The following is a 134,363-nucleotide window of genomic DNA, read 5'->3' on the forward strand; positions in this document are numbered from 1 at the left end:
AGCAGGCATGTAGGTAACTTCCAGAGAACCGGGCAAGCGCTAGCGGGGAAATAAACCAACATAACACACACAGAGGAGTCCTCATTTTGCTTCAGTTCCAAATAATAACGAGTTAATTAATCCAGCTGAAATTTCTCAGAAACCACACGCCGAGAGCGGCATCCCCAAGCACCAACGCGCTCCCAAAGGGCATCGAGGCACGGATACCGCCCACTGCCCGTTAGCACCCGTTGGTGCCCGTTAGAGCAGGCTGGTGCCCGTTAGCACCCGTTAGAGCTCGTTAGAGCTCGTTGGTGCCCGTTGGTGCCCGTTAGCGCCCGTTAGAGCCCGTTACCCTCAGCCCCCCCCCCCCGCTCCCTCTCCCCTCCCTGCGCTGCCCTCAGCCGGCGGCGGGGGCGGGGGCGGGGCGGCGCGGCGGCGGCGCGCGCAGCACCCGGCATGCAGCGGGCGGCGGGCTCGCTCCAAGATGGCGGCGCCGCTGGAGGAGTACGAGAAGGAGGCGGGCTGCGTGCCCATCCTGCACCCCGAGGTCGGGCCGAGCGCGGCGCCGGGGCGAGGCCGCACGGGGCGGCGGGGCAGGGCAGGGCAGGGCACGGCAGGGCAGGGCAGGGCACGGCAAAGCAGGGCAGGACACGGCAGGGCACGGGGGCAGCGAGGCGAGGCGGGGCTGGCAGCGAGCGGGGCGGGAGGTGCCCCCGGGCGGTGCCCCGCCGCCCCCCCCCCAGCCCCGGGATGGGGGAGGAGGCCGCCTCCTGCCGGCCCCGGCGCTGTGGGGCGGCTGTGGGTCTGTCCGGCCGTGTGTCCGGCCTGCAGGGGGGAGTGGGGGCAGGCACGGCGGGGGGGGCTCGCTGTGTGCTCCCGTGTGGGGCTGCGGGGGTGTTGGGGTGCGCAGCGCCCGCCTGGGGGGAGAGGGGGGAGCGTGCGCCAGGCGCCGGGGTGTGCTGGGCAGGTGGCACGCGTTTTCCTTAAAACAGCGTCTTGAGGACACTTCGGGCTTTGCTGAGGACTGAGGAGGTGCTGTAGGCCGCTGTATGCGGCTGTGTATCCTACCCGCTCCGAGCCGCGCTTTCCTACGGCTTTAAAACAGAGACACATGTTCTGGAGGTTAAAGAGCAAAGCGTGCACCCCAAATACGTCCTGGTTATTATTTTTAAGCGATATGCACAGACAGGCACCGCGTGTTTCTTCAGAGTTACTGGCGAGGCACTCTCATTTCCAGTGTCTGATGTTCTTCAGAAGTGACAGAAGTTCGCAGTAGCAACCCAAACTGAAGGCTCTGCTTCAAAGGAAATATCCCGGGCAGAGGGAAAGACAAAAACTGTAAAATGGAATAAAAAGCATCTGCACTCTCTTAGTCAACCATAGCATTTTATACGCTGTGTATTAGTATTCATTAGGTGAACTTTTGAGTAATTGCCTCATAGCGGGTGAACGCGTCTCAGGTTAAACGGAGGCGTTTCGCTAGCTGGGTGACCTGGTAGAGTTTGTTACTTACTCAGCTTTGTGCACCAAAGGAATGTGTTTATGAAGGGTGAGGAAGGAAATTAATATAACGTTGTACCATAACACCAACCCAAATGTGTCAATTTGCAGTAAACACCGCGACTCTTGAGGTTTTGTAGTTGGATTTACCTGGAAGTGTTGAGTATTGGACCAGTCGATAGTCAGGTGCTCTCTGGCTGTATATAAGGGCAGTGTTTGCGTGGATCTTAGTGGGTGTTCCCTCAGTCCTTAAAATTCCTTTATGCAAATCAGCTTTCACAGAGAAGGATGTTTTTGGTGTTGGTGGCTGTGAGAAGAGTGTTTCTGGAGCATCTTTAAAAGCATGAGGATCCTGTCCCATGGGGGGCTGTGCTGCCACAGACCCTGTGGTCAGTGGCTCTTCTGAAGGTCAGCGGCCTTCGTGCTCGGTGACTTCCACCTTTTAAGAAAATAGCACCATGTCCTTATGTAAGTGGTGACGTTGGAGCATATAATCGGTTCTTACGTTTGTACACACAGAAAAGTGATGCTTTTTATAGGGCTGTCATAATCTTTCCCAGTTTCCCATGTTTTGTGCTAGTGTTATCTCGGTGTCATGCATCTTTTTCAGATATCTTTCTGTGCTTTTTAAAATTAGTTTTGTTTCTGACTGTCTTTTTGTTTGACTAATTTGAGCTACTTTCAAAGTTTAAGGGGCTTTTTGGGGGAGGGAGATGGTTGGTTTTTATGTGGGCTCTCCGGCTTTGTATTTGACCATGAGGTATTTTTGAATGCTGTCCGTGTGGATGTTGTAGGAAAGATGGTCTTAGAAATTGTGAAACATTACTTAAGTACTAAGGCGCTGAAAGATTTATGTATTTGTTTATTTATGAAAGGCTCAGCATAAACAAGTGACCCAGGTAATTTTTGGTAAGAAGAGGTAAAAACTGTTCTGAAAATGTGAACGCTTAAGGAAGCTGATTATGCGACTGGTTTTTATGGTGTGTTTTCTGTTTTGGTTTTTTTTTTTTTTTTTTTTGGACCAAGTTTGTGGGTCTTCTACCCACTTGAAAGCCAGCCTAATTTATTAATGGAAACTTGTTTCCGAGGGTATTCTTTCGTATTGAAGTTCAGTTTGGTAAACTACTGCTGTAGAGCATACAAACATCATCTTAGACATGAAGTGCAATAGCCAACAGCCACTTTGTGTCGTATGAGCACTGTGTGGTCTTACAGCATATGATAAAGTCAGCTGGGCAACTGTTAGGTCTCCGAAGCAGTGGCTGGAGGGAGTTGTTCCTGAAAGCCTTGCAGGAGCGAACCTACTAGACTTGAGGCGCTTTTGTGAATAATTTGGGAGTAATTACAAAATTGCCGTTAATAAAACTTGCAGATGAACAAGGTGGATAGGTATTAAGCAATGAGGACAGAACAAGTGTACAAAACCATCTCGCACTCACATGAAGGTGTGCTAGTAAAGCAAAGTCCACCTTTATGCAGCCGTATTCTTATGTGCTGAAGATAAGGAACGCAGGCATGGGACTGTATCCAGAAATATATTGACTGGTGGGATATAAATATGAGCAGTTTTGCAGAAGCTCAGTATAATTCTGTGACTAAAAATGTGCAGTATATTCCTTGATTATTTTTTTTAAAGGTGGTTTACTGATCCGGAGCAAGGAGATGATTTTTGGCTGAGCATGGGGTAATGCTAACAGTGAAGTGTTGCCTTGAAGTTTTGAGTCTTTAAAAGTGATTGTTGAACACTGGGAAATGGGGGAAGAGTTTAAAAACCGACTTTAATAATGCCTTATGGTGAAAGGCTTGGAGAAAAACGTTCACATTGTTAGAAATAGTGAGAAGTGGCTTTTGGCAGCGCTGTTACTGGGATGCAGCGCTTTATTTAGGATATACTTGACGAGATCCAGTGGCTGGAAAGTGAAGCCAGATGGGACTGAGCTGAAAGGCACAAGTGGTAAACAGCGAGGGTGACTAACAACGGAAGAAGGGAAAGGAGGCATTATCCAAGCCCTGATGCTTTCAGCTGAGTTTGGGCGCCTTTTGGGAGGCTAAATGCAAACTTTTGAACTGGGCACGCCTAGGCGCAGATGGCATTGGCTGCTCTGCAGTGTGGTAGCTCTCCTGCAGGAGCTGGGGTGCACACATGGAGCACCCCAGCGTGGGGCATGGCACTGGGCTGGGCAGTCCCTGCTGGTTTGTTTCCTCCTCCCACTGCTCAGGTCGCCCAGTGATGGCTGCAATGCAAGCTCTGCTTCTGTCTGTATGGCGTAGCACTGGCATGGGAATGCTGCTTGCCCTGTTTGCACTTGGACTAAATGGTCTTAATAGTCCTCACCACCTTCCTTCAGTTCAGAAGATCTTCTAAACAGTTCTTCTGACGCCTTCTTGATGGTTCGGTGGTAGGTGATGATATGGTTGGATGTTTCCCTTTGTAACAAAGGAATTGTGGGGGAATATTCAGGAAACAGACTTTGTTTTTATCCTTCCTTCTTCTTGTTTGCAAAATATTCCTTGTGTGTGAGCTGATACTGCCTGACCTGCCGAAGGTATTTCAGCTGTTGAGGGCTGTGCTTCTCCTGACGTGTGGAGCACTCTGAGCCTGTTCTCCAGTGCTATGAGGCTGTGTTGGGTGGGTTTGAGAGAGGTGGAAGTGACTGGTAATTAGGAAAGTCTTGGCTGTAGGAGTTGATTTTTTTTTTTTTTTTGGCTTACTCTGGTTAGAAAAATCTTCTTGTTAGACTTCAGAAGTGACTCTGGAGCTTGGTCAGGGTCTCTCCAGAAACTAAGCTTACATTTGTGATCTCATTCAGTTGTTATTTATTGCTTTATTTGAAAAAGGAGGATGGAACCGTGACGACTCAGAGAAGTTAGCATGTTTGATATCGGAAGTTGAATCTTGTTCCATGTGTCATGCTTAGCTTCATAGGCTGTGAGGCCAGAGGGGAAAGCAAGTCTAAATTTAACCTGCCTTCTAATGCAGGCATGGAAGTTTTTTTATGAAATAATTATTTTTATAGCCAGGATACTACTTCTATAGTAAAAAAGAAAATCTTGCAGTAACAGATACTACTGTATGGCTGGGCAAGTTGCCCTGAAACTTAATTATTCTGTTAAAGACTTAAACCTACCTCTAAAATGAATTTAATTTGTTTCAGATCATTAGGTCTTGAGAGATATCTATCCAAATAAATACATACAGATCTATAATATGCAGATGATTATCAGATCCCTACACTAGAGCTGTGGTCTGCAGTCATACTGAATCTTCTGAGTATCTTGTTGAGACATGTTTTTTGTATTCTTTGCATGTTTTTATGGCATTATTCTGAGAGCAATATAGTAGCAGGCTCGAGAACAAGCTGCAACTTTACTGCTGCAACTGGCCCTGTGTGACTGCTACTAAAGCAGCTGGGAGGATGGAGAACCTCACACTGCAGGAGAAGATCAGGTTTGAGACCTCTAAGGAACCTGGAGGTGCACAGGTCTATGGGACCCATTGAGATACATCTGTGGGTCCTGAGGGGATGGGCGGATGTAGTTGCTAAGCCACTGTCCATCCTTTGTGAGAAGTCAGGGTGGTCTGGTGAAGTTCCCACTGACTGGAAGAGGGCAAACATAACCCCCATTTTAAAAAGGGACTAAAGGGAGAGCTGGGGAACAGTAGGCCAGTCTCACCTCTGTGCGCAGCAAGATCCTGGAGCAGATCCTCCTGGAAACTATGCCAAGGCACATGGAAAATAAGGAGGTGGCTGGTGGCAGCCAGCGTGGCTTCACTAAGGGCAGATCCTGCCTGACAAATCTGGTGGCCTACCAAAATGGTGAATAGGGGATGAGCAACTGACATCATCTGTCTGGACTTGTACAGAGCATTTGGTGCTGTCCCTCATTGTATCATTATCTCTAGACTGGAGAGCCATGGATCTGATGGATGGACCACTCACTGGGTAAGGAAGTGGCTGGGTGGTCGCCCAGCTCTTTAGGAGTTGTGGTCAGTGGCTCGGTGTCCAGGTGGAGACCAGTACTGAGTGGTGCTCCTCTGGGGTCAGTACTGGGATCAGCACTGTTTGTTGGTGACATGGGCAGTGGATGTACTGGAGACATGGATGCATTGGAGAGAGTCCAGAGGAAGGCCGTGAGGATGCTCGGAGGGCTGGAGCAGCTCTGCTATGGGGACAGGCTGAGGGGAGTTGGGGTTGTTTAGCCTGGAAAAGAGAAGGATCTGGGGAGACCTCATTGCAGCCTTCCAGTACTTGAAGTGCGCCTACAGGAAAGCTGGGGAGGGGCTCTGTTAGGGAGGGTAGTGATAGGATAAGGGGTAGTGGCTTTAAAGTTTAAAAAAAAAAAAAAAAAAAAAAAAAAGGTGTATATTATACATAAAGGAAGAAATTCTTCCCTCAGAGGGTGGTGAGGCCCTGGCACAGGCTGCCCACAGAAGCTGTGGATGCCCCATCCCTGGAGGTGCTCAAGGCCAGGCTGGATGGGGCTTTGGGCAACCTGGTCTGGTGGGTAACATAGAGGGTTTGGAGCTAGGTGGTACTTAAGGGTCCTTCTAACCCAGCCCATTCTATGATAACTTTCACTTTCTTACTCGGTGTTCTCCATATGTGCAGCCCCTTGTAGTGGTCTTGTTGGAAACTGCATCACCTTGGAAGCTTGTGCCCAGTTGATTGTCTATTTCTAAGTCTCTTTAATGCTTTCTGGCTAATTTCCTGGCTGGGTCCTCATTTTATACGTGACCTTACCTTTGTTGGTATTTAAAAAACCTTATCATGGCTGGTCCCGAGCTCCCCAGGAGATACAGTCTGCATTGTATCAGAAATAATTGTCACCCTTTTTTTGCTCGCCATGAAAACTTGCCTCTACGTGGTGTTTGTTCCTAGGTTGTAGAGCAACATGAAACAGGACGGGGTCAAAATATAAGCTCTATGGGATGCTTAGTGCTCTTGCAGTATTGCTATATAGACACTGCACTGCAGCTTTATAACAGGAGCTATTGAAGAGGCTTCTTTTGGCCAGCATGGATAATGACAGCACGTGTAAGTTACCAAACCAATCATAAGAATGAGGCTTGTCTAGTTTGTGATACATCCAAGATAGACCACGTTAACTTTCTTAATGTTCTGATATCTTAATTAAAATATCAGACAAAACTGAATGATACACTTAGGGCATTAACTCTGTACTACTTCCTTATGAGCTGAAAGTGCTGAGTTTGTTTTCCTGGGAAGCTGTGATATCTAGCATCCCTAATCTTTGCTTTTAATAACCGTTTAGAATAGCAACCCATGTTGTCTTTTGTGTAGACCACTGGAGTTTCCTCAGGCTCAGATGGAAAACAGCATTCACATCTTTGGGGTGACACGGCTGGCCTTAACATCCTGTACTTTAAAGGAGTTGGAGAGTACCTGTGATATTAGAAAGCATTTGTATTGTGGCAGCGGGATGCGATTCCAATTTCCCATTTTTTCACTCAGCTGTTTTTGTTTTGCATTTATTGAACAGTTGCAGATGTTGTGGTTTTGTTTTTATTATTGGCAATTCAATTGTTCTTATGTACGACAACTTTTGCCTGTCTGGCATTTTTGGGTATTGGTATCCTGTTTGCCCTTCTAGGGCCAGGGCTCTGCCGTCTCCTTCTGCTTGCTTTTCAGTTTTACATATTTTTCTGACTTGTTGCATTCATTGCCAGTGCTTCTCTTGCAGTTTTTACAAATGTTTTTTCTCCTTTTTTTTTTTTCTTTTTTTTTCCCCCCAATTGTTTCCAGTCCCCTTGTAAACCATGCACTTTTTCATCCTTGCAGGCTTTTCCTTAATAGCATCATTGTGGCTTCTCGGGAATCTGGTAAAACAAACTGTAAATAGCTGAAGCATATATTTTTTTTTCCTTCTACATGTTTTCTTCTGAAAATGCAACAGTAACTGATCGTAACTTTCCGAAGCATCTGTGGTAAATGTCATCTTTGACCTAAACTTGTGTTGACTCAGTTTACGTGGTAAGCACACTTTTCATCTCTCTCAGATTTCACAGAAGTTTGCTCCTTCAACAGCATTTATTTCACTGTGTACCGTTGTGCTCAGAAAATCAATGGGGCATTAAAATTATGGAAGAGGGTACTAGTGACTTGTCAGAAGTTTAGTTTATATTCTCTAGTGCTCAGCAGGTGTGTTTTGCCTGTTTTGCTTTTTGTTCATGCTCCTAGGGGATAAATGGGATTTTTTTTTCTCTATGTAACAGCCTTCTCTCCAGCACGCTTCTGCTGCTGGGTTTCACTTTTGAAAGTACAGTTTCATGCTGAATACTTTATTGTATAGTTTTCTGCTGCTAAATGACAAAGATGACAATTTTCTGTTATTTTAAATTATTTTAATAATTTCATTTGAAATCTGCTCATCTGAAAAGGAACTGAGGAGGTAGGTAAGGGTACAGGCACAAATTACTGTAGAACATAGTTCTTTAAATCTGGGTATAATATAATAAAGCACTTTAACTCCCACTTCTCAGTCCGTAGTAGTTTACCTGTGTACCTAAAGTATGAGATAGCTGCTGATGGATGGATGATACTTTTGTATTTATAAATCTCAAACTTGTATTTACTGTTTCTGAGAACCTTTTGCATGGAAATCAATGTGATTAGGTACGTTGTAAACCTTTTAAGCTTTTTATTGTAAGCTTTTAAATATTTTAGCCATTACAAATGCTAGTAAATGCATCTGTCTTAACGCCTGCTGGCTATACATGTAATACATGTGCAAATAGAAGGCCTTCTGAAAGCCCTAGTTGTGAAGCTGGTATTAACTAAACTATGACACTCTTCAGTCCAGAAGCATCTGTAAGTACATGATGAGGAAGTGGTCAGTTGCTGTTGGATGCTTGCTTTGGACAAACAGGACTGAGCTGCTGCCAGCTGTTAAATCACCTTAATTCGCAAGATCTCTGGCATCTGCATGCAGCAGATGGGTGGAAGGCTCTGGCTGAGCATCTCTGACTCCTCGCTATGTAAAAATGTAAGTCTGCAGCGGAGTGTGCAGGGTTACTCGTGTTACGTGATGGCTGTCGCTTGTAGGTGGAACTCTGCCTCAGCAAAAGATCTGCTTCGTCATCTTTGGGATGAAGCCTTGCTCCATTGATCTCGCTTCTTTTTAAAGAAAGCGTTCTCATTTTCAGTTGTAACCTGCTTTCAAAAGAAAATCAGGAAGTTGTTTTAGGTGCCTCTTTTTTTTTTTCTTTTTTTTTTTTCTCCCATTGTGTGTTAATTCCGTAATTAGCTTCTCCAGGGATTTTCATAAATTATCTTACTTTCAATGGGCCTGTGAAGGATCCGTGCAAACAGGAGGGAAAGCATGAAACAGACCTACCAAGATGCTGTCAAATGTGAAAAGTGATGGAAAGCAGTGACAGAATTGGCATTGGATGGAAGATTTTTTTTTTTGTCAAGTCATACTCATTTTGTGTTAGTGAATGCTGTACTAGAGGGAGGGGAGAATCCCAGCATAAACTGTGTATGTCCAAATAAAATAAGTCTATGAGTGTGTATTTACAAGCCAAACACCAAACTTTTATTTTTATATTTTTTTAGTGTTTTATGTGACCAGCTAGGATTCAAATGGAGGTGGCATTGCATATCTTTTCCATGGGCAATGCCATCTGGTTTAGATGCTTGTTTTCCAGCATGTGTTACCTGAACTGAAGGTCTATTTGCATCATCCCAAATCGGCACTCCCATGCTCATGGTTGTCTCCTGAAGCAGAAGAACCTACACAGCCCTGCAGAATTTCATTCTATCTAGGACTTCCTCATGTGGATATAGGAAAGAGTGGACTGCTCCCATTTGACAACAGCTGGCAGTTAGATTAGCTCTGTCCGATACTACCTGAAGCTTTACTGCTGTTTCTGGAGAAGAAAAAGCTTTTCTGACATGATTCTGCCTAAAATTAAGCCATGGTAACTAGTGTCTGTTTCTGTGGCTGTGCTGCAGAGTTAGGTGAAGGGATAGGGACAAGGAAGTATCATCAATTTTAGAGAATGTTAATGTTATAAATGTGAACATAGAAACATGATCTTTTTTAGGAAAGTTATTAATTGTTTTGCTTGTAGTTTGTGAGCGCTTCTTTATTAATATTAGTTCATGAGTGGCTGATATATACGCTAATGGGGGTCTGTAAGTAATATGCAAATGAGTACAAATAAATTCATCTTCATAGCTTCTGGTGCTTCTTTAAAAGTGGGAGGAAAATTGCAAAAGCTTATTAAAAGCAACGCGCTCCACCAAATGAAGAACAGAGAAATTGAATGTAGAAATGTGGGAGAAGGAATTCTTTCATTCTTTTAACCCACGGTAGTCTGTTAAACATAACACACACATGAGGATTGTTTCATTATTTAGCTACCCCGAAATAGCACGCGTAGTTGCAGTCACTTCGGATTTTATCTAGATTCTTTGTGTTGCAGCCAGATACTGAAATAGTGTAGTTGTCAGTAAAGATACATATGTGTCACAATGCCTGAATGTTTTGCTTTTCCTGTTTTCATTAAGAAACACAGGAAATAGTGTGCGATATTTTGTAAAAGGTAAGGCTTTTATTTGTACATTTTTATCTTAGTTAATATTTCTGTTTTAAGTGTCTTTTAATGAACTTGGTCACCATTCAGGATTTGACAATCATGGTATCTCCTTCTTTGCAGCAACATTGCGTAATGTTAAGGGAGAAGCAGTTCTAGCCATCTGGTAATGCCTACCAGAGCCATATGTAGCAGCTGTAAGCAGCAGTATTTTCCTCCCTTCCTTATGTCCAAGCAGGCATATTGACCTCTTCATATCCTTCTGCTATGAGAGTTACGAAATTGCTATCACAGAATAATTTCATCTTGGCCATCTTATTCTTTCATGCAAAACTTCCTTTTTTTTTTTTTTTCTATGAATACAGTTTTCAGAATTATCTTTAAACTTCTTTTATGTTTGGCTTCTTTGATTGGAAAAGATTAAGATTTGGGTGCTGAGGGTAAATCAGCATAACTTGCGAATTTGGTTGTTAAGAGAATTGCTTGGGAATGCCAGTATTGTTTGTGCTTGGCAGTTGTATTCTCCTCCCCTTCATCCCCCACATTTCTTTCTTTCTCTTTTAGTCTTATTTTTCATCTTTTGCTCCATTTTCTGTTTCTTCAGTTTATTGGTCCCATTTTCCCGAGGAGGTTCCCTTTTCTCTTGCACCGTGTTTTCTTCTTTCCAAAATACATTTTTCAGCCTTCTCTGCGTAATTTTTTCCCTACCCTTCATTACTTCTGTGTCTGTGCAAGCAGCCTGCACAATTTGTGCCTAATGAGCAATGACAAACTAGCCACAGATGCATGTGAGTGATTAGGGCACTGTCAGAGGATAGTCACCGAAGTGGAAGCTCATCTAGAATAAGTAGTAATGAGGGGACCAAGTTTAATTATAAATAAATAAAACTCTGTTTCTCGTGCAGCCTTCCCAGCCAGACAGCTCTACCTGTTCCTAGAAGCAGCAGCATTTTCTTCATCCTGCCAGCCTGGAGTCCTTCACCATTTAAGAACTTGAGCGTGTAACTCCACGATTGCTTGGTCAAATTGGCAACCAGCAGCTGCTAAGGTCTTGCTACCTTGTTTTCCCTCTGCCAGTGGCTGCAGAGCTTGTCTTTTTGTGGCAGAAACAGATTCAACTTGCAGCCCTGGTAGAAGAATCAGGCAAGAGCAGAAAAATTTCTTCTTTCTTCCAAGACCTGAGCTGGCTGACTGCAGCTGCAGCTCTCAGTACTGAGCCATGCAGGGGAAGCAGATAGCCAAGAGCAATGGGGGTGGGTGGGCAGAGAGATGACCTTTCTGTTTTAGCAATGGTCAGCTCTTCATTTGGCTCAAGTCACCCTTGGAAACGGCTCCTTGAAGCAGGATGAAGTAAGTAGAGATTTGGTGTTTGCAACCTGCTTATTTTAAATCGGTGAAATCGAGCTTCATCTCTGCTACCTTCTATTTAGCTTTCCTGGCAGCCAGGCAGGGAAGAGTGGGGAGATGGAAAAGCCATTGACCATAGAGATCAGAAGATCAACATAAATGATTTCAGTTAGGTTTTCATCTTTGAATTGGCTGTTAGTGGTTTTTAACAGTCAGTCATTGTTATAAAATTAAATTTTGCTGAAATAAATCCTTTTCGTCATAAAGGGGGAAATATTTTAACACTTTAGGAGTATTCTTGAAGCCATTTGTGAACATGGTATGTGTTGTAAGCTCAATCTGATCTGTTGTTTCTTTACTACCGGTCTGTTGCCTATCCAGAAATAAAAAAAATAAAAGGAAAACCATAGCAATTGCAAGGACTTCAACTCTTTTCCTAAAACTTGTGAGGGGACATGAGTTTAGAGGAGCTTCATTCTTTGCTATTTCAAGTGAGAACTTGAAACTGACGGTAAAAGTGATGCTAAGGTCTATGAAATGCGTGTTGTAAAAAGTGAATTATTTTTCACTTTTTTCACTTTTTTATGTCCTGTTCTGTTAATAACGGTGGGTAAATATTTCAGATCAGAATAGGATTTTTGAACAGAGCTTTTTCTTCCATCTGACAAGTAGAGGGAAGTAATCTGTGTTTTTGTGTGTGTTAATCTTCTGTTAAACCCCCAAAATAGATGTTGTCTGAATGTTGTGACTTAGGGTTTCTTTTATCTTAGCTGCTGGTGCAGACCGACTAACGTTGGACAAACTCAGCCCCATACAGACCTGTAATCGGCCTTCCCAGGGACAAGCAGGACGTTTGCTGTCTAAAAAAGGAGGTTACTTAAACATTTTGGAAATTAAATAATGTACTGGTTGCTCAAGATGTCTTCATCCTTTTCAATCCTGTGTTTCTCCCCATGTTATATTAGTGTTACTCAGACTCGAGAGGCCACATCTGAAAAAAGCCTTTTATGCATGGGGCTATTTTTCCCTGACATTAGACCTAGAAATGGACTGGAAGTGAAATACTCCGTGTAGATTACAAAGTGGTAGGCTTGCAGTGAAGATTGTCTTCTTGTCAGGCCCGTTTATTTTGAAGGATTAATGTAAGTGTTCATGCTAAGTCCTCTTACTGTATCTCTTGAATGAAAATACATGGCTAATGTCTAGGCTGTATCTGAAGGATTTGCAGTTACCATGCATATTATGAAGGAAAGGTGCTCAGTGGCATCAAATTCTTATCTTTTTATAGAGAGATGCAAAAGTTTGCTTGTATTCTAATCAGTGTCTTTTACAGGGCTTTTAACAGGTGAATATATCCAAGCACATAGAGGCTTATGAGGAGTTCTGGTGTCAATACAGTTTTTATTCACATGACTGAGTTGAAACCTTGAATATTCATGCTTATCTGTTTCCTTCTGAGTGTTGGGCTGTCCCAATGCTGAGTGTTGCAAATTCTATGTACAGTTGCAGTCCTTGAGAAAGAGGAGTTACCGTAATCGTGCTGGAAGAGCTTGTCTACTTTCAGATGGTTTGCAATAAGGTATAAAAATGAAATGAACACATTGTAAATTTTTTTTTTTTCTTTCTAAATAAGTACAGAGATATGTGGCAGAATTTGACTGCTGGCTAGGAAGTAACTGCAGGTTTTGTCTCTTCTCATTCAAGAAATAGACCTATCAGAAATCATTTATTTACAAGTGTCTGTATTACAAATTGCAGTTTTCAATTAGAGAACACAAAAAAGGGCATCATCTGAACTTCCTTATGGGTCTTGGGAATGTGCTGTTGGGTTTCAGTGCTGTGCATTGAATAACTAGGGAGAGCTTTGCACTTCGGTTTGAAGTGATGGTGTTAATAGGACTAAATATGTGTCGGTCATAAAGTTTTACTGTTTTGGCTGAAGTTGTTTGATATCTGAATCTGAAGTTACTTGAAATACTATAATAGTAAATGAATCTGAAGTTAATTGAAACCCGTCCATTTACACATAGCTGTTGTAAAACCAGAGGCAGCTAGCAATGGAGTTGTGTTGGCTAGATAGCAGTGCGTAGCAAGCCATGAGATGTGAGGAGGTGAACTGCGTTAAATACAACAGCTTCTAGTTTCCTGAGAGGTCAGCGTTTGGTCCAATGAGTGGGATTCTTTAGCAGAGACTCATACAAACCAGATTGCCCTCTGAAATCAGGAAGGCTGACAGTGACTGCAATATAAAAAGCTGAAGGTTCAGGGGAAGTGCTTCCTGGCTGCGTTGGGTAAACTTCCAGGTAACCCCCTGAGCATCTGTCTGGTGTGCATTCACTTGGGGTGGGTCTTGCAGTGATCCCAGCAGTACAGAAGGAGATCAAAATTTGCACATTTAAAAACATAGGAATGCTGTCATTACCCTCAAGTGCTTAGTAAAAGTAAGAGGTAAGCTGGAGGGGCTGATGAATTTCACCTCTCGCTTCTTTTTTTTCTTAATTTATATGGTTAATAATTAATTTTCAAGCTTCTGCTGTATTCCCATAAACCCTTTAGTGAAAGCATTAGTATCATAGGGCTGTGGTTTCATGGTCACTTTAGGCTGACATAAATACGCATCGCTTCTAAACGGGCAGCTCTCCTGGCTTGCTAGCGTGGGCCCAAGGGAACAGAAGCCTGGTTTGTGTGCTTAAAGTGCTCGGGAAAATGCAGCTTAAGAGAAATAGTGTTCCCTAGTAAATTAACATCTGCCTGAAAATAAGTTTCTGTTTGCTTTTAATAGCTGCGAGATAACAAGACAGATCTCCCCTCCCTCCCCCTCTTCAGCAGCTGTGGCAGCCCAAGAAACACCCTCCATGAATGTCTCCTCATTGGGGGACTCCAGGACACCAGATTGCCTTTGTTCTGGCCTCTGCCTGGTGGATTTTTCCCTTTAGCATCCCAGGGAATTTCCAATTTGAAAAATCCTGGTGTGATTGTGGAGTGTAATAACAGGTGAACAGGCTGTATGAAGTCTGTTTTTTTCTAATTTGAGGGAAAGCAGCATGGCACAAAACCAAAGAATTTATTAAGCTATTCTATTTTGCTTTGTTTTCATTGTCATGTCGTCTGGCACTTTTTTCAGCATCTTTACTCCAGATAGTAACTAGTAGCTGAGGTGGAGGAGGTTTGGTTCAGCTGTTGCCACCTTCAAATCCAAAATGAAGCTGTGTTTCGGGATAGTAAGAGAATGGGTTGCAGCGTGTGATTTGGATGACAGCAGATGCCCTGTTGCAATTTTAGGTTTCCTCCTGTAGAGATGGCAACAGAGAAGCCTTCCTGCTGGGCTGGCAATGCGTAATTGGTTAATCCAGTTAGGTTGTCAGGCTTAGAAAAACAGTGAAACGATGGAGCACCACAGAAAACATCGTGGTCATGAAAAGATGTGCTTGGATCATTTGTGTACTGAGTGAAACTGGGAAAAAAATCATTCCTTTTAAGAAAAGTCAGCATAAAAATTAAATTTTTGCAAGTTATGCATATGGGTAATTTGTTCTGAAGAAGTGAAGGTGTTGAATTGCTTTCCTCCTGACTGGACTGAGAAGGTTCCCAAAAGGCCAAGGATGGTTCAGAAGTGTTACCTGCACCTCCTTTATTTTATTTTTTTCTGAATGGCTTTGTAGAAATTTGTATTTTGTGGAATAAAGGAACATCTTGAAATAAGAAGTGAGCATTCAATGAATTATCTGCAGTCTCTTGACATACTCTAATGGCATTGAGTAAGACTGCTCGCTTTTAACACGTGCCTTTCCATACGGAGATGCCGCAGCTATGTCTGCGTGCATAAGTGCAGCACAATATGGTTGGAAATGGAGACAGACTTGTTTTGTAGAGTTAGGCGTGTATGAGTAGCTAAATCTTGGGGTTTGGTGCTCTGTTCCCTGATTGTCTTAGCTGTGGTGGGTGGCTCAGGCTGTGTGTCATGGGGATTGGCAGGGTGTTATCCAAAGACGGGTGAGGCTGGGGATGAGCGAGAAGAAAGGGAGCACTTCTCCCACTCTTTTACAAGTGGGTTCCTGCTTTGTTCCTGCGGAGCCTTCCCAAGATGTCACTTAAATCCCTGCCATAAGTGAGGATGCAGGTTGTGCAAGGATGTCCTGTTGGGGTCGTCTTCAGGGTCTGCAACTGCCACCAGTGATCCAAAACCATAAGCTCCTGCTGTTTGAAGCAGAGAACAAGACATAGCAATTAGGACCCAGATAGCTCTACTGCTTTTATAAAAGCTTGCTCTTATACTTCGAGATGATGGAGAATCGAGTAATAGAGGATACAAAATACTGTTTTATCCCATAAAGCACAAAATAAAGTTTGCATTGTTTACCTAAGTATGTGTTACAATCAGAAAAAAGGATGGGTGTGTCCAGTGTTTATGGACATCTTGTTTGTATGCCATGTTCTGTCTTTATTCTGGGCCCAAATCCTAGCTTGATTTGGAGGAACTACTTTTTTATGTCAAGAACTTGGCAGTGCTAATAGATCTTAACATTCAGTCTTTGATTTTGACCGAATTTATCCTTCTGCATTTGTTTCTGAAGATTTTGCTTGCAGTATTGCTATGTTGTAAAGTTCTTGGTAAAAACAAACAAAACAAAAAATCCAAAAGCTTGAATCTCTTGAAAGGCTTTTTATGTACAAAATTTCTGTAGTCAATATTAACTTAGTACAATGCAGTGCTATAAAATGTACCGAATGCATTAAAATCCTCATTTTACTTTTTTTTTTCTGATTGCGTTGTATGTAACAGAAACATTCAGCTTAAGTTATTCAGTGCTGATACACAGGCAATCAGCTACACAGTGTTTGTGACAAATGGAAAATTGTAGAGAAAACGCCAAATACATTCCATTTCAACTTGCTGAGTTGATTTATCTGAGTTTCTACATGCATGCAGCTGTTAAAGAAAAATGGTGCGTTGCCACCCGAGTGATCCGTCAGCGCGGTGTTTTAATGTAAATTCCACCAAGGGGAACATTAAGGGTTGTAGCGATGCTGTTCATCAAAGTAATTAAGTAAATAGGAACTGTATATGATGACGAATGTGTCGTGCTGATGCTTTGTACTTTTGTGCTGAGGAGCTCTGACAAAGTATTAAATTCTGGTTTTTAAACTTTGTGCCAAAAAAGAGACGCATTGATTAAATGTATAGATCACCTCTGAAGCTGGGACTTGAGTTGAAGAATCAATAAAGTGTTAGTAGGTTCCAGCCACCGGTATTATCCATTCTCAAGTATTTATTTTACAGACTCTGTGATTTGAAGCGTAAAATTTGTAGTAGCGTTGAGACTTTCTCAAATTGTGGCCAATAGCTTTTTTTTTTTTTTTTTAAGCTGTTACTGTATGTATTGCATTTATTTAAAATAAATTCTGTTTCCCTTTGTTGGCATTCTCAAAAACTTCCTCAGGAAAGGATTTGCCAGAGCCCTGCTGCTATGGGTAGCATGTTCTGTAAGGTGTTTTCAGTCTGTTCTCAGGAATACAGTGGCCTACTTTGCAAAAAGCACCAATATGGCCAGTCAGCTGGTCACCCTCAGATTCAAGTAGCTTTATAGTGCTTTGAACTGGGTCCTTATATTATTTTTACTTACAGATTTGCATTTTTTTCTGAGAAACTTCAGTAATGCTCATTTTGGTGTTCTAATAACAAGTTTGTCTCTTTTAGGAAATAAAGCCTCAAAGCCATTACAACCATGGATATAGTGAATCTCTTGGACGGAAAAGCCACATTGATGATTACAGCACTTGGGACATTGTCAAAGCCACACAGTAAGTTTTTTTTGAGAGTCAAATAGCAAAATATATATATAGCAAAATGCAAATATATAGCAAAATATATTTTTATATATAATATATATGTATAGAAAAATGTATTTTTTTAATATGCAGAAAGTTGAAGGCTAACTGTATTTGTAGATACAATAACGCAAGATTTTAGAAGTGAGCCCTACAGTTTAAGATCATTTTATGAGCAATGTGAGAAACATGTAGGAAGCATTGTGATAAGTTGTAAATATAGGTGGTTGCTGGGCAGATTGTTGGAAGAGAAAGTACAGTTTTCCTCCAGCTTGTACTGGTGTTTATTTTCTCTAAGTGATGGTTAAGAGGTAAGTGGGCAGCATATTGATGAGCAAATGTGAGGATTTCCTTGATTTCTTGGCATCATTTATGGGTTAGAAAGACTGCATCTGTATGTAGCTTCCTCCATCATCTCTAATTCTCCACTTTCAGTGGTGCTATGAAACTGACTTTATTGCTGAGAAAAGAATTGTAGGAGTAAACTGTAAAGAAAATTCAGCTAATAATTGCTTTTTCAATGCAGATTAATTGTATAGAAGACAAATCTGTGTAGTCCTGTAATACGTACTGACTCACAAGACTTTCAGAAGAATTGTCATAGAACTACTTTTCAACTTTATGTTGTTCACTGTTCAGAAACCACCACCATCACTTTGACCCGTGGTTTTCAGTTAGCTGAGATGATACAATTTCATTTTTAAAAACTATTGTTAGTTTGAAATCCTACTCTATTGCCAAGCTATTTGCCTTTCTTTATAAAAGAAAAAAACAGCTTTTAGTTTCTTTCCTAAAAGTCATCTCCTTGAACTGAAGGCACCTTTGCAGCTCAGTATTTGACATAGGCCACATGTAGGTTTAGGAAGTATGTGCTTTCCTTCACCTTTTGAGTTCTTAGGGATTTAACTTCCTGATGTAGATGTTGACTGACCCTGCAGTTGTTGCTCTATAGGGTTTAATAGTAACACTACAACCTATAATCTTCTTATCAGGGGATTCTTAGAAATTAAAGCACTGGTATAACATTGAACTGGCTGCTTCTTAAGGGCATGGAACTATGACAGCAGAAGCGATGATTTTGCAAATTACCTGGTTTCATTTTTGTATGCTTGAAGCCCTGAAACACATTTGTCTCAGATAAATGTCTCTGTCATTATCCCTCAGATTTAGGTTGATCTGTGCTTTCAGCTGAGGTGCTTTAATTCTTTTCTGGTCTCCTCTGACAATTAATAGGGCTGTGAGTTATGTGTTACATTCCTCCACAGTCTTTGTGTGATGCAGTTGGTGAGAAGTCCTCTCCTCTGTAAGAGGACTGCTGTTTTCTATCACAGCCCAAATGCTTAATAGCTCAGGGAAAGATGACTCAGCGTGGGTATACGATCAAGTTATGCTAGTGGTATTCCTTGGGACCTCCCAGACTAGACGGATACCTCACCTTTATTTTAAGTATTTACTAAGTTTTGAAGACCATGTTATATAAAACATCAGGCCTTAAGGGAGAGAAACTAAGTATTATAAGGCTTGTAGTAAAATAAAGCTGCTAATATATTAATTCAGCCTAATTTAAAAAAAAAAAAAAGTAAGAAAAATGGTCTCCACATTACTGTTGAAGGTGAAGTTTCACATGATAAATAGCAATGGTGAAAGGGTGCATCACTAATGCGTAGTTCCTGCTAAAATGAACAATGTAGTTACTTTTGTAGAAATATAACCTCTTTAGCCTCTTGTACATCTATAACCTTTTTACCTCTTTCTTATTAATAAAAAATGAGTGATCTTATCCTCTGCCACTTGTCCTCAAATAGCATTGTTTACTTAGATTAAAATAACTGGTTCAGTTTACCTTTCAGTTTGGTGCTAATGTAAGTTGAATGCCACAAAAAGCTTTGTTTAAAAAAACAAACAAACAAAAATCTAAAAAGAACACTAATGTATCTACTAGAACTCCCCTCCCCAAGCAGTTCAGTAACTTCAATGACAATACGGAAAAACAGAATAAAAATTATATTCAGTCTGCTTAGTTTTGGCTTTTTTTTTTTTCTTTCCCAAAATTCACATGTGTATTCAGCTAGGATTGGCAGCACAGTTGTTTTGTTTTTGTTGTGTATTTTTGTTTTTTTCCCCAGGACACTTCAAAACCTCCCCTGAAGGATCTAAGTTTTCTCAGTGCAATGATATCAGATGGCAGCTGGGGTACTTACTGTTAATAAAATGAAATCCTATTGTTCTCAGGACTGATCTGAGAGCTAATTATAATAATAGTCTTGTGCATTTTTCTGTTTCTTTAAAAAACAAAACAAACCTGACACTTTAAGAAAGACAAATCTGTCTGATTGTGTCTTCCAAAATGTTTGTCATTTAATGTAAGACCACTTAAATTGCAGGCTTCTGCAATTTAAGATAGAGGGTGAATTTCACCATAGCCTAGAGTTGTCTGTTATCGTGTTTGTGATAACCCACACAGGAAGCAGTCAGTCGCATCATATGAGTACCTAGTCAGTCATTTAATCTTTTTCAGTCACTGTTCATGCTGTATTTCATGTACTACATTATTAAAAGCTTCTCCTGTGAAATCAACTAGCGTTGTTTATTGCTGCAACACATACTGAAATGGGGAGCATAGCTTCTTAAACTTTAATGTTGATGATGAAAATGTTTAATTCCTCTCCACTCTCTACATGCTGTTTGATTGTAGAATTCCGCTTTGAGATGAAGACTTTATTGGCACATGATTACAGAGAAATAGAAGTGTTAGTAAAATGATGCATTTGCTTTTATGTTTCTCAGCAGGTCAAAATGATAAGAGCTTGCAAGCTCCACACATTTTTCCAGAAGAATATTTTGTTCTTTGTTTCATGCCACGTTGGACTGTTCATGTGCTTTATCTTCTTAGTTTGTAGTTTTAGCACTTACTAAATTAACTTGCTTATACGCTGATCTACAAATCTGATAACCTCTTAAAATCAAATTAAGACTGTATGGAAAAGAGCAGTTCAGTCAATGTTATTGATGCAAGGAGTTCATCAGTATTTGTGTTTTTCTCCCACTATAAATGTATTCCTCATAAGTTGCATAAACTGGATCTAGGCATGATTTACACCAAAAATACTCTGTTTATTTTGCAGAAGCTTGTGCTGGAGTAAGAATGATAGTTTAATTTTAATACACATTGATGTGAAGGACACTTTCTATTGGCTATTTTATGTGTCCAAAGACATCTAGCTAGAGTTAAAAGCACTACTTTCTTTCTTTTAACTAGAGTTAAAAGCACTACTTTCTTAACCCTTCACATTGTAACATCTGCAAGATGTTTGTAGTCCCTTGGCACCTTGTATTCAATTATAGCAAAATTCAAGTTTATTCATGTAACGTTTCCACTGTTTTTGAAAAGTAGAAGCAGGCAGAAGCAGGCCACTCATATATTTGAAAATACATTTTCAATGCACTGGTAAAAATGGGCCATTTTTGCCTTTGCTGTTGCAGTAGAGTAATATAAGTTTACTCCATTTTACTCAATTTAGTAAGTACTTCACCTGGAACTGCGTGGCAGGTCTTTGTATTTCTTCTGTCTCTATAAAATCCAAGGATGGGCTGTGTACCAGTTTAGTTTCTCTGATACCTGCTCTCACTAGAGAGGAGTGAATGGAGTTTCCTATAAACTAGGAAAAGCCATAAGCTGTTTAAAAGTGGAAGTGTAATTGGGGATATTTTAGGTCTGTTTATTTCCATTTCTTATGGATTAGCACTAGTAGCTCTGCTTCATCCAAGTTGGAGTCAACTTTGAACATGATGACCTAGGAGAGGTACCATGATAACATAGTAACTTAAAGCTCATTGCTGGCTGTTTTTTTTTTTTTTTTTTTAGATCTTTTAAGCCATGAAAATAATGAGAAACAGCTAATGTTTACAGGTGGAGAAGTATGTGGTGGGTTATGACCAGAACTAACTCCAGAACAAGTTAATTCTTGCTTTGTGATTTTCAACTCTGAGTGAAGAGGCACCTTCTGCTTGCAGTGACCTTGAGCAAATTCCAACTGCTAGAAGTGTGTTAAATAACTATTATGAACATTAGTATTAAACATTAATAAGATTAATAACATTTGAGGCTTCTGCAGTATTGATTCTCTGTGCTCAAATATTATGGTTTTGTTATTGCAAGATTAACTTTTCTGCTAGTTTTATTAACCAGTATCATTAAAAATGAGATTTGTATGCATTGTGAAATAGTGCAACAAAAATATGCTGGATCTATGCTGAATCTTGCTCAGAAATAAATAAATTGGATACATTTGAGAACTGGCTTTTGTCCTCACCATTTCTTATTATTCATACTGTACCAGACACGAAGGAAAAAAAAAGATACATAGAAAATAATTCAAATTGGTCAGGGCTGGCCAAAGTGATGATTACTCCTGTTTTTATTTCATCCACCCATAGGGGATGAAGGTCAGATTGTGACAAAAGTATGTGTTCTTTGCCTGCTCATTTCAGCCTCTGGAGTTTATATACATACCAGCTTTAGCAATATAATTTAAGCTTGAATGGAAGGGTGTTGTGTTTTTTTAACCACGTTTACAACATAGCCACAACCGTCTAGCCAATCTGGGGCTCTGGAGTGTATACAACAGCTGAAATTCTCTTGTCTCTCAACATCATTGTTCCAGGTCCGTTAGGCAGCTCTTGAGTTTGCTCAAGAGCAGTTTTGCTGTTGAAAACAAAGCTGTCTTACTGTTTAACACACCAAAAAAATATATATGTGAAAGGCTATGTTAGTATTTAACTGCCATTGTTCGTGGGAATGAAACTTTAAAAGGTGAAACAAAAAAAAATTTTTGTATTAATTGCATTTCCAGTTAAAACAGCTTTGATTGTATTTGCAGTGATAGTAAGGTAAGGGAGGAGGCTCCTGGCCTATATGCTGGTTGTTGGTGTGGTGATGTGCTCGCTGAAGAGAGAGACCTTCTTACTACTGTGACCAAATTTGATGTTGCTCCTATGGCAAAGCTGGCAGCATCTATTTTTAAGACTGCGTGCTTGCAGACAAAAACCAAAGATTACAAATTTAAGACACAAAGGGATTCTAGGACACTATTATTGAAAGTATTAAATTAAGAATATAATTTACGGTGACAAGATACTATAGTTACTGAATTGGCTTAGACTGTGACAATGAAATGAACTTGCACAATGGGATTTTTGCTCTGAAAGAACTAGTCCCATTTTTCGCAAGAACAAGACAAATTCAGCAGTATTGACTATATTCCTAAATTATATTCCATTGATGCTTACCATCCTCCAGAATTCACCCAGATGCTGAATTTGTTGTACTAATATACTGATCTGTTGAGAGGATTTGTCTTCCTTCTTCTCTCTTGAAGGGAATACAACCTTTATAGCAACATTGTGAGTATGCAGACTGAAATAGGTGGCTTTCAAATGTTGTAATCTAACAGTGCATCACTAACATTTGGAGAAGACAAAGTGAAGTCAGCCATGGCAGACTAATGAAAGAAAAACTGTGTAGTGTGTTAAGAGAAGAATGCTACATTTCTAGGACGGAGCTCAAGAAACCATGGCTGCATCAGATTCAGTGTTTTCTTCTATTTAATTGTAGAGAGCATACTGTTTCCAGTAATAGGAACAAATTGCTGTAAATTCCTAACCTTTTGCCAGCTGTTTTTTGTCTATCTAGATCCTTACATCCTCTCATGACAATAAATTGGAATTATTAAGTTATACCTTGTTACATATTTTATAATCAGTTACGAACTCCAGATGCTGTAATATGCCAATGTGATATACAGACGAGCAAGTTTGGGAAATTCCAGAAGCGTGTTGAAGATAATTCTCAAACATCAGATGTAGGAGGCCACCTTTCCTAGCTGGCTCACCAAGTACTTAGGACAGGAATTAGAGAAGGCCTTGTGGGAGATGTGACAGGAGGTGGCTGTCTTGGCCACAGTGATCATGAAGCAGTTCAAAAATCTTGGTATAATGTGAAAAAAGGTCTGCAATGTTTCCACCCTGGATTTTAAAAGAGCAAACTTTAAGCTACTCAGGGAGTTAGTTGGCAGTATCCCTTGGGAATTGGCTCCGATGGGTTTAGGGATCTGTGATAGTGGGTCACCTTTCAAGGACCACCACTTAAAAGCCTAGGAGCAGACAATCCCATTGCCCCTGCAAGTAAAACAAGTGGGACAGAAGACAGGCTTGGTTGAATAATAAGCTCTTCCTGGGACTAGGGCAGCAAAATAAAATATATCACCTCTGGAAGCAAGGTCTGGGCTTCATAGGGAGAGTTCAGAGCTGCAATTTGCTTGTTCAGAGAGAAACCAGGAAAAGCTGAAGCCCAACTTGAGTTGACACTGGCCAAGGTGGTGTCAGACAACAAAAAAGGCTTTTTCAGGTATGTGAACAGCAAGAGGCAGTCTAAGGAAAACATTAGACTGATACTTTATGAAGATAGTCACCTGGCAATTAAGGATGAGGAAAAGGCTGAGGCATTTAATTCCTTTTGCCTTAGTTTTTAACATTAATGATAGATCGTGAGCTGCCTAGTCCTCTGTGTTGGAAGACCACAAATAGGGAAGAAATGACTTTCCATATGTGGCTACTGAAATTGTTAGGGAGCAGCTTTATCAGTTGAATATTTGGAAGTAAGTGGGGCTTGATGGGATTCATAGCAGAGTGCTTGAAAGGGCTAGCAGATATTACGGCTGGACACCTCTCAACAATTTACCAAAGGACTTGGCAGTCTGGGAAAGTCCCTGCTGACTGGAAGCTAGCCGATGTTACACCAAGAAGGGCATGAGGGAAGCCGCAGGACACTAGAGGCCTGTTAATCTAGCCTCTGTCCCTCAGAAGGTTATGGAGAAGATTATCTTGGATGCTACCGAGAAGCAGTTAAAGAACAAAGCTATTATCAGGCATAGTCAATGTGGGTTCATCAGAGGAAAGTCCTGCCTTAGCAGTGGCAGAGCCCCTGGCAGCCAAGGGGGCAAACTACTTGTTGGATGTGCTGAACACAGCATAGCCGGCTGGTGAAACCCTTTTGATTCTCCCGCTATGTTTAGTGTTAGTGTGGCCTCACCTTGAATACTGTGTGCCCTTCTGGGCTCCACAGCACAAAAAAGGGTGTTAAGGTGCTTGAAAGCCTCCAGAGGAGGACGACAAAGCTGGTAGCGGGGCTGGCAGCCTGTCCCATGAGGGCAGGCTGAGGCCCTTGGGCTGCCTGGGCTGGAGAAGAGGAGGCTGAGAGGCGACCTCCTGAACTATTCTATTCTACATACTGTGTGGCAAGGTCAGAATTTGCTTTCTTGTCTTCTAGAAGTCCTGCTTTCACTGCATCTCTTTTACTGCCTCGTCTCCTCGTTCTTGGCTGAGTTGCCCCTAGTTGTCCTGACTTGTTTCAGTGGCCCTTGCGGCTGCAGGGCCAGCCAAGAATTGCATCACGTTAACCCATTTAAACAAGTGTCAGAGATCAGCCGGTCTTAAAGCCTTATCACTTTTCCTGGCAGTTGCATGTGTCTGACTGGATGTATTTTGTCTAACTGGTTGCATATTTGTGAGTCTTCATAAACCAAACCTCTCCTTCCCATCCTCCCCTTCTCCCCCCAGCCGCTTAAAAACAAAGCTTTATTGTCAAAATAATTCATGACTGCTGCATTTTTACTGAGTCTGAAGAACCAAGCTATACAGGCTTGTTTCCAGTTTGTATGTGCTGCAGGCAGCAGTCTTTGTTCTGCTTTTGTAATGCTTTTGAAAGATTACAGGCATGACAGCAATATCTAGCATTTTTCATAATTTCCAGTGTGACTTTCCTAAGAAGTAGAAAATATGATTTAAGGAGGTTGTTATGCATAGCACTTCTTTTTTTTTTTTTTTTTTTCCAATACTGTCCGATTAATGTGCTTCAAACCTGGAGTGGGCTTGGAAAGCATTCCTGAGGTTATATGACTTGATTCAATTGAGGCTTCACTACGGCAGGACTGTGTCTGGGTTGAAGAGCCACTCAAACACATTGAAGAAAAAGCAAGAATGGGAACTACCCTGGAAAAAAGGTCTGGATGCCAGTTTTGCCAGCTGACCCAAGGGGAGCAAAGGGGCCTTCAGTTGTCTAAGGCTGTGTCTTCTGCAGTGGAATATGAAAGCAACATAAGGAAAACATACTTAAATTCCAACTTTGAGAGGCTGTTAATCTTCTGTTATTGCAGAAGTCAGGTGTCACAAAGAGAGGAAGCATTGAACTTGACTTCAGGTTGTGCCTGGCACCAGTCTCCTCCTTGAGACTTAGGAAATTCTTGTGGGTTGTATATACTTTCAAATGTAATCTTAACAAGCATTTCTACATTGCTTTTATTACCACTAAAAATAGGAGTGAAACAGCATAAGCATCAGGACAAATGGTATTTAATATTGGAGTTAGTCCTATGTTAGATGCATACGCGATATTTATGATTCCTGAATTGTTTCAACTTTCAAAATATAGGCAATTTTTTTAATGAAGTTAGCTCACAGTTAATAGTTGTCTTTAATTAAAGCATTAATTTCATATTAAAAGAGAATTTTGAAGGGATATGATAAAACAGTACTAACTTACATTAGGCAAATTGCTGTTTGTTATCTGAGAAGGAAAATGCAAAGTGTCAGGGATCTGTTAATGTTTGTAACTGATCTGATGATCTTGTTATCCATTCCACTGATTTTTGGAAGATACTTTCAAATGAGTTGGCCCTGTTACTTTGGCCTTCAAGAGATGGGAAAGGAAGGAAAACAGACATAGGAGAAACAAATACAGCTGAGTCCCTGGGAAGAGAAGAATCCTGTTTTATACTAGGCATCCTACTGAGCTGTATTTCACCTTGTTCTGCTGTATAGTTTGCTGTGGAGACAATTCTTCTGTAAAATCTTGAACTGGTTAATACAACTTCTGCCAGTGAAACTTACTGTTGTAAGAGATCTGTATTCACGTAGTACCAGAAAGTCTCTGCTTTGTTTCTCTTCTGTTGAAGGTTGTGCATTATCATCATTACAGAGTTTGCCTTATCCATTTTTATGCAAGGTAACAGCTTTGAAAATCTGATTTTCTTCTTCAAGGTATGGAATATATGAACGATGTAGAGAGTTGGTGGAAGCAGGTTATGATGTACGGCAACCAGACAAAGAAAACGTAACGCTTCTCCACTGGGCTGCAATCAACAACAGGATAGATCTGGTGAAGTATGTATTACGCTTAAAGTGATATATAAACTAATTGTATCCTTGAAAATATTGTTGTTTTAAATGTGTTAGTCCTAATTATCTTAAAAAGTCAATTTTAGTTCTTGAAATCTGAGGGAGGGGATAGTAGACAGAAGATCTGATCTGCGTGTTTTACAGACACCATTTTGATGACACAGTTAACAAAAATAAAACCTGTTAAATGTCTAGTATTTGAGCTTAAGCTTTTCTCAGATGAGATGAACCTGTGGAATAGCTGTTCAGCTGAATGTGTAATTCCTTTATACCATGGTGGACTTGCTGAAGTGCCAACGTTTTTTTTTTTTTTTAGGGAGTGAAATTTAATGCAAGGTAATAGCATGTATTTTAAATAAGTGAGATTAACATGATGGAAGGGGCATCCTTCTTCATTCAGCATTTCAAGAAGTTCTGAGTTTAATAACATTTCTGCATTTTACTAGGAATTACTAATTCTTAGTACTTGCTGTTTTATAAGTCAGAACTGTATATAGGACATGTTTGTTTTCTCTACCAGTAGCAAGATGATGAATTAAGTACATACAGTTATATCTAAAGACGCAAAATATTACCGAATCAGTAAGATTCTAGGATATTTGGTATAAACTGCACATCTTCAATCAGTCCACTTTTCAAAATATTTCTTATGAATGAATGTAAATGCACACAAAGCCAAATGCAAAACATCTTCATTTTAAGTGTGGTCTATCCATATATGTCCATCACCAGTGCCTTCATCAGAACAGATCTTGAGTTTCTTGAAGTTGCCTGCAGATCTCAGGTTCATATTTCTCTTCTTGTTTTTAAAGGACTTTTGTTCTGATGTAGTTCTTTTAAAAGAAGGTTAAAGGTAGATAAACAGAGGAAGATTTAGCTCTGCTGAGAAGGACCTTAGGGTCCCAGTGCACAGCAAACTGACCGTGAGCCAACAATGCACCCTTGCTGCAAAAAAGGCTAATGTTATCCAGTACAAGAAACATATGGGTATACCTGGGGTGAGTTCAGTGCAGGGTCACAAAGATGATTAAGGGACTGGAGCATCTGATGTCTGAGGAGAGGCTCCAAGAGCTGGGGCTGTTCAGTCTGGCGAAGAGATGTCTCAGGGGAAAGGATTTTAGTAATGTCTACAAATACCAGATGGAAAAGGAATAAAGAAGACAGAGCCAGAGTTCTCCCTTGTCTGACAGGACAAGAGGAAGTGGGCACAAATTAAAACGTGAAATTCCATCTGAACATCATATTTCATTTATTTATTTACCCATGTGCAAGTGGCTGAGCGCTGGCACAGGCTGCCCAGCAAGTTTGTGCAGTCTCCCTCCTAAGAGATCTTAAAAAGCCTCCTGGGCATGGTCCTGGGCCACCTGCTGTAGATGCTTGAATGAAGGAAACAACAGCTAGTGCAGGAGGTTTTATGCCTTTATTGTGGGTAGGAACTTATCATGGAAACTGTAATTCTGTGTTTGGTATCTTCCTTTCACTAAGGATGGGTAACCAGCGTGCCTTCTGGCACACAGAAAGACAGCCTCTTGCAAAAGTGATGCAGAACACTGGTTAGCCAAATAACCTTCTTGGTGAGATTGTTTTAGACTCTATTGTTTTCATCCTTTTCATTCCATTTTCCTCCTGGTTTCTCTTGGGTCTTTCATGGCTAGCAGCTTAGAACTTGGTTTGAAATAACTGCAATGTGTAGAATTTCTCAGATTGCTATTTTTCTTTAATACCAATGCAACTTATAAATGCAGTTGTGTTTTTTTTTTTTTTTTCCCTGAGCTCACTTTTTAAATCCAACTTGAATGCATAATTAATTATGTGCAATAAACTATTAATCTTATTTGAGCTGTTGCAATATCTGTAATATAAATGTCTTCTGTCTTATTTGATGTGTCTTTGTAAGGTCTGAAAGCTGAATGGCATTGAGACAACCATAACCATTTAAAAACATCATTGTACTATCAGGCATATGAAGAAAATAGGCCTATATTGTGGATAATGTTTCCCTATTAACTTACATATAGTTTCCATATTAGCTTTGTTATGAATCTACTGCCTGCATTATACTTGATTGCAACCTTATGCTTTAGTTCAGTAGCATTTCATATAATACTCAGTTTTTTATTAAAAAAAAAAAAAAAGCTCCAAACGCTTGAGGACCTTTCTTCATCCATAGCGTAAAATCAGACAAATTGTAAATTCCTAATTATTTCTCTTTTGAATCTTTTTTTTTTTTTTTTTTTTTTTTGAGTGGTACTTCAGCGTGTGCTTCTTGTGTTTTATTTTGCAAGATTTTTTCCCTCCGAGCGTGTTGCTAATAATTTCTTGTTTTAGCGATTGTCGGACATAGAGACAGTTCAAAATCAAAATACTGGGTTTAGATAGATGGAAGTCTGAGCTCTAAGCTAAACCTGTATTTAGTTCTTTATTATATGACAGGGAGATCTCTCCACCTACAGCTGAGTGCTGACATCTCTCCCCAGGTCTCCACCATTTCTGTCCATTATGTGCAGTGGATGATTCCATTACATATGTGGCCAGTGAGCTTGGTATCACAGAGAAAGAGTCTAGGTATGGTCTCATGATGCAAGATCTTAGTGCCTGTCTTACTGGATATGGACTATATTGTGTTGTCATCCTGATGAAGGAGCTTAGCAGCTCGTCTGTGGAAAGAGCAAACTTAGAACTAGACTCCTCTTGTTCTCAGAAGTTTGTCATCCATGCTGTGAAACTTTGGATTCAGCCTAGATACCAGTCAAGATGCTTCGTTATGAAAGCTACAGAACCTGCTCTTATTTCTACAGGGTCAGGGATAAATGTCACCCAAGTGTCGGACAACCATAATGTCATTCTGTTTTCATCATGACACTGATCCGTTGCTCTGTCTTTGACTCAATTTTGTGAAAAGGCAAAAATTAGCATTGTACCTCTACAGTTACCTAGTGACTGCATTGCACTGTCCCTGTTTCTCCAGATGAGGATTTCCCTTCTACTTTTTCTAGCAATGGTGACTGCAGGCACTTTAATTTCACAGCCCCTGAATCCAAACAGGGGCAGTTTACAAATGCATGACGAAGACTTAGTGACTGTAATGCGGAGATCAGTGGAAGTATTTTCTTCCTAAGCCGACCTCTTAACAGATCTGCTTGCTTTGAGTGTAAGTAGATTGCTTAAATAGGACTTGCACACCTGTTATCTTCTAGCATGGATGACTAAGTGAGAGTCAAATCATTCAGTTCCTCCTTTCAGTAACATTCTTATGAAGCACAAAATTGTCCTATTTAGATGTTTATCTAGACCAGGAAATCAAGTTCTCAGACTACTTTTGCAGAAAAATCTCCCCATCCATGTGTACTGTAATACAGTGATAAATCTCAAATTAGTCTAGAACACCCTTAAGGAAACATAAAGAGTTATTTCAGTGTACCATCTGGCAGGAGATAGTCGCCTTGTATTTTCCCAGTTGTCAAACTGCAAGTTCGTCGTTCTAAATAAAATGTACTAGCCAGTAAGTAATGCTTCTGCTCGGTAAAATCTGAACATATTCTGCGTTTCTGCAGGGACCAGTGTTTGAATGAAGGCAATCTGTTTAATGTTCACCTCCCCATGAGTGGCTGTCACATCAGTGAGATGGATCCAAGCTTTGGCTGTGAATGTCTGTGTTGTCTTTTTATCTAGACAAGATTTCCTTGGGAACTCCTTCCTAAAATGGACTGAATCTGCTTCTCGGTATCTTTTGAAATTTGTTCTTTGGTAGCTGAGACTTTGCTTCACAACAATGAAATGCTGTCCCTTTAGCTTATACAGGCTTTGCCTTTTCACTTACACAGGACCAAGACTTTCAGAAAATCTTCCTTGTTGTCTTTGAAAAGTCCAAACGCTTAACTTCAGCAGAGAGATACACTGCATTGCTGTTCTTGGGTGTTGGAGAGCAGTAGAGTGGACTGTCCTGTATTGGTCAGGGTATTAGGTTTTTTAGCCTGTACATTGTTAGCAAATGCATTCTTCAGGTGTTGCTTCTGTAGGTAACTTGTGGTCTCTTTTTGAAGTTTCACTCTGAACAGATAAGCACTCGAGAAGAAGAAGGTAGTTACTTAAAGCAACATTTTTCAGATTGTTCTGTTTGTTGTCCTTCTTGCCATCTGTCTTGAAACACTTAGAGGAAATCGAGGTGCCAGAAGCTCAATGCTGAGGATTTGAAGGCCGGTTTGTGTGGGCAGGAAAAGGAGGATCCATGTAATATTTAAAGGTGTTATGAAAGCAAAAAGACTGCAGGCACAGGTACTCAAAATTTTCAAGCGCTTAGAAATCTGTACCTAGCTAGTACTTTTCAAAGATCTTTTAGCTGTAACTCTTTGCCATTGGCATTTACAGTAGTGAATGAAGAACCAAATTTCTGTGCCTTGTGGGAAGACCTGTTTTTAAAAACATGAATTTTTGCTTTCACAAAGCAAAAATAATACTGCCAGCTTCATGTACCAAATAAAACAGCAAAGAAAGCAGTTAGCCAAAACAGTACAAATGACTGAATAAGCAATCCACATTTAACTACAACAATTTATATTTTGTTCCCATCTGTTTAAAAATGTTCTTGAGGAAAGGATAATCTCTAGCCCATCATTTAGAAATATTTTAGAAGTACTCAAATGTTTTTGTCCTGTATTTAATACTGTACTACAACAGAGAAACATGTAAAATCTTACTACTTGGCTAAAATTGTAACTTAAGCAGGAGCTCTTGGAACAGTGATTTCAGCGGGGAGTTGCAGTGATGATACATGCTCTGAGATGAATTATATGTAGTTTTGTCGTCTTTGCCAAACTTCTCTAAATATGCTAGTTTTCTAGCAGCATTTTCCTTTACCACAAATTCAGAATTCTTTTTAACCTAGCAAGCACCCCTACAAATTTTAGAAGAATCCATTTTATCAGATATTTACATGGTAGCACGGTCTGTATGTAGAACAACTAGGCTGTTTTATGTTGGAACCAACCTCGGAAGCAGCAGTGTGCTTAAAACACAGGAAGGGGTGTTCCTATTCTCCTTAGCCCTATCAAAAAGGCAAAAAATATTGACCTCTAAGAAGGAAGTTTATATGAAAGCAAAAGTTCTCACCTGTAATTGCCTGTTTTGTTGTGTCCTTTCTGTGTAACCAAGATGAGCAATAATTCTCACCTTTTTGTTGTACTAGATACTATATATCAAAAGGTGCTATCGTTGATCAGCTTGGAGGAGATCTAAATTCTACCCCACTTCACTGGGCAACAAGGTGAGGAAAAGTCTTCTATATTTTTTTTCCTAGGTGTTTTTCTTAACCTGGTATCTGCTACTGATTGCTTTATGTGATTGCTGTATTTTATGGAAATACTTGCACAGGAATGAACTCAGTTGTTGATAACTGCACACACCATGAATGTTGTTATGTTTGAGCTTTGAGCTACAAGAGCTTTCTGCATTAGTTCAGTTTTTGTCTGATGCAGAGAAAGACTTCTATGATAGGATAAAGAGTAAAATAAAATTAGAGTCTGTAGTCACCTTGGTTTATTCTTACTTTGTAGATCTTAGTTTTGTCAGTCTTCTGAAGGTCAGCAATGCTTGTGCAGCTGGGGATTGGGATGATTTTGTATGACATTGACCTTGCAGCTTTCTATTGTGTGTGTGGATATTTTAAGATGCACTTAAAATCAGGTTTATAATGTTGAAAGTCATCTGAGAATGATGACTGGCTGGGAAAATTGAAGACAGCCTTCTGGTGTCTGCTTCTTCAGACAACTGCCTAGAAATGGACAAGAAAGCAGCACTGTCCATATTGACATTTTTAACTGCAGACTGCAAAAGGTTGCTTAGAAAATTATCTTGTAGAACATATAATGTATCAAGATAATTTCTTTACTAAAGATGACAACTTGCTTGTAACACTCCTTTAAAGATCTTAGCTTGTATATTTCTTGTTACAGATTGCATTCTATTTTGTGTATGTTATCAGCACAAATATTTGATTAAATTTTCTGGTGTTCATAGCTGTAATCTGTTGTTCTGTGTTTTCCAGAACTGTTTCTGACAGATTCAATTTTTTTTTTTTTAGCTCATGTCAGAAACACTGTGGTTATAGTTGTACTCCTTATCAACTGGAAGGATGTGCCTATGTTTATTGCACCAAATAGATATCTGAGCTTTAAGTGTAGTATGGAGGAAAAGTAGGACTTACATTTTCCTTTTTTTTCCTATTTTTATTTTAGTGCTGTTATTAATAGTAGAAAGTTAAACTATGTACACTACAAAATACAGGATTATATAGCCAATTTGGACATCTCTCAAACTGCAGGTTTCATACATGAATTTGAAGCAGGCACAGTAGAGACTTCCAAATTGAACTTGGGTGTTTAGTTGACTGGTATTTTAATTCACAACTCACCGAAGCCAATTGCGTGTGATGCATGCATTGGCTGCATAGAATTTGCTCGTGTTGAATGAGTGTGCATACTTGGTTGCAGAATCAAATCATGATAATCACCGTTTTCAAAATATGTCAGAGTTCAGAAGCTCCTGTAGTATAATTAAATTCTAAACATATTTGTTTTATTAAAATATTAACATTTTAATAGTTGATTTTTTTTTGCATATAGTTATTCAGTTGTTTGTTTTCTGTGTTCTTTTACATTTAGACAGGGTCACTTATCCATGGTTGTACAGCTGATGAAATATGGTGCAGATCCATCGCTAATTGATGGAGAAGGATGTAGCTGTATTCATTTGGCAGCCCAGTTTGGACATACTTCAATTGTTGCTTACCTGATAGCAAAGGGACAGGTAAACTTTAAATAATATATTTAAATAGATTCTACTCAGAATAAGAAAAGAGTTGAAAATTAAATCATTCAGGAAGTGCAAAATATTTGCCTGACTAAACCTCACTAATTCAATGTATTTTACTGTAGACTACTGTATTTTAATTGATACATATACCATCTGTTAACTTAATTTCCTGGAACAGAGGTTGGAGAACTTTGGCTTTAATTCATATCTTGGTATAATATATGCCAATTCTAGCAGATAGTCTTTTACCATTCTTTATTTCTACTGAAGTTAATCTTTAAATATTAACAGTGATGAATATAGCAAATATGTTGGAAATATAAAATATTTTGGAAATAGAAACATTGAATCAAGCATGGGTAAAGAATCCACTGACAGAGTTGTCATAGGTCATTTCTCTTTTTGTGGATACCTCAGTCTGTAACTTTTACTTATTGCTGTTGTAAAATAGAAATTGGAGAGGAATGCTCTTTTATCAGGAACAAGTTTTGTATTTTGTTCACAAACTATGTAAAATGAAAACGCCATGCACTTATATCAGAAAAATCTTGCAGATGTTCTATATGTGCCAACTCATGTGAAGCACAGCATCAACAAGGTATAAATAGCCTTTAAAATGTTCTATCATGATTATGAAACCTCCCTGTGAACATTTAGTTTGCCCTGATTTTTATATACAGACTTGGCCTATTTATTTATCTGAGCATATAATGCTTCAGTCCAAGAGAAGCTGCATGTGTGTGCATCTGTACATACATAGACATAAAAGAATTTGCTTTAAGATTTATTTAAAATTCCAACCTATTATCTTGGTAACAGATCTTTATCAATTTCTTTTAATGCAGATTCTTATCTAGTTGTGCTACATCTAACTACAGAAACTACTTAGTTTCTGTAGAAGCTGTAGGAGATAAATGATTCTACTTTTTATTATCCTTCAGTAAGTGCATACAAGGTCATTAATTCTGCTTTTTGGTCCCAGTGATCTTTACCTCCTTAGTAATACTATGATTTAGGTTTGGAAACTAACTGCTTTTTCCTACAATGGGCTTACTTCGCTACTACTTGCAAGCTTTTTTTTTTTTTTTTTTGTCTTTTGCCTTTATGGAGATCATGTTCTCTTATATCCAGAGATTAGGCTTACCTTTGTTCTCAACCCAGTTGAGAACTGGGTACTAGATGGCAAATAAGTAAGTTTCACAGAATCTCAGAAGGGCTGAGGCTGGCAGGGCCCTCTGGGGCCCACCAGGCCCAAGCCCTGCCCAAGCAGGGCCACCCAGAGCAGGCTGCCCAGGGCCATGTCCAGGCGGCTTTTGAAGGTCTCCAAGGAGGAGACTCCACAGCCTCTCTGGGCAGCCTGTGTTAGAGCTCAGTCACTCACATATAAAGAAGTTCTTCCTGATGTTCAGAGGGAAACTCTTGGGTTGCATGGAATCATAGATTATCCCGTGCTGGAAGGGATCCACAAGGCCAGGGAAGTTACTAAACCAGGCATTTACTGCCTAGGTCTAGCCTACAGCACATTAGTTGCAGGATTGTAAGGCCAGTCATGTTTCTTCTTCATGATTGTCAAAACAGACTCTGTTTGATGGACTAGATTATTCGGAACAGAGCTTTTGTTGTTCAGGAGAACAAGGTAGCTTCTGTTGTGTGCCTCACCTTGCTTGGTAAATTGCCTGTCAGGCTGCACTCGGCTTGTTCCGCTAGGACCCTGCCAAATCTCTTATTTCGGTGAATAACTAGCAAGCCTTCCCCAAATTAGGAAATGTTCTCATTCTTACATCCACCTTCCTGATAAATTTTCTTTACTGTTTGCTTTTAAATATGCTGTTTCTTTGAGAGCCCAAGTTTCCTTTTCCCTGGCTGACAGTCCATGTAAGAGGGATCTTTTCCTTGCTCAGAACCCTATTCTCCACAAGCGTATAATGAATCTTTATACAAAGGTCTGTGATCTGTGAAATAACCAGCGATGTTTCTGAAGATGATCAAATTCCTGGTCCCTTTCAGCGCATTTCTAACTGGAAAGCATCCTTTGATGCTTTTTGTGCTTTTGAGAAGGCTGTATTGTAACACAGGGCTGGTCTGAGCGCTACTGTTCCATGCCCTGGTAAGCCTGAATGCTGCTGTGATCTCTGGCTGCTATTCAGAATTCAAACTCGTCAGCTAGACTGCTTCTGAAAAGTGGCTTCAAGCAGCAGAATAGTTGCCACAGCTCCTTTCCATGCAGGAGGCTGTTTCCTCCCCTATACTTTTGCCTCTCCAGAAGCTTTTTTTATTAATGTTGTAGGATTAAAATCTGGCTCATCTTTATGTGTGTGAAGTTGTTCCCATTCAGAGCCAGAGTTGTCCTATATAGGAAACAATTTTAATAATTTACCAATTATGATCTGTGTTCTCACACTTGAAATACATACACAAGGCATCAGTCTGCACAATTTTGGATTGTTACATCACTGTACTCAGTGAAATCTGGTTCTTGTATTGCTCACGTTCCTGTTCTAACAGCATAGATGCCTGTCTGTGAGCAGTACCAGGCTGACCTGTCAGCAAGAGTTAAACAAGAAGTTAATGCTGAGATGTCTGTTGGTACACACCAGAACAAAGAACAGTCTCCTGAGGTGTATAGGCTGTTGAAGGTTTACTTTTTTGTCTCAGCCCTCTGGTACAGAAGAGCAACATAAGTTTCTTTCAGAAATGTGCCCTTTTATTATGTGGATGTGGTAATGATCTGGCAGAATAACAAAGAATTTTTGACGGGAGCTTTGTTAGACACGTCTCTTCTATCCACAAGTACATCATATTTAGTATGATTATAAAACCATATGCAAGTGAATCTTAGTTTCCTTGTCTCTTGGTACAGTTCCTTTGAAGAGGGATCTGCCTCCATCCATGCTGGAGCTTAGTGGCTTATTATGAGTAATAGGTACAGCCTGCTTAGATAATCTGTGCAAGGAGTAATCTGGAGCTCATCTTTTCTCTTTTTCCCCCTCTTTTTACTGTCACGTAGTATGTGAAGTGTAGTTTTGATTTGTCAGGTGGAATCACTAAAGGAATCGTTTTTTTTCTACCTCCTTCCAAGCAATCAAGCATCTGTTGTTGGCCACAAAGCTTTGCATTTCTGTATGTAATCTAAAGATGAAAGAGTGATTGTTCACGTCTCAGTAATTCATGCATTTTTCAAAACGAGTTGTTCACGCAGTGTGACCTGTGAATCAAAGGCGTGCTTCTCAAGGATGAACGAACTTGAGGTTAGGCTGTGGTTCTCATTTCCTTCCCAGCCTCGGCAACAGGCGGCTGAAGGCAGTGCCAACAATTGTGCAGCCCTAGGAGGCTCAAAAGGCTACACGTACCTAGAGCCAGCAGGCTTGGATGCTGGTGTCAGTGTGTGTAACTTGTTTCTGAATACACTGTGCAATAAAGTAATGGTTCTCTTTCCTCCTTCATCAATCACTTTATTTCCGATATATTTTTCTTACCTGGGGGTCCCAGGGTGCTGGGTGTTTGGCAGACACTGGAGCAGAGAAGAAGGTTGGAAGGAATGGAGGGCAGGTAGAAAGCATCATCATCTACATTTTGGATTTCTCTCAAGGGTGTCTCTAGCAAATGATACTGAAACACTTTCAACCTAATTTTCCTAGTAAGGTGTCATGGTTTAACCTGGAGGCTGATGAGCACCACACAGCCGTTCACTGCCTTCCTCTCCCACCTGCCCCCCACGGGTTGGGGGGAAGAATTGGGAGGGGAAAAAAAAAGTAAAAGCTTGTGGGTTGGGATAAAGACAATGTAATAGGACAGAAATGGAAGATTAATAATGATGATGATAATAGTAATAAGAGAACATACAAAGCAAGTGATGCATAGTGCAGTCGCTCACAACTCGCTGACCAATGCCCAGCCTGTCCTGGAGTAGCAGTCCCACCCGCCCCAGACAGCCACCCCATATTAATTGTTCAGCACGACCCGGTATGATATGGGACATCCCTTTGGCCAGTTTGGGCCAGCTGTCCTGGCTGTGACCCCTCCCAACTCCTGGTGCACCCCCAGCCCACTTGCTGGCAGGGCAGCATGAGAAGCTGAAAAGTCCTTGGCTCTGTGAAAGCTCTGCTCTGCAACAGCTACAACATCGGTGTGTTATCAGCATAATTCTCATCCTAAATCCAAAACACAGCACCATACCAGCTACTAGAAGGAAAATTAACTATCCCAGCCAAAACCAAGACATGAGGGCTGAGGGGAGTAGCATAGTACATATTGATATAGCTCTACTGCCTCTAAGTACAGTTGTTCAGGTCTTGAATTAAGTTAGTTTAGAGCAATATATTGTTGGCAGGCTGAGGAACTTGCCCAAATGTGCCTGAGAGTCTAATCTGGCTCTAAACGTTTTTAGGAATTCCCAACTTCCATGTTAGCAAGGCAGAACAAAACCCTGCAGGTAATTGATACTTTCCTGTCTGGTCTTAAAGAGTTGTCTGAAATCAGATGTCCTGGATGGTGCTGTTTTGTTATTCTGTGGCTAACTGAACATAGGTTCAGTTAAGCAAAATAATGAAATGGTGTGGCTTTTGTTTTGTTTTTAATTTTTAGTCATCAGTTTAGTCACCAGTTGATTACAGATTAGTTGACTGTTTTCATTAATAGCTTTTATTTTGGCATAAAAATTTTGTGGCATCCATTAAGTTGATATCCAAATATGTAAATACCCCTGGACCTGAGAGAACTAAGGAAAATTGCTCTGTGAGTGGAAAAATAGCTGCAGCTAGTATTCAGCCATGTAGGGTGCTAAGTCATGCTTTTAATGCAAATTTATCAAGTAGTTCATTAAATATTGATGCATTACTTTAGGTTTATCTTGCGTTGGAGTGCAGTATTACACCATCTATTTATGTGTTTATGTTGAAAGTGAACAGTACGGTTGACGTGACTAGCCTTAAATACCATGGTTGTTCCTTAGTTTCCAAGATACACTGCAATGGTTATGGTTTTGCAATGGTGGTGTTGATGTCTGTTTTCATTTTTAAATACTATTTTACTATGTGCTAAAAGCTTGCCAGGTTTGCACCAACTCATTTGGTTAGTCAGAAAATACTGCTTCTTATTTGCAAACCTTGTATCTCTTGGAGCTTGAGCATGCTTGTTTATCTTACCAACATTTTTCTTTTTTTAGGATGTGGATATGATGGATCAAAATGGAATGACACCTCTAATGTGGGCAGCTTACAGAACACATAGGTAATATAAACTTACTTCAATTTTGACTTCGTTTTAGCATTAACTAAGTAGCTTATAATGGTGACTGGCTTTGGTTTTTGGCAAGTGCTTTGGTTTAACTAGCCAATGTACTTTTTGCAATTTCCACTTTATCTTTCTTCATTTATGACTTATTCCAGAGTGAAGATAGCATTCAGATGTACTCACTAATATGAACTTTAGATTACTAACTAAATCTTCCTGTGGAGATTACTGGAGAAAGTTGGTGTAAAAAGACAGTTCTCCAAAGAGCAATTTAGTCTCAGTTAGTTTCCTGCTTGGAGAGGCCTGTCTCCTTTGCTTGCTGAGAGGAGCATAAGCGAGCTTCTGCAAATACCTACTATTAACAACATTATCATCCTATTCTATTTTCATCTTTTGGAATGCGAAGTAGAAGTCTTGACATATTTAGAACTTTTTCTGTCAAATTAACAATCCTGTGCTTGCTTTTACAAATCTGTCTTAGTACTGTTAGTTTTTGAAAGAAATTAAAACAGAATTGCGTACCAAATGTGTTTCATGGCATCCCAGGACAAGCTCCTTTTAAATTCAGCAGAAATATGGTTTCTCTTTGGTGGGACAAAAGTTGAGCCATTCAGAAGCATCAGCTAAAAACCTTTTCTATTACATATTGTACTCGATAAACATTCTTCATAGAAGCTGAACTCATTAACGAGAAGTTGGAATGTATTTGAGTTCTTCTGTAGATCTAACAAGACTTTTCCTTTCTAGTGTGGATCCAACACGATTACTACTTACGTTTAATGTTTCTGTTAATCTTGGAGACAAATATCACAAAAACACAGCATTGCACTGGGCTGTGCTAGCGGGAAATACTACAGTTATTAGTCTTCTGTTAGAAGCTGGAGCTAATGTTGATGCTCAGAATATAAAGGTAAACAGTCTGTTTTTATTGTAAGTGGTTTATGGCAGAAATAGCAGAGCCTATGATAAATCTGAAGAGTTAGGTGATTCCTGTGGGTATGGGGGAGATCATGAAGATGGACCAAAAGTCATGCCACTGGTTTTTAATCTGGGAGTCAGTATTTGCTAATAGTGATGCATAACCATTCAATCTGAACATTCAAAAGTACCCACGTAAATAGTTTAACAGTGGTTATGTGTAAATATATTGGAGCTGGGGTGCACATTTAGATTGCATGAATGAAATGCTGTGTATTTGGATTAAAAAAATATCTGAATGGCTTCTAGTGAAATTTTGGAGTACCTGTCTTTTTGTTGGAGTGAGATGTGAGACAGTCCATCTCCCAGTGGCAGCAAGGAAGTTTGAGACTGAAAAATATCACAAAGAGTGGAATAAGCAAATGGGCTCTTCTTCACATCAGAACTTTAAGTTGCCTGGTTACTCTGCCAGAACCTCTTAATGAAGCTAGATTCAGCACTTACAGGGCCTGTTCTAGCGTGTGTTAGACCGGCCATGGAGCTGTTAAAATTTATGCCGTAGACCTGGCGTCTTTAAGAGCTTCTTCAGTGGTGGAGGGTGAGCCTACTGAAGCTTTGCTCGGCAGTGTTCTTGTCCATTGACTCCAGACTGTTCCGTATAGCAAATGAGATGTACTTCATCGCCTAAGTTGTTTCTTCTGTGCTGTCAGAAGAATGCAATTTTAGAAAAAGGAATTTTCCGCTACTCCATTTCTCTTCAAATATTTGTATTTTTCACCTAATGTTATAGGTGGGGTGGATAGATTGGAAAATACTGCTGTACATCTACACGTATAAAATACTAAATATCTAATTAAAATAATCTGACCTTTCACCATTTCGCCTACCAATTAAGATGACTAGGCCTTACTTCACTTGGCACAAGTGATAGACATATGCTTTAAACAAACAAACCTATTCATCCATTTTCTTAAACAGCATGGAACAGTCTTTTTAAGGGTGCAATCTAATTTTGCTAGTAACTTTATAGCTTCTATATCCAGTAGATGTGTACTGATGTGAATACGTGTCCTAGTCTGTAAGGTCAGTTGTGTGGATTAATTATGCTTCTAGTCTCACTTGCAAACTGTTGAGAAGCTCTTCCCTGTGCCACCTGGTTAAAAAAAAAAATATATATATATATTTTTTTGGGGGTGGGTGGGAAATCATTATGTCATAACTTGCTTCCCTTGCCAGACCGATTAGTGCAACTAGAGTTTGAAAGTCCTCACCTTACCTACGCTTCTGGACTCTTAGGAAATCTGTAATACAAATTTGTATGTTTGGCCAACTGAAATTATATCAGGTAGCCTGAATGCAGTTCGTGGTCTCTCCTTCATTATTGACAGACAGCAGCAGTCAGTAGAAAAATAGGCTTTTGAACCTGCTGGATCATAATATCCTTCCAGTCATGCCAGAAGACGTGCTTGATTTCATTATCTGCTGCCTGCCTTCTGCAGTGGAGTCAAAGTTTCTTGCATGCCTTCCTATAGGTTTCTAGGATCTTCAGATGTCAAAATCATTCTAGCAGTGGTAGTTTTGCCATACTGTTGTTGGATTTATAATAGATAGCTGATTTGGGTGATATATCTCACATTCAGCTAAAGCTCAGAGTAAGCATAAAATTTTTGGTAGATTTCTGTAGACAGATAGATATGAACTCATTTTTGTGCTTCTTTGACTGTTCAGCAAAAAAAAAAAAAGAAAAAAACATTTAAGTGGCTCATGTTTCCTTAGATAAGGGAATCATGAAAGGCTTCTTTCTAATGCAGTCATTTCCAAATTTCTGTAGCAGTACTTAGTGAAGTCCTTTTCTCAGCTAGTCCATGGAAATAACCAGAAATAATAAGACAGCTAAAGTTAAAGAAATACACTGGCTGATATCCCTTCATCTTTTTCTAGTTACAAAATAGATGAAATGCTAGATGTCCATGTTGCCCGTTCTGGTATCGGCTCTAGGCAGTGTGTGGTAGCGAAGTGCCTGCTGTGCTGGCGTTCTGGGTTTGGAACAGACTGGAACCAGTCATCTCAGTGAGGGGCTGCTTTCACATTGCATGACAGTTCAAGAGAGCTAGTGGGGGCTACGTAAGAGAATAATACAAACAATTGCACTCTTTTCGAATAAAGCTTGGTACTTTGGAGAAGAAAAAAAGAGAGAGAGAATGCCCATCTTGGAAGTAAAATGATGTAAAGTAGCATCGTGGATTAATAACACCAGAATGTACATATATCACAGGTTTAGTTGTTTCAAGTTAATCATTAAGTGGGTTTGTCTTGTTCTTGTTATTTATCCTCTTTGCATTTTGCTGGACAAGAAATAACAATTTTCTTTTGGTAGTAAGATTTTCTTTTTCCTTTTTGAGACCTGAGTTACAGTTGGACGTGGAAGTTGCTTTTCATTAGTCAAAGGAGTGTTGTTTTTTTTTGTTGTTTTGTTCTTTCTCTGTTTTGTTTTTTCATTTTTCTGTAGGTAAAGTATCTTGCCGCGCCAGTAGACAGACTGGGCAGGTGAGAACAGGATTTCACAAGGATTCAGTTTATTATTGAGATTGGGAGGAAAATCTGTAAATTTTACTTAAATATAAGCAGAAACACCTTTTTGTTTTTCCCTAAAGTGTGAAAAGAGCTTTTATCATTTAAAGAAGATATTTATTAGAAAAAAAAAATTACATCTGTTAATCACTGAATGGATTTTAGGTGTAGTTTCTTGATTATGCAGTGTATCTGTAGGTTTGTCTGTGCAAGTCCATATGTAAAGTTCCCTATGGCAATGATGCTTCAGACTACTCTTTCTGTCTAACCACTTAATCTTAAAATATAATCTGTTGAAGCCTTACTGCTTGCTGGCAAACTAAGTTGGTTACTAGACCAAGATCCCTGATACTTTTTGGTTTTGTTTCGCTTTTTAAGCAAATCAGCCACCCATCCCTGTGAGTACAAGGAAAATATTAAAATGGCCAGATGATTAGACACATAGTTAAAGACTTCTTTAAAGCTCCCTCAATTTTTTTATCTAGGCAGTTCCTAGGTGTCTCATGGCCCTCTAGTGGAAGGGATGCTCAGCTGGACCCCAAGACAACTTCAGGATTTACTTGGGAGATCAACTCCCAGAGGGAATTGCTTGTCCACAGGTAATCTTTACAGTCTGGATATTCAAGGTGATATTTAAAAAAAAATAAATTAAAAAGACATGCCTGGAGTTTTCCTGACAGTAGTGATTCAAGATGCAGTTACGTTGGTGATGAAGCAGGCACCATAGTTTGATTTCAGGCATTTCTGTTGAGAATTGAGAAGTCTCAATCTGTTTCTTAATCATCTGGCTAAATAACTTTGAAGCCAAATTATGTAAAAAGGCTATTATTTTCTTACTGATTTTGGTAGTTGAATTCTTTGGGCAGGCATCATGCAAGATCCTGTTAGGCAGCAAAAAACTTCACTTCATAATCTATAGCGTGCACTGTTTACCCTCCTTTTAGAGATTTGGAGCAAGAGATGACAATTAAATAGTTGATTCCCATTTTCTTTCTATGGGATGTAGGTAGCTAACTGTCCTTTTTTTTGTCTTTGACATCTCTTCTGTCTATAGTAATTATTGCCCTTTCTGGGTAATTTCAGTTTCTGGTACCTGTCTCAATTTTTTTTTTAGGAGGGGGCCAAGCGATGGAGGACTCAGCCATTTTTCAAGCCTCCATGAATGGTTTGTTTAGGAGGGGATTTAACTCCAGTAGAAGAGAGGAGGAGTCAAATGCAAAACTGAAGCTGGAGGTACCTGCAATTGGTTGTCTCTTGCCTCCTCTATAATTTTAGACCTAGTCAGTAACTTTCGTTTAGCTCTTTTCCTAAAAGTTTAGAAAGCAATAAATTAAAATCAGTTTGGTAGGCACCTTTGGCCCTTGTATCTCTCTCTCTTTTTGCTTTGTCTGTCAGTCCTCTCAATGTAGGGAATGCGAAAGCATGGACCATTGCTGGCTTTGCACCCAAAGTATGTGAAGCACAAGCCAAGCACAAAAATCTGGAGTTTTGGAATAAGTCGAACGCGAGCAATCAGAAGCATTCCGTGATATTAGTTACTTCTCTCTGCCAAGAAAGCAGAGAGTTAACCGAAGTCAGGCTTTAGACTGGGAGAGTTTCCATGATCCAGTGGGTCACGAGTTCTTTTTCTTTGCTTGATTTCTGCTGCCTGTCAATAGCCAAGGGGGAAGCACAGTCTTTCATTTACAGGCTAGTGGACTGTGTATAGAACAGCGGAGCACAGATGTGTTATGCCAAAGGCAATGATTATTGCTACATCGTGACGTACATCAGCGTCACATCTTAATTCTATATTTGTCCACTTGTGTGGTTATGGGAGTGTGAAAAAGACTGAAAGGAATGAAGGATGATTGGTGTCAAGTAAGCTGCAAAGGAATAAAAAAAGCCAGAATCTAGCTTAATCTGATTTTGAATATATTTCCCTGAATGCATTTTATTTTTAAATTAGATTTTTCCCACTTTTATACTCCTGGCAGGGAGAATCACCACTTGATCTAGCAAAACAGAGGAAAAACGTTTGGATGATCAATCACCTACAGGAAGCAAGACAGGCTAAGGGATATGACAGTCCGTCCTTTCTGAGAAAACTAAAAGCTGATAAGGTGAGAAGTAGTATAACACTTATGTAAATCAGTGTTACTGCTGATGTTGGTGGGAGAGGGGTCTTGTTTGTTTAAGGTAAGCAATTCCACACTGTGCATTCCCCACATTTTAGTTTTAGCAAACATCATTTTTTATGACAGAAGTAATTTCAAAATAAATTAAAACAAACAAACAAACAAAATGAACAACAACAACGAACCACCCACAACTTTATTAAAGGCAGGAGGAAAGAAAACCATAAGCCTCCACAATTACCTTTAGCTATTGTGCTGCCTAATTGTTAAGAAAGTACCAAGCAGTGGTACTGTTGAGCATAGCCAAGATTATTACAAAGCTGATTCTCGAATATCTGAAGGACGAAAGAGTTTTAGATAGCCTGAACTCTGATCTTCTCTCTATTATGTAGTATTTTCTGTTCAATGCCAAAAGCAGTCAGTCTTGGCAGTATTATAATGTCATAAGAATCTCTAAGTGGAGGCCTTTTTCTGCTCAGGTTAATATCTAATACTGCAGATAGGAGGAGACAAGAATAGACTATGTAAAGGGTAATGTATTGCTCTAGCATGAAAAACTGTTTGCCTATAGTGCTGAGGAATCATAGAATCAGAATTTTCCAAGTTGGAAGGGACCCATAGGGATCATCAAATCCAACTCCTGGCACCACACAGCTCTGCCCAAAAGTTTAGACCATGTTACTAAGTGCACAGTCCAATCACTTTTTAAATTCAGACAGGCTTGGTGCAGTGACTACACCCCTGGAGAGCCTGTTCCAGTGTGCAACCACCCTCTCGGTGAAGAACCTCTTCCTAATGTCCAGCCTAAACTTCCCCTGCCTCAGCTTAACACCATTTCTGCAGGTCCTATCACTGGTGTTTACAGAGAATACCTGTCACCTGCCTCTCCACTCCCCCTCGTGAGGAAGTTGTAGGACTTACATAGTGTTAATGTTTTCTTACCAGTGAGAGCATTGTGCTGGATATTAAGTGTTGCTGTCATTGATTTGTAATTATTTCTTGATTTAAAGATATATTGCATCTTGATGATTTTTTTTAACTGCCATATAACAATGCAACAAGTATGGCCCATAAGTGATTTATGTGTTGTATTATTTGCATACTTGCACTGTGACTGTGCTTTCCAGAAAGAGTTCAGGGTGCCTTGATCAGGAATTGTAGCTACGTAATCTGAAGCAAAACAGGTCCTATATTTATTTGTATACTCTTCAGTATGACTTAATCTATTATTTACGTCACTTTGATTGTTAATGTTTGCTGAGGTTAACCTGACTTATATAGTCATTTATGCACTTCACAATGTTTTTTTAAAAAAGAACTTCTATTGCCTTTATTCTAGATTAATACCAAAGTCTCTAAAAGAGGCTTCTTCTAAAGCAAATTACTAATTTGTTACAGAATTTTAGGAAGATTATTTTTTTCTTGCATATACACTGGAAATATATAAATATAGGAAATGACAAAAAATCATGACTATTCCTTCCAGTATGTCAAACTTCTTGAAAAATTATACAAGTTTTTGTGACTGTCCTTTTTATTATATAATGTTGTTATACAACCTGTTCCTAAAAGTAGAATTGCTTATTGATATTTGTTTCTATATAGGAATTCCGTCAGAAGGTGATGCTGGGAACTCCTTTCCTAGTTATTTGGCTGGTTGGGTTCATAGCAGACCTAGACATTGATTCTTGGCTCATTAAAGGGCTGATGTATGGTGGCGTTTGGGCTATGGTGCAGTTTCTTTCAAAGTAAGTGTTTCACCAGGACACTGTCTGCTTAGCATGCACACAAGAAGTGTTTTGTTGGCATCATATTTATTGGATAAATAATCTGAAATTTCTATTTTTATGCAGTTTTTGGACATGCAACGTTTTTTTTTTTATTTTTTACTTTTTTTTTTTTTTTAAAGAACTATTTCTGGGAAAGTTCTTGTGCAACTTTGCTCTTGGAGTGCTCAGTTGTCTTGCAGATAGACATGAAACTATCTTGGTTGAATGCCATTGAGCTCATAGAAGCTAACAGCAGAACAGAAATTCAGTTGTTCTCCAGAGGAGGGTGCTGAATGTCTGCCTACAAAGAGTTATCAGTGTGAATTTTGTAGAAAACAGTCAAGGGAAAGGCTACCACAAAGGGATAGAAGAAGGATGTGCAAGTAAAAAAAAAAAAAAACAAAAAAAAAAAAACTGTGGTTTTAGAATTTAAATACCCAAATGGTATCTAAAGAGACTTACAGAGAGAAATAGTCATGTAGGATTTGTAGCTTCTGTTTTTGTGGAAAGGGATGACTAAAGAAAAAGGCTGCTTTCTTATAATGTTGATTTGTTACCTGATCATAAAGAACTTGAGATGATTTTATGATTTCTTTAAATAATTGTAAACGTACATACGTATGCACACACACAGGTGTACTTCAGTGTATTTTCAAGATCCTTAGACCATTTCATAAGTGCTTTGCTTTTCTTTATTATGTGTGGCATGTATAGAAAAACCTATTATATCATCATACTTAGGAACTTTCTGCTCTTCTGGCATTGAATGTAGAGGAAAAGAAAATATTTCTGCCCCATAAAACAAGTTTACAGAATCTAAGTGATCTTTATATTTACATATTATTTACCATCGTAGCTCATCTGCCTTACAGGATTTTCTTAAAATACCTAAGTTTCCAGTAGAGGAGAGAAAGTTACTACAAGGAGTAATGGAGTAAAATGAAAGCTATTCAATGCACACGTTAGTCCGTGGCAGCCCTGAGGCACTATCAGGACAAAAAGGGAAAAGCTTCAATGTAAGGATGTTTAAACAGGTTTTGAAGGAAGTTTTATATCGAGGAATTGAGCAGTTTAGAGTGTGATATATATGTTCAGCAACTTTTTCTTGTATATAGAGTTACCTAGTCAGTAACCTAGTTTGTCCAGACTAAATTCAGATTCTGTGCAGAATATTCTTTAAAATGCAAGAGTGTGAGAAGGTGAAAAGAATTCCGATAGCTTATTTTTTTTTTGTTAAAGAAGTAACATTGAATCTTGGAACCTGGCAAATCTAGTGATGTGGGAAATCATCTGTTTTTCCTTTGACTTTCTGTTGGCAACTGTAACAGAAGCAGAAGATTCAAGAATCAGAAATATTTCAAAAACGTAGGCTGATAATACCAAGGTCTCTTAAGCCTTTTTCTTACTGAAGTAATTTTAACATGTAATTTCCATTGCATGAGTTTCCTAAATACCTTAGGATCTCATGTGTAAATATAGCTTGCAACTGCTATCCATGCTGTAGGTTAGGAATCTCATAGGTGCGTACCTGTTGTCAGTGTAGTTGCAGCTAAATATTTAAGCATTCTACATTTCTTGTCCAGGTCTTGACTGCTGTGGTGCTATTGGCTTGTGACTTATTAAAAGTACAATGGTTCACTGAGTATAAAAATAGCAATCAGGGAAAAACATGGGTTTTCTGATATCATGAACAATTTCAAAACAATCAAGCTGTATGCTTTTTTTTTTTTTTTCCTGTTGTGAGGATGGAACATATTTTTAAAGTGTATAGCAAAGATTTTTTTTTATAAGTTCAGGAAACATTGTGAGATTATATAGAAAAGACCAGTTTTTATAAAGACAGTTTTTTTTTTTTTTTTTAATTCAGCTATTAATGTCTTATTTTCTGTAAAGCACATTTCTCAAGATCCACAGATTGTGTTTATCTCATTTTTTCTGGGATAGAACTTCAAAAGTGAATGTATAAATTTTAATTAAACACATTCTAGTCATGTCCATTCATCTGGACAGGTTGAAAATTGAACTCTGAACATAAAAGTGAAGAGTGTTTTTGTGACATATTTTGCAGTATCCCTTATAGTAGTACATAGTATACCAGGAATTGTATTTTCAGAAGCTGTAGTTTAGGATTTATGCTTTATAAGTTCAAACTCATGTGAGATTGTTTCTGCTTTACAGGTCATTCTTTGATCACTCTATGCACAGTGCATTGCCTCTTGGAATATACTTGGCAACAAAATTCTGGATGTATGTGACGTGGTTCTTCTGGTTTTGGAATGATATCCTTTTTTGTGTACAGTAATATTTCTTTCATGTTAGTAGTATGAGGTAATACCCAGAATCATCCTACATATAACAGTAAGTAAAATAATTAAAATTTTAAAAAGCTGTCACCATTAAAAACATTCTGTCTTGATGGTAATTATTTTATTACTTTTAAAATGTGCATATTATTACTTCGCTTCAGTAAGTAGAAGGAGGCAGTCAGCAAAATCTCCTGTGTTTTACCAGTTTCTTCAGTGGGGAAATGTAAGCAGGTCTACAAAGTACGCTGTGGCTGTAAGTTGACAAATTTTAATTTTCTGAAAAGCAGTAGGTAGTTTCATGATACATAATAATTCTAGTGGAGTTAGCTTTGTAGGTAGTTCTTGAAGATTTTGCAAATTCCATTCCATACATACTGTAGATAAGTTTAAGTTAACTGTATTTCAGTCTTTGAAGATTATTGTATTAACTACACTAGATTATAGAGACTGCATACACCCATGGTTTATGTTATTGACTGTCTTCCTACGTATAAACCCTACATACTGCTGGGGGTAGAAATTGATTCAGAGTTCACTGAAAAATATCAGTTATATCCCTTAAGGAAACAGATTTAAATTTTGAAACAACTTGGGTATTGTAATTACAATAACTTACTAACCGACTAGAGATTTAATGTTTTCTTAAATGTTTAATGTAGTTCTTGTAGCTGCAAGTAGTTGAAATGAACTTAATAAATTAGTACCCATCACAATATATTATAATGGATATTAGCTTGACTTTTCTGGAAACGGTTTTTCTGTTTCAGAGAAATTATACTATGAAATAAGGTAGTAGCACCCCTTTTATCATCTTCTTAATATGTTCTCCAATCTCAGCTAAATGAGCCTCATGTTTTTGGGTTGCGAACAGAGAGGAGATCCATGTTTACATGCTGCCTTGGGCTACTGTGTTTGCAAAGGTGCTGCTGTGAATAATAGCTTTCTTAATATATTATGAGACAACTGCTATTGCATACTTTTTTTTTTTTTTTTTTTTTTAATAAGAAAATCTCATTTCTGCTAAATACAAAAAATATTTGTATCCATACTAACATGAGAATGTCTTGAAATAGGCATTTAGAAAGGCTGATACTACTACCAATCTCTTTCTGGTCTGATTTTCTGTGTTTTTTTTTTTTTTTTTCTATTTAACTTACTGGTAAGTGCAGAATGAGGAACGTGAGTACAATATAAATAACAAAAATGTATTTAAAAAAATAGTAGTTAAAATGGAGATGTACTTTTCCATTTCTTGAAGGACAGAGTAATACTGTCTAAATATGTCATGCCATCAGACTGAAGTTGCTTTTCTGTTGTTTTTTTGTTGTTGTTAAGGAAAGAAGCCTGACTTCTGGCAAATTGTGCAATATAACTTTCTTAAGCAGTTTTAACAACTGCACTGCCTCATTTCTCAATCCTTGTGCTTCAAACCTTACAGGTTTTCTTTAGGAACTCATGTTTGTTTACACTGCTGCATGTTTTGGGTAGCAAATATTGAGCTGCTGTGAAATGCTTTCTTGTGCTAATGCAACATTATCTTGAACCAAATCTAAGTATGTGTTTAATTTTAAGTTATAGTCCTTGACCATGTTAAAATGTCTGCCACAGCCAGCACAGCATGGTGATAGCCTCTGTCTTTATATAAAAAGCTGTGCCTTAAGGCTGGCAAATTGAGAGATTTATATATATATATATTTCTTTTTCTTTTCTTTTGTCTGCAGTTCTTTCATAGTCATATGAAAATGTATATATTTCATATGTACTAACTTAGATTTTTATTTCTGGTAGCTGTCCTGATTAATGTAACTTGAAATTTATGTCACAGGGTAATGTTTATTGTCCACTAGAAGTAGTCAGCATGGACAATTAGTTACCTTAATATAAAAGTCTGACTTCAGAACATGAATAAAATACTGTACTGCTTTTGTGATTTAAGGTAGGTGTCACGAAAAAAACCCTTTGCAACAGTCTTTTTGCATGCAGAAGTAGTAGTTTAAAACTTCAGTTCCTACTGATTGCTTTCATTAGAGCTGACACAATTCTGTGTGACAAGCAGCTTTAATGACATTACTTGAGGCCATCTTCCTTTAATTGATGATTTTAAATTGGAAGTCTTTGTAATAAGATTCCAAATTCATTCTTCTTCTTCTGGAAAATTGCCCTGTAGCTTTATTGGAAAAAAAAAGAAATTGCATGCCTGCTCTATTTTTATAGCATGAGGCACAGTATTGTGGTTGGGGAAAGGATTCTTGTATTTTTACAGCTTTATATGATTACTTACAGCAGACCAGAGTACTACTACTTTATACTCTGTAATGCTGATGTAATGAAACTTGTCCTGGTAGTTTTCCTGAAAGCTGACAATATCTTGCTCAGGAAAAAAGCACTAACCCGAAACAATTGTCAAGGAATGCCATACTGGAACTTCACGTGTAATATTATAAGTAATGTGAAAGTCTTTACTGATGCAAGTGATACATTTAGTGTTCAAGTATTTATTAAGAATTCTCATGTGGATATGTTTAAGGTGTCTGAAATATCATGTAGTCTTCTGGATTTAATCCTAATGAGGCAGAACAAGACAACGTATTGTAAAGAACATACAAAACTAACAATTAGCAGTGCATTTTCTTGAATTTCAGGGTGGTCATGTGGAAAATGTAAGTCGTAAGACCTAATGGTGTGTCTTTGAAAAGACCAATCTTGAAAATAAATTGAAGTAGTTTATATGAATCTAATGTACTTAATTACATAAATGTTTCAGTTGGATTGGATTTTTCCCTGTGGTTTCTAAGACTAATTTATTTGTTAAAATAAAAATACTGTTCTTGATGGGAATGAGAAATGTATGAGCTGGGTATTTATGTATGAAATCCAGGGTTCCATGCTTCCCTTCTGCTTTTTTGTGCATAACAAAGAATAGTTATGTCTTGCTCTCGTAGTGTATCTTCTACTGTTTGCAAAGCAGGAGTAAATAATAGTAATAAAAATCCTACGCACAATCACTGTATTTTAATTGATTTTTAATTTTAAAGGGTAAAAAACAGTTGAACGTACACTTTCAAATAATGGAGTAGAATTTAACATTTCATTACTTTCTTTCAGCATTTATAGGTAGTATGTTCTTCTCTGTCCTGTAAAAGTTCAGGACATATACTGAGTTAATATCTCCGTTGTTCATACAGTCTTTTCAGTTACAGCTGAACAAATAGATCCTGTTGTGTCAGAGGTTCTTTTGCTGCTCTGTTTTTCTAAGGTGTCAGGGTGTACTGTAACCCAAAATACTCATAGGATAACTATTGTTGTTATTCTGCCCCTTCCATTTGATGCAATTGTGGGTATGTAGCTTTCATTATGCTTTTTTGTCATGGCATACCACTTGCAAAGCTGAGGTAAGGAGATAGAAACCAAATGGTCTGTATGTTAATAATTTATTATTGACTGATGCTTTTCTGGTTACCTTCACAATATGACAAATACACTTCGTATATTAGTGGTATTTAGGTGAAGGAAAACAAGTACTGCATGCTTTTTCAATTAGTAAAAGAAATAATTTTTAAAACTGGTTGTAAGAGAATTCATGATCATTTCCATGCTTTCACAAAGCTGTTACAATAGCATAATGTTTTAAAGACAGTAACAAGCCCATTGGTACAGCTAAGCAGTAAAAACAAAACAAATAGCATCAAAATTTAAAGGTTGCCAGCAGGAAAACGACAGAAAGTCTTGCATGGAGAAAGAAAGAAGGCAGTGGCTTTGTTTCTAGAGGAACTGAAACCAGGGGTAAAAAATCCAAACCCCAGTTCCAGCTGTCCGTGACTTACATTCCCTTGTCAAAATATTTTTTCTAACTGAAAAGTAAACATTTCTGGGGTGGAGGAGATGGTAGCGAGTCAATTACTTTTTGGAAACTAAAGGGTTTTTCTTTATAAACAGAGGATGGGGGTTAGGTGGAGAGCTTTTGCAGATCTTTAGTTGGTAAAAAAAAAAATGAATATAGTCTAATAAATACCTATCAAAATGAGACCTCTCGTGTCCCTATCTTCTGTTACCTACCTGTGGGCTTGGATCCAGACCTACAGCTATTATGAACTGGCAGATTCATTAGCTGGTATTGATCTGACATCTTATGTTAGCTGCAGATCTTGCGCTTTAGGAGAAAAGGACTTTATTACTGGCTTAGTGAGTGGAAGAGCCTATCTTGGTTTATAATGTGTACTTTGGCTTGGTTTCAGAGTTTGTTGCATGGTGTTGTAGCTGTGATACCAGGAATCATCATTTGTTTGGGCTGTTCTAAATAGGCTGCAAGTCAGGATAAAAAATTACTTGATCACATGTTTGCATTGCTCGTGGGGTTTGGGGTGGGATGGGGATTGCTTGTTTGTTTTTCTCTTTCTTTCTAATGAGATAGTCTCTTGGTTCCAACTGGTTTCCTGGAATAATTTTCAGCCTGTTGTTCTTATAATTAAAGGATGCTGATTGAGACTAAAAGTAGGAAACATTTCATGCTTGTTTCTGCCTTGTCCCTCACAGTGAAAACCCAGGGAAGCCTCATAAAAGACAGCAGATTGGTGATGGTGCCAAAGGTAAATGCCCTACCATGCTTTCTGCAGCCATTAATATGGTAATGTGGTTTCCTTGGTGTAGCTGTAAATGAAGATGTAAGGACAAATGAGGCACTGTCTCTGGAGAACCAATTCCCTCCTCTGTAGCTAACGCTAAGCTACACGGGTTTTGTTATGTATGGAGAGTTTTGAGAGATGTCTATGATACAAGTTGCAAAGATCTTTTTGAAAATAAATATCCGAGGGGAATTCATAATTTAAAATAATAATAATAATAATTGCATGGCACTGCTTGTCTGCCTTGAATATCTTAATGCTGAAGATGGGAAGTGGATTTTTCTTTATGTAGTGTCTGAAGGCATACAACGTGATTTAAAGTCAGTGAGGTGAATCTCAGAACTGGAGGTTTGTTCACACTAGATGCTAGAAATGTTCTGCAAAATACAATTCTAATCTTTCTTTCTCCTTTGAAGTCTGGATGGTTTTTATTCCTTCTCCCCAGCTTTGCCTCAAACTTTTGGAAAAAAAAAAATAAAAATCTTTTTATTTTTTAACTGAAAAATAACTGAAAAATGTTGTTTTTTAGTCTTCCTCACTTATGTAGTTATTGTTGCCTATCTATAAATATATTTTTTCATGTGGACTCTCAACGCCTCCCACCTGTGATACTTATCTGCCACAATTTAGATCATCAGTGTAGCACTCATCTCAGAACACCACAGTAAAAGGCAAAACTTAAACTCTGCAGCGAATCTCTTAGGCTCTCCTATACTCTAGTTTATAGAGTAAAAAGTGGGAAGGGCACATGTAGAAAAATTCTGTGTACTGAATTTCTGCTCTGGTGGTTTGGATCCACGGACAGCTTCTTGATCACACATTGTCCAAATTTTAGCCAGTAAAAACAGAAAAAATCTACAACCTTAAGGTTTCTAAACTGTTTTATTGGATAGAAAATAAATTGTATTTTTTCCTATCTTCTTTAGAAGTCTAGACATGACGTATAGTAATTAAGGAATGGTCCATGATTTTTTTTTTCAGTTTTGCCTTTATTGTTTGTAGCAGATGTCTGATTAGGGTATTTCTAAAGGAAAAAAATCACTGTTGTGGCAAGAACACCAAGGATAATGTAAATATAGCAAAGAAAATTGAATTTCTCTAAAGCTATAAAAATAAGTTGAACCAGCTTTCTCTTGGCAGCAGGTAGTTTTAGAAGAAAAAGAGGAAGAAATTAGATTGTATAAATACTGCAGTCAGAGCTTTTCATCTGTAATGTATGAAATAGAACTGTGAGTGTTTAGTTTGTAGTATAGCTGGTTTTTTTTTTTTGTTTGTTTGTTATTTTCCCTATTACAAACTTGCTGGAAGCAGCTTGTTAGAGGAAGGGTTAGCCTTTAAGAAGTTAGTAACAGCATTCTACAGTATATTGTATGTTATTGTAATTTTAACCTAATTTGTCAATATTTTTATTGGAAATTTATAGCCAATTTCTCCCCTCAACAGAGAAGGGAAACAAAAGTATTATGGGATGCACTTACAGTAACGGTTGGACTTCGTTCTTGGCGCTGGTGACTGGAAAAGGGGGAAACATCACACCCATTTTAAAAAAGGGTAGAAAGGAGGACCCGGGCATCTACAGAGCTGTAAGCCTCAACTCTGTGCCTCAACAAGAAGAGCTCGCTGAGAGCAGCCCTGCAGAGAGGGACTTGGGGGTTCTGGTGGACAAAAAGCTCGAACATGAGCCAGCAGTGGGTGCTTGCAGCCCAGAAAGTGATTTCAGAAGTCCCGAAGAGTGAGGCCTTGGTTGCATTTATTGATGATCAGAGTTCTTTCACACCGCGAGAGTGGTGCAGAAAGATTTGAGAGGCTTACTGCTATCCTGCAGAACTTCCTTTTTTTTTTTTTTTTTTTTTTTTTTTTTTTTTTTTTTTTTTTTGTTAATATTTGCTTATATCTACGCCACGTAGGTTTATTTACAAATGGTTTATATGATCTTTTTCTTCATGCTGTTTAATGCCTTTCTTAAACGTTTTTTCCAATAATACAAACAGAAGATAATAGATTTGTAGATATACAGTAGAATATATTTGAGCATCTGTTCTAGTTTCAAAATCCATTTTTTCTCAAAGCTTGCAAAAATGTTTTTGTTTTGTTGTTTTTAAAGTGTTCTGTGCCACTTCCATACCGATTTTAGCGTGATATTTTTAAATCTTGTAACATATAATGCTTGTGTACAGTTTTGTAGCACAAACACATCCATATTAAGCTTTAATTACAGAAGTCTTAATGACTCCCAAAGTAGAGAGGAATATTCACTGAGGTGACTCAGAATAATAATGTAGTTTGCGTGTGCAGTGATCTGTGACAGAGTAAGAAAAGTGTCCTTTTTGCACAGCTAATTCTTTAAAGGCTTCTCCCATCAAAGCTTTGTCAAATACGGCATCTCTGCATTTATGACTGGCAGCTGTAAGGTATCTTTAGTGTTGGTTAGGTCTTTTACAGTCTTATCAGAGTAAATACTCTGATTTTCCCATTGCAGTGGAAGAGGCACATCTGAAGTACTTGCTTTTCCAGCATCATTGCTAAGTAATGTCCTTATTCTTATTCTTAATCATTCGTCACAGGAAATATATTTTAAAGCGAATGGTTATTTTCTGCCTTTATATGGTAATTGATTTCATAAGCGCTTCCAGGTTCATGGGGTCCTGTGTTTTTCTAAGTATTAGCTGTATTAGTGTACTAAAAATAACTTTGTGGTGAGAAATGTGGGTATTGCCTTACGACAGGACCAGGTTTCAGATGGTACCTTTCTTGGAGATAAGTGGTGGTTGCGAAGTGGTCGCCAGGCAGCATTGTGCCACGTAGCACAATCCCTTAAAAGGCTAGAAACGGGCCTTTTGGTCATCCAGCTGGAATTTCGAGCAAATGAAGAGAGAAGCAGTCAAATGACAATCTTATAAATAGAACTGTGAAATGTGTATTGTGAAAACAGGAAATACTTCTCAGGAGATAAATTTCATGGAATTTAATTTATTTAAAGAGGAAAATAATTAGAAAACTGAACCATCATTATTCATTTTTAGAAGGATAAGTGTTTTAGAAGTGTCTCATGGAAAACAACATTTAAAGAAAAATAAGTTTGGAATTTTGAGCAATAGAAAATTGAATACCGAAAAAGTTCTTCCAGCTGTGTTGAATTTTGTTAATTCAGAGCACTGACTCGAGAGCATTTATAAAAATTCATCTTAATTTCATTTCAGAATTATTAGTGGATGTTTTCAAGACGAAGTTTGTTTTGAACTTTAAATTCCTTGACTTCAAACACATCTCAATTTTTTCTTTATACACCTTCCGTTCCTTGCTAATAGTGTTGCACTTTTCTACAATTTTGGAAAATCTTGGAAATCTGATCCGGGAATCATCAAAGCCACAGAAGAACAAAAGAAAAAGGTAAAGCTGTGAGCTGTGTCAAGGGTATTCTTCAGCTGCCTTTGCCAGTTGGTCACGGTAGCTTGCTGTTTAGTATGTGAAATTTAAATAAATTGTTGTATGACAATAGGTCTAAAATGTTGAAAATTTCCCTTTTCTTCCAGTTTTCTCTCTTCCATTTGGAATATATGGTCAAGTCTTTCTGGTCCAAAGTTGCATTTAGGTTGTTCTCAGTAAAAAAAAAAAAAAAAAAAAAAAAAAATTGCAACTCAAGATTTTCAACATAAAAAGTTTTAAAGTAGCTGGATGAAAATGCACAGGTTTAAAATTTTGCCTTACTGAAACATATGTCCCATTATGGATTATGTGTTGCTTTTTTGATTCCATAAAAACTTTCCAGACTTCCAGACACCTCCAGTTTTCCTTATGTTTGCATCTAAAAGTATTAGATTCACGAAGATTTTAAGTGTAAAATAACCAAAACCACAGGCAGTCTGGGGTGGTTGTTTGTTAAAATATTAGAGAAATCAGGGATGGTTTTGAGACGTTTCTAACACTTTTTAGTACTAACTAAAAATTAATTTTACTAATTCTTTTTTTTTTTTTTAATTTTCTAATATCTTTTTGTTATGGATTGTGCACAGCAGCTAATCTGAGCATTGAATATGCCAAAATTATACAAGTAGCAGAAATGTTTTTTATTTCATTCTAAGTTTACTAGAAGTTTACATACCACCAAAACTGAGTTTTGTGCTTCTACTTCATGCTTACTTGTGAAAACATGTGGATTAATGTCAAACCACTTGGAATTATGGCCTTACAAAGGGATAAATATATAATAGCCTTTAAAACATGGTTGTGATTGCTTAAACGATTTTTTCTCTGATTATTACTGAGTTTTGTTAGTCAATGTGCCGATTTACCGCGCAAACTCCCTTTCTATTACTGCAAATTTGCCAAAGTAGAATCCAGATCTAAATTCTCTTCCTTCAGTGGGGCTAAATTAAATAGGACAGTCAGCACCTGCACCTGCACTCAGACTCAGCAAATTGCATGGACGTGCAACTCATTTGATCTACGTGCACAGGTCGTTTTGTGTGGGTGCAAAAGCCTTGCTGAACTGGATAGGAATTATAAAATGCAGCTTCCTTGGTTAGATGAATATCATTGTGAATATTTTGGATCTCTTACGTTGCAGCTAACCCAACTGTAAAATGATCTGTTATCAGGGGCATAAACCACTGGTTGCAGTGCGGTGCTATCTCTTGTTTAATTAATTTGTCTCCAAAAATGTTTATGTTGAGTTTGCCTTTAGCTTTTGAACAAGTAACCAAAAAAAATTCTTCTAATTCCAGATGACCAAGTTAAGTATATTTCAAACTGTTGCAGTAAGCAGCATGTTTCAGATGTTTATTCTTTTGATATCTCATGTTCTTTTTTCATGTAGCATTTCTATGTTACAAAATAAGCTGAGTTACTCATAAAATAAGTAAGTTAATAAACTAAAAAAATCCCATTTTCGCAATCAAATATTAATAGTTTGAAAGCACAGAAAATTGACCCAAGGTTTATAAAGCACAAAAGTGTGGCTGTAACTCAAGTACTCGTGGGTCTTTGTCTTGTAAGTTTTATGAAAAATTGTATTTAAAAGCTCTTTATCCTGTTTGGCTCTGTTCTCATGAGCCTTGGGATCTTGCTTGGGGACTATACCGAACTCAAGTTCAGTAGGAGGTTCCCATGGTGGAGGTGAATACTGTACCAAAAGCAACTGGAAATACAACAAGCAAGGAGAAACAGTAGTCCAAATTTTGGAGTTTATTTAAGAAGTGTTAGAAAACAGGAAAGTTGTTCCTTGTTTGCCTGAAATCAGCAGGGGAAGCAAGGGGAAGACACAGCTCACCCCTGGACTGTTGACTGTAGCTTTTCCTGGCTACTTGGAGGCAAAAATTGCCATAAACATTTCCTGACCAGTTAAGAGGAAAACTTCAGTGGCTTCAGTCCTGTTACCCATCGTAGAGTTCATCATCTAATGAAGGAAGTGATGATTTTATTGCTGTGGTGAGAAAATACTTAAGAACTATCTTACTGCTATAATATTAAGAACGATATTAATAATTAAGAAGTATATTACTGCCTCTCCAGTTAGAAACCACGTTGATGCATAAGCTATACGTGGTTTGAAAGGGAGCAATAGACTGACCTGTTTGCCATTAGGCTATTTATGCTGAGTAAATTCCTTCTGGATCAAGGAAGGGTACTTTGGCAAAAGACATTTTCCGGATATTTTCCATATGTTGCAAATGTCATTTACAAGTCTCATGTGGGACAGATTTCAGCTGCTGAATTTTAAAACTTGTTGGAAGCCATTTAATGGAGTAATACGTTACTTCTATTCCAGCAATAAAGTAGATACTGAAGGAGTGCACAAAATAAAAGAGCTGTCATTTAGCGTGAAGGAATAGGGATGCTTTAGCTGATACCTATTTCTGTGCATTACTTGAGCCATGAGTATAGCATCTGTAAGAGGAGGTTTGGTTTGCATTATTATTCCTTTCTTCCTAGAAACTTCAGCATCTGAGAAAAGAGGTGAATATAGATGTAAAGTTTTTGATGGGGTAGCTGTAGAAATAAAGTCTGGTTTTTAGACTGGCTTATCCTGCTAGCTTCATGAAAGGTCTTAATTGTGTTCCTCTTTAGAAATTCAGCTGCATTCATTTTAATAAGCTTAACAATAATCTCGTCAAACTGGTGATAAGCAGTGTGTGAATGTATTCAAATTAATATAAACTTGCTTTTTCTCTAATTAAACCTAGATAGAGAGTAGGAATGAGTATAAACTAGAATCAATTTAGAAGTAAATGTCTAGATTGGTTTAAAATCAAATTTGGATTAATTTAATTTGTTCCTGTGTGTAGAAAGTACCTGAACTTACTGGCACTCACACCCTTGGTCGGATGTGCAGATATAACAGTGGTTATCAACATTCATTTGTGTACTAAAATCTATTTTTTTTTTTTCTTTTTTTTCAGACAATAGTAGAACTTGCAGAGACGGGAAGTCTGGACCTCAGTATATTCTGCAGTACATGCTTGGTAGTTGCTTTTTCTTTTTTTTTTTTTACCAGTTGCAGCACTTTTTAAAACTAGATTTTCCTGTGCTGAACACATGCACAACCTTAATAATGCAATACCAGTGACAAAATTTATTTGCTATCTTTAATTTAAGCAGTATTTTCAATAAATAACTTATACAAAAAGCTTTTGCAACAATAAGGAAAAAAGCATTTGTAGTAAATGTAATGTGTTGTGTTTTTCACTGTAATGCTCTGACCTATGTAGAACATGAATGATGTTAATATTCTTAAAATCAAATCTGGAAAATCAGGTATAAATGTGGCACCCTAAAATCATCTGTGTGTATATACATATGTATATCTCAAAAATACTTAACAGATCTTTTTTCTTCATTGCCATTTTGTATTTCTTTCAAAACACGTGCTTTAAAAAAAAATTGCTGAGAGTAATCTAGCATCGTGAGTTCCAGTTGTTGAATTGCATTCCTGTCTTTAGGAAATAAGCTGGAACAGTTTATGTATCAGTTATCAATAATACTGACAGAATTGTGGAACTCAAACTTGTTCTGTACTTTCACTGTTAAAAAGCTGAAATGAAACTGGTTGCTGTACAAAGCTCAGTATTTGGAGGGGATAGAAGAACTTTGGGGAAAAAAAATCCTTTATATAAAAAAATGAGTGTAAGAGTCATTTAAAGTAGATTGCAATCTATAATTTATTGAACATAAACATATGCAGACTAAGTCTATTAGCTAAGATTGTTAAAATTGAAGTTATCTAAGTAGTTAACATAATAAGTTTTTTGCTTTTTTTTTTTTTTGTATATAAAAACGTCAGATTTTTGATGTTCTAAACAAATGTTAATAACCATTACAGATACGGAAGCCAGTGAGGTCCAAACATTGTGGTGTATGCAATCGATGTATAGCAAAGTTTGATCACCACTGCCCGTGGGTGGGTAACTGCGTAGGTAAGTAATTCTCTAAAATATGGTGCCTTCATAATAGACAATGAAGGGAAAAGCTTCTGAAACTGACCGTGCGTTGTATGGGATTTTTGTCTGTTCCAGTTTTATGGTGAAAGTGACTTGGTTTCTGCCCAAGCCACAGAAATACTTTTGAATACTTTTGATAGAAGGAAAATTGCTTTTAGTACTGAGCTTATCTTTTTTCTACATGTGATTCTCAGCATTATCTTATTTGTATTGTCTCTTATATACCCATCCTCAAAATTGTTTTAATTCAGTTTCCTGAATGCATATTTATATACACTTACATTCTAGTATTTAAAAGATAAAAAGCTTAACTGCATTTTTACTTTCCACAGAAAGAGCGTGTACTGATTTGACAACTATTTATCCATTTGCATAATGTATTTTTTCATATTTTCTAATAATTTTCTAATGGCAAAGTGTGCATATTCAGAAATGCGATGATTATAGTACTTACATGCAGAATGGCTTACTAATGAGGTATTCTTTTCTTTATGGCCCCCTCCTCCCCTGGCCCCAGATTCACAGGTATTCACTTATTCTCCCCAGCGATGATGTTAGGAACTGAATAGAACAGGAATAAAGTCTCTAAATGCTGATATTCTGTGTCTTGCTTTTTGAGAAATTTACTTGAAATCCATTATTATGTAGGGGGAGCTTCACAGCCAGGAAGTGAATATAGCTTGCTTTATTTTCTTTAGGACACAATCAGAATTTTGGGGAGGAATTAAGACCTGCATTCATTGACATTGTAGTCCTTGCAAATAATAGATGGTCACTGCAGTTTGACTGTTGTGATGGTCAAGAGTAGAGTGGTCAGTGCTGAAATTGGAATTAAAACAGCATCGCTGAAATCTCACTGAGATGGACTTGGATCACTCCCTTCTATTTTACATTTCCTGCTACTGTCATTATCTGAGTTACTTTTGATTTACATTTTGGATGTTTTACAATGAAGAACTGAGGCATCCTTAATGTAATGACCAACAATAGCATAAAGACAGAGTGGGCACAGGCTCAGGTTTTGGAGACAATGCTGAGTGACAGCTTGTTATTTATTTTTTGAGTGCTGTGGAGTACTTGTCAGTGGGACAAAGATCCATGATTTTAATCGGTAACTTGAAAAAGCATAAAACAACATGGGGAAGGAAAAAAAAAAAACACACAGAAACATTGTGTGTAACAAGAAGAATGTGAGTAGTAGGATTAGGTTAAAGGAAGGAAATGTGATGTGATTTGGGGGGATGGGAGGTTGTAGTGTATTTTTTTTCCCCCCTCAACAACAGTGGTGATGAAAAAGCAGAATCTTCCTGGTCTTGAACAGATCTGGATAACTGGTGGTAAAAGTAAACATTAGGAAACTTGAAAATATGCTGGAAAAAAAACGTAAGAAATTACACTATGGGAACAGTCCTGAACTAGAGGGAATGATGGTCTAATGACCTTAAATGGCTTTTCTGCCTCCAATTTGTACATGGTGACTCTGCTCATAGGATTACAAAACAGAATCCATTCTTAAAACAGCATTCAGGGTATGTTTCCCAAAAAGGGAAAGATAAATTATGCCTTTCCCAGGAAGGTTGGATTTGGAAATGTTTTGTATAGTCTTCCTTCAAATGTGTTAAAAGGATAAGAATTTTACTAAAGATAGGATTGCAGAAAGTGTGTGTACAGCCACTCTAAAAATAAATCCTTTGGGGGTTATTTGCAGTGCAAAGAGAGACAATATTTTTACTGTTCTGAAGAGGTTGACAAGAAGTGCAGACTATTAAAGAAAAAAAAAAGTTAATTAAATGGGGCAAATTATTTTCATCATACCTGCGAAATTTTAGTTAACATTTCAGTGAGCAAGTCTCTGGAGGTGATTGATTTATACCTGTTTTTAACGGAGTATCAAAAAGGCATTATTACAGTCACTTGTTTAATAACTTATTTTTCATTTTCAAACTTGCAGTTACCTTTCAAACCCAAACTGTAAACTTGCAACAGAAATCTAGTTTTCAAGTAACAGCATGAAAGGAGCTATAGCCAAATTTTGTACTGTTATGTCACAAGTTGTGCTGACAATGTACTGAATTATTGTTTGGATAGCAGTAACTGAAAAGGTAGGTCTTGTGTAAGTGAGAAATTACATTATGGTTTAGAATAATGATTTCTTCCCAAACCCCAAAAAGGATTCTTCTCCAAGGGGCTAAACATAGGAAAAGAGGAGGAAGGAATGAACAAATTATACAAGTCATGTGTTGTATAACTCCATCAGTTAAAAAATAAAAAGTAGTTGTCTGTATTATATGTTATTACTTATGTATAATGTAAACAAAACCATATAAAAGTAATTAGCGACTATTCTTCCAGCATTATCTTGACTGTGAAGGATCAGTGACTGTGTTGCTGTCAATCCAGGGTGAACTTCTAGAAAACAGTGCTGTGTTTTGCTCAGTTTTATTTAAGATAAAAAAGGAACTTCTTTCCTTTACTGATTGTGATCCTTTCTGAAAGTTCTTTCTTTTCCAAAATAAAGTCCACTTTCCTTTTCTGGTGTCTTTTAATAGTTACCAAGGCTGTACCTGTCTGATTTCATAGGTTTAAATTCTATGTATATGTTTTCACCAAATACCTGGATTTCCTGTTAAGTAACATTTGGTCCAGGGTCATTGGAGATGCTACTGCAAGGAGTGTTTCGTCATACACCTATCAGATGGACCTCTAGGTCACCATTTAAGTTGCTTTTTTTTTTATTATTTTTATTTTTTAATGAAACATAACTGTTCCAAAACTTAGGATGCGAGTGAAACTAATACTTTAGGGACATTTCCAAACACTATTTCTGGTGTGCTCTTAGCTGACTGAAAGCAATGTTGCAACATATTTTACATCTGAAGGAGCTTGTTTGATTTTCAAGGAAATGTCGTGTTTAGTCTAGCTTGTGTTTGTGTATTTTTCCTTATCTCTTATTTATATAGCCTTTCAGTTCTCTTGCTAAAACCACTTGATTATTTTCTGCCTCCAGAGGATGCTCTTGCTTTAGCAGGCAAAAAACATTTGACATAATGAAGAAGTAAAAGCTGTGCTGGTAAATGGTGACAGCCAAATCTTCTTTAGCCCATTACAGTCTCTATTGGTTTAGTTCACAGCCTAAAGCTGTTGGAAGGTTACAGCAGTGGGTACATCTTATAGACAGAAGGAAGGCTGAGTCCTTCAAAACAACGACATACATAAGAGGCATCTTCTTAGCTGTGATGATGTTAGAAATAGATCATTCTTTAAATAACTGATTTATTTTTTTTTTTAAATGCTGTTCATTATCTTAGCCAGCTCTTTGGGGCTGTTCTGTTCTGTTAATATCTAACTTCTCTTGGATATTTATTTTCAGTTAGGCTTAAACATGCTTGATAAAGCTAAGTTTTGAGTTAACTTATTATCACGGGGGGTTGTATTTTTTATATATATTCCTATTTCTTTTAAGTAAGTGAACTCTGCAGTTTGGCTTTTTTTTTTTTTTTAATTGAATTCTAAAAATATACATATTGATGTGTAATTCCTGGCTGTTCAGGGTTCTGCAATAGCCGTTAACCAACATTTTAATAATTGTGTTGGCTCATGAAAGGAGCTAAAAATGAAATGTGTTTGTGTGAATTTCAGCTGTAATGCAACAAAATTAAGTAAACAAGTTCTTTGTTCTCAGTAGTGGGAAAAATCATAGTGAAATTGGCTGTTTCACTAGTCTTTTAAAGTAATACTGGCTTAATATTGGAAAGTAATATTTCTATATGCAATAGTGAACAGTACATATAAGCAAGAAATTAAGCTACCATGTGTATTGTTGTCTTTCTTCTGAAAGTGGAGTAATTTGGTTCCCGTTGTTCTTGCACAACTTTAGGAGCAGGGAACCATCGCTATTTTATGGGATACCTGTTCTTCCTCCTATTTATGATCTGCTGGATGATTTATGGATGTATCTCTTGTGAGTAAATAGTTTTGTGGATTTTTTTGGGCTTTTTTTTTTTTAATTGCTTGTAAATACTTGTAAATTGCTTGTAAATCGTGGTATGGATTTTTAAGGATTTTTTGTCTTATCAAAGTTTTTGGTATTTTTTATTCTGGAATTGAACTGCATATTAGTCATTGCCTATACCAGGTAATTTAAGTTAGATGATGTTTTTCTTGTCCTACTTTATTTTCATCATCATAGCATGTATCGGCGTATGTCATATATCCAATGACTTGGGAAAGGAAGTGAGAACAACTAAAACTCTTCAGTTCATTTTTTATTTCGTGTAGCATGTTCTAATGTGGTCTTTATGTTGATGCATAGTAAACATATCTTTAATCTTTTTTATGGTGTTTGCTCCCTTTTTTCTCTAGATTGGGGTTTCCACTGTGAGACAAGTTACGCAAAGGATGGATTTTGGACCTATATTACACAGATTGCTACCTGTTCTCCTTGGATGTTTTGGATGTTTCTAAACAGTGTTTTTCACTTCATGTGGGTGGCTGTGTTACTCATGTGTCAGATGTATCAGGTAAGGAAGAGCACTTCCTTCATAATGCTGAATCTTGGGAGTGACATAAGAATATCAAACAGTTGTCATTTACATTTTAATGTTTGTTATGCAAGACCAGGTGTTCAGTCTCTCAGCCACAGCTGAAGGAGGTATCTGTTGTCTCTGCACAGTAGAAGGCGTTGTTCTCTTCTTGTTCTTTTTTTTTTTTTTTTTTTTTTTTTTTTTTTTTTGCAAGAGGTTAAAATACTTACCTCCTGCTTTCCATTCTAAGAAAAAGGCAAAATAGACCAGAGAAAAGCAATAAAGACTAATAGAAGCCTAGAGGATAAAATCTGTGGATAGAAGTAGGAATAATGCAGTATGTCATTAGCATTAAGAGGGTGGTAACTTCAAATGGGATGCAGTAATTTCTTACACTGCTTCAGGGTAATTCGTCATCACATGACTTAACTGTAATCTCACCAAACCCATTTTTTTCTGTAACCTTTTTAATGAAAGACAAGTCATACTGGAAACCTTTCAGTATGACTTGTCATTAATGAACAGTGAGACTCACTGATTTAATCTGTCCAGAGATCCTGGAAATGAAAATCATCCTCTAAGGCTTAGGTGAAACTTCTTAGCAAATTTGAGTTTTGTCCTCCTTTCTCTAGAATGGTTATTTACAATACATGCCAATTTCAAAGTCTTGTGTAATTCGGTCTTTTAGAGGTCTTTCTTGCCCAAGACAAATGAGCAAAGGTAACTACTACATATATTTTGTGTGGCTTTCAAACCAGTCTAAACCACCAGACTTCTCTGTAGCAGGATAAGCATGCAACCTTCCAGAGAGCCTTCATTTGTGTCATGATCTATTAAGTTCCACATTGAGGATTCCTGTTCATACACTCAGTGTGCAGGCGAATCTTTGAATTGCATGACACCTTGAAAAATACATCTCATAGTATTATGTATCATTAAGGTAATTAAGTGAAATAAGTATAGCACTTTAATAATTAATACATTTCCAAAATTAGTACACTTCTGAAGAGTGTTACATATAGAAAACATAGGATTATTGTGGAGAAATGTTTCTTTGGAGTTTGATGTACTGATGAAACTGATGTTCTCCAATTATTTCTTTTGCTGTGCAACTACACAGCCCCTGCTGTTGCTGCTTTTTTTCCCCCTCCATTGTCAAGTTCAGACTTGCCCTTCATATTGAACTGGCCAGGGTTCTTGTCAAAGCACTGCCTACAAAAGTAATTTAAAACCTTCACTTCCAACTTCAAAAGTTGGCCATTAACACCTCATTTATATACATAGAAATGAAACTCCACTGGGTTTCATGGAGGCAGAGAAAATGCTTGAGAAAATAAGTAAATCTAAATGAGGCAAGCAAGCACAAATTTAATTTTCTCAATGTTCTTGCTTTTCTACCATGCAGCAGAGTTGACTTTTCATATTCCACTAGGACTTAAAAGATTTTATCTTGCTGTGGTATAAGGCTGTTAAGGGGGTTCTCATATTTTTGTTTCTAATTACATCACATTACAGTAAACTCCAGTTTTATATCAGATACCATGTTAGGCTAAAGTAGTTGGAAAGTTGTTACACAAAATCATAGTCTGTGGGCCAAATGATTGTGGTTTAAGACAAACAAGCTAAAGAACCTTTTTCTAGTCGTCTTTTTATCTTGCAGACAGAAAAGTTATGTTACTGCAATCAGGACATAAATTGGAGGGAAATACACTACTGTTGTATACCATACTATAATCAGAATGTCAAGAGGAAAAGAAAGTGATTCAAATGCTGTGTGAAGAAACTCCTGAATCTATTACTTACAGCACACCTCAGCTGACAATGTATCAGTCAGTCATCTCTTTGTTATGAACTAACAAGTCACAGTTTGTTCAATGATCATGATTTATTTCCGATCACTTTCAACATTAAACCTTCTGCACAATCTGGTGCAGCTGTTGTATGTTGTTTTATGTTGGGATCTGACAACTTCTGCAGACAAAAATTGTTTTTAAAAGAAAGAATATAAAAAACAAAATCCTTTTTCAGTCTGTCTTGTGCAGGACTTGTCTGCCTGTTTTTATATGGGTTAAATTGCTTACTTTATTTTCCTATCTTCAGATATCTTGCTTAGGAATCACTACAAATGAAAGAATGAATGCAAGACGATACAAGCACTTTAAAGTTACAACCACGTCTATTGAAAGCCCATTCAAGTAAGTTGTAAAGTGTAAACACGCATTTCTCGCTTGTGTAGCTGTTCATATGGCTGAATTGTGCAGCTTGGTGAAACAAAACATAGCTAAATACCTTTAAAGGATTTTCATTACTTGGAATGCTGGAGCTGTCAGCAGTTTTTATAGTAATGCATTCTGTCCAGTTAAAGGAAGTGGCAAATATTTTGTGGTGACTCTAGACAGTGATGTATAAACACCAAAAATAGTGCTCTCTAGCAGTGATCGTATTTTACAGCAGAGTTTATGGGGAAATAAACCAAAAATACTCTCTCTATAAATCAGGTGCTCAAACCCAGAGGTAGTTAGTTGCTCTGTGCACTAGCTTCCCTTTTTCTTTACTGTGAGAAAACAGGTAGCACTTTCTCTTCAGGAGGAAAGTCACTGATGAAAGCTGGTTGTGGGGCAGGGAGCAGGGTGTCCCGGGAGCTGAAGTGGGCGTTGTGTGGGTGAGATGCAGGCCTCTGGGTGTTGGGAGGTGATGTGAGGGTGCAAGCAAAGAGAAGAGCTCAGGGATGATGTAGCACTGGTATGTTAGTGTTTGTGGGAAATGAATACAGCTTGTGAAGTCAAAGCAGGAAATAAATGAAGGCATGAGGCTGGAATATGGGTGGGTTAAGGGTGTGTTATGGAAGGAGCAGCGAAAGGACAGAAAAACATGTCTCATTCCACTGTACATGCTGTGTCCTGTGGGAACTGCTCCTCTTTCAGGTAGCACCCAAGAGAACAGGAGATAAGAATGCTAGAAGAGAAGTTTGTCTTTTTTTTTTCGGTACAGAACTTCTAGTGAGAAACAGATGAGCATCTCTATGGTGTAGTCTTCCTATAGGTGAGAGTCATAACAAAATCAAGTAATTATTTTGCCTGAAGAAAGAACAAAAGTGGTGGACAGGATAGAAAAAAACTACTGTTTTTATCTCCAAGTTGATGTCACATTCACAAACCACTTTCATAAACTGAAACAGCTCCTATTGTAAAAGCAGCTCCTAAAAATTACAGCAGGTGTCTAAAATAACTGACTTGGTATCACCTTGCAGATGAAGCATTGTCAGATGAAGCAGTAGTCATCTCCTTGTTGCTTTGATCTATTCTAGCACATTATAACATGAGCTGCTCTTCCAGGAAACTATGACCTATTCAGGCCACGTGTAATTTTCTTAAAAAAAAAATAAAAAATGGAATTTTAATGTAGGCATCTTAAATGTATGAGAGTGAACTGATTCAGCATCAGGAAGCACTTGAACAGGCCATCTAATTCCATGAAGATAATGCTTTCTTAATTTTGTGTTGTCTAGGGGCTTAATTGATCTTAGATCTAAAGCTGGTGAGAAAATATTTATGACAGAAATAAATAAGTATCAATAAAGATGGATGTTATTCTAGGTAAGAATAGTGGATAGTGGAAGAAATAAGATAACAGGTAGTGAAAGAAAGTTAGTGTCTGGCTTGTGTCCAAGATCAAACATTGATGTACTTTCAAACTTGTTCATCAGCAAGCACTAAAATATTTTTTAGGTGAGTCAGTTCTTTACAGGTGGGAACTTAGAGAATAATTGAATTTGTAAAAAGACAGAACATGTACTTTGTTAAAAGAGCGATGATACTGCTTATTAACGTGTGGTTTTATTTTGTTTTTAGCCATGGATGTATAAGGAACATTATAGACTTCTTTGAATTCAGATGCTGTGGTCTTTTTCGGCCTGTCATCGTGGACTGGACAAGGCAGTACACAATTGAATATGACCAAACTTCAGGATCAGGCTACCAGCTAGTGTAGCACCACCTTCGTCCTGTGAGCATATCATATCTGAGTGGTGCCTGAAAATTTTTCTCTCTCTCTCTCGAATCCACATCCCTTGAAGAGTAGCATGCTATGTGTAGGGCTGGTGATGAATCTTAAGGTACCTTCTCTTCATCAGAGTTTTATTAACAAGAGTGAAAATGGACAGAATAAACTGCCAAACCTGATAAGGAAGAGGAGGAAGATCAAAAAGGGATTTTAACAGTTCTTAACATGAGAATTATTCGCAACAGCATATTCACAGTATTTGTTGTTGTTTTTTTATTTAAGATCTTTCACAATGGAGCATGAGTTTATTGAAGTATTGACATAAGTAGTTATGTTGTGCTGAGCAGAAAAATTCATTTCCCAATATGAATAACTCCACTGAAACAAGAATTTAGAATACAAAGCTAAATTTCATGATGCAGAGTTCACTGATCGCTATGGTGTAGTTCCTGTAATGTGATTTTTTTAATACAGATTTTCTGTAGTATTATGTACATTGAAAAATGTGCTTTTCAATACTGTGAAAAACATCATGTGGTGGGAATCCCCTGTAATGTGTTACGTTAGAGCAGTAGGGCACATCCGATAATGGTTTTAAAAAGAAAAAAGAACTGCCCACGTTTTTTGGTGAATGTTACTGTCACCAGTTACTGGTACAGCTAAATACTTGTAAAGGCCCTGTTCGGAGATTACATGGTCTAAAACAAATGATTGTGCAAGTAAGAAAAGCTCTTCTGTCAAAGTTAAAGCCCTGCTTATATGCATGATACACCCGTAAAGCTAGGTTATATAACGTTCAGGAAAAAAAGTGGAAAAACTTCATTATCTTTGAAGTAAATGTATAAACAATTTACAAAGTAGCAATGTTTCAGTACTAGGTTCGGTCCCCATACAGTGCAGTGTGGTGTAATTGCAGACACGTTCAAAGAGAAATTGCATGGGGGAAACCAAAGGTGTGAAAGCAAAAATCTCAGTTATAAAAAGACAAGATGAAATAGTTTTTAATTGACTGCAACTGCAGAAGAAGAAACTAGAGTCATCTGAATTACACTTACTTTGTTTGGATGTAAAATGATGGAACACTTAAAAAAAAAAAAGAAAAATGTCCAAAATAGCACACGCACATAGAAAATGTAATGCAGCATTCTGAAGAAGATGGTGTATTGGCAAGTGGAAATCACCCTTAATGTTTTTAAGTTCTCATGCTACAGATGTGTTTGGAAGGTAAGGAATGACCTGAAATTGCATTCCAAGGGGGCTTTTCTTGAATGTGATGCACTGATTTTCGTTATGGTGTTTTCATATACTCATAGTGAATTGTTCACTGCTTCCTTAACTATTGTTTACAGAGAGACTGAGAATCAGGTTAGTTTTCTTCTAAGTGCTGTAGCAACCCAGTGGTTCGAGAAACCTGTGAGGGGAGTACGGGGAGGGGACCTGAAAGCAGATGTCTGAGACCAGTGTAAAGAATGTGTATCTGTATATAAATAATTTATCAACTAGTTTTCTCTCTGTGAGTGTGTGTTTAGTATATTTAAAGCTGCTCATTTTCATTTTATTCAACCAAAAAGTGTAGGAAGATATCTAATGAGCTTTTAGTGATGTTAAATATTGCTGTTAATAGGCATTATGCCCTGCAAATTCACTGCATGTTTGATGCTTGGCAAAATTAGCGTTTTCTGTAATACGCAGATTACAGGTAATAAAGCAATCTAGTGGTATTCCCGCCCCTTGCCTTAGTCAGAGGAGCAGTGAAACTGTAAATAGTTGATGTTCAGTATTTGCAAGTAAACATTTCTTTCTGTAGTTGTTTGTTGATCTCAAGACACGCTTAGTTTGCAAGTACCAGATATCAGGATTTACAGAAGTGCAACAGTAGAGTACTTGAATGTTTAATACTGGAAAAATCAACATCATCTTGGACACAGTTCTAGTGGGAGAGGTTTGGGTATAGGGGAGGCAAGAAGCTTTTGCTATTTTTGTCAGACAAAATTTGTAATCCCAACGAAGACACGTTCTATTTCCGTGACAACAGTTGACACCAGTTAGTCATATTTTTCTAATCTGAAAACAAAAAAGCATGAAGGCTTCACAATGTTGTTTATTTTATTTATCAGGAATGTTCTGCATATTTGTTCACTTTCCACATTTCTGTTGGGGGTCAGTTGGCTTGGACAACTTGAGTCCACTTTATGAAATGTCACCTAGCACCAGAAGAGCCGTTCGGTTTGGTTTTAGTTGCCCAGTAGCGTTAACTGCCATGAATTGTGGCATGCAGTCCACGTTAAAAAAAAGGTTTGCAGACAAGGTGATCTTTGGTAATATGTGGTGAATTCTGCACTATTTACTTTTAGTAGTTCTCTGGTGACAGTTTTGTTAAGACCTGCAGAATCTGAGCAATAGTAAATAGTTGTTACAATGAACTTGCATATGTGAATTGGGGATGTGAAGTTTCCAGTGCAGGTTGTCATTTGTCTTGAGTTATACTGAAACTTTTGATCGAAGTCGTAAAATCAAGCAGGAGGGGGGAGCCAGCTATGCAGCATTTTTCTGTCAAGTTATCAAACTTGCAATTCATTTGTTGAACCAAAACTGCATCGCTTCTGAAACTTCATGAAGCTGATCCAGACCCACAACAGATCAGACCAACTTAATCTGATATAGTTAGAATAAATGGGAATTTTGTCTTGGCCCTAAACATGTGCTGTTTCTTTGCAGGTTTCTGTATTCTTTGATGTCCACCAGATATATATTTTTTTTCAATTAATGTGTAAAACAGCATCACTGCATTTTAAGCTATGGATTTTTTGTATATTCTTTATTTATAACTGTGCCAAGTATTATTTTAATACTGTCAGGATCTTGATGTATTACATTGTGAACAAAAAATCTGTAAAATGTTTAATAAATTAGCTCTCCTTACATAAATTAAATCTGTTAAATTTTGTAAGTTATTAATCAAATAAATATTGACTCTTAGATGCAGCGTTTGTCTTGACTTCAAATGTGATTACACACAGCATCATTTTTATCCAACCTCAGGAGCCATACCTCGAGGAAATGCTGCTACCTTGCATCTGATTTTAGCAGTGTCAGTTTCCAGAAAGATTTACAGGTATCTTAAAAGCTGTCGGGCACCCAGTTCTGTGCCGATGGGAAATCCTGTAAGGCTTCACTGGGTTTCAGTGAAGTGCACTTTGCTACTAGCGATTAAGTTACCGTTCCCCAATGAGATACGCCTTTCTTTTGAGTAAAGGATGCTGGCAACAAAACTGCTTTCTTAAAGGGAAGGGGACTTGGGGGAGCATTTTAGGTGGTCAAATGTACATATATAATGTTATTTGAGGTATTCCAAGGGTAAACAAGACACCCATGCAGGGCTAGTAGGTATGACCAAGATGTGCACTTCCAGGTGGCATTTGCAGGAGACAAAGTACTTTAATTCCTCTGGTCTGTGCTAAAGATTAGGTTTTATTAGAAACAAGGTAGCCATCCAAGTTGTAATTTAATCAGGATATTCATAACCGGACCGTACATTAAAATAAAAGGCTGGGAGTTGGGTACACTTAATAGGGGGAAATGTTTCTGTGCTTTGTGCTGGGTGTAGCTTCAGTATTGACATCGATTCAGAATTGTTGCTGCTGTTTTTCCCTTCCCCAGGCATTGGTTCTGGTGAGGCTGGGCCCGAGTTTGACTCTACCATCCTTTGATTTAGCTGGTAAGGATCAGGAAAGGCACTATTTTAACCAAAACCACCACCAAGAAGAACTTCCTGTGCTGATTTGAAGTGAAATCAGAAATCAGATATTTTTTTTTCTAGGAGAGCAAAGTCTGTGCAAACACTTGCATTGAGATTTTGGCCACCTTAGGCTACTGAAGGGAGATCAGTAAAAATTGCACCTCCTAACTCCAAGTTAGGTTTATCTGCAGTTCCTTATAGAGGTAGTGCTATTTCCACATGGCCTCCAATGCTACGCACAGCTGAGATCTCCAGCTCACTAAGTCAGAGTTCACGTGGGAACCACTCTCTCCTTGATCAGGGCTCCGAACCGAGAATACCTCAGAGCATGACTTCAGCCAGGGGTGAGCGCTTATTCATCGGTGCTTTGTTGCTGCTGGAAAGTTGACAGCAACCAAGTGAAAGCGCTGCAGTGTGGGACACTCATTCCTCTTGACAGGTATATTGTCTTTGTGGTTACAAGTGTTCTCTTTTCCTTCATTGCTTTGTCTTTGTCTTTAATTTCAGTAACTCCTTGGGGTGCAGAGCCATGTGGAGCTGAGCTATCACTAGGACCCCAGCACAAAATGAAAAAGAAAGCCCTGGATTTTTAGCCAGTTAAATCACTTCAGATCACTTCCGTGCTTTTTTTTTTTTTTTTTTTTAAGAAGCGAAAGCTCTTGTTTTTACATAAATGAACAATGTTCTGGATGCTGGGTTTTATCAGCACAGATTGCACCCACCAAGCGGTGATGTGGCAGCTTTACATCACCTACAGCAGCTACACCAGGTAACGAGGACTGGTCTCATCTGCTTGCTCTGTTACAACTCCAAGATGTCAAGGAATTGGTTTGGTTTCTGTCTGTGAAACGGTGCCACCCAGCTGCTCACGATGCCTTTCCTAAGAAGAGGAAGCACTTCCAACAGGTAATAAGGCAACAGAAAAGTGATACTGTCATTGTTGTCTTTCTGTCCTCAGCTGCTGGGGCCTGGGTACAGCTTCTGAGTTAGAGCCGTCCGTGTCCAGGTTCACTCTGTGGTAGGGGGAAGCCTTGTGCCTGGCAAGGAGCCCGCAGCTGTGAAGGCTGCATAAAACACTCCTCTGCCTCTCTCCCTTCCTCATTCGGCTTCTGCACAGTCCAGAAGGGAGCCAAAGTCTGTGCTGACAAATTGTCTGTCTGCCTCCCTGCAGCTATTTCTAAGGCAGCTGCGAGCACGGCAGGTGTGGATGGTCTGCTCATTGCTAGGCAGTGACAGGCAGAGCTGCTGTCTGCAGCTGAGGTAGAAAATGTCAGTCCATGTTTTCCTTTTTATAGCTTTTTTCCCCTAAGTATTAATAAGGCAGACTACGTATTACCTCTATGTTCTGGTGAGTATAGTTTCCACTATTAGGTGCTGTGATCTGTACACTATTTTCTGAAATGCTCTTGGGGTTGTGTTTGGTTGCTCTGAAAACCCACAGCTGTAAAATGACCTTGATTGGAGATAAATAGAATAAAGATTGTAAAAGTCTTAGCGGTGTTGCATGATGTTAAGACGGAAATAAAGCGTACCCGCTATCGAGCTAAGATACAAAACTGCTTGTAGAGACTTCTGAAATAGGTGGATTTTGTGCAGCATTTCTGGCATGCTCAAGGTGATCAGATTGTTCTTTCACCATGTGTGTATACATAAATACGTTTAGGAAGTGTGAACTGATTAAATGTTCCTTTTTCATTTTGTAATTAGCCTAAATTTGCATGCAAAGAGTAGCTGCTTCCTTAGTGGCAAGCTATTCTGCATGTTGGAGATGACTGCATTGGATCCCGATGGTTAGAGTGACACAACCCTGCAGCAGAACTCGGTGAATAATGAACAGTTCTGCTATTAAATGGTAATAATTTGCAAGAATTTAACAAACCTGCGAATGTGTTCCCTAAAGGACCCTCATTTTCTATCCTGAATGCAATATTTCTTGTGACTAGTGTATATATTAATGCAAAAAATCTAGTAGGAGCTTATCTTGAATGAAAACTTGTGATAAATTACCACTCCATTACATTAATTCATTCTGAGTTGCTCTGGAATTTGTATCTTGGCTTTTTTTTTTTCTGTTGTGTAACAGCCTCCCTCCCCTTTTTCAGGAAGCCAGCTTCTCAGCCCTGTATTTATCTGTTTAGTCCAAAGGCAAACTTGTTTGAGGATGGTCCCAGAGGTGTAGGCATGAGCCTTCGGTGTGATGGAAGAATTGGGGGTGCTGGAGCCTTCCTGCACAACTGTCGAGTCATCAAAAGAGAAATAATGATTTTTAGGAGAAAAGTATTAAATTCTGCAGTGTGAATAGGTTTCTGCCCAGGTTTCCCGGGCTGCACTGCTGCTTGTGGTCTCACTCCCACCCCAAATGTGTGCTGCTTCCACATTACTGGTGTCTATTTCAGCTGTAATTTTTCTCTCTGTGTGAGCCGTGCAAGCTCTTGGCTCGAGTTTTGATCAGTCTGTCTGTTCTTCCTCGTACCCACATTGTTCCTTTATAACTCATACAAAATGCTCTTTGTGTATTATTTTGACTCGTACATATTTTTCTAATCAGGCTTTTGGCTCGCGCTGCCGCACTACCTCAGCCTGCGGTGGTAGATGCTGCTTGAAACCCTGCCTGCGACCACGCTCACGCCCGCGATTACCATTTTATTGTAGCGTTCCCAGTCGTCCGTGCACCTCCATGAACTCGCTCTGCAAAGGCTTTTTTCCCCCAAAGGTATCATCCTGCGTCCAAAACCAGACTGCTTCAAACCTCATCTGTTCTGTAATGAACTTCTGTCGGGCAGGATGAGGACACAGCAGCTTCCCACCTCCCCCCAGACCTCCCCTTGGGCTGTAACACGAGCTCGTGCCTCTGCACCCAGGTGGCCCTGCTCTGGGAGGTTGCCTTGGTGGCCTGGCTGTGTGGTAGCACATCCTTCAGGGGAAGGGATGGAAAGAAACTCGTACAGCAGCCTGTTACCTGCTCGGACGTGCTCCCCTGAGCTTCAGTGTGTGTGTTTAGGAGCTGACTCCCAGATCTCGTGTGCTTCCTCCTAACAGTAGGCAAGAAGCTTTGTGAAAGGTTGGCCGAGCAGCCTGAGCGCACCAGTAAATGCCTGTTCCTGGCGCTCAGGAAACAAAACCAAACAAAATCAGATAAGCTGTTCGTACTAAATGCTGGTTACCTTGCCTCAAACTTTTAGCCTCCTGGTTTTAGTACCTCATTCTCACGCAAGGCCTCTGTGTTGCGCTAGACTTCGGTATCCTCAGGAGGAAGCGACTCCCACTTGCACCACGAGATGTGAAACCTGAGGTGCTGTCAGCTCGGGCCTAGCAATTTCATGGTGGAAGATGCTCCAGCCCCTGAAATAAGCCAAGCTCACCTGTGAGCTTTCTACTCAAGGTATGGCTACAGCACAAGCACTTTTCTCCAAACCTTAGCGAACTGCTGCTAATAAACACTTAGGTTAGCAGGTTCGAGGGCCCTGCCTGTTGCAGCCTTCATACAATTGCCGTGATGACATGGAGTAAGTCTGTGCTTACCCTTGCATCGACGTGTCTAATTGCTAGTGCTCCTTGCCTAGTCAACTTGACTCCGTGTCCCGTTATCTACCAGAACATTTGGAGGCAGGATTTTGTTCTGCTCTCCTGTGGCACTACAACTGCCTCTGGCAGGTGCAGTCCTCAAATGGCTGCAATCCTCCACGGTTTTAGGAAACCGAGGGGTGTAACGCTACTGGAAAGAGGCCAAAAGCGTCTCTTAAGATTGCATTTGACATGTTAGTTGGGAGCTTGGTCAACTGTAAGTAGGGATGTTATTAGTCTGCAGCTGTATTGGTACGGTACTCCTGTACAAAAAGCAAGTCCTGTGCATAATAAAACCTCAATAGCAAAGCAGATGCGATCCCACAGAAAATTCTGGTGAGGCTATGTCCCCTCCCTAGGGGATCTACGTCTGGGACAGCTGCTCATTTATGCACACAGCTATGTAAAACCCACCTCTTCTGTGCAGCGGGTGGCTAGCCACTTTCCACACATGTGATGGTGTGGTAGTCACTGCTGAAGGCCATGGCCACTGCTGCACCTCTCACCTTTCAGTCCTGCTGGGCTTTCAGTGAAGATCTGAACCAAGTCCATGCCACTGTATCTTCATCCCTGCTCGTCAGAGCACCCCAATAACAGTCTCTTTAATTACTTGTTCATAGTTGGCAAAACAGGTGACACTTGGCTTCAGGATATGTCAACAAGCAAAGCTTTATTGAATCGATACACAGTATTAGAAGTGTTAAAGTGTGGTACATAAAGCAAGGAGAAAAGCAGTGCTTATAAAGGTAACTAGAAGTGTGGCCCAAGCACTACAGTAAACTACTATCGGTTTCACAGTAGTTAGTAACATTTTGGAAACTCTTTTCTTGCAGCAGAATCTGAGCAGAGCCGTACAGGTTGAGCGCTGTGCCCCCTCACTGGGCATGAACGAGGGCACCTGCTCCCTGCCCGTAGCCAAATCCTTTGGGGCCGAAGTTCTTTGCATAACAGCCTGCAAGAGAGATGAGTGGTAGGGGCTGAGGCTTCTTGTTTCTTGAAACAGGAATAATTTAAGCCTCTGCCCTTGTAACACGCCACCTTGAACCATTAACAAATAGTCTTTTTTTTTTTTTTTTTCTCACCTTTACAGTAGATTTCTCCCTCTTTTTCAGTTAGGGTCGTAGATTCTAGGCTTTTCCCACACTTGGCACATCGGAAGCAGTTTTTGTGCCATGGCTAGGAGAGGAAAAAAAAAAAAGCTTAAACACACAGGATGCCTGAATTTGAAATAAATAAATAAAATAAAAAGCTATTAATTAGACATGCTTGTATCAGGATTGTTTACATATGTTGGTGCAATGAAAACCACTTGGAGTGCACTAGTCGCCGATTAAGAGTGTCTGCATTTTTGGGTGGCACAAAGCCCTGGATTCCACACAGCTTACTGCTCAGGGAAGCATTTTGGAAGGCCTGGGCTTGCCCTAATCAATTCTGATCTTGGCTATCAGTCAGACAGCTGGCAGACTGACACACAGCTTTATGTGGTGCTCGCAGAGAATATGCCCTTTCTGCTGAAACATTCAGCCCTTCATGAGCTGCACACAAAAGGATCATTCTCTTTTCTGGAGGGAGAGGGCTCCTGAACTTTGGTTCAAGCCTCTGGCATGAGAAGGTATTGAAGCTTCATCTCTGAAATCCAGGGCAAGACCTTGTTACCCAGAATTTCCATTTCAAGTGCTCTTTAAAAAAGTAATAAAATAAAAAATAGAAACAAAAATGAAGACTAGACTACTTTGACCATTTCCAGTTTTGAAAAATGAAGTGTTAAGGTAACTCTGCCCCACAGTTGGTTCTCCACTACCTTCTAGATAGCACACACGAAGAAGCCTTCATAATACACCTCACTCACTTTAAAGTCCACTTAAGAAATTAAAAAGAATCACGTTCCCTTACCTTTCCAGCACCTATTACTTTCTCTGCCGCATACACAGAATCCCCACACCTGGAACATTTCTCTGCGCCTCCAAACTTCTGAGCAAATTTTGAAGTATTTGGATTTGTTGTGGGTCGGTGGGGAGAGGGCGTGCTGATAGAAAGAGAACATTTGTTTTCTTAGTAAAAGAGCTCTTGCTCTTCCTGACAACACTAGCAGTGCAGCATCTAACACACAGTACAGAATACAGTACTTTTCCAAAATTTTAGAGGTTGTTACCACATGTCACTTCTAGAGACATGATGAATTCCGAGACCTGTATTCCAAGGTGATTGTTAAATTCCTGTCATTTGGTCATGTCTGGAACCTGAGCTGGTCAGTGAACCTAATGGATTGAGCTATGTATCATTTCTAGATTTGCTCTGGCTGGAGAGCAGGCATCATATAAAAGTCAAGTAACAAATTGCATGAGGCAAGTGGCGAGGCATACCTCAGGTGCTTTTCACGTGCTTTGCTTTACAGCAAGAACTTAATCAGATTAGGACTGTTTACTCTTTAATAAGCCACTTGGTTTTGGCTGTAATTAAGCACAAATGGTTCTTCATTTGCCAATTAAAATTTCATTCTTGTAGCCCCAGATTTGGCGCTCCCTAAATCCTTCCCTGGACAAACCTGCTGAGCAGCTGCATTTGCAGCTTGCATAGGAGAGCACCCCGAGACCCACCAGGGTGCTGACCTGCTGACGGCTCATCAGACCCATCATCAGGGCAGCAACCCCACCACATCCTAATCCATATAGCTTGCTTCTTGTGTCCTTACCTGTGCTGACCCCTGCTCTTACAGTGCCTACTTGGAGGCATTGTGGAAGGTTTGTGCACTGTTAGCTAAATGCCTGACATTCAGAATACTGCATTCGGTTACATCTTTTGCAGCATTCCTCTCCAAGTGACAAAAATCCACCCTGAACACCTCCTGTGAGGACAGTGCTGGAGGACAAAGGTGAGGCACACCCCAGCCCGGTTAACTCACCTCTCAGGCTTGATACCTAGTCTCTCTCCCCTGTCCATGTTCAGCGTGCCTGCCCCTTGCCCGTATCCGTAACCTTTCGGGCCGTACTTTTTCCCATAGCAAGACTTGCAGTAAACTTCAGCATCATGAATCGCTACAGTTGTGCTGTCCAAGTTTTTCCGGCAGACCACTAGAGGGAAAAAAGTTAAACAGCCTTAAAGGACAATTTCCAACAGCACACGTAGTAAGCCAGCAGTGAAGGGAGAAGCAGTGGTATGGCTTTCCTTGTCCACAAGTCTTCCTATTAGGCCGTGGGACAGCTGGAGATGAGAGGTTGTCTTTTGAATCAGTGAATTATGCTTAGCCCTATTAAGGGCTCTCTTCCCTCCCACCTTTCCACAGCCATGACATTTAAAGTCTGGAAGCTTGCCGTGGTTTGATGAATGAGACCGCTCAGAAACCCAGATAGTGCCGTCAGCGGTTTCCCTTGACAGATGCCGTATAGTAGAGAGCAAAGCAGTGCAGAAGAGTCCCTGTCCTGCCCTTTTGGCCAGGGAAGGAAAACCTGAAGGCTTCCCCCCTGCCTGGTTCTGGTTTGGGGCACAGTTGGTGCTGTTTCACAGCTGTCACTAGAGGGGCCTCGTTTTTCTGGCATTCATAAATCGTCCTTCAGCACAATGTAAGCACCCTGCCCAAGGTTACAGCTGAAGGCAAAACTATTTCCTGCTTCTTCTTAAACCTGCCTTTGTAACCACACTGACATGTTCTCCTAGTCTGCAGCAGCACTGTGCAGTGATAAAGAATTTGGATGGGGGGGGGGGAGGAAAAAAGAGAGAGAGCTCTAAGAATTTTGTGTTCAAAAAGAATTTAGGGTCTTCAAAATACACAGCGACCTTTGCTTATGGCATTCATTAGCTCCAAGGCTCTTTTTATAAGACACAAATATCCAATAAGTAAATGAACTCGTGCACGTTTGTTAAAGTGTACAGACATTAACCCCAGCAGAACTATGCACGAAGCAAAAGCAAACACGCAGTCAAACACACTAGAGCCATTGTTTGCCTACAAGTTCCAGGTTTCTTTTAATAGAAACTCCCATAAAAGGCTGAAAATGAGGCAGCTGAGACATCTAATTTTTGTGACTGCTGTAGAGCTAAGGAAAAGGAGCGTAGGTGCGCCAGGGCTCCCGTGCCAGCACGGCGCGCTGACAGTGTGCTGCAGATTCATGGCAAACCAGACCGAGAGCTGCAAGTGTGGCTTGTAGAGAAGGCAAAATCCCAGCTCAGTCTGCAGGAATTAAATGCCAGCAAGACAGAACAATACCTCATGGCTGCAATGAAGTAAAATTCCCTGACTCGGTCAGGCAGGCTGCTGGTTTACAAAGTGTTCAAAGTAAATAACGTGACCCGCAACCAACAGCACGGCCGCCGCCACGACCCCGAGCTAGGCCGGGCGGTTTTGGGGTGGCAGGGCAGGCCGGGCTGGGGGCAGTACTTACTGCAGAGGAAGCAGCAGCGGTGGAAGCTCCTGCCGTCGCACTGCACCTCCTCGGCGTGGTACACCGTCCGGCCGCAGGCGCCGCACTTGTTGCCTCCTCCCCAGTTGGGCATGGCGGTGCTGCAGGCCGCGGGGCGGCGGGGGAGAAGGAGAAGCTCGTTAGCTGCGCCCCGGCTCCCCGAGGGTTAGGGTTTTGGGTACTGACAACAAAATCTGCTGAGCTTGGTGCTCCAAGCAAGGAAAACAGAGACGAATCCACGAGGCACATCCTCCAGTGCCTGCTCAGGAGTTTCAACGTTACATAAACTGGATATGCACAAATTAGGCTTTCATGCACAAGGGCTTTACTGTACCTTGAGCGGACGCCCCCCCAGATGGATGTAATTTCAGTTTCTATGCTTCATTAGCGCTGGGCCTCTCAGCTGGTGGAAGCAAACCAATTGTGCCAACAACGGCATTTTGTTTCCCTGCAGGGCCCAACATTCGGGACGCAGCACAAGCCAAAGTTCAGCTCGCTGGAGAGCCATTTATTAGGGCTGTGGGGGCATTCAGAGCTCCCTTGGGATCACGCCTGCACTTCAAGGCTGTTTAAGGGGAATTATTTCCCAGAGCCCCCACCACTGTTACACAAACTGCATCTTAACCAGACAGCTACAGGCACCAAACCCAACTGCTCAAGGACTGCAGCTGCCCTAAGAGGAAGAGGAACTCTCTCTCATGCATGATTTGCAGCAGGCCCTGAGAGGCTGGCATGGAGGGATGGCTATCACTAGCGATCATATCCAGCTACAGCCCTAGCAGCAGTCTCCTACCCAAAGCCAGAAGCAGCAGCTGTCCCACCTCGACCTGCCCCTGCCCTGCTGCCCTGTCCTCATGCTGTCACCCCAACCGAATCCCACCCAGCTTGGCCTGCAGCTCCTCCTGCTCCCCAGAGGGTCCCGTTAGCTGGCCTGGGCTAAAGCTTTGCCTTTGGCTTGCATGGGGTTTTCTTCCTCCTGTCACCACTGAGGGCTATGAACTTTCTGCCTCAGGGCACTTTTGTTTGGGGTACACCTTTCTGAGGTGACTTTGCTGAACCCAAACGAAGCCACCCATCTCACCCATGCTGCACAAGCGCCTCCAGCCCACGCAACCCGAGTGCCAGCTCAGTGGTCCGGGGCGTGCAGCAGGGGCTGCACGGGTCCCCAGGGAGACACACTGCCAAGCCACAGCTGGCAGACCTTTGTCCCAGCCAGGCAAGCAGCCACTCATGGCATGTGGGAAAATAAGATTAGTTATTAACGCAAATTAGGGCATCTTTGGTACATTCCTACACAAAGGCTTAAGAAACTTCCTTGGAGTGGCTGAGCGGTGCCATTTACAGCACCGACACTAATTACTGAGATATTCCTTTGTTTAATGCTTCCACTGGATTAACAACATTACTGCTCATGGTTTAGCACTAATACTCTGACCGAGCTCATAAAATTAGTTTTATGACGTTCACCAGTTTGTCTCTGTCATTCTTGGCACAACCATAGAGTCTAAAAAATTAAGATTCCATTTCTTTTATTCAAGTGTTTGGCTGTGCTACCGCACAGCAGCTGACATCAATCATGGCATACAGCGTCCTTAGTTAACGGGAATATAGGCTGCACAAAGCTTCAGAAAAGGAATGTGTTAACTGGAAAAAAAAAAAAAAAAAAAAAAAAAGAGAGAGAGAAGAGATTCCTTTCCATTTTGTACACTTTCCAAAGCGTAAGTGGTAGGTATTTGGTACGAGAACTACCTCCTCTCTATTTTCCTTTCGCCTTCCCATGCTCACGTCCTTTTTTGCGTTCACTTCAGCTTAAATTATTTTAATCGCTTTATTAGCAAACAGTTGTCTAGTTTCCACACACACTAGACCTGAAGACCTGGATCTGGTTTCCAGCTTCGCCCCAGATTTCCCATGCAGTATTGGCCAATACGGGGTGCAGCTCCACCCCTCCTTCCTCAGGGAGACGAAGTATTAGAGGATCTGGCAACCATTAGCTGACTCCAATACCCTGATAAGGGCTCTGGGAATTCATTAAATGAAAAGCAAAAAAAAAAAAGGAGCTGAAGTCAGAGCTTCAAGGTGACCTCGCTCTCTTCCACAGAAGAGATTTCCATTTATCCTCCCCGCAACATTCCCATGACAGCTCGCGTGGGAAGCACGGCAATATTTCTTCAATTACCCGGCAGCGAGGGCTACCCCGAGGCGGTGGTGCCTGGGAGGCACCAGGGGAGGAAGGGCTGATGGTGTGGGGGCGCACAGGACGGTGTGCAGGCCCCAGGAGAACGGGGCTCTCTCCGGGAGCTCCGCGGGCAGCAGCTCCCAACCCCAGCGCCCGCACGAAGCCTTCTCCACCCCCAGGAGGTTTTTTGGCCAGTTCAGGCAAGCCTCCGGGGAGCTCCAGCGCAGTAATTAAGCATCCAGATGATCTCACCAGCAGCACCAACAATTCTGACTTTTAATTGCAGTTTTGTTGGCAGCTCCTGCCCCCTGATAAGAGCACCCTGGCTTCTGCTAAGCTCGTGCCCGGCCGAGGGGAGCCTACGTTCCTCGGCTAGCGCTCTCCAAAAGGCCAGTTACAAGCCAGGGCAATGGCAAAATCCTTTCCGACACATTTGTTAATGGGGTTTCAACACCAGATACCCAAAGCAGACACAGGACAGACAGTGAGGAATTTCAAGCTTATCCCGTTATCCTTAAACTATACAAAATAGCTTTTGCAGTGACCCGTTCAGGGACCCAGACGTGATCCATGGGACAAGCTGAGTGCTGACAGGCATCGGGCAGCCCCACGCTGCTCTCCCCAGCCCCAGCCCCACTGCTCACCCACGGCCACCCAGCACAGGACTACCCACCATAACCAACACCAAGGGAACCCATAAACCTATGGGGCCGGGCTACGTGCTGCCAGGGGACTCCTCAGCAGCCAAAGCAGAAGAGGGAGAAATGAAGGGCTCTCTCCCTCAGCTCACCCCATGCCTCTCTGCACAGCTGGGCAAGCATCCCCCAGCCCCATCGCCGGCCAGGCAGACCCCAATGGGCGCCCCAAAAGAAATCCAGGGATGGGGTGGGATGGGATGGAGTGGGATGGGGTGAGATGGGGTGGGATGGGAGTGGGTAGCTGCTGCTCCGACGCCCCCCCCCCCGTCCCGGTGTCGCCCCCCAGGACCCCGCTCCCCCCGGCCGCCACTCACCACGGGCTGGGCTCGGCTCCTCTCGGCCCGGCGCGGCCCCGCAGCCGCTTAAAGCGCCGGGGCGGAGCCTCCCCCGCCCGGCCCGGCCCCGGCCCCGGCCCCGGCCCCGCTGCCCCCCCCGGGGCCGCCCCGTCTGCGGGGGGACCCGACGGGACGGGACGGGGCGAGGGGGGCCCGAGGTGTCCCCCCGCGGGCCGTGGAGGGTGGGTCAGGCTGCGCTTTAACTCGTCCTGCTCCGTTTTAGGGGGTTTTAACCCCAAACGGCCAGGCTGCGTCCCTCCGACAGCCCGCAGAGCCCGCGGCCGGGCTCCTGGGGCCAAAAGTGGCTTCGGTGTTATGAGGGGCGCGGGTGGGGAGGGTGCGGGGATCCTGCCCGGGTCCTGCCCGGGTCCTGCCTCGCAGCTCGGCTCCAAAACCGAGCTGAGCACCAGCCCCCGGGGTGGCCGCCAGGCAGGCCCAGAGGCTCGGGGTGCTAGCAGAAACTCCCCAAAGTATTGGCCATGGTTGGTGCTCGGCTTGGAGGTGAGGTTAAGGGAGAGGAGCCCTCCAGTTCAGGAAACAAGAGGGTGTGAGTCAGAGCAGGCTGCCTGTGTGCACTGCACCAGGTACCTGTGCTCTCTTGCCCAACCTGTCCCACTCCCAGCCCTGCTGGGACTGCGTGTAACGAGGCCGGGTTATTTACCACGTCTCCTCAGGTAGCCTCCAACGCGCTGAGATTTTCCCTCCCGATAATGTTTCCTGAAGACTGTAAAGAAAATAAACAGCAAGGATCCTGAAGGGAAGAAAGCAGCGCTGCAGTCCTGTTGAGATGTGAACGTATGCAAAGCAAGGAAATGCTCACTGTGATTAAGGGGCCGTGCTGGTACAAAATAAAACTTTCTTCAGCACTGCCAAGGGTGTTAGAAGACAGTCTGACATGCAAGAATTATTTTTCTCATGCCCAGTATTGAATCAGTCTGTCAGAAGCAAAGTAAGGACAAAGGACTGACACAAATATGTTAGTAAGTCCATTACTGTAGGAACAACGTTAAGGAATACATTACTGCAGCCCTCAGGAATCATGGCTTGGAATGAAGGAAAGCAGAAATGAGAGGGAAAACTTTCACCACATCGTTTATTTTTATTGATGAGTATTTCTATAATAGGATTTGTAAATATATTCAAATATGCATAAATATATATAAATGCATTCTTATTTATATGTGCAAATTTTATAAATATGTATGTAGGTATAACTCCACACGCACTCATATTGTATCTCCTCAGCAGGTCTCTTCTCTGTCTCTGTCCCTGCCTTCCCCGAGGACACAGTCTGGAACAATTTAAAGATGAAGCCTGTATCTGACCCTCCTGCACCCCTGGCTGTCCTGCACATTCCCTTACCCGGTGACCCCAGCAGCCTCCCGGCCCCATCTCCCTCCTCACCACCCTCCTGACACAATCCCATTCTGCCCTATCTTTCTGTCTAACACCCACTGTAAACTCCTCTTTCCAACCCCAAATCCCAAATGTTGACTCCCCTCGCTGCCTTGCAGAGGAGCTCCCATCTGACCTCCCTGCCAGGTGCCCTGCTTCTGCTCCCTGCCAGCATTTTTCTGATTCGTGCAGTTTTGAGCTCAGCAGTTCACAAACAGGTCAGTTTGTTCTGAGAAGCAGCATTTGGGTTCTCAACAACCACCACTTGTTTCCTCTATCGGTTGGCCAGCTCCAGCGTCAGCCTGTGAGCAGGGACATGTGCTTCTGCTTTCTTGTGCTTCTGTGGCCACCTGCACAAAACCAATCCTCCTTTCCCTTGTAAAACTGACCTGAAGCATGTTTGTCCACTGCTTTCACCTCAAAACAAAGTTCTCTGGTTTTAGCTATTCTGTAATCTTACGTAAAAGTTGTTCTGCGGGTTTTGGGGACTGAGTAAATAACCAGGCTTTCTGACCTATTTTCTCCACTTGTCACATATCAGCCTCGGGCCTTTTACATCCACTAAATACCTTCCACTCACCTGGGATTATCTTATCCTTGTTTGATCTTGTAAGTATGGTCCCACATGTCTGCTTACAGCTCAGTCAGTCTGCTCACTGCCCTGGTAATCCTTGCTGTCACTTTATGTACATTTTTCTAGATGGTTGGGACTTTACTTTGCAGGGGAGTTGGTCATATTATGATACAGTATTTGCCAGATGTATTTTTATCAAAATGCTGGCATTACTGATAGAGCTCTCTTAAGTATGCTCTCGACAGAGCATAATTTAACTAATTTTCCTGTTACAAGAGATTGTTTTAAAGCTAGTGTCAGAGGTTATCATTTACTAACCTTCGAGGTCAGACAGCTCTCCAGGTGTTCTGTTGTACCTTGGCTAATTTCTCACTGCTAAACCCACACTTGCCCATGGTAAAAGGTCTTTTTAAATGAGCTCTATGCAACATCAGCAAGTGAAAAACTGATTCTTGCTCAGTTACCCATATTTGCCCTGTTCTAGAAGGATATACCTATTTAGCCAATTGCTATAGCTAAATATTTGTGCATCACAATAATGCTATACATTTATTCTGTTGTAAAATACAACAATGATAAATCAGTGAAGTGTCCACAAATTAATAAAGATACAGCAGACAATTCTAGGTTTTATCAGAGCTGAGATTTTGAATCAGCTGTTTAAATCCAAAACAGGGATGTCAGAGACATCCAATATGAGCAGGCTGTGTTTTCAAAGCTCATTGATTTCTTTATCATTGCTCATATTTGAAAATTATTTTACTTCTAGGAATTTTAACTTCTAGGAAAAGTTAATTACAACATCCTCATTTGCCTAGAGTCTATACGAAAGAGCAATTTGGATGTCCAGTCTAAACAACATGATCCAAGCTAGCTTAATTTTACAAAATTTGTAGTTTCATCTTTCTTGACCCACACCTTCGTATCAGTGAGACTTCATATCAGTGAAGTCTCTTTTGGGCCCCTCGCTACAAGAAGGACATTGAGGTGCTTGAGCGAGTCCAGAGAAGGGCGATGAAGCTGGTGAGGGGTCTGGAGAACAAGTCCTACGAGGAGCGGCTGAGGGAGCTGGGCTTGTTCAGCCTGGAGAAAAGGAGGCTCAGGGGCGACCTTATTGCTCTCTACAGGTACCTTAAAGGAGGCTGTAGCGAGGTGGGGGTTGGTCTGTTCTCCCACGTGCCTAGTGACAGGATGAGGGGGAACAGGCTAAAGTTGCGCCAGGGGAGTTTTAGGTTGGATGTTACGAAGAACTTGTTTACCGAAAGGGTTGTTAGGCATTGGAATAGGCTGCCCAGGGAAGTGGTGGAGTCACCATCCCTGGAGGTCTTTAAAAGATGTTTAGATGTAGAGCTTAGTGATATGGTTTAGTGGAGGACTTGTTAGTGTTAGGTGAGAGGTTGGACTTGATGATCTTGAGGTCTCTTCCAACCTAGAAATTCTGTGATTCTGTGAAAGTGTGAAGGGATAACAATACCTTTTGTGGTTTAGCTTTCCAGTTTCATTTTATTTTCAAGCTAGAATGTTTTAGCTTTTTGAGTTCTTCCCAAAGAAATTAATTCTAGACATGTGTAGGAGCAGTTTAATATTTTATGCATACAAGGGATTGAAGTGTAAATATGGCCTCATAGCTGAACAATGGGTATTATTAAGTTTCCATTGCTCTTTGTGGGAGAACAGCACACAGGAAATCAGCAAGAAACAGCTAAAAGATACTTCATCACAATTCATAGTGGTTCTCAAAATTACATTTTATTAAGAAAAGTTCTTTTATTAAGAAAAGGTTACACATAGACAAGTTCATATAGCAAGTGTGGGGTGTTGCAGAATTCTCGTCTGCAGCTGATGGCACCATCTGCTCCTCTGTAGGACTGTCCTGTAGGATGTTGATGCGTCTCCAGCAGTGTGTCAAGGAGAGGCGGCCAGGAGCGTGGTATCATGGGCTCGTGTCCATGTCCAGCTCTAGGGCTAGCAGAGAAGCAAAAACACTAACAAGCGAACCCCTGTGTGTTGTGCCACCCACCTCCTGGGCCCACCCTGTCACCAGCCCCACTGTGATGTGGCTGTGACATCAGTGGGGCTGGTGCCAGCAGCACAATGTGGGAAGGAACTGGGTGTTGACCTTCCTCAGCATGTGGCCATGGAGTCCAGGGATCTCTCCTGTAGAATGCTGACGTGTCACGGGCTCGCGTCCGTGTCCAGCGCTGAGGCTAGCAGAGAAGCAAGTACAGGCCACAAGAGAACCGCCATGCCTAATACCAGGCGTCTCCTGGGCCCACCATGTCACCAGCCCCACTGTGATGTGGCCTGACATCACCAGGGCCTGTGCCAGCAGCACAATGTGGGAAGATTGGGAGTTGACCTTCCTTAGCATGTGGCCATGGAGTCCAAGGATCTCTCCTGTAGAATGTTGACGTGTCATGGGCTCGTGTCCGTGTCCAGCGCTGAGGCTAACAGAGAAGCAAGTACAGGCAACAAGAGAACCGCCATGTCTAATACCAGGCATCTCCTGGGCCCACCATGTCACCAGCCCCACTGTGATGTGGCCGTGACATCAGTGGGGTTGGTGCCAGCGGCACAATATGGGAAGGGACTGGGTGTTGACCTTCCTTATCATGTGGCCATGGAGTCCAGGGATCTCTCCTCTAGAATGCTGACACGTCTCCAGCGGAGTGCTGGAAGAAGGCTGTAGCCATGGTCTTGCTCTGTCCTTTTCCAGGATTCTATCTGTAAAAATAAATAATAAAAAAAAAAACAAAAAAAAAACAGCTGGAGGGGAGCGGCTGCCCTTCATTGCCATGGAGGGCCTCTCCTCTCCCTTCTCAACCCAAACTCATCTGGCTGCTCCTCGGCCAGACTGGCCTGCTGTGGCCCTTTTATAGCTGCCAGGGCTGGCCGCATCACGGGCTCCCCCTGTGACACGGCCACCGCCAACATTCTGTCCCCTATGACATGGCCATGGCATCACCAGGACCAGTGCCCACTGAGCAGAAGAAGCGGTTAAATAAAATAAAGTAAAATAAAGTAAAATAAAAGTATAACAACAAACAACAGCCACTTGTAATTCTGGGGAGAGAGATTCAGCAGCTGTAAGATCAGTTTGAAGATCAGCAGCTCAGCAAAGCTTAAAAGAGCATCAAATTCTGCAGGTACTGCCTACCCACTGCCACATTTTAAAGATTTGTGTGGTACTTGCTGCTGGGATTTGTGGGCTTGAAGGCTCAATTGCAGCAGAAAAATGTTTGCTGTCTGGAGGTGATACTTCACACTTTGGGTATGAAAGATGCCCAGTGCCCAACCCTGTGTCCGCAAGTGCCTGACAGTGCTGAGGATGTCTCAGCCAGAGCTGTAGACTTGCATCTTTCTTTCTCTTATGTGAACCAAAGATTTTTCCATTGGCTGTCCTGTGCTGCACACTCGAGTGGGACTCAAGAACAAAACCTGTAAAGTATCTTCCATCTGCTTGATTCATTGCAGACCGTTACATCCTCTATAGAGGATGGCAAGAAGATGGCAAGAGGCAGCAGGCACAAAGCAAAACCCGGGGGGGGTTCCTCTGAACATCAGGACACGTTTTGGTGTTGTGCACGGGCTGCCCAGAGAGATGGCTCAGTCTCTGTCCTTGGACGTCTTCAAAAGACGGCTGGGCATGGTCATGGGAAACCAGCTCTGGTGGTCCTGCTTGAGCAGGGGTTGGCCTCCTGCCTCAGCCTGTCTGTGATTCTGCAATTTTGGGAAATATCCTAGAGACTCAAAATGCAGAAAAGATGCAGTAAATCCCTAGTGAGAATGTATGCATGCTGCCTTCAAAGAAATGTAGTTGAATCACTAATATGTTGACCTAAGTAGAAAATGTAATTACTTTTTGTTTCCCCGATGTAAAATTCTGTCGTGTTACAAGTAGTGAGGTTTTGTATATCTACGTTTCTCAGATTTTTAAGTATATATTGCAGCATTTCTTTTTATGTACTGTGTCTTCAGAGTAAAACCCAAACTCTTATTTTTCCTCTGACTTCTACTGCTGGGTTTTGTGTTGTTTTTTCTTAGAGGCGAGGGGGGCTATAGCGCTTATTTGTAAAGTAATAAGCGATGTAACTTGTTTTGGTCTCTTACAGCATTTGTTACTCTGTTAAATGGAGAGCAGGCTCAAAATGCGATTCAGAAATTTCACCAGTATTCTCTTCGGGGAAAATAAATATCCGTGCAACTCCAACCAATGGATGCTTTGTTGTGCATCACTAATTTGCCCATTTCGTTTACATTAGAAGAGTTTGAAGAACTTGTGCGTGCTTACGGCAATGTCGAGAGGTGTTTTTTGGTGTACAATGAAGTTACTGGCCATTCCAAGGGCTTTTAAAGGGGAAAAATATAAAAAGCATTGTATAAGTAATTGCACTAGGACATCTGATTTATGACAAAGAATTCTGTGCTGCTGTTAGGTTCAGGATAGCTAGGAATATTGTGTGGTTTTTGGCTCTTACAAAAGTGATAATTGTGTAGTGAGGAGGAAAGCATTGTTTATACTTGTTTCTGGACAACTGAGACTCCAAATTTGGGTGTAGAATAAGAAAATACGGTTAGCACAGTTTTCAGGCTGTGGTTTCAGACAAGTTTCTTGCACTGATCAGTACTGTTGCTGCCAAGTTGCTTCTTTTGCCTTTGGACCTTTCTACCTGGGCTCCTTATTTTTCTATCCTGTTCGTGAGTATCCACTGTGAGAGAAGTCAGGAGAGGCAAACTGGAAATGGAGAAAATTTCCTGCTCAGTCTTCAAGAGATGTAGGGAGAATTGATTTTACCCTGTTTGGATGCGTTAAGGTGGCCAACCTCCTCATGGCAAAGCTTGAGTGCTCAGGGAGGTTGTGGTCTGTGGGTACTGGGCTGTGCTTGGCATGGCTGTGTGGTGCAAGCAGAGCTTTCCTGGGGTGTTTCTGCCTTGCATTAAGTTACCTGCAGGCAGGACTGTGATATTTATTCAGTGTGGCAGACACTTAGGATGGCATTTGAAGAGTTGAGGGTAAAGCCTGAGACAAATGGCTCAGAGGCTGGTGCCAGCACAGAAATCTTGTGTTTTTTTTTTTTTTTGACCATGGGATGCTTTACTCAGCACCCAGCCTAATGGCCGCAGACAGGTCCCTATCTCTAAGGGGAAAACAGCTCCTGGGCCAGGAGCTGGCGGGGCTCATTAAGAGGGCTTTAAACTAGGTAAGATGGGGGATGGGGCTGAAACAAGGCTTTTTGGAGCTGTGCTGGGGGAACAATGGCAAGGCCGGGGGATAAGGCAATGGCCCAGCTGAAGTGCATCTACACCAATGCACGCAGCATGGGTAACAAACAGGAGGAGATGGAAGCCATCGTGCAGCAGGCAGGCTACAACTTGGTTGCCATCACGGAGACGTGGTGGGACCGGTCTCATGACTGGAGTACTGCAATGCCTGGCTATAAGCTCTTCAGAAGGGACAGGCAGCACAGAAGGGGTGGTGGTGTGGCTCTCTATATTAGAAAGTCTTTTGATGTTGTAGAACTCGAGGCTGGGAATGACAAGGTCGAGTCCCTTTGGGTTAGGATCGGTGGGAAGGCCAACAAGGCTAGCCTCCTGGTCAGGGTCTGTTATAGACCGCTGAACCAGGATGAGGAGTTCTACAGGCAGTTGACAAAAGTTGTGAAATTGTCGGCGCTTATTCTCGTGGGGGACTTCAACTTCCCTGACATATCCTGGAAGCACAAGACAGCCCAGAGAAAGCAGTCTAGGAGGTTTCTGGAGGGCGTGGAAGATAGCTTCCTGACGCAGCTGGTTAGTGAACCTACCAGGGGTGGTGCCCCGCTAGACCTTCTCTTCACAAACAGAGAAGGACTGGTGGGAGATGTGGTGGTTGGGAGCTGTCTTGGGCAGAGTGACCACGAAATGGTGGAGTTCACTATTCTTGGTGAGGCCAGGAAGGGGACCAGTAAAACCGCTGTATTGGACTTCTGGAGGGCTGACTTTGAGCTGTTCAGGACGCTGGTTGGTAGAGTCCCTTGGGAGGCGGTTCTGAAGGGCAGAGGGGTCCAGGAAGGCTGGGCGCTCTTCAAGAGGGAAATCTTAATGGCGCAGGAGCGGTCTGTCCCCACATGCCCAAAGACAAGCGGGCGGGGAAGAAGACCAGCCTGGCTGAACAGAGAATTGTGGCTTGAGTTTAGGAGAAAAAAGAGGGTTTATAATTGGAAAAAAGGGCGGGCCACTGAGGAGGACTATAAGGAGGTAACAAGGCTGTGCAGGGACAAAATTAGATAGGCTAAAGCTCATCTGGAGCTCAATCTGGCTACTGCCATTAAAGACAACAAAAAATCTTTTTACAAATACATCAATGCAAAACGGAGGACTAAGGAGAATCTCCATCCTTTACTGGATGCGGGGGGAAACCTTGTTACAAAAGATGAGGAAAAGGTGGAGGTGCTTAATGCCTTCTTTGCCTCAGTCTTTAGCGGCAATACCGGTTGTTCTCTGGATACCCAGTACCTGAGCTGGCGGAAGTGGATGGGGAGCAGGATGTGGCCCTCACTATCCACGAAGAACTGGTTGGTGACCTGCTACAGCACTTGGATGTGCGCAAGTCGATGGGGCCGGATGGGATCCACCCAAGGGTACTGAGGGAACTGGCAGAGGAGCTGGCCAAGCTGCTTACCATCATTTATCAGCAGTCCTGGCGATCGGGGGAGGTCCCAGTTTTATTCCTGAGACACGGGCTGATACTGAGGGGTTCTCTGCTTTCAGGATTTTAGAGCTAAGAAGTGAAGAAGATTTAAACTCTTAATTTAAAGAACCTGCTTTGTTCTAAGTCATGGATGAGGGAGATGTATGTGCTTCAACACAGGTCCTCAAACTTATCCAGCTTTTGCTACTTCTGTCCTCTTCTCAAATGCAAAGATCTGAGCCTGGTTTTCATGTGGCCAAAGCAAGCGTGGCAAATACCAAGTTGTTGGGGTGATGGAGGCGTGCAAGCCTCTCACTCCGGGTGTGCTCCCAAAGTGTCCTGGAGAGCAGGTGAAGGTGCAAGGGGCAGAGGAATACCTGTCCTTGAGGGTCCCACTTCTCTGGGGGCTTTGCTTCAAGGGCTCTGAGCAGAAGCGGAGGCAGCAGTAGGTAATATGGGTGCTATGGGATTTTAGGAGACCGAGTTGTGGGGCTTCTAAGAAAATCCCTATAGTTCTCTGTTTTGGCTCAGAGGTGCTCAGATTCACTCCAGCTCAACAAAGATTTGCACAGAGCAGACCCAGTGTGGTCCTAATCCCCAGGGAGATAATTTGGGTTTTAGCTCACACAGGGCCCACGCACGCTCACCAGCTCACAACAGCAAGGCAAATTTCTTTTTTGCCTTGAAATGCGCCTGCAAAAAACTTGTCCTAATTTACAGCCTTCAGATGTGGGCTTCCAAAACGTTTTCAATTAAAGTCATTCAGGATGTAGGAGCTGATAAATGCTCGTGAGTTGTTCGTCTCCTCATTAAGGAAATATGAGTGGGGTGAAGCTCTCGCTTTGGGGAAGTCTTTATGAAACAGGGCAGAGAGCTCCCAGTCACACGCAAAGCCTGAGCCTCGTGTGAGACTTCTGTAGGTTGGCCTAAACCTGTAAAGATGAAAGGAGCACACGGGCTGTATGTAATCCCAAATACATTGAATGATGTAACACACGGCATAGGTTCTTGGGATTGATGCTATCAGGCGACAGCCCTGTGAAAACCCAGCAAAATATTGAAGTTATTATGTTCGGGTCCTGAGGTTTTGGACGGCGGTTTCTGAGAGGCCTAGCAAAACACGGCCTCTATTCCAGATGCCAGCTCAGCAGAATACTAGTACCTGCACCAGTAATGATGTCACCTTCCTGGCAGGATACATAATTTAGGTTGAAAGTATTGATTTCTTTAATAAAGCTTGATTTATTCACAGTACGCTCACAAGGCCGGATTATCCCTCGCGTCTTGCCATGGAAAAACCTGCAGGCAAGAGCTTCACTAATCTCCAAAACGTACAAGCTCCGCCGCTGACTGACAGGATTTCATTAGCACAGGACAAAATGTGAGGACGAACACAGCTTGTTCCAATAACGCTGTTCCTGACTTTGAGGAGGGCAGGGAAATGTGTTTAATATTAGAGGGGATAGCCAGGTGGGACGGTCTGACTTTGCTGCTCTCGGAAAGCTTCCCAGCCCCATCAGGCTGCTGGGGGATTTGCCAGGAAGATGTAACCCGGATAGCAGAGGGCAGCTGTGCTCGATCCAGAACGTGAACAAGCAGTGGTTGGAGTAGACAAAGAGCCCAGGTGATTTCTTTCCTCATCATCCCCTTTCTGGGTAATGGCGAGGACCTGGAGCCCTTCTCCAGCCCAGCACTGCTGTGTGTCACTTCTGGTCCTGGTAAGAGAAGCACAGAGGTGCGTTTTGCTAGGTGGGATGGTGATTTCTGCCTCTGGCCTGCCTGACAGGGAGCAGGGCTGCAGGATGGGTTGTGCCACCTGGCAAACCTACCCAGCCTCAAGGGAATGAGTATCGAGTATGGCTGGTCTGTAGCTCCTAGTTGCTCCTGTTCTCATTTACACAAAAAAGAGCATCAGTCTTTCTGCAGTGGGCACCAGCTCGGTGAGAGGCAGCAGCACCACCAACACTTCTGGAGGTTTGAGCCCACCCAGTCCTGCCTCTGCCCCACCACCCATTTCCAGGACCTGTGGCTGCAGTTTCGGGATAAGGCCATAACGCCTCATGCCTGTCTTTCACCACGTGTTTTAGGAAGAGGTGAAGCTGAGCTGTTCCCATCGGCACTGTCTGAGGAGGAGAGAATACCTCACGAATTAGATCAGCTAATGCTGATTATTAGTTAATGCAGTTATCATCACCGGGTGGAATATTTTAATGGCCTCTATCACTAAATCGTTATTAGAACATTATTTGTGGCACTGAGGGATGTGGCTTAGTGATGAGGCTTGGTACATCAGTCTGGGGGTTGGACTTGATGATCTCAAAGGCATTTTCCAACCTGGATGGTTCTGTAATTCTAAGAACCAGAAAAATAGGCAATAACTGTACCATAGAAAAGATGACTATGCACAGGGGCTCCAGCAGCAGCTTCCCCAGTCCCTTGGCCCTGCTTCTCCCCCCTGTGCCTGTCCTCAGCCATGCCCTGTCCCTCTTGCCATCCAGAGCATTAATCAGGGCACATATCTAAAATCAACTGTGCAAAAAACATCTATAGTGGCAGTACTGGCTCTGGCCGATCATACAGCTGCATCGTCAGCAACAAATTGTTGTAAGCACTCTGCTTTTCTGTGGTTTCTTTGGATAACAATTTACGACCTCCTTCCACAAATAGTGAGTGAAAACAAGCTGTGCTTAAGAAGATCATGTTGGCTAGTTACTGCACATCACGCAGTCTTGGCAATCATCCCTTTTTCTTGGCACAAATACAGAAGTGCTAGGATGCTGTAGTGTCAGGGCCTTTGCTGTATGGTGCTGATGGTCAGCTTTCAACATCTGGCTTATTAATTATCTTTAATGCTGCATTCGAGTTATAATAGCTGTGATCATATGATGCTCATCCTGTAACAGTGTGCAAATGGTTCTTTAAAATGAAGCAGGACCAATAAAATACAGATCACTTTTGCTGGTGTAAAAAGACAATGAAAAGGCCTAGTGGACTTCTAGAGATCTCTTATCAGTTGGAAAAGAAAACCCAGCTGTAGCAAAAGGGAAATTCCTTGGTCAGGAAAAAGCCCAAACGAGTTACAGTATTTTCCTTAGTTGGATTACAAATGTCACCTTTGGAATACACCTAAAAATCAATTATGCTCTTCTCCTTGTTGTGCTGTCAGTTTGTTTTTACACTTCACTGAGCAAGGCAATGAAACAAGGTTGTTGTGCTTCTTATTGATTCCACTTTATGTTCAAAGGCAGTTTGTCTTTCTAGATTTTGGGCAACAGTGATCTCTGTTTTCTAACATAGATGATGTGGTTATCTGCATTAACTTCAAAACTGTGCAAATTGGCATTGTCTCTCACAGGGTTATTTCCAAGCTGGGACATAGATTCTTCCATGCAATGAATTAAAAGATGCATTGCATGCAAAAAGAGGTAGCATGTATGCAGGTCAGAAAGACAGCTCACTTAACCTAGAAGTTAAAGTGGGAGAAGTCATACAAACAGAAGTTGAAGAGGAGATGATTGAGATTGGTACATCCTAGTTGCTCCTGTTCTCATTTACACAAAAAAAAGCATCAGCCTTTCTGCAGCGGGCACCAGCTCAGTGAGAGGCAGCAGCAGCACCAACACTTCTGGTGTTTGGGGGTGCTACCACCAAAAAGCTTTTTTCCCTAACTCAAAATAATTAATAAATGTTTCTTCAGAGATGGAATTCCAAGTCAGAAATGTATATAGCCGCATATATGTATGTATATGGAAACACACACATCACTTCAATGACGTGTGGGCCATTCTTAATCCTCAGTTACTCACGTTATTGCTTGTCCTCTACTATTTGTTCTCACATTTGAGCTCAGTGTGAGTACACACCATCAGTTCAATATAAATCATCTGAATCACCTTTCCACTTTGAATGGAGACACCCCCAGTTCTCACCTTCAGCAGTGCAGTTTAGCAGCGTGCTGTGCACACACGTAACAGCCTAGGTGACTTGGCTGGGGTTTGGGATGGGAGCAGCAGCAGCAAAAGGGGCTTTGGTAGGGGTTTTCTGGTGGGGCTGGCTGATGGTGCCCTACCATCAGCACCTACAACACCTACAGTTGGTGTTGTATCATGATGACAGCTGGTGGCAACCATAGTCCTATCACTAATGAAAGGTCAACGCAGCGGACTGAAGACGAAATACTTGCCATTACTGTTATGGTAGTGGCCATTTAGCAAACAGCCATCTGTCTCTCTGCATCACAGCTTCAGCCTTGATTCTGCAGCTGGCCACGACACCAGTGTTTCAAACAGAAAACGCTCGGCTCAGCTCTTGCCAAACCCTGCAGAAACAGCAGCGGATCAAAAGTGCAACAAGCACCGCATGGTCTCAGCACGTGAGGTGCTGCAGTATTAAAAAGCCCTCATATTAATTTCACATTCCAAAACCCAACCTTTGTGTTTGCTTACATCAGAGACAAAAGAGCTTTGTTTCCAGCTTGTGGTTGTTTCGAGGGAACCAAGCCTCTTTAAGGTTCCTTGGCATTGTATGCATTTTTCCAAAACCAGCTTGTAATGTCCCACAAATAATTACAAAGGCCTGAAATTCACAACTAAAACTTGTTTTGATTTATTTCCATGTAAGTTTTGTCATGCAATCAAATCCCATTTTCAATGCAGCCCTATGTTCCTAGCAAAAAGGTTAACAGAAATCAGTAGCAATTAGCTCTTCTAAAAAGCAGTCATTTTAGGCAAAACCAAAGAGGGTGTATATATATATTTACATATATATATATATACATATATATATGTTAAATTGCACAAGGCATAAGGCAAAATACGACTGTTTTGCAGGTTAGTGCAATTTTTACTGTTTGATGGTCCTTTTAGTGTTCTTGTCTAAAATTCAGCGAAGGCAATGGGACAATTCCCCTGTCTGCAGTGCACTTGGACTCTGTTACCAAAACCAAGAGGGAAATTGGCCAAGACACAACAATTTAACCACTGGGTGACACAGCTGCTGATAATTACACGTTCAGGGTAATGAATGCTGGTGGTTTCCATCAGCCTGTGGCTGCTTTGTGTTCACAGAGGACTTGAATTCAAGGGCACGCAGTGGGAGACCTCTCACGCACAAATTGCCTTCTTTCTCCATATGCTCAGGTTGCTCTCACCCATTCAGTATTTCAGGAAAAGATTTTAAAGTGCTGGTGTGATCCAGGAGTACAGATCTCGGTTTGAGAGGTAAGAGGCAGACCAGCTAGACATCAAATTGGTTGTTCCTGCACCCTCTGTGCTGGCTCAGTGGGGCTGGCTCTCCAGCACAGAGGCCCCACAACAGCATGGGGATGTTTGCTGGGGGCTCAGCACGCCACGGGGCCCTGGTGTTTGAAGTGAGCCTTGATTTTCAGGGACACAACGGGTTACCCAGTCAGCAAGCAGAGACCACTAATGGTTTCTCTGACCTCAGCGAGCTGCTCTTGCTGCTGGAGTCTGTACCACCCAGCAAAATCCTTCTCAAATGAGGAAAGCCAGTGGTCCTTGGAGGTATTTATTTTAGCTACTGTAACTCCATACGATGTTCAGACCTGCATAAACATAATCCTTTCCTGATGTTTTCTAAGCTAATTGGTTCAGGAATATGTATGGAGGTAGTTTCTAGGGGTTACTTGTTTGCTTATAAAAACACTTCCTGCTATTCATTCTGCTGTCATTGCCTCAGCTCCTCCTGCTCTCACTGCATGGAAAATGCAGGACGCATCATGTTGCCTTGTCCTTCATTCTCCCCTTTGCCTGGCAGTCTTCTCTCTACCTCCACCCCAAAGTCCTCGTTGGCTTGTGTTCCTCCTCCCTGCCCGAGAGCAGATCCCAAGTCAATACCACATGGATATGCATATGTATACACGTGCATAGGTACCGATGTCTTGTTTTCACACGGTCTGGGAGCACAATATGGCTTTATTTTGGGGCAGCACGTGTATTACCAGCCGTGCTAGGGGAGTGCCTATGTAGTTCAGGGCCCGATGTGAGAGCAGCCGGCTGGGTGAGCCAGCTCCGTCACCTCTGAACTGCACTCTCCTCTTCACCATGCTTTTCCCTCTGCATTTGTTAAACTGTGCACATTGTCTCTGCTGGCTCTTCCCATTTTTTCAGCGTCAATGTATTCTGCACATAATGAAGTTGTTCTCTTGCTGGAGTTACTCTCTCTTTTAGCTCGCGTCCTTCTCCTCTTGCAGTAGACGCTCACTCAGTTCATCTGGCAGCACATCCTTGCTGTTGTTTCCACAGTTCTGAGTGCTTCTTCTGCTCTAGAGAGCACGCATTTATTGTCATGACCTTTCAAATAACTCATATCAGATTTCAGTCTTATGTTAGTTTGTCTTAGCAGCATGTTTACACTTGACTTTATATGGGACTTTATAGTTTGGTTCTTTTCTCCCTTGTTCAGCTATACTGCAGAGAAGAAATGTTGGAAAATTAAAATAACATACAAAGGAAAATTATTATGCAATGTATTACTCTAATGTTAGAATTTCATTGTTTTATAAATAATTCCATATATAAATAAGGAACAGACATTTGATGTACTACGGTCTGTTTGAAACAGTCATATATGGTAACTTTCTGTAAAGGGATCATATTCGAGCGAAGGTGTCTATTATTGTTGGCACTAAGTGATACGCTTTCCAGAGCTGCTAGACTTCTCATGGCACCGGACCAATTTGTTATTTTGGGAGTAGATAAAGTCTTCGTTTATCCTTCTGGCACTCGGCATAGCTCTTTAAAATGGTTTTCTTAGCTTTGCTTTAGGTTTTCTGTTGCTCTTAAATCTGCCCCATTCTATAGGGTTTTGTCACAGGGGAGCAGGGGCCTGAGTATTAGGTGTACTCTTTCTTGGATGGCTTCCCAGCAGGCTTAATTTGGGGTGGGCAGGAGGGGGACGCTCGCAGATTATGTACAATATTGTCCTTGCGTATTGCGGCATCAGCACTTGTGGTTTCATCTATGACCAGCAGCTCTCCTTGTTGGTGGTGTTCACCAGATGTCAGATATGATTTTTTATGTAATACTATAGCACCTGGACTGCTTCAAGCTTTTTTTTTTTCTTTTTCTTTTTTTTTTTTTCTTTTTTTCTTTTCTCCCCCCAGTGTGTCTTAGCTCATTTTGTACAGTCTACAGGTAAAAAACTTGGAGTCAAATCCAGCAAGAGCACTTGGGCAGTTAGAGGAGAAGCATGCTTATACCTAGTTGCAAAGCCCCCTCAGTTCCCAATTTGGAGGTTTCCCCCTTGCTGGAGGTGCAGGTTTAGGGGACCCGGAGCTCCCCCTCCCTGGCACAGATGTCCCCTTGGGGTGGGGAGGATGCCTGAGCCCAGCCAGGGTCCTGAACAAAATGGTCCTGCCCACCACCATCGCTCATGCTTCACACACAGGCAGGATTGTTCTCACAGAAACACCATTGTCAGCTGCCCTGAGGGCAACTCGTGGAGCTTTTGTGCAGGATAACCTTGCAATTAGAGCCGCAGACAAGAGTCTGGGAAACCCAGATTTCGTTCGCTTCTCAGGAGGATGGGAGGATGGCAGCCTGCAGCCCCAGGGACTGCCCTCCTCACCAGGCTGCTGGCAGAAGATGTCCTGGAGAGGCTTTCCCCAGCACAGGGTGATTGTTACCTGCTCTGCTCTTCCCTGTGCCCAGGGCTGTTGCAGTTTGCCATGCAGTCAGGGCTGAAGTAAAGTCCCTAGTAAGATGCGCTCTTAAGGGCATACATGTCCCATCAGCCTGAACAAAGCTTAAGTACGTTCCCAAAGTACCACTTGGTGGCTTTGCAGACATGGACTGTGGCCTCAGGACCTGATTTTTCTTTCCTTGCTCAAGCATGGGAGTCCATGGGAGGAACAGGCTGGTGCCACCATGGCATAGGCAGGTCCTGGAGCTGAAAAAAGATCTCAGGATCTTCTGTGGAGGATATAATCCATCATCTGAATCTCCAGCACAGAAACCAGTCTGTGCTCCTGTTCTGGGCTCTGCTGCCCTGCCATGTTTTCTGCACAGCTTGGCAGAGATGGTAGACTTGCAATATTTATGCATGTGAGGCTTATAAAATACCTTGTTATCCTCAAGAACGGAAGCACTTCCATATTTTCTAAAAGCATTTATTTTAAACACCAATCAACGAAAATGTCTCCAGGAATCCAGTTTTCCAGGAGACAGCTTCTCATTCATTTTGAGTACCAAGATATGCTGCAAAAGGCGCAGCTCAGCAAACACAAACCCAGGAATTTACCTTAGGTCCCAGGGGACCATCACTGAGTACAGTCCTCGCAGGCATTAACACGTTTGAAGAGTCTGAACACAGAGACCTGATGTTGAAAATACTGATGGCAGTCTGAGAGCATTTGTTGGGAAATGTCACTCTAGCAGCACAGGGATGTCCTTCCAGCCCACAGGGGAGCAGTAAGTGGGTGTCATTGGTGCTCTGTGCCACAGGTGCTCTGATAATAATTTTTTAATTGATTTTTACAGGGATAAAAGAGAGAGAGAGCTCCAGACTTTGTTTGGATTCAGTTATATTTCAGCAAAAGGTAATATCTGCAAACGGTCTGTTTGGAGCAAGATGGCTAAATATCTGTTTGCAGCATTGCTTAAGATGTAGGGCTGTGCTAGGGCAGCCCTTCATCAGCTGTTGCTTGGAGCTCGGGCACCTGGGTCTCCTGAGAAGGCAGCTGAATGAGCTGTTGAGGATAGAGCTGCAGCACAGGTGCCTGCAGCGTCCCATGTGCCTGCTGTCCATAGGCAAGGGCTGCTGGCCCACCACCACCACCACTCTGGGGGACCTGGGACGAAGGATGTGCTCCATCGTCCTTGTATATAGCTGCTTGATCCTGGAGTCAAAACTCTGAAACCTCTGAGATGTCTTCTGGATTATTTATAGTTCAGAGGAAGTGACGGTACAAGGAACGTTGACATCTTCCACTTAGGATGGGAATAAGGGCAGTCATACAAAGAGCACAGAGATTAACTTATGCAAGTGGGCTGGTGAACAGCGTATAAATGAAGGTCTGAAAAGCACACATGCATGCTATTCCTGGCCAAATCTTGAAGGTCTCACACTGTTATTTGCCCAAATGGGCTGTGAACATCAGAGTTTGTCTGCATCAAGGAGCGGTATATACAGAACGAGAGCACCAGTGTTAGACATCTGATGGTGGGGGAGGGAACACTAAGGTTTACAGAAGAGTATGCTTAAAAAAAACACTCTGAAAGGCAAAAGGGGGTGAGTGCTTGGGCAGGAAGGCAGCTCTCTTGCCCTGTAGCTAGAATGGGTTTTGACACAGAAGAGTACTGCGGGTACAGGGAGAGTGAAGGGGATGGGTTCTTTGTATTTAGTCCAGAGTTCTGGGCAGCTCATTTGTTTGCTTGTTTGTTGGCTAGGCGGCTGCAGTGGCTCATTTCCATGTTCGTTGTTGACTCATCAGTTTTATTTAATTCTTTGGCATTTTCAAAGAGCCCAATTAAGGCCATTTCCTTCAACTTCATCATTAGGAACAGGGCTCAGTTGTGCACTCCAGTGACATGACAAATCTGGTGCAGCCATCCCAGCCCTTAGGGAATCATGTGCAGCTTCCTTTTTTGTGGAATTGTTTTTTTCTTTTTTTCTCATTTGTAGAAGTCTGCTGTCTGATTTGAATTTCCCCAGGCCTAGAGAGAGACCCAAGAGGAAACTGTAACCTGTGTTTCTTTTATCTTCAGGAGATCCTCATAGACTTCTGCCACAAAGAGGGCTTTGAATTACTAGGATCAGGGTCCAAACAGCATCCCCAGTGAGCACGCAGCAGTGCATGGGGATATTCAGTAATGAGCAGGATTTGGATCTTAAGTTGAAGTTTAACCAAAAAAAAAAAAAAAAGTCAAAATATTGATCTTTCCAAATTGTATGCAGCAAGTATGAGAGCTGGCTGTGCTGAAATTTTATTTCAGTCTCTATCAGTATTCCTGAGGCTGATACAAGTTACTAATATAAATATTACTAAAAGGTTCATTTTTCTCCTTTAATGCAGCTGCAAGTGGTCTGGAGTTCTTCAGTTTCATGTTTTTCCCCTGAATATCACTTTAAAAATACACTTTAAATGGGTTGCCTTTATGGCTATGTAATATATATTTTAGTTTTGTTGTAGTCAGTGGTGTTTATTGAAGAATATATAACCTGGTTCAAAGTCATCCCAATTTGCAAATCTGCTTTCTTTATATGCATTAACTGGAAAGTAATGTCGAGGGGATGTAGCTACTGTCCTGCAGTAGCTGTTGATGGGTGCAGTCGTCTGCTTGAAGATTTCCTAGCATCTTATTTTTGTGAGGGAATAGAAAGTATTGCATTCTTCAGATTGGACGAGAGGTGTATGGAAATTTTCATCTTTTTACTGGGTATAAACATTATATCTCAGGAAGCTATGATCAAAGAGCAGAAAGGATGCTTCATCTTTGCTTTGTTGCTTAATGAATTAAACAAGTTATTGTCTCTTGTCCTGTGCTCTGGCAAACCAGAAATGCAGGAATAATGGATGTGGTCATGGCTGGTTTTCAGTGTTAACACTTCCCTTCTCTCTCTCTTTCTCTCTCTCTGGTCACCTATTAGTTTCTAATACACCTATATTTTGTCTAAGTATTTGTAACTAGATTAAATTGCAAAGTTCCCAGTTTCCAGATACTGGCATGTCTAGAAATGAAATTCAGATAGGAATGTTCAGCAGTTATGCTGTACAAGCAATAGCTATACTTCTACTACAGCAAATCATTTCATTTCCAATGTTTTAAACAAACAGGGAGGCACAGTGATAAGCACCATCTTTCTACAAATACTCTCTGAGAATATATACCAAAAAAAAAAAAAAAAAAAGAACTAAAGTACTTCAGTTCAGTACCCACACATGTTCTGTTCTGAGCTGTGGACAAGCTGGATCCTGCTTGCATCTCTGCCACCCATTTATTTCAGCAAGTCGCCTCATCCAGAGGCATCTGGGGCTATCTCACATCGCTACACTGACATACGCCCAGGGACGTGTGTACCTTCCCCACGTGCTGTGTACGAGCACCCTGTGGTGAACAAATGCTGGTCCAACTGTTCCCATCAGATGCAATCACTGACAGAACAGGTTTTGGAGGAAACAATGAACCCGGGCTTCCTTTTCCATACATGAAACAAGCTTTGGGCTTTGGAAACTTAGATAAGAAGCAAATCTGACAGTAGATTCCCATGGTGAATAAATTAATGCAAGAAGAAAGGGGAAGTAAGCACAACAGCAGAAGTAGACAAGGGGTTTCTAGCCCGGAAGAAGCAATGAAAATTTTAGGATATGAACATTTTTCCCCACTGCAGCATTATGACCCTTATTTATTGTGAAAGGAAAGATGATTACACCATGGTTGTGTTACCATAGTGTTATAATGTGGATGGGATGGTGTCTTGCATGGAGACTATCAAATGGTTCAGTGGCATGGATAACCAACTGTGGATTTCGCTGAATGACGAGACCAAGCCGTAATAACAGTTTGGGAATAACTGTGCTATTTTTTTCCATTAAATAAAGTTTTATTTGTGGAACATTGACCATTTTTTAAAGTAATGTAGACTTTTCTTACCACTAAAGCCCACATCTTTATTACAAAGCCAAACTGTTCTCTCTGAAACCACATTATGCATGTTGTAACAATACTCTCCCACAGATGATGAACATTTAGAACATATTTTTCCATGTGAATCATCCATTCACTTAAAAAAAATCTTTTATTAAACAAAATGCAGCCATGTGACAAGCTTTGTAGATCTGTATTCCACTTATCTTTTTATTAGACTATTAAAAATTTATTGTCATTTCAAATAATTTTCTGATGATTGCATAATTTTTCCTCCTTATTCTTTCCATTTCCCTTTCAACATAATATCAAGCATTTTCCATTGTCACTTTGTTGTAAGTAAAATAAATGACTGAGAGCTGATCCTGCAGAGGGATGAATACAAATGGATCTGCACTGCCTCCTTGAAACCAGTGGTCACACACCTGCCCATAACAGTGCCTGGCAGCATTTCTCTGTTGAGTAAGGCCCTAAAAGAGGAACAAAGCCATCATTACATCACTGATCACTGAAAAATTCAAAGTCCCTGCAATTCTGTGTATTTTCCTTTAAAACTAGAAGGTTATGAGGGAGCACGACAAGCATATGTTACTGTAAGGCTGGTAGTCTGGGTGAACATCCATTACCAGATGCTGTTTTGCCACTGATGATACTGCTTTTCATGGGTATTAGCTGTCCATTTCACAGCTCCAAATAAAAGGTAAACAAGATCCTAAGTTCCAGGAGTAATTCATTTCGATAATTGTTCTGCTGTTTTCTTTGTGCAATTTACTTCTATAAATATACACTAGGGGAATCATTTGTCTAGTGTACCATGGCACAGTAATTTCCTATATAATTTCATCCAATTGCTGCAGGAACTCATTTGAGCAATTGTTAATTAATCATTAACAATCATTAACTTTGGGTAGCAATGATTGCTAATCAAGATTTCCATGCTGCATTTTTAATCTCTGAAGATTCATCATTAATCAAATTAGTAACATTTTTTTTTGTTGTTGTTATTTGAAGAAAAGAAGCAGTATAGATCCCATCAATTCAAAGGAACTGTTCATAATGTCTTTGCCTTTAAAATCGTTACATGCCTTTACTCAGGCTGTTTTAAAAATCAGGGATTTTTTTTGCTGCATAAATTACTTGAAAATATTTCGCAGTTTAAATTAACAATGCTTTCCCATTGTTCATGCTACTAGCAATTATACTGTTAGGAACAACCATGAAAGTACTGACAGCACTCCAGCTCTTTCCCTCATGGTTAATATTCTTTACCTCATGCCTTGTAGCACTGAACAAAACCAGCTATTCGTAATACTTTTAATGTTCTCTTTTTCTCAATGCTCTATCTAAAAATATATTTTTTTCTGTACCCTGGTAGCCCACCAGCACCACACTTGTGAACGATGTAGATGTTGCTGCATGAAGACTGCAGCTCCCCAACAGAAGAACATTTAATTCTCGTTTACTACCACTGCAGTGATTTCACAGTGTCTGCTTGTGAAAAGCAGTGATACAGACAGTGGATGGCAAGGAGGTAGATACCTCCCCTGAAGAAGAAAGGCCAACCAGGTGTCTCTGCACTCCTTCCTCCATGTCTGTACTTGCTGTCCTTGATCATAGAATCACAGAATGGTTTGGGTTGGAAGAAACATTAAAGACCGTCCAGTTCCAAATCCCCTGCCATGGGCAGGGACACCTCGCACCAGACCAGGTTGACTTCATTCAACCTGGCCTTGAACACTTCCATGGATGGGGCATTCACAGCTTCTCTGGGCAACCTGTGCCAGTGCCTCACCACCCTCTGAGTGAAGAATCTCTTCCTAATATCTAATCTGAACCTACCATCTTTTAGTTTAAAACCCTGTGTCTTATGGGCTCTTACTGACAAAGAGTCCCACCCCAGCTTTCCCATAGGGCCCCTTCAGGTGTTTGAAGGCTGCTATAAAATAGAAATGGACGCAGGAAGGAGGCCCTCACATCTCCACTGGGGACCTTTGCCCTCTGTAGCTTGTCCAGGCTTCACTGTTCAGCCCATGGACCCCATAGCTGGGACTTGTGGTGTTCACCTGGGAGAACTGGCATGTGGGAAGTGAGAGATTTCCTTGCTCAGAGGCATGACACAGAAGCAGCCCGGGAGCTGAGGGATGTTTGGAAGCATGGGGCTGACGGCCTCATTGAACTTCTGGCTCTCTGCCTCAGTGCTAGCACTCTGGCCTCAGGCAAGCAATTCTGACATGTGTGTCTTCCCACCATCCACAACAAAAACAGATCAACTCGCAGGGCTGTGAAGTGCCCGAAGCATGTCTGATGAGCAGCTCCAACCAGCTGAGCCTGCCCCAGCAGTTCCTGGGCACATGAGGCAGCAGCAGAGGCCCAAGAACTGCTGTGCCCACATCCAGCCCATATAAGTATAGGACAAAGCGGGCCCAGGCCCTGCTGCAGGCCTGCCTGGCCATCGCCTCCTTCTGCCGCCGAGTTGGAGCTTATCAGGCCGTGACTCACCAGCCCCAGGACTGAAGGATGAGCTGCTCCTATCGGCATGTTTACCAAGATAGATAAGCTGCTCACGGGCTCACCTCACAGGGAGCCATACAGATTAAGATTCGTCAGGTCCCTTGAAGGGGAAAATGCCATGAACAGCACTAGCTTCTTATCGCTGCTGCTTGCTAATACTTGCTATTACGTTTATTATTAAAACTCATTTCCCATAGAGCTGTGCGTTGCGGGGCCATGAATAGTATCAGGCTGAAATCAGGGTGATCTTATTTCAAAGAATTCCAGAGGAATGAACAATAATTTGCCACTAATTGCAAAGAAGCTTTGATAAAACTCTGAACAGATTCCCAACAGCACATATTTTCCAGAGCCCGCCTGGCAATTTTCAATAAAACCCAGGAACAATATGACCATTAACAGTTATGTTAAATGTCATCCAGATTTGTTCATATCATTCTTCACTGCTCTGCATCTTTTGTACGTGTGTTTTCATAATCTATGGTGTGTGGCCGCATTTGGGCTCACGCAGCGATACATCTGTGGAAAAAATTAAAATGAAGTTCAAATGAAGCCCACGAGGGATGGGTGATAACCTTTCCCGCTTGACTTTTCCTTAAACTACACAGTTACTTCAGAAATGGAAGCCACTTCTAGCTTGTGGCTTCATTTGCCGACAGATTGCATCCACACAAAGCCCCTTGGATATAGAGGTTTAAATACATCCGCTACGTATTTCCTTGAAAGGGTCATCAGCAGTGGCAGCATTTGGATCGTGCGGTGAACCACACGATGATCATTTGCAGCAATGTCTGCAGTACTGTGCGTGTGTGTGGCTTGCTAAGTGAGTCTGATGGGGAAGGAGAGGACAAGGGCTGATCCTTGACCACGCTTGCAGGTGGTTAAGGCATCTCCCAGCGCCTTGGCAAGCTCCTGTGCTGCTCTAGGGTGTTATCAGTAGAGGTCTGATGCAAGACCCACTTTGTCTGTGGAGACTTCCACTGACCTACTGAGATTTTTTAAGTAGACTCTCTTTGTTTTAGAAGAACACATTGAATAACATACTCTGCTTGTTGGAAAAAATCACCCTTTTGTGCTTGGCTAGAGGTCTGCTCATGTTTTTTGATGGTTTATAAATGTTCAGAAGATTACTGGTATTCTGAAGGCTTCCCAGTTGTAACAATATCATTTAATTATTGTGAGCACTTACAAAAGGGGCAGGTTGTTTTTGCTTAAATTTGTTGCCATTTTGTGTTCCAACAGCAGTAATCAATACCAGATGACTTAAGTTACCAGCCAAAAGAGAAGACTTGGTGGATAGTTGAAACAAACAATTTGTAATACCTCATGGGAAAGTTATTTGTTCAAATTATTCAGCAAATATTCCAAATTCACAGACAATTAGAAAGTCTTTTGAATATTTTGTCATCATGAAAGATCTATGTCTATATAGAGCATTATTTTAAATTAATATTTCAACTGGCTCATGTTTAATTTATTCTGTGTAGCTGGCCTGGTTTTGTCCTATTGACAGAGGAAGCAACACATGTATGAATGTGCTCTGATTCCCAAACTCCCTATTTAATAAAATATATTAAAAAAATTAAGAACAAGCTTTAAGGCATGTCCCACTGTGCTGCTGGTTCTCTTAAGAAGATTAGCAGATGTCATGGCATCCCAGTCCTCACTGTGCTGGGATCTTGGCTGCCAGTTGCTGAAAGGCTGGAATCTTTCCCCATGTATGCACAAGTCATTAAAAATATAATCACTGGTATTTTAAGTTGCCTAAATTAGGAGATGTCAGTGCATGATATTCATTAGGCTGAACCCACTGCTGACATAAACCAACAGAAAAAAAATGGTATAAAAGAAACTAAAATTCTGACAATCTAAAAAAGCCTTCAGTACAAGACTTCATATTTCAAAACAAAACAACCCCAAACTGAACAGGTATAATCTTTTTTGTTGTTGTTTGTTTGTTTAAATGCCAAAGGACAGATCAAGTGAGAGTCTTTGCATCTGACAGTGCACTTGCTAAAAACCCAAATAAAGTTTCTCTTCTGTGCTCTTTTCTTATGTGTTCTCTCAGCTTCCCAACACTGGCTTGGCCAGCAGTGTGTCCAACAGTGTCTCAGCCTGAAGGTACAAAGGAGAAATTTGGGGTGTTTGAGTATCTTTCTAATAACTTAAATGCACTCTGATTCAAAATGCTGAATACAGTAAGATACCAATATATTTTTGCTCAAAAAGAACCTGCCTAACAGTGGGATCAAGTCTCCTTGAAAGCTTTTGTACTGAAGAAAACAGATTTAACCCATGCAAAACTTTGCTGGAACTTGTTGGGCCAAATTCTGCTGTGGATGGAAAGACAAGCAGGTCCAGCACTGGCTGCAGCAAGGGGTAATGATGCGCTTTTCCCTGGGGACAGCTGCTTTCCCTCTGTGCTATCTGACAGGAGTTCCTGCTAGAGCTGAAAAGCCACAGCCCCACACAGCTTTCTGACATCCTGGATTTCACTATGCACTCACACAACTAACAGATAATTCAAGTTTCTTAAAATACCCCCAAATCTAGTGTGGATGCTCTCCATGTACTTGATTAAGATACATAACTTGCCCTTGGAAACAGTGAAACTGGACACCAAATGCTTGAAAACTGGTGCAAATGTGAGTGACTGTGGTGGTGTTTGTTGTTGTGATGTTTTTGTTTGTTTTGTTTTGAAGAGAAAATCTTCTGTGGATGAAGTTGCAGGGCCAGGTACAAAGTAAGGCTAGCAGAGGCAGGACTGCTGGACAAGCTCTGGCAAATATCTGGCTGGGAGAGCAGCTCGCATGCATCAGCTTCCCCCCGTGGCCTTGTGGTGTTTCCAGACTCAGCACTGAGTTCAAGAGCTGAGTAAGGTACTGATTGGACTGGAGTGCTTACAAAGCAAAAACATGTTGGTTTTTGTCAACTATAGTCTAATAACGGGAAAAATAAACTAAACAAAAATGCATTATAAAAACCACTATTAAACAAAAAGCTGGTTTTCATCCAGACAAATTCCAGATCTTCATCTGAATTCTCCTCTAATCAGAAAGCACGCAATTCAGAAAATGCTTATCTTTTCAAACATTTATGCCAGAAACCATGGATATCTTCATTTTTTATTAATCTATGTCTTTTTTTTGTAATAAGATCTTCTCAAATGACCCCCTTCTGACATCACTACAGAATACCTATTCCTTTTCTCTCTCTCTTGCTGTGCGTGCGAAGTCACATTACACTGCAACCTTTAAAGCATGGATAGAACTTGACAGTACTTCATATGAAGTGTACTTTTCAAGTACAGAAATAGTAAATGCCCAGGAAATTGCTATTTTTTTCTGCCATTGCTAATTAAATCCATGGAATAGGAAAAAACACACTGAAAAGTTGCTACAAGACCCAGAAACTTTGGACTACAGTGACGTTATTCCTGCAGGTAGAAAAATTAGAAACTACAAAAATTTCATTTTGAAACCACTTTATAATAATTTGCAACTTTATTTATACATTGCCTTCTATTCTGTAAACAACTTTTCCTAAATTTTGCCTCTAGTATTAAATATTCCATTTCAACCCAGGCAGGCATTGTAAGACCAAGACCTCAATTACCATTATACTTATTAATCAGTTTTGCTGCAATAAGGAGCTTTAATAGAAATTAAACAATCTGATATTTCTGCTTTAGGAAACTCATATTCTTCCACATATTGGAAAACATTTTTTCAGTTGTTTAATTGATAGTATTCTGTTCTCCTGATTTAAATATTTTGGCCCTTCAGAATATCCTTCATCTGCCAATTAGTTTCCCTATTACATGTATAATTAAAGACGAATTAGATTATGGTGATTAGCATATATTATAAGCCATTTTACTAATTTCTGAGGGCATATTTCTACAAGGGATAACATAGAAATTAGAAGACTAATTAGGCCAAAATTACCTTTGCTAATGAATCTAAGCAGTAGTTAAATCCTCTAACAAAAGAGACATTTTTTGTGCTTTGGAGGCTGAAGGTGTGATTCTCAGGAATCAACATTAGCAATAAATTCATGGAGTTTCAAGAAGATTTGGGAAGGGCTCAGCTCCAAAACATCTGAATTAATTCTCTGAAAATCTGCTGCCATTAGGCCTGACTGTGATAGCTTCAGAAATTCATACAGCTGTGAAAGTCTGAGGGAAGAAGAGCTGTAGGACAGCTCTTTCCATTGCTCTTGGAGCTCACAGGGCAAAGGAGGAGCTTTGACAGGCTAATGGCAAATTTTGCATGCAGTGTGAGGGCAAGGTCAGGCAAGAGGTTGGCACAGGCAGGTTGTGTGGCCATGTACTTGCTCCTAGCTATTGCTTTATGGTGGTTTTATGGTGTTTGAGAAGTTGGTGCAGGGCCATGGCCAAAGTGTCAAAGGCAGAAGCCTGCAGCAGCAGCAGGATGCCATGTGCCTATCTGTTCATACTGCAGTGTGTCCTTCCCAGCTGGGAGACAAGTCTGGACTGGGTAAATCCCAAACCTTTACATGCATTTAAGCACTTGGCCCTCCTTTGAATTAGGAACCAAAATATCTCTGAGGTCCCTGATCTCAGTATCTCTTTTCTAGAGATCCTAGCTGTAAAAGGCAAAAATAGTACTTTCTACATCAGATATGCCAAGTATGCTGAAGAATGAGGGTGGCTCAATGACAGAAATGAAAGGGCATAAAAGTTCTTAAATCCACCAAATAAGGACTGCTGAAGCTATTGCAGGTGCAGTCTTTCCCCAGGCTCTGGTCCATAAGAAGTGGTAATCTCCATCAGAGAGCTCTTTTCCCCTGTTTCTACACCGAGACAGATAGTGCAAGAGCTCTCTATTCCCATATGGAATAAAGAACACAGGAGAGGTAGGAAACCAGCATGGCTGAACAAGGATCTGCTGGCTAAACTTAGGTAAAAGACGAAAATGCACAGGCAGTGGAAACAAGGCCATGTGCTCTGAGAAGAGTTTAGAAATGCTGCCTAGATACGCAGGGATGGGATCAGGAAAGCCAAGGCACTGAGAGAACTAAACTTGGTGAGGGATGCAAAGAATAACAAGAAAGGGTTCTACAGGTATGTTAGCAGCAAAAGAAAGACTAAGGAGAGTGTATCACCTCTGAAAAAAGGAAGACAGAGAAATGGTAATGACAGATGTGGAGAAGGCAGGAGTACTTAACAAATTCTTCAGTCTTCACTTGTGGTCAGGCCTCCCACATCTCTTGAGTCACTGAACTTCTAAGTGGGGGCTGAGGGAGCAGAGTCCCTCCCACTGTAAGCAAAGGACAAGCTCAGGACCTCCTGACACAACAACTACAAGTCTGTGGGGCCTGATGACATGCATCCCAGGGTCCTGAGGGAATGGGCTGATGTAGTCACCAAGCCGCTCTCCATCATATTTGAGTAATCATGTCAGTCAGGTGAAGTCCCTGGTGACTGGAAAAAGGGAAATACCACTCCCATTTTTAAAAAGGGCAGAAAGGAGGACCCAGGGAAATACAGATTGGTTAGCCCCACCTCTGTGCCTGGGAAGATCATGGAACGGATCCTCCTGGAAATGGTGTTAAGGCACATGCAGGACAAGGAGGTGAACCAAGACAGCCAGCGTGGCTTCACCAAGGGAAAATCATTCCTGATCAACTTGGCGGCCTTCTATGATGGAGTAGCTGCATCAGTCAACAAGGGAAGACCGACCAATGTCATCTACTTGGACTTCTGTAAGGCTTTTGACACAGTCTCACATGACATCCTAATCTCTAAACTGGAAAGACATGGATTTGAAGGGAGGACCATCCGGTGGATAAGGAATTGTCTTGATGGCTGCACCCAGAGAGTAGTGGTCATAAATGGTCTTAAACTAGAAGAGGATAGATTTAGACTAGGCATTAGGAGGAAATCCTTCACTGTAAGGGTGGTGAGGCACTGGAACATGTTGCCTAGAGAAGCTTTGGATGCCCTATCCCTGGAGGTGTTCAAGGCCAGGCTGGATGGGGCTTTGGGCAACCTGATCAAGTGGGTGACATCCCTGTCCGTGTCAGGGGCTTGGAGATAAATTATCTTTAAGGTCCTTTCCAACCCGAGCCATTCTAGGATTCCATGATCCGTATTCTGCCTGGAACAGAGTGATTCTTTTCCTAGTTCTTCACAGAGATATACACCTGGAGTATCACAGTCAAGCTACTCCTGGTAGCTCTCTATTTTCAGATGCTAGTTACACTCTGAAATCTTCAGCATGTGAGCTGAAGTTTTCCAGACTGGGTTTCTTCCCTGGGATTAATTTAATTTAAAGGTGCGAGTAACAGAGCTCAGTTACTCTTGCAGACAGGGAAAATATTCTCCCTTCATTTGAAGGGAGGGGAAAAATAAAGCAATAGATTGTTCTGAACTGCTCTGGTGTCAAAATGGGTGGGGGTAAGGAAAGACTGAAACTCTATAGGAAAATAGTCCTCAGAGATGCAGTGGGCCTTTTGGTGTTCCAGTGAAGCTAGCCAAGGTCTCGGAGTGATGGTTTCCACATGCACAACAGGTTTGCACAACTGTTTCCCCATATTCCACATAAAGTGAGGCAGGGTTGTGCATGGAGATATTGCTCTTTGTGCACACAAAAAATACCTTATGGTCCAGTGAGGTGGGCTGTACCTTCACCACTCTGAGGGCATGGGAGGAGTGAACCCAGGGAAGAGAACAAGCTTTAAGGTGCCAGCTAAGATGTCCCATGGGGACAATTTATTTTTTTGCCTATTCGACAGTGGGGTAGCTCACTGGCCAGTTGTTTAAAAAACAAATAGGAAAAAAACTAGTGTTTTAGTCACTGTGCACGTCTGGGAGTATATGGGTGAGCATGCACGTCAGCTGCATTTTGAGAACCTCTGAAATGAAACCTTGTTTTGCTTATTCCAGGCAATGTGCATCAAGACGTTGAGACTGAGGCAGCATGTGCTATCAGAGAAAATGAACTGTATTTTTCAGGAGGAGCATTTATGGACATAGAAACTGAAAGATCTGCACAGAACAGAACTAGGCAACAGTGGTAAAGGGATTTTTGCAGGAACTGAGGCATATAAGGGACTTGAGGCTGTTTTTGAAGTATATCTTTATAAAAGAGCAGTGTTATTTTCAGAGCATGGTCTCTCATCAAAGGACTTTGGAGTCCCAAATAGACTGATGGGACTAGTTATAAACTACTGTTTAATGAAAAAAGCAGCTTGCAATGGGTATCACTGGCAAAACAGTCTTGACTTGGATTTTTTTATTATTTATTTTCCAAATTAGCATAAAATTTTAATCACTTGTTTTGATAAAAAAGGAAAAGAAGACAGTTGAACACTTAGGCAACCTTTCCTTCCCATTCCCCAGACTCAGCTTAAGCCCAGCAATGTTCCACCCCCTTCCTAGACTCTGCTCCCCTTGTTTCCACCACCACTTGCACACAGTCCCTCCCAGCTCCTCTGGCAAGCCAGCAGGCAGCTCAGGGCACTGATTTCTTTGCATGGTCACCCATGGCCATGGTCTCTCAGAGGTACCTCCTCTAGCACATAGCACTCCTCACAAGAGAAAATCTCCAGCTGTGTCCCAGCAATGTCTCCCCATGTGTGTCCTCTGCCTCCTTTCAGCAATCTGCCACCCCTGTGTCTCCTCTTGTGTCTCCTGCCCGTTTCCTTAGCCATGCCTGAGGTTCTGGGCGAACTGGCTAGGAAAACAGATGGCACCAGCTGCTGGCCACCTCCCTTGCAACCACGGCTAGCAAAACCCTGCCTTTCATTGCTCAGTGCAATGAAAGAAATCATGAAACCTGTTGGGACAATGGTGAGTAAGATCCATTTTTCCTGGACAGCAGGGAGCGCCAAGGTCCTAACGGCAGTTGAGTGAGCTCCAGGGGTCTCTGGGTCAAGACCCGGGGGCACTGGCAGTTGGTGGGTGAAAAAGCAAGGTGCTGGGGAAAAAGCTAGGGGAGAAAGCAAGGTGCTGTTCTGATGCAGAGTAGAGGGAAAGCTGAGCCTGAGCCGTTAATGTTATCTGTATGCACAGGGTAGAAGACCACAGCAGATGTCTATGCTGTTGCATCAGGCGATGCTTTAATACATAAAGCTAGAAGGAAAAAACATAAACATCTCCTCACCCATTTAACAGACAGCCTAACATAGCCCACTGGCCGTGCTTGGCAGAGCAGAGGCACCATCCCTGAGTGAGCAACGTGGCTGAGAGGGGCAAGCATCCCCTGCCCGGGCAGGGAGCTGTGGGAGGACATCCAGGCCCCAAGGAGCAGGGCTGAGGTTACTTTATGCACTTCCTCTCAGCATTTCCTTTTGGCCAGCTCGGGTTTCTGCCTCTTACTGTTCAAGGTTTGCTTAGTTAAGGGCTGTAAATTCCTCCCTGGGAGGCAGCCAGCTGCAAGCTGGACACTGCAGCAGCAGCTCCCTTTGTGGCTTCAGGTCTGCTTGGCCGAGCTGCAGAAGCTGCTGGAGGCCGTGCTCCCTGTGCAGTAGCCCGCAGCTCCAGGTTCTGCGGAGAAAGCGAGATCCTGGCCAGGAGCAGGTGAACTTTGGCATGCACACTGTCCCTGGGCAGGGACCGAGGGGCAATAAAATAAGACAAACTGTCAGACTCCTGGGGATGTGAAGCAAAATTGTCTGAAGTTAGTTATTGCCTTACATCCTGAGTGTTAAATGGATGGATCCCCTCTGTTCTCCCTGGCCATTTAGCACTTTGGTTTCCTGCTCAACATGGGGCTCTCCTAGTAGCCTGTACAACAATTTGCCTGCTGGCGCCTCTGTGCTAGCCCTCAGGCAGGAACAGGCGTAACTCAGAGCTCAGCCTGCACCCCCAGAGCAGCTCCCACTGCTCTCCTGCACCAGGCCAGGCTCCTGGCCACCAAAATTACTCTCTCCACGTGGGAAAGGCCTACATCGAGGCCTGGTTTGGCCAGCATGCATGGGCCAGCTAGAGACCTTTGAAGATGTGTACTCCCCAGCCTGGTACAGTCAGTACCAGGGGTGTGCTCTTGGAGTGATCTTGCTCTTAGTCCTTGTCCTCGGAGGTGGGCACCCCTCAGAGGGGTGTCCTTGAACTCAGCAGATCTGGTCTTGTTCACACTGACCATCCGTGGCCAGCACTGCACCACACATTTCATCTTAGTACGACATTTGCTTTATCTCAGGAATGCTTTTAGTTAAGGTAAGCCCTAGGATACAGCCTGATTAAGCTCAGGTAAGTGTTCTTTTTTTTTTTTTTTTTTTTTTTTCCTTCGGAAGAAAGCTTTTTTTTGCAACATAAATTGTAACAATTAATAGCATTTTTCTTCCCTTTGGCACTTACAAAATGTGTAAGCATAAAGAATTATTGCCAAATATAGAATTGAAGATACAAAGAACCTTAATTAATTTTGCAGAACAATTTACTGTGGGGGAATCAGTGGGAGGTGGGAGGCAGAGCTTCTCCCTACAGTTCATTTTCCCTGGCTGTATGTGACAGTGGCTGTCTCAGTGTGACTCCTTCTGGTGAGCATGCTCAGAGGGAGCTGGAAGCTGGCTAGACTGCGATGGATGGTGCCAAACCTCTATTGTTTGGCTGAAGATGGGTATTTTGGAGTGGTTTCGCTTTAAAAACAGCCATGCTCCACACTTTCCACACTCTTTGAGGCCCAAGAAAAGTTCCTGGTGAGGCAGAAATCACAGGATAGGTAACCATGTACTGAGCGTAAATCCACCATCACTCTGAGACAGCTTCTTCAGACTGAAAAATGGGAAACATTTCCAGGCCTGGGTGGGCATTGCAGGCGAGGAACAGTGCTGGAACATGATGCCCCAGGGCAGACAATTCACCCTAGAGCAGACAGACGCGCGGGCTGCGTACAAGCCCAGCCCGCCCAGCTCTCCAGTGAGGCTTACATTGGAAATGCTGGCTGCAGCAGGAATGTTGGCTGGGGCAGAGGCATGTGTTTCAGTACAGCATATCCGTGCCAGCAAAAGCCGTAGCGTAGATGCAGTCATGCTAACAAAAAGTGCTCTTGCCAGCACAGCATATACAAAGCACAACAGCAACAGAGCCCCTTTCCAGCTCTTGGCATCCACGTGGGGGATTGAACCAGGAGCATCTGCTGTTCCTGTGCAAACTGAGGAGCAGAAGCTTTGGAGGCTGTGTTATCCGCTCCGAAGGTGTAACACACCTGCCAGTGGATGCTGGCTGCTGTGGCTGAAGCTCGAGCACAGCTGCAGGCAGCAGCAGCTTTCAGTGGCGGAGCACGCTGCACTTCCACGTGGGGAAAGGCTTTGGGTGTGCAAGGAGCTGGTTCCTGGTGGGCACTGGTGTGCCTGTACTAGTGTCTGGTCTCCGAGTGCTCAAATCAGGGCTAATCCCTGTTATTGATAAGTTCTCATAAAAACCCTGCCAAGAGCAGTAAATGTTAGTAAAAAGCCACTTGGCACAAATCATGACCAGCTGGCTCCTGCAGACTGAGCTAAACAGTACCGATGATTTCTTCAAACTGAGCACCCCCAAGGCACTGCAAAATACACCCACATTGACAGGTTTCTGGGGCTAGCACAGGGTGAAAGCCAAAGAGGTCTCAGGGAGATGAGATTTCATCTTTTCTTGGGAACCAGATACCCTGTAACCAGGGCTTACCTTGTTAGAGGCTACCAGGTGCCAGGGGGAGGGAATTTACATTCACTAGGCAAATGCAAATTCCAGTGAGGAGCTTAAACTCCTAAGGCTCTTATGGAAAATAAACATCCTGGATAGCAAGGGAGGCTGGAGAACCGGTGCTAAGTATAACCATTGGGCACTTAGACCTCGGACAGCAGAGACGGTGTTAATGGATAACTTGATACCCAAAGTGCTGGAGAAAACCTCAAAAGTCCTTTTGAAAGGAGGTACAGAGCTCTGTATGTGTAAGATAAGGAAGGAGGCCAACAAACACGGCTCTGTGTATTTCTGTGTGTAAATCACTCGGTGTGATTTAAGAGATGGAAAGAGGATTCTGAAAGCCGGTAAGGCTGCAGGAGACACTGCTTCTAAGGGTAACAGGATTCCCATCTTCCTGACCTGAGATGCATGATACAAGAAGGACAAAAAGAGTTTATTCTTGCTGAACAAGTAACCATTTGAGCAGATAGAAGCAGAGGCAGAGCCCTTATTTCTCTTATACTCATTTTATACTCAAGCATTTTTCTGGCTAAAGCATATGCTTTTGGGAAGGGGGAAGATGACAAGGCAGAGCCTAAGTGTTGCCAGACCTTTATTTGAGAAGCTCTCACAGCAAAAAAAATATATATATAAAAAAAAATATATATATATATATACATATATATATATATTTATATCTGTATAGATCTGGGGGAAATGAAAGACTGAACAACCTGGACAGTAGGACACGGACACTGCCTTGGTGCATCTGGTTTAGTACCACATCAAGTCTTTGCACAGCAAGCCTGGCCGTTTGCGGCCTTCTCCTCCCAAGAGAGGGTAAGTTCTTGCTCCTTTTTGCATCAGAGATTTTTTTTTTTCTTGTACCTATTGTAAGAAAATGCATACATTCTTATATGTATATTTTCAAGTACACAGTTTAAGACAGTATAGGAGGCCTGAGTCGGCACTACCTTAGTGCTTGAAATCAGGGGGACACCAAAATGAATAAAGAAATAAAATGACTTTTTGGGTTTGCTAGATTTTTCACTTTTGTTGTTGTTGAAGTTGTTAAATTCACACAAGTGGAAAAGACTACAGAAAGTGCAAGGCCCCAGAAGCTGCAGTGCAGTAAAATCTCAGTGTTATGCCTGCACAGGACTCTTTAGCTTTGCTCTAAAAATAAACCAAAACTTCATCATCTAAGCCCCTGACTGTGCTATGGCTCATCTTTGTTGTTCTCTTCATTATGCAAAAGTGAGCTTTGTAGAGGAAGCATCAAATCAAGTTTCTTCAGACAGCAGCAGAAGACAGAAGGAAGCAGCCTGATATAGAACCAAATTCATTATATGCATGGAAGTAGAACGGATGTATTTAGATAACAAACAGATTATGCATGCTATTAAAAAATGATATATTTTAAAAGTGGTTCCATGTCTTAGCATCTGAGAGGGATGTTCAGAAACCTTTCTAGTTCATGAACATCTGAAGACCATGTAGCTGAGTTTACAAGGAATTTTGGAAGGGTTACTTAGGGTTACTTAGCAGATCCCAACCTGTTAGTAACCCTTTTCTAATGTAAACTCTGAAAATATCCACTTGGGCAATTCTCTTTTTCTGTGCTGTTCCCAGGAAGGGAAGAATTGGGAGCAAATGTACCTGTGGATGGCATCTTCAGGTTCAGTGAGCAACAGAGTTACCTGATGAGCTGTAACACAAAAAAGGGGTATACCAGGCATTAACACAAGTATGGGCAGCAAAGAGGTTGTATGAGACAATTGGTTTCAAGAAGGTCAGGCAGGTCAAAGTCCTGGAGCTAATATTAGTGAAGAATCTTAAGGACAGCAAGAATTCGTAGATTGACAGAGTGGTTTGGGAGGGAAGGGACCTTAAGGACACCCAGTTCCAACCCCCTGCCATGTGCAAGGACACCTCCCACCAGACCAGGTTGCCCAAAGCCCCATCCAGCCTGGCCTTGAGCACCTCCAGGGATGGGGCATCCACAGCTGCTCTGGGCAGCCTGTGCCAGGGCCTCACCACCCTCTGAGTGGAGAATTTCTTCCTAATATCTAATCTAAATTTACCCTCTTTTAGTTTAAAGCCATTACTCCTTGTCCTATCACTACATTCCCTCCTCACCTTCCCTGCAGGCCCCCTTTAGGTCCTGGAAGGCTGCTGTAAGGTCTCCCCGGAGCCTTCTCTTCTCCAGGCTGAACAACTCCAACTCCCTCAGTCTGTTCCCATAAGGAGAAGTGCTCCAGACCCCTGATCATCCTTGTGGCCCTCCTCTGGACTCTCTCCAATACATCCATGTCCTTCTTGTGCTGGGGTTACCAGAGCTGAATGCAGGACTTCTGGTGGGGTCTCAGGAGAGCAGAGCAGAGGGGGACAATCTCCTCCCTTGACCTGCTGGCCACGCTGCTTTTGACATAGCCCTGGACACGGTTGGCTTTCTGGACTGCAGGTGCACATTGCTGGCTCGTGTTGAGTCTGAATGAGATTTTCCCAAGTGAGCTGAGATAACTGGCCTATGTGATTTCCTAGTGTACTGCCTGTTACGTCCAAAAAATCATGGCCATTAGGAGAGGTCCATGCCAACAGGAAAATGGCTAGCAGTAAGTCCTTAAGAAGTGCCAAAGGGAGGGCCCAGGCAACTTCACTGCAATGAAGGCTAGTCAGCTTCACTGTAGTTCTTGGAAAGATCATGGCACATGTCTTCTGGGGATCCGTTCACAGATGGGATGGATAAGAAGGTTATGAGAAATAGTCAACATAGATTGAACATGTTGAATAACTGTGTGGAAAAGGTGAGAGACACAAATGGAATACATCTTGACTTTGTTATTAATTTTAGTGCCATCACTCACAGCATTGTCATTTGGAAACTGAAGAAAGCTGGTCTAGAGAAACTACTGTTAGGTGGATTGAAAAGCAGCTGATGCTCTGGGCTCAAAGTGTAGCTCATATTTAATTGGTAGCCATTTATGAGAGGAGTACTTCAGGAGTTTAACATCTTCATCAACAACCTGATTGATAACACAAAATGAACCATCAGCAAATTTGTACAAGGTATTTATTTAGAACGCTTGGCTGACAAGATGAGTGTTAGAGCTTCATTCCGAGACATGAGGACTGGGCTAACCTAAAGAGCTTCAATGGTTTAAAAAGGAGAAATGCAAAGTTTTGCATCTGTGGCAGAATAATGGCTGGTTTAAGTTATTTACTTTATACCTTAGTAAAGTGATGCTTGTTGCTCTGAATTTTGATAGGTGGGATGGGTAATAGTCTTTACTTGTTTTCATTACTGCCCTGTATAATTGCAGTTAATAAAAATAATGATTTCTTAAAATGCACTTTGTGCATTGCAGCTGTCCTCAGGCAAGAGGACAGTATGTCTGTTTAAACACTCAGACTTTACAGCAATAGCAGAAGTCTGATACTCTCTTCTAAAACATGTAAGAGGAGAAAGAAGTATGTACCTTGCTGAGAGCAGGGTTTTGAAATTATATTCCCTCTCTTTCTCTGGTTTCCCTAAACTCTTTTGGTACATTCATTTATCCACCCACTCTCTTTCTAAATTGAAAAGAAAATGGAATGCTTTGGGCTTTTGGGTATTAGTGACTTCAGCTGAGCCACTGGGATGAGATCAAAGGCTTGTGGGAAAATGATGAGCTAAGCTTTCTCCAAGTAGAAGCACAGCAACAACCCTCACCAGAGTCTGCAGGTGTTGCAGTGGCATGAACGCTTCTGCCCAAATTCATCCCATCTCATTTTAGGCATTTAACAAGGCGCCTGAATTAAGAGTCTCATTGTCTTAAGCTCACTTATTGCTGTAGTCAAGGGACTCCAGAATGCAATTTAGTCCTCCTACAACCTGAATTGCTCTTTCAGGGTACCTCTCTCCCTCCTTAAGGAAGCTTTGTGTGACAAATGTAGACACTCCAAGACTTTTTGTTTTGGTTTGGTTTGGTTGGTTGATTGGTTTTGTTTATCAGCTTAAAAGTCAGTCTATTTTTTTTTGTCCATGTAAAGTTTATGAGATATGGTTAATTCTTCCGGCTGACTGCTTCACTGGGGTGAGTCAGCTCTGGCCTGACACATGCTGACACACACTACCCACACAGTCTAGAGGACACTACAGAGAAAACAAAAGAGCTATTAACCTAAGTGACTCTGCTGTGGACAGATGAGGTAAGCTAAGGGAATAAAGTTTAAACTTGTAAAACAGCTTCATGAAGGCTTTTTTTTATTTTTTTATTTTTTTTTTCCCAAGTGAGCCAGCACAGCAGCTAAATGCTGTCAAAATGCTGCAGCTGTCCTTCCTTCTCTTTCCTTCTCGGAGACACCGGAGATATCAGACCTCATACTCATCAGATCTCATACCATGAGAGCAATATGATTTGTCATGTTGGTTGTTCATAAGGAGCAGACAAACTTCCAAGATTTCCATGAGCTTCCTTGTGCAGCTATGTGCAACTCTGTCTTCACTGTTTTAGCCCTTTTTGTTCACCTCCTGTTACATATTTCCATAGCGAGTATTCATCTTGGATCCTCTTGGACTGCAATGTTTGAGAAGGTTTGATTCAATCGTTATTTCCCAGCATCAGGTACAGCATCTCCAAACACTGATTCTGAAAGATGTCACAGCCCTTTCTTTTGCCTTCTCCCCTTCCAAGTGATGTATCCCCTTCTGTTTACCACTCTTACTGTGTTTTGTTTTGTTTTGTTTTTTTTTTCTCTTTTATTTATGTATTTGTGTATTTATTTATTTATTTTTCTGGAAGTGCTAGCTCTTCTGTACTTTAAAGTAAAGTAAAGTATATGTTGCCATAAGTTTATGGACGGAAACAGAAAGGGGCACTGTGAAGACAAGTCTCAGCTGTGACATCATGAAAGATTTTTCAGAACTGTGACCTGGATTTCTACCTCTTGACTTCAGGCACCTAAGCAAGGTGCCAAAGAGCCTGGCCAGTAGAGCTGCTTCCAGGTACTATTTTTTTTTTTTTAATCTTGCTTCAGGTACCACCAGAAAATGCCCATCTTTCTCTGTTGTCCATCTTCCGTAGGTCAGGTCTGGACCACGCTGTGATTCCTGAGGTGTTAAAGGTTGTCTGCATCCTGGAAATCCTCTTTCCCACTGTGAGCCTGGAAAACACATTCCAAGCCTCAAGAGTTGTTCCTATAAAATAAAGGTGTTGATACCCATAAAAGATGTTGGCTTTCCTGTTCAGATATCAAAACATACATTTAACTTTTGTTTCATAGTTACCCACTTGTTTGAAGTTGAAAGCACATGCTGGGTGTTAGTTTCCTTCTTTTCCTTTTTTCAGTGTATAGTGCTTGCTTGCCTGTATAAAAGCATCTTTAAGTGTAGGAAATCCTTTTTCCTTTCATTGTCCATCTATTGGACATGTCATTCATTTCTGTAAACAAAAACATCATTTTGAAAAAAGTGAAAAAAAGCAAGTGCTTCATTGCATTAACTCATTTTTTGCCTTGCAGTAGATTGTGTTTACCTCATTTTGCAAAGTGTAACACTCCTGAAACTTTCCACATGTCCCTGAGGTATCCAAAACCCCGTAGGGACTCCAGGCAACAGACTGATTGGTGACATCTTGGAGTGCTGTGTAAGCCTGGCAACAGAGGGAGTAGGTTCCTATTGAAGGAACATCATCTGGAAGATGGAAATTGTTAAAACAAAACAAAACAAAAACTACATGTACATGAATTAATAATTTATGTGGACAGGATTAATAATTTATATAGACAGAAAAGAGTAGTACAGAAATAGTTAACTCTTGCACTACTTGGAAGAGCTATTCTGCAGGGCACGGGCTCTCGATCACCAGGACAGGTAGCTGGGCTGTGGGGTGGTCGGGGAGGCTGTAACTCCCCAGGTAGTGCTGCCAGCTGCAGCATCTCACCTCCCAGCCATACAACACGGGAAACCCAGAGAAGCTCTTCTGCCTCCAGCAGCTAGTGTGGGGCTGATCCAGCCCACAGTGGTGTTGTTGCGTAGGGTTACAACGACAACAAGGACTCTAGAGTCAAGTGTTCCCGCATGACTTTGAAGTGTATTTTTTCTTTTTCATAAGTAGATGGCTATCTCGTTTCCCTAGAGGAGAACAGATCATGGTTTCTCTTCCCAAGGACACCCATGCGCCTGTGTGCAGGAAGGAAACATCTGTGGAGGTGAGCAGGGGTGGTGGGGAGCCTTTGTTCTCTGCTGGTTTGTGGAAATTTATTGCAAGACACTGGAATGGTTCAAATAAAGAGAGAAATATGCTAATGTCCTGATACTCAGGAGTACTTCAGGACTGGGGTTTTCAATTTGTTTTACTCGTTGCTTGTTGAGAATATTAACTAGAGGGCTCAGAGCTGCACCTGCACTTCACCTGAGTGGTGGCCATCAGTCTCCCTGGAGCCCAGGCCTGTGTCTGATGCAGGCCATTTCCAGGGGACATGGCAGGACCTGGAAGGCATCAACACTCTGAGTGGCACCCACACTCTGTGTGACACCCACACGTCATGCAGCACCACCAAGCCACTTGGCATGAATGGTGGGCCCAGGACCTCTGTACATTCCCAGCCTCTCCTCTCCCCAAGGACCATTGCCCTCATTATCCAATAGATTATGGAGTTGATCCAAAATGCTTACAGTGCCAAAGGGCCTATTCAAGATAATAGAGACCCTGAATCCTACCTGTTAAGACTGGCTCTTAACAAATGTCTCCTTGGAAGTCAGAGCTATGGGCCTAATCTGGCAGTCACTGCCTTCGGGTTATTTCCTTGGAGAAGCCCAGATTTGTCAGTAAGAGGATGGCAGAAGGGAATTCTGAGGCATTTCTAATCCCAATTGCCATAGATTGTAAGAGGATTTGTAATGTTTCTGCTGTTTGAATATGTGTCTTTTTTTTTTTTTTCTTGTTCTGGCGTTTTCCCCATTTTTTTTTTTCTTAGTAGAAATGCATATATAGGAAAGAATACTCTGATTTATGGAATTGATCAGAAAGTGAACAACAACAAAAGACAAATCAATTAGGGACTGACCCCATTCTGAAGTAATTCCAGGATTACAGATGTTCCCTGGTGCCCCTTTGGTATCTCTTTTCCAGTCCTGATAGCTCTATTACACGTAGGCAATTTCTTCATTCCCTGCATGTAATGTCTGAGATGAAACACTATTAAATATAATCCAACATGTTTAGGAGACACAGTCTGCCACAGTGCTGGTGTCTATAATGACGAAAGCATTTAAGAATGGCACTGGAAAACAGAACTCCCTTTTTCCAAGTGTGGCACACCAGTGATGGCTCAGTGATGGTTCTGTTAAAATGAAGCTCTGTGCCTGACTTAAAAATTAGGCATCTGGGATAGTACTCATTTCCAGATTTTTTTTTCTTTTCTACTGTCTGAAAATAGCCTCTAACTTTACTATGATGATTTAAAAATACACCAGAAATGTATTTTCCTGCAGAGCTATTCATTCTGCCTTAAGAATATAGAGAAAACAGATGGGACTCATTTTCTCTTACTTGGTCCAAACAATTCAACAGGTGGGTTATTTTCCTTACCAGTGGTTGGACTCCCCACTGTTCTTAATTGGATTATTTGGATAAATAAACTGATCCAGCTTTGGCCCTTTATTAATCATACACCTGAGGCAGAACATGTAGAAGTTAATAGAAAGAAAGGATGGCTGGTCTAGTAAGAAATGAGCTAATGTTGCTTTACTATGAAAAGGCATCAAATTCTTCTTGCCTAAAAAAAAATAATCTTTTTTTTTTCAGCATAAATCTCCAGGTTTATTTCTGTTATGGTTAGATGAACACCAAAAAGTGAACAGGTTGGAATATAGTTTGGGAGGAAAAAAGAAGGAAGAATTATTATAACTACCTTAACAGCTTGCAGATGTTCAGTAGGCATATAGGTGTCTCTTGTTTCAGAGAGATCCCTGTACTATTTTGCCCATGTTAAAACTCATTTCTCCGTTTGAGGCTGTATCTCCTTAACTACAGTTGGAGGAAAACAGATTACAGTATAGCATGTAGGAAAAGAGGATAAAAAATATGAAACAATGGAACAAAATTAGTTTCCACTACAGAGGGGGAAGGAAATTTTTCAAAAAGTGAAATGATGAAACAACATTCTCTTTCTTTTCCTTCAGAGGTGAGTGAATTACCAATGCGAGGATGCACTGAGATACACAATAGGACTGATGCTATGATGGAGTGGAAGTAGGAGTGGGACTGAACCATCCCCTGATGATGGAAGGTGTAAGTAGCATCACTGTGTTGCCTCAGCATTCAAGTAACCATGCATTGCAAACAGATCATAGAATCATAGAATATCCTGAGTTGGAAGGAACCCACAAGGATCATTAAGTCCTACTTCTGACTCCACACAGGGCAACCTAAGAGTTAAACCATGTATTTAAGTGCATTGGCCAAACACTTTTTGAACATCAACAGGCTTAAAGCCATTATCACTGCCCTGTGTAGCCTGTCCCAGTGCCCGAGCAGAACCTCTGGGTGCAGACGCTTTCCCTAACCCCCAGCCTGACCCTCCCCTGTCCCAGCTCCATGCCGTTCCCTCGGGTCCTGTCGCTGTCCCCAGAGAGCAGAGCTCAGCGCCTGCCCCTCCGCTCCTCGTGAGGGAGCTGCAGGCCGCCATGAGGCCTCCCCTCAGCCTGCTCTGCTCGGTGCTGAGCAAACCAAGGGACCTCAGCCACCCCTTGTACATTTTGCCCTCTAGACCCTGCACATCTTTGTAGCCTTACTTTAGACACATTCTAATGCTTTTATGTCTTTATGTTGTGGAGCCAAGAACTGCACACAGTGCTCAAGGTGGGGCTGCACCAATGCTGAGTATACTGGGACAATCACTTATTTTGGCTGGTTAGCTATATTGTGCTTAATGCACCCCATGATACCATTGGCCTTTTTGGTCACCAAGACACTCACGTGTACCTTACCATCACCTAAAACCACCAGATCCCTGTCTGCAGGGTTGTGCTCCAGCCCCTTGTCCTGAAATGTGTACGTATATCCAGGACTACACAGCAGTGGAAGAAGGTATCGAGGAGTGGCTGAGGGAGCTGGGCTTGTTCAGCCTGGAGAAAAGGAGGCTCAGGGGTGACCTTATCGCTCTCTACAGGTACCTCAAAGGAGGCTGTAGCAAGGTGGGGGTTGGTCTGTTCTCCCATGTGCCTGGTGACAGGATGAGGGGGAATGGGCTTAAGTTGCACCAGGGGAGTTTTAGGTTGGATGTTATGAAGAACTTCTTTACTGAAAGGGTTGTGAGGCATTGGAACAGGCTGCCCAGGGAAGTGGTGGAGTCACCATCCCTGGAAGTCTTTAAAAGACGTTTAGATGTAGAGCTTAGGGATATGGTTTAGTGGGGACTGTTAGCGTTAGGTGAGAGGTTGGACTCGATGATCTTGAGGTCTCTTCCAACCCAGAAATTCTGTGATTCTGTATTTTCAGTCTTTTTTTTTTTTTTTTTTCCTTCTTCTTTTTTTTTTTTTCTTTCCTGTTGGTCTGCTGAAAGCTTCTGTTTGCTCAGATCTGTTGGCTTGGCTACTCATGAACCTCTCCTCCTCATTTCAGTCCAAGCGAGTGGAGTTAACCAATGCCTACAAATGGAGTTGTTTAGACAAAGGGAAGTGGTTGAGGAGATGCTCCCCTGAGAAGTAGGGGAGAGTGGTGACAAGTGGTTGGCAGCAAGCTTAGAGCAGTAATCTCTTTGGCTGGCACAGCTGTGTTTGTCCTTGGTATCAAGCCCTCCTGTGAATTTGGCCCACTGAATTTATCACCCTCTTAAGGTGAAGCTGGTTCCAGCTGTGAATTTGAAGAGCAGGCTTACAATTTTAATGTTTGCCTTTTTTTTTTTTTTTTTAATTTAATGCCTTCAGTTAGAACTGCATTAGAACAGTTAGCTGTGGCATGTGAGAGAATAGCCAGGTCTGTGAGAGCAAGTTTTGTCAAGCAATCATCTTATTTGATATATAAAGTGCTTATTAAAAATCAGTCAAGTTGTGGAGGATTGTGCAGGTAATTGTACTGTGCTATAATTTGTCTTCAGATTAGATGCTGTGGGAATCAAACTGAGCAGAGTGCCCTACTTGACAAAAGGTGGAGGAAATGACACTGTACAAGGTCATGTTGTTTCTGGACAAAGCATTTGTCACAGCTGCAGAATTGTTTTGTTTTGGATGAGAAGGGTAATATATATTTTTAATAAAATATTTAAGAAATTGTTCCCGATATGAATGTGTTCTAATGAACAATGTGTACCAATCTTTGCTAATGTTGACTGTCCCCACGACCTTGGGTAAATTATTACATGTCTTCATGCATATCCCCATCTATAAAGTGTCTTTCTTCTGGAGATGGAGTGAAGATTCATTAGCTAATGTTTACAAAGTGTTTTGACGACATAAATACTGTTATTACTTTAATGACTTTAAATTTAAAAAGATTAAGACGGCATGTTGCCCTTTGCATCCTATTCACCAACTGGGGAGTGCAGTAACCATCCCACAAATAAACGCATCATTCACATCAATCTTACACATAGCTGTTGTCAGCTGTTTCCTTTATATATGTACATGGTCATTGGCTGTCCAATGTCTGAAAGTGACTAATCTTTTATAGCAATTAATGGACATACTGTGTTCATTTTTACAAAAATTTTACACTGGAGAGGAAATATTTTTGCATGGAGCAAGTATTTGTTGCACCAAGCAACGACAGCATGATTTTTTTCTCAGTCAGGATTGATATATAATCTAAAGTCCCTCATTTCCTAAGCAAACAGCAGAATCTTATTTAGACCTGGGAGAACAATTAAAATGGCAAAAGATTGAAATATATGAATTTATTTTATGCTGAATCTCCAGAAGACATTGGCAGCTATGGTAGCTATGGTTATGTTGTTTCTGTGCTTCCAGACTAATATTCCCCAATGATGTACCTCTGTTTCTCATGCTGTGGTTTAATATGCTACAGGAGAACTCTCTAGCACTGCGAGGCAATAGAAGTCTTGATGAGAGCCATTGAGAAAGTGTAAATGCTCATAAAAGTCTGAAAATCCTACATACTGCTGAACCTCAGATTTCCACCAACTCTTAGTGTACTTTAACATTGCTTTGATTTATATCTTGATGTACAGTTCCCATGCTAATGTTAAATAAGTGCAGAGTTATTGTTCAGGACTCCATTTCTTCCATTTTTTTTATATTGACGTTGTTTCCACTGTGAACAAGGGAAGGTTACGGGGAAATATGGGGAACAACTGCTGGGTGTCTGGCATGGCATGAAATCTGCCATGAAGAACTGGATGTCGCTACTTACCTTCACCAGGAAGGATTGCCAGGAAGGAAGACCAGGAAAACCATGAGTACAAGACCAAAACTGAAGAGACAGGTTTTTTGGTTTTGCTGCCATCTAGCAGAAGATAGACAGTCTGACACACACACACACAATGGGACAGAGAAGCAAAGTTGATTCCTGGAATAGGTGGGGGATAATAATGTGGGTTTGGGCTGAGGTCTGAGATGGATTTTTTGGCCTAAGGGCTCCGTGTCTTGCTAGGTGACTGCTAAAAGGCGGCTTGGTTTTGGAAGAGGAGGCTGCTTTTCCCTGATGCTTGTGTTTACTTGCCTTAAGAGGCAAAGGGGCCCTCAAGTGCAGGACCAGATGGCACTCACCCCACTGGAGGAGTGAACCAGGCTGCTGCCCCATCAGTCCAGCTAAGCTGAAGGAGATATGCAGACACAGATAAAGAGACCAAAAAGAATTCAGATATACCCTCTGAAGACAAACCCTCCCAGCAAAGGCCCTGTCTCTTCTGTCCAGGCATGCAGAGCACACACCATTCCCACCTTTACCATAGTCTTCACGGGCAGCTGTGACAGAGTTGCCTTATGTCAGTTTGTCTGCTGAGGGGCCTGACAGTCTCTTGTTCTAACTAAGGATGCTCCTCCATAGCCTTTTGAAGCGTAGAGAGAGAGTGAATGCATTTCACTATACACCCCTGATCCGAATCAGATGACAGAAACCAAAATACCAGCCCTTTGTTGAGCCTGGTCCTTAGAGGCTTTTCTCACATCTTGACCCCACATTATTTTTTTTCAAGTACACCTACGGGTTTCTTTCTGCTGCAGGTACATCTGTGGGGAAAAAATCAAGCCCATTAGCCTTTCTCCTGGATTTCTGGGGAAAGGAAAGCACTCCTCATGTGTGCAGAACGCATTTAAAAATAATCAATTACTATTGAGTTACCTTGGACCAGGTTTGGTCAAAGCTCATACTAACAAATGTTAGCTTCTAAAGCATTTTGAGCAAGTCATTAGGTGACTCTCAGTTTATACCACTTTATTATCTGAATGATCATGAAGAAAGCTTAGTTATGTAATGACCATGTTAGGCTTCTAAACGAGTTTCCTTTCCTGTAATCATTAATCCTCCCGCTTCCCTCGTTCTTGCAATCTCATTTTCTCCTGCAGTATACGCTCCTCTCACAGAGGTAGATAACTAGATCTTGCAGACAGTCATTTATGGTCTCTGTTCATTAGTTCACAGGCAAAGGAAGCTAAGCAGACTCTACTCTGACTTCCCTTTTGTTCACTGGAAACTGAACATTTATCATGGTTTTGTTGCTGAAGGAAAGTTCAATTCCTAACGTAACACAGGCTAGAAATTCACAGAAAGATAAATGCTTCAGGTTTAGGAACAACTGAGCTCACATGTATTCTCAGGGGAAGGGAAAAAATGCTAAACATGAACTGAGGTTATTGCAATGTGCCTATGAAGCCAACATTCATTATGAGGTCATAGAATCACAGACTCAGAGTGGTTTGGGTTGGAAGGGACCTTAAATACCACACAGTTCCAGCCCCTGCCATTGCAGGGACACCTCCCACCAGAGCAGGTTGTCCAAAGCCCCATCCAGCCTGGCCTTGAACACCTCCAGGGATGGAGCATCCACAGCTGCTCTGAGCACCCTGTGCCAGGGCCTTACTGCCCTCTGAGGGAAGAATTTCCTCCTAATGTCTAATCCAAATCTACCCTCTTCCAGTTTAAAACCATTCCCCCTTGTCCTATCATTATCTGCCTGTTGCTCTCCATCTTTTTTGTAAGACCCCTTTAAATACTGAAAAGCTGCAGTGAGGTCTTCCCAGAGCTTTGTCTTCTTCAGGCTGATGTAGGATGTTGTAGTTATGCTCAAACTAAGGATTAACCAGATCCCCCGGACTGAAAGTTAGGCTTTAGCGGAAACTGAGCTAGGTTAAGATGCAGGAATACACGGACAAATCACCCAGGTAACTATAAGTCTACTCAGTAGTGGTGCTCATTGCATGATCAAATGCTCCTTTTTTTTTTTTTTCTTTTTTTTTTTTTTTTCCAGATCAGATTAGACCAAGGTGTTTTGTTTGTTTGTTCTAAAGGTAAAGTAAGAAGTTCTAGTTCAGCACCTCCAGAACCACAGTGCTTGTCAGAGTCCAGTTCATCAGGATGTCATTTACCAGGGCCACCAACACTGGTGGGTTACACATCACCACGTGAACATCTCCCTTCAGACTGACAGGGTGATGGGCTGGAGGAAGGTAGCTGCGGAAGGAGGGTGTCCAAGACACCACCATGGCCCATCAGGATGTGTGAGGTTACTGGAAGAAAATACCTGGGTGCCATGGGACACAAAACTGGGGATGCTGGGTTCACGGGAAGGAACTCACTGCCCCTCCTCTTAGTGCCCCTTTAATTTGCAGTAGGGTCATTCTTAAAACACGGTTTTATTGCACAAACCTTCTTCAACTATTTGTTTCATCAAGTCCAGTAAATCAGAGAGGAATGGTGTCTCTGCTCAGATGCACACCAGTAACCTTCCCTGAAGTGCTCTCTGCATCTCATGTGGTGCCTGCAGCACAGTGACACAGCTGCCTGCTGTCTTACATGGGACTCGGTGGCCGTGAGATGTACCTTGACCAAAGGGCAAAAATTAAGGGATTCTGGCTAGTATGATTTATGCTCTGCAATAACTGGTGGGTATTACAAAATCATTTGTGCGCTGACTCCAGAATTTATGTGCCCTGTATGTCCCACTAATTCACACTCCACCTATTGTTCTCATCTTTGTTGGGCTGTGACTGCTCACAGAGACATCCCACTCCATCCTAGCAGAACTTCATGGTTAGCCTCTGCACCTTTCTCTTCGTAATTAGAAGAAAAACATTCATTAATGCTTAGGTAAAATAAATGACTTTAGCCAAGAGGGAGAATGAAATCATAATTTAAGCTTTAAAAATATAGCTTTCAAAATATGCTGTAACACCCAAGTAATTGTTTTAAGTCCAGTAAAGTTAAACCACATAGAGTTAAGTTTGTAAATACATGCAGGTATTATGCTGCATAAATGTGCAGTTAAGCCACCCAAACAACACTGTCATGGCAGTACAATTATGATTGAAAAACAGATTAGAATAAATTGATTTTTGCATCAACCTACTTTTGCATTTGCAATCATTTCAGCCTTTCTAAAGTCCACCTCAGTGTGTGTTTCCTTTATAGACTGGGAATTCCTGGGAGCTACAGGAATTCCCTGCTAACATTCCTGTTTTATTCTCCCCAAATCAAGACTGGTTGAATTAGGGATATTTTGCAGTGAGAGAGTTGCTATCCAAGCATTCCCTCCAAAAGCAAAGGCTGTAAAACTAGATGTCAATCAGATTCAAAGAAGATAGATTTATGTGCATGCTCTTTATATTATTCTGACTTACTGCTTCTTCCTATACTAAATCACTGAGTGCCCTGTAAGCGCTTTCTGTGATAATTTACTTACAGTTTGTTTAGTGGCTGGAGCTGAGCTCATCTATGCCCACACAGTCTTTTTAAGTGTAGGATTTTATTAGCAAACCTCTGAGTATACTGCAACTTCAATTACATTTTCAGGCCAGGAAATGTGTTTTCAGATGTGTGTATCAGGTCATGGGGCTCTTTTCCAGTACAGGATGCTTTTTACACAAGCAGTAAATGCAGTTAATTAGAGGAGACCCAGGGCTGTGTCTGTCCTTCTGTAAAAAATATATGGTGTTGCCAAAAAAGGAGTTTGTCCAACCAACACAGAGATAGCTAACGCATGGTTACTAAAATCCAATATTGGGTGACAGATTTATGGGCTACTGATAAGTGACCAAAAGCACAAAATAGTGAAGTTCCCCAAACCATTGGTGTCTGTGTCATAAATGCTTCTGTATCTTTTGACATACATTGCTAGTGTTCATTCTCTGTTCAGTATGTCTTATTCATTCCTTTTAACATAATGTATTTTTCACAGAGGAGGAAAAGATGGATTTTTCCTATGTCCTCTCTGTAAGATTTTGCTTCCTCATTCACGCCAACAGTTCTTTATGTGCAAATAACAGAGTGGACAGTTTTGCTTCCAGCAGTGATTTACAGGTTCAGCAGATGTCAGCTAGGCATATTAATGGAGCGATGCCACACAAACTGCAGCTTTTAAGCACGATGTTACCCACACTCACGCTATTTAGTCTGTTGCATGGAGGCTGATAGCTTTGTGGAAGAAGTATCAACAGCTACTGAGGGAAATGCTGTCTCAAAATTCCCCAAAGCTGAAAGCTTTTTAAAAACATATAGAGAGAATCTAAAATTCTGCAGAAAACATGAAGGATGGCATATTTCTCTCCAAGATGGAAACCAAGAGAATAAATAGAAATGATTGTCTATGCCCCCCTGCTGTTGAGGTATTTCCACTCTCAATCTGTGGCTGCTTGGAAAAGCTCCTGTCTGGGTAGAACCAAAATAAACGTAAGCAAATCTGAAAGAAATGTCAAGATAGTGTCATCTATGTTAATCAAACTGTTTATTCAGCAAGTATAAAAACACTCTGTGATTTTAGCGTGCATAGATTTAGTTTGTGGTACAACAAAGATGCTCAGTGCTCTTTGGAATACAAGTGCCACATGATGATAACTCTCTAATGCTGGGGAAAAGAGCAGGGGTACTAGATGATGGAGAATGGCATTATTTGGGCATCATAGCCTGAAAAAAAATACATATACCTGCTATAATGGGGGAAAATGAGGAGTACTGGTAGATTGGCTGGACCCAGGGGCTTGTTTTGTTCATGTGGATGGCTGAAATGGAACTAAAAGTGTTTCTTGCTCAGCCATGTAATTGGTATTTGCTTAGAAATTAGCAATCTATTCATGCGGACAAAGCTTTGCAGAACTTGAGCAAGTCAGTACTTCTTGAGTAAAGGATGCTCCCACTTGCCTGTCCTCTGAGATCCCCATTATTGAGGGTATCTTGGGCTCTCTAGAAACTGTAGGTTTCTTACAGACAAAATAATATATATATATATTTTTATTATTTTTTTTTATTTTTCTAATGTTTTATCTGAAGATTGTGTTGGTAAGCTGAACCAGCTGGAAGTGCACTAAGAACTGTGACAGAATGGTGTTGAACAGACAATAAGGAACACCACCAGTTGTGCTGTTAAAGCTCTTGGAGACCATATCAGTTCTACCTCCACATTTCTTTTCCTGTAAAATATATCAGTCTCTGCATTGTCAAATAGTAGTTATATAAGGTAGTGGAATTTCTCTGACAGTTTTAGCTAGAAAGCCCAGTTAGCACTTTTCTCAGCTCTTCAGATACAGTATGTTTGGTATGAATGTATAATATGATTTTCCTGGCCACAGTAGATAGGGTTTGGGGCATGGCAGTGATGTATTCACAGCAAATTGTTGCTAAGCAGATATGCTGCTTAGTTTCATACCATACCAACTGAAATATTTTCCATGTGTAGGGCTTCCCTTTCAGATGTGCATTTTGATGGTTTGTATTCAGAGGGTATGGACATGGAGTCACCCTGAGCTTTATTTGATTCCTGGACAAAAATATAGATAGGACAGAATTTCAATGAGATAAATGCAGTGAAAAGAATACAATGTGAAAAAAACTTACTGTGGGCATTCAAAAATGTCTTGTAATGCAACACCTCAGCCTAACTAGTGTACTACCAAGATATTTTTCTCAGGCATTAGTTTTCTCAGCATCTCCAGATAAACCCCTTGTTCTGAATTTGTTTATACAAGTCAGTCCTGTTCTCCTCTTTTATTCTACTTTTTCTCCAGAAGTACAAAGATAAATCCTGTTTACCTCACTTCCTTAACTGAACTGTGCCAAATTACTGATGCAACTCCATTAACTTCAGCGCAGTCTCATACAGGATTAGTGGCTCTGATCACCAGTTCTTAAGAGAAATGTGTCCATTTAATCA

The 134,363-nt window shown here is 41.3% G+C and overlaps 2 protein-coding genes across 2 annotated transcripts; one reads left to right on the forward strand and one right to left on the reverse strand.

Annotated features, from left to right (window-relative positions):
* Nucleotides 1–448: 448 nt before the first annotated feature.
* On the forward strand, nt 449–69,855 carry ZDHHC17 (zinc finger DHHC-type palmitoyltransferase 17). Its single transcript, XM_032182484.1, has 17 exons — nt 449–529; nt 17,088–17,191; nt 26,315–26,437; nt 31,638–31,715; nt 33,112–33,256; nt 38,427–38,491; nt 39,242–39,404; nt 43,960–44,085; nt 45,706–45,848; nt 48,048–48,148; nt 56,063–56,187; nt 59,196–59,258; nt 60,116–60,209; nt 64,111–64,194; nt 64,596–64,753; nt 66,857–66,951; nt 68,608–69,855. The coding sequence occupies exons 1-17, from the start codon at nt 467–469 to the stop codon at nt 68,744–68,746; spliced, it is 1,869 nt and encodes a 622-aa protein (XP_032038375.1). The 5' UTR covers nt 449–466; the 3' UTR covers nt 68,747–69,855.
* A 6,850-nt stretch (nt 69,856–76,705) lies between these two features.
* CSRP2 (cysteine and glycine rich protein 2) lies at nt 76,706–83,698 on the reverse strand. The gene is made up of 6 exons (XM_032206881.1): nt 83,650–83,698; nt 80,441–80,559; nt 78,964–79,132; nt 77,955–78,087; nt 77,144–77,237; nt 76,706–77,013 (listed from the first exon to the last, which is right to left on the reverse strand). The coding sequence occupies exons 2-6, from the start codon at nt 80,550–80,552 to the stop codon at nt 76,937–76,939; spliced, it is 585 nt and encodes a 194-aa protein (XP_032062772.1). The 5' UTR covers nt 80,553–80,559; nt 83,650–83,698; the 3' UTR covers nt 76,706–76,936.
* Between the last annotated feature and the right edge of the window lie 50,665 nt (nt 83,699–134,363).

The sequence above is a fragment of the Aythya fuligula genome, chromosome 1 (assembly GCF_009819795.1).
Source record: "Aythya fuligula isolate bAytFul2 chromosome 1, bAytFul2.pri, whole genome shotgun sequence".
NCBI classification, from domain to species: Eukaryota; Metazoa; Chordata; class Aves; order Anseriformes; family Anatidae; genus Aythya; species Aythya fuligula.

Bases quoted from the DNA above. Each gene is read 5' to 3' on its own strand.
- ZDHHC17 (XM_032182484.1), top strand. From the start codon at position 467: ATGGCGGCGCCGCTGGAGGAGTACGAGAAGGAGGCGGGCTGCGTGCCC. The intron at 45,849-48,047 runs GTAAGTGTTTCA...TCTGCTTTACAG, and splicing joins ATGGTGCAGTTTCTTTCAAA to GTCATTCTTTGATCACTCTA. The intron at 66,952-68,607 runs GTAAGTTGTAAA...TTTTGTTTTTAG, and splicing joins TCTATTGAAAGCCCATTCAA to CCATGGATGTATAAGGAACA.
- CSRP2 (XM_032206881.1), bottom strand. From the start codon at position 80,552: ATGCCCAACTGGGGAGGAGGCAACAAGTGCGGCGCCTGCGGCCGGACG. The intron at 79,133-80,440 runs GTAAGTACTGCC...TTTTCCCTCTAG, and splicing joins CCGCTGCTGCTTCCTCTGCA to TGGTCTGCCGGAAAAACTTG. The intron at 77,238-77,954 runs GTAAGGGAACGT...TTCCTCTCCTAG, and splicing joins AAGTAATAGGTGCTGGAAAG to CCATGGCACAAAAACTGCTT.